This window comes from Scyliorhinus torazame, chromosome 27, assembly GCF_047496885.1.
Source record: "Scyliorhinus torazame isolate Kashiwa2021f chromosome 27, sScyTor2.1, whole genome shotgun sequence".
NCBI lineage: Eukaryota > Metazoa > Chordata > Chondrichthyes > Carcharhiniformes > Scyliorhinidae > Scyliorhinus > Scyliorhinus torazame.
This window is the reverse complement of record NC_092733.1, coordinates 37,114,932-37,259,110: the sequence shown is the minus strand read 5'-3', so window position 1 is coordinate 37,259,110 and position 144,179 is coordinate 37,114,932. Positions and strand designations below refer to the sequence as shown.

The 144,179-nt window shown below is 50.4% G+C and overlaps 1 protein-coding gene across 1 annotated transcript; it reads left to right on the top strand.

The window, feature by feature from the left end:
* Window positions 1–77,916: 77,916 nt before the first annotated feature.
* Window positions 77,917–119,123, top strand: LOC140403357 (CD209 antigen-like protein C). The gene is made up of 5 exons (XM_072491264.1): window positions 77,917–78,052; window positions 86,828–86,899; window positions 100,973–101,121; window positions 111,251–111,363; window positions 118,895–119,123. The coding sequence occupies exons 1-5, from the start codon at window positions 77,932–77,934 to the stop codon at window positions 119,022–119,024; spliced, it is 585 nt and encodes a 194-aa protein (XP_072347365.1). The 5' UTR covers window positions 77,917–77,931; the 3' UTR covers window positions 119,025–119,123.
* Window positions 119,124–144,179: the final 25,056 nt, after the last annotated feature.

Genomic DNA, 144,179 nt, shown 5'->3' with positions numbered 1-144,179 from the left:
TGTGTGAGTTTCCTCCGGGTGCTCCAGTTTCCTCCCACAGTCCAAAGATGTGCAGGTTAGGTGGATTGGCCATGATAAATTGCCCTTCGTGACCAAAATAGCCCTTAGTGTTGGGTGGGGTTACTGGGTTATGGGGATAGGGTGGAGGTGTTGACCTTGGGTAGGGTGCTCTTTCCAAGAGCTGGTGCAGACTCGATGGGCCGAATGGCCTCCTTCTGCACTGTAAATTCTATAAATTCTATAAAGTAATTTAGGTAAAAGTTCCAATTCATAGGACAGAGTAGTGTAGTGCCTGTCCTTGCTTATGGGTGCCCAACTTAGGAGGAGAATAAAGAAAATGCAGTAATTTGATCCTTCACGCTGAGCGTTGAGGATCACAAGGAGGGTGTGTAGCCATCTGGGATGGCCACTTCCAGAATACAAAATGGATGATCGCAAAGACTGTAGGGAACTATGGACAATGTTGAGAAAGCAGGCAGGCACAGAGCCTGTATGCATATTGAAGAAACAGCTCTCAGACGGGACTGAAACTGTAGGGCAATTAACATATTGATGGCCCATCTCCGGGAGCAAAGGAAAGACACTCATGCAACCGATCAAGCTCCAGACATCGCGGCGCCAGTTCCCCAGACCGGAAGCGTAAACAAAGCAAGGCCAACGGCCACATATGACCCACCCAGCCATCAGGACACCCACCCCTTTATTGGTCAAGATCAATACGAGTGACCAAGAAACGGCCCAATTGATTGGGGCCAAGTTCAAGACCCGCCCAAAAACATGCGAAGCCCCTTCGGGTATAAGAAGAAGGCCCCGAGAGAGAATCGCTCTCTTGGACTTGGCTCTCAAAGCGTAGAGACCTTTCCACCAGCTGCACAAGAAGCAAGTAAGTCCAAGGTCAACGCTCGCTACCAGACGGACGACCTTAGCTGTTCTCCTGTTCTCCTTCAAACCCAACAGCCTCAGATCCGAACAACGGCCATTGTTCCTCTGACTGAGTGGGCACCCGAAACAAAGTATAGGCGTTAACGTTAGAGATAGTTTAGCCTGTAGTATTTTGTGCATGAGTAGATATTACTGTGTGTGTAAATAAATAGTATTGACTTTGAACTAACTAACTGGTGTACCGGCTCTTTGATCAGTATTCGGGTTTGAACCTTGTGGCGGTATCGAGAGATACCTGGCGACTCTAGAACATAGAACATAGAACATTACAGCGCAGTACAGGCCCTTCGGCCCTTGATGTTGCGCCGACCTGTGAAACCACTCTATTTCCTTGTCGTCCATATGTCTATTCAATGACCATTTGAATGCCCTTAGTGTTGGCGAGCCCACTACTGTTGCAGGCAGGGCATTCCACACCCTTACTACTCTCTGAGTAAAGAACCTACCTCTGACATCTGTCTTATATCTATCTCCCCTCAATTTAAAGCTATGTCCCCTCGTGCTAGACATCACCATCCGAGGGAAAAGGCTCTCACTGTCCACCCTATCCAATCCTCTGATCATCTTGTATGCCTCAATTAAGTCACCACTTAACCTTCTTCCCTCTAACGAAAACAGCTTCACGTCCCTCAGCCTTTCCTCATAAGATCGTCCCTCCATACCAGGCAACATTCTGGTAAATCTCCTCTGCACCCTTTCCAATGCTTCCACATCCTTCCTATAATGCGGCGACCAGAATTGCACGCAATACTCCAAATGCGGCCGCACCAGAGTTTTGTACAGCTGCAACATGACCTCATGGCTCCGAAACTCAATCCCTCTAAAGCAAACATAATTAGGATTAAGGAAGGCGACCATACTGACCGCCATATTTAGAAACAGAGCAACAATTCCATTTTCAGCCTCCATAAGGTTAGATGTCAGGCTTTCTGCCATTTCCCAGTCATTGGTCCTTCCGATTTTGGTCCTTCATTTGGACTGATGCAACTGGCTGGAGTTCCTGTATATCATGTACTCATTGGCACTAATGTTACTTGCTGGCCAGATTTACACCTTATTCAGCCGATTAGACCATAATTAGTTGATATCAGTAGATTTTAAACACATCGTGAGATTATGTTGGAGGAACAGAATGATGGGTCCAAATCGACCGACCATCAACAGTTATGATGCAACCAAATAATTCTGGAGTGTGGAACGGTTCCTCATCATTCCAAGTTCATATCCTCCATCATTTCCAACAAATGTTTCCCCATTCATACTCATTATTCGGCGGCGTCATTAACTTGCGAGTATCTGAATGAAAATGTCGTGTGCAACCTCCATACTCTTCTCTAAATGCGTTCAACTGTGTCGTAAGCAATCAGGCAGATATGTCGTCTATGGTGTCAAGCTCCTTGAGTGCTGATGGAAGTGCATGTCTTCGGAAGTGGGGAATCGCCGGGGGTGGGCCCGCCGACCGGCGCGGCGGCGCGTCCCGCCCCCGCCGACCGGGCGACTCCCGCCCCCGCCGAATCTCTGGTGGCGGAGAGTTCGGGACACGGCGGGGGCGGGATTCATGCCAGCCACCGGCGTTTAATCTAATCAATGGTAACCACCGCTATGATGTGAGTGGGGGATGCTGCAATGGTAATGCAACTCATGACAAGGGGAATATTGACTGTCGATTAGGTTTCTGGCCCTGAGGCAGAATCACACAAAACATGTTCCGTGGCTTGAAATTACTTTTTTTTATGGCTGGGTAACTGCGGTAGTGCCACTCTCTCTCTCACACACCCACACATTCTCTCATATACATCCATTCTCTCAGAAGTTCACACAAATACACACAGTGACACACACTCTCTCAGACGTTCACTGTCTCACAGGAAAATCTCTCTCGCATTTTCTCACACAATCTTACTCGCAGGCCTTTACTATCTCACACACCCTGCCTCTCAGAGACTTTGACACACAAGTTTTGTCTCAAACTCTCACTCTCACTCTCTCTGTCACACACAATCTCGCACACTCTCATACATTCACTCTCAGCCTCTCCTCTCTCACGCTCTCTCTCTCACACTCTCCCTCTCTCATGTTCTGTCCCTCACGCTTTCCCTAACTCTCGACCGCTCTCTCCCTTTCTCTCACACATTCTCACAGACTATTTTACTCTCAATCACTCTCTCCCTTTCTCACACTCTGACTCGCTTTCACACTCTCTCTGTCTCACACTCACTTCCTCTCTAACGCTCCCTCCCTTTCTCACAATCCCTCCATCCTTTCTCACACTCCTTCCATTACTTACACACTTCCTCACATTTCCTCCACTCTAAAACTCTCTTACTCTCTCACACTCCTTGCCTGTTTTAAACTTACTCATTCTCTAACAATACCTCCCTTTACCACACCCCTTTCCTCTCCAACACTTTCTGCCTCTCTCACACCTTCCACCTCAATCACACTCCCTCCCTCTCTAACACTCTGTCCCTCTCTCATAATCTCTCCCGTTCTCACCATCTTTAATACTGTCCCACTCCCTCGCAATGCTTTCTGTCTCACACTCCTTTCTTCTCACACTCTCTCCCTCTCTCACAATCTCTCACTCTCTCACCTTCCCTCTCTCATAATAACCCTCTCACACACTCCCTCCCTCGCCCATAAATCCTAACTCCCTCACACATCCACGCTTTTACACGTCTCACTTTCACTTACTCCCTCTCTCACTTTCGCTTGCACTCCCTGCCTCACTCACTCTCACCTCCCTCACACTCTCTCCATCTCTCACCTTCCCACTCACACACACCCTGCCCATCCCACTCCCTCACTCTTCCACACTTCCTCCTGCTCTCACTCTCTGTCTTTCTGACACTCCCTCATTCTTTCCCTCACTCATGCTCCTTTCCTTTTACCTTCCTCTCTCACACACCCTTACTCTTTTACAATGTCTCTCTCACTTTCTCCCATAATCACAGTCGTTTAATGTCTAACACTCTCCTTCTCAAACTATCCCCCTCTTTCGCACTCTCTCACTCTCTTGCACTCCCTTACTCTCTCATATTATCTCCTTTTCGCAATCCTTCCTCTCTCACACTCATTTCTTCTTTCACACTCCCTTTGTCTCTCACAATCACCCTCTCGCATACTCCCTCCTTCTCTCATAATCCCGAACTCCCTTACGCTCCCTCGTTCTCACGCTCCCACCTGCCAGTCACTCCATCTCTCACACACTCTCTCTCACACTCCCTGCCTCTCTCAATATCTCACCTGACACACATTCTCTCCATCTGCACTGTAAATTCTATGATCTATCCGTCTCCCTCACTCTCGCGCACTCCGTTCCTCTCTCACATACCCTCACTCTTTCACATTCCCTCCCTCTGTCTTACTCACTCTCTCTCGCACATTCCCACTCTCTCACACTCCCTCACTCTTTCAAACACCCTTCCACTCTCACATTCCCTCCCTCTGTCACATTCCCTCCCTCTCACACATTCCCCCTCTCTCACACTCCCTCACTCTTTCACACACCCTTCCACTCTCACAGTCCCTCCCTCTGGCACATTCCCCTCTCTCAGATTTCCTTTCTCGCTAACACTTCCTTATTCTTTCACAATACCTCCCTCTCTCACACTCCTTAACTTTAGCTCTCTCTCTCACTCTCCCTTCCTCTCTCACACTGCCTTCCTCTATCACACTCCCTCCCTTTCTAACACTCTTCCCCTCTCTCACACACACTCTTTCACACTCTCTCCCCCTCTCACACTCTCCCCAACTTTCACACTCTCTCATAATCTCTCACGTGCTTCCAATCTCACACTCTCTCACACTCTTTCGCTCCGCCACACTCTCTCGCTCTCCCACACTCTCTCCCTCTCTCATACTTCCTCACATCCTCATACGCCCTCTCTCACACTCTCCCTCCCTCCTTCATACTCTGCTTCTCCCACTCCCCCTGCCCCTCTTAGATAGATACATATACACGTAGAAGATAGGAGCAGGAGGTAACCTTTCGGCACTTCGATCCTTCTCCACCATTCATCACGATCATGGCTGATCATCCAACTCAATAGCCTAATCCTGCTTTCTCCCCATAACCTTTGATCCCATTCTTCCCAAGTGCTATAATCGGCCGCCTCTTGAATATATTCAATGTTTTAGCATCAACTACTTCCTGTGGTAATGAATTCCACAGGCTCACCACTCTTTGGGTGAAGAAATGTCTCCTTATCTCTGTCCGAAATGGTTTACCCTGAATCCTCAGACCGTGGCCCCTGGTTCTGGACACACCCATCATTGGGAACATCTTCCCTGCATCTATCCTGTCTAGTCCTGTGAGAATTTTATAAGTCTCTATGAGACTCCCCCCCCCCCCCCCCCCCCCCCATCCCACCCCATTCTTCTGAACTCCTGCGAGAACAATCCGTATCTCGGCAATCTTTCCTCATACGACAGTCCTGCCAACCCTAGAATCAGTCTGATAAACCTTTGCTGCTAACCCTCGAGAGCAAGAACATCCTTCCTCAGAGAAGGAGACCAAAATTGCACACAATACTCCAGGTGTGGCCTCACCAAGGCCCTGTACAATTGCAGCAACACATCCCTGTGTCTGTACCCAAAACCTCTCGCAATGAAGGCCAACATACCACTTGCCTTATTTTACGCCTGCTACAGCTGAATGCTTACCTTCAGCGATGGTGCACAAGGGTATCCAAGTACCCCCGCACACTGCCCTCTCAAAATTTACAGCCATTCAGGTCATACTCTGCTTTCCTGGTTTTGCTTCCAAAGTGAATAGCCTCACACTTATCCAAATTATGTTGCATCTGCCATTGATTATCACACTTGCGGGACCTGACCAGATCATGCTGTAGGATCCCTGCATCCCCATCGCAGTTCATCTTCCCACCCAACTTGGTATCATCTGCAAACTTTGAGATGTCACATTTTATTCCTTCATCCAAATCATTAATATATATTGTGAATTGCTAGGGCCCCATGACCGATCCCTGTGGCACCCCACTAGTTACTGCCTGCCAATTTGAAAAGGACCCATTAATTCCTACTCTTTGTTTCCTCGCTGCCAACCAGTTTTCTATCCACCTCAACACACTTCTTACCCCAATACCATGCGCTTTAATGTTGCACAATATTCTCTTTGCAGGACTTTATCAAATGCCTTCTAAAAGGACAAGTATACCACATCGACTGGCTCCTCCTTGTCAACTGTACTGGTTACATCTTCCAAGAACTCCAACCGATTTGTCAAGCATGATTTCTCCTTCATAAATCCAGGCTGACTCTGACTGATCCTGCCACTGCTTTCATTTCCCCCACTACCGATGTTAGGCTTCCTGGCCTAAAATTCCCTGTTTTCTCTCTACCACCCTTTTTGAATATTGGATTGACTTCAACTACCCTCCAATCTGCAGGGACTGTTCCACAGTCAACAGAATCCCGGAAGATGACCACCAATGCATCCACTGTTTCCAGAGTCACGTCCTCAAGCACTCTGGGATGCAGATTCTCAGGCCCTGGGGATTTATCCGCCTTCAATTCCATCACTTTTCCCAGCACCATTTCTCTACTAATATCGATCTCCCTCAGTTCTTCCCTCTCACTAAGCCTTCATTCTCCAACATTTCTGGGATCTGATTTGTGTCATCTTTTGAGGGCAGAACCAAAGTATGTATTCAAATGCTCAGCCATTTCTTTGTCCCTTATTATGCAGTCCCCTGTTTCTGTCTGTAGGGGGCCTACATTTCTCTTTGCCAATCTCTCTTCACATACTAATAGAAACTTTTAGTGTCAGTCTTTATGCTCCCTGCAAACTTACTTTCCGACTGTTTTTCCCCTTCTAAATTATATTCTGACATCTCTGCCCTCTTGCACACTCTCTGTCAACCTTAGATTTTGCACACTCGTCCTCTTGCACACGCTCAGTCTCTCACATGCTATTTCTCGTCAACACTCGCTCCCTCTATCATGCTCCTTTGCTGACGCCTTTCCACAGTACGGTAGCACAGCCCCAGGGTCCCAGGATCGATTCCTAGTTTGGGTCACTGTCTGTGCAGAGTCTGCACGTTCTCCCTGTGCGTGTATGGGTTTCCTCTGGGTACTCTAGTTTCCTCCTACAGTCCAAAGATGCGCAGGTTAAGCGGGTTACTGAGTGACGCGGTTAGAGTAAAGGTGTGGGCGTAAGTAGAATGCTCTCCAAGGGCCTGACAAGACTCGATGGGCCGAATTGGCTCCTTCTGCAGTGTAAATTCTATGATTCTTACTCTCTCGACATCTTTCTCTCTCATCCTCTGTCTCTCTCACCCTATTTACCTCTCACCTTCTTTCTCTCTAACTCTCATTCACTCTCACCCTCTGTGTCTCTCAGCCCCTTCCTCTCTCACCATCTTTCTCTCTCACCCTCTGGTGTGTCTTATCCTCTTTCTCTCTCACCCTATTTGTCTCTCGCCCTCTGTGTCACTCATCCTCTTTCTCTCTAACCCGCTGTCCCTCCCACCCTCTTTACTCTCGCCCTCCTTACAGCACACCCTCTTCCTCTCTCACCCTGTCTCTCTCGCCCTCTGTCTCTCTCGCCCTCTGTCTCTCTCACCCTCTTCCTCTCTCACCATATTTCTCTCCTACCCACAAACTCTCTTATCCTCTTTCTCTCTGACCCTCTGTGTCCCTCACCCGCTTTCTCTCTCACCCTCTTTCTGTCTCACCCCTTGTTCTCCGAGCACACCTCACAGCCAAGCTCTCTATTTCCCACGTCTCAACCCGTCTCTCTCCCAGTTAAAGTGTGTGTCTCATATGGAGCGCGAATATCAGTTCGAGATGATGCATTAGTTTGCCCAGCTAAATATGTTTTTTTGCTGCTCCATGGCGTGTTTGTCTATGCTGCAGGGTCTGAGTTTTTTGAGTTGTTCTAATGTTACAAAATGTTTTCTTAGTTTGAGGATCTGCATCAGATTTATGGTCGGAAAATATAACTGCATGGTTAGAGTTACCGAGGAAGCTACACCCCACAGTGCATTAGAACCACCCAGAGAAACAGACTAACAATTGGAACTGAATCACTGAATGGTCACAGTCGAGTGACGGATATCACTGAAACAATGTGAGCTACAGAGATGAAACTAATGTTGTCTGAGTGGAGAGCATCATTTATGTTCTCGTCAGTTAATGCAGTCAACACAGTCCCTTGTTTGGAAAGTGGTCACTGACGCAAAAAGTAGCATTTCTTTCATGAACCCAATGTCGTAATCTGTTTGTTCGTATCTTCGAAAAAAATAAGCTACACGATTTTGCAACCTCAGTGTCGCTGAGGTGATTCCACACGGTTTCAATTCAAGGCTTTTGGAATATGCAACCTCAGAGTTTAAGACGGAGAGACTGTGAGTAGCATGAGGGACACATCACTTCGCACTGAACATGCCTAATCCAATTGATATTTGTCAGAAAATATTCTACCCAATCCTTGCTGTTGTTGGCGTTCCTGGTAAGTAACCCCGATCATTGAAGTTGTGTAAAGCTGTGTGTGAGCGGCTCTCTGATTTAAAGTTAACTCAGAAAATGTTTAATTTTGATCTTGTGCTCATGTTGCACAGACACCTGATCAACGATATAATTCACGAAAGTCAACTGTCTTTAAATATATTTGAATCCCATTCATCAACTGAAAATAAACTTATCTTTGTAACTCATTGGGATTTCTGATGAATGAAGTTATTATATTTCGTGGAATCATTTGTAAGGTTAGATTGGATCTCAGTGAAGGTAACATTTCTAAAGGAATGTCCAATGGGAGTAAGAATGAAATCACACTGAGTGGCTCTCTCACATGTCTGACCTAAGTGAACAAATATTACTGGAAGTATTTGTCAGTGCAAAATTAACTTGAGTGTGACTCTCTCAAGATCGGATTATCAGATCCAATTCTCCATCTATTGCAGTGACTAGCTGTACAATTGGATTGTGTGGGGGTCAGGAGCTGGACTGAAATAAGTTGGTTCTATTTTGAAATAATGCATTTTGTAGGTGAGTGGGTGCTCCATTCAATCTTTCTGTTTTACCTTTGCAATTGATTAAACAAAGGAACACGTTGGCTGTGTTTTGAAGATATTTTATACTTACTGTGTGGGGTGAAATGTCTCGATATCTCTGTTCTCTATTGAACAGCTGCAGCAAAAACAGATATCACCTACACACTGACATTTAATAAAAGCCACAACAATACAGCACTGTGATAGGTTTTGTGATATTTTTGTAATTTCTATTAATCCTGGGTATTTTCAAACTCTGATGTAAATGTGACGTAAATTGCTTATTGTTCCAAGTAGGCTTCAAATGAAGTTACTGTGAAAAGCTCCTAGTCGCCACATTCCGGCGCCTGTTCGGGGAGGCCGTTATGAGAATTGAACCGTGCTGCTGGCCTGCCTTGGTCTGCTTTCAAAGTCAGCGATTTAGTCCTGTGCTAAACAGCCTCAATGCTGCCTCAACAGAATTGGGAATCTGTTCACCTGAATCCAGGAACCCCTACAGTGCTTTTGAATACTTGTTTTCCAAGGAGTGATTGAGAGACTTATTGGTTTGATCAAAATACACCAGAGGACACAGAGCATTTCCCATTGAAATACCCACTTTGAGGGCAGCACGGTGGCGCAGTGGTTAGCACTGTGGCCTCACGGCGCCGAGGTCCCAGGTTCGATCCCGGCTCTGGGTCACTGTCCATGTGGAGTTTGCACATTCTCCCCGTGTTTGCGTGGGTTTCGCCCCCACAACCCAAAAGATGTGCAGCGTAGGTGGATTGGCCTCGATAAATTGCCCCTTAATTGGAAAAAGTGAATTGGGTACTCTAAATGTATTTTAAAAAAAGAAATACCCACTTTGCAAGTTTATAATTTATGAGAGTGATCCCAGCGCTGGTCCTTGTGGAGCACCAGTTACCACCTTCCACCAATCAGACAAAATCCATTTAACTCTTCTCCGTGTTTTGTGTGTGTATTTAGCTTGCTGTCCATTCTGCTGCTGTGTCCGCTAACTCCACTTGCTCTGACATTACTCTTTTTTTTAAATTTAGAGTACCCAATTCATTTTTCCAATAAAGGGGCAATTTTGTGTGGCCAATCCACCTACCCTGCACATCCCACGCAAACATGGATGAATGTGCAAACTCCATACGGACAGTGACCTTGAGCTGCGATCAAACCTAGGACCTCGGCGCCGTGATGCAGCAGTGCTAACTATTGCGCCACCGTACTGCACTTGCTCTGACATTACTCTTAAGTCTTTTAGGTCGGAACTTACTGAAAGTCTTTAGCAAATCAAATTGTTTGACGTCTATCACACTAACCAAATCTATAATTGCTGATAGTTTTAAAAATAATTTCATTAAATCTATCAGGAATGATGTTGACTTTGGAATATCTGCTGACTGTTTATCAGAGTCTGCAATACTAACATTTTTCTCATAATTTTAGTTCAATTTTCCTACTATTGATGGAATGACTGCGAGATTGTTTTCTTGAAATGTTTTATTCACCTCCACAACCCAAACGATGTGCAGGTTAGGTGGATTGGCCACGCTGAATTGTCCCTTAATTGGAACAAAATAATAATTGGGTATTCTAAATTTAAAAAATAAAATTCTGGATTTGGTGATGTGTGATGGGGCAGACTTAATTAGGGAACTTAAGATGAAGGAAGCCTGAGGGGACAGTGACCACAATATGATCGAATTTACCCTGCAGTTTCAGCGAGAGAAGCTGGAATCAGATGTACCGGTACTGCAATTAAATAAAGGTAACAACAAAGAGATGAGGGAGGAGGAGGCCAGAGTTGATTGGAAAAGAAGCCTCGCAGTGAAGACAGTGGAATATCAATGTGAGGAGTTTTTGGGGGTTAGACGGGAGGCACAGAAGAAATTCATCCCAAGGAGACGGAAACATGCTGAGGTGAGGACAAGGCATTATGGCTGAAGAGGGAAGAGAAGGACAGCATAAAAGCAGAAGAAAAAGCATACAAAGTGGCGAGGATTAGTGGGAAGCCAGAGGATTGGGAACCCTTTAAAAGCGAGAAGAGACAACAAAAAAATCAATAGGGGGGAAGAAGATGAAATATGAGTGCAAACTAGCCAGTAAACCAAAGTAGATAGGAAGGGTTTTTGCACTATATAAACGGTAAGAGGGAAGCAAAATTAGACACTGAACCACTGGAAAATATGTCTGGAGAATTACTAATGGGAAACAAAGAAATGGCAGAGGAACTGAATAGTTACTTTGCATCAGTCAACACGGTGGGAGACACCAGCGGGATACCAAAGCTCTGGGATAATCAGGGGCCAGAGGTGAATGTAGTGGCTGTCACTACGGAGAAGGTTCTGGGGAAACTGAAAGGTTTGAAGAGGATAAGTCACTTGGACCAGATGGACTACACCCCAGGGATCTAAAAGAGATAGCTGAGGATATTGTGGAAGCATTGGTGGTGATCTTTCAGGAATCACTGGAGGCAGGGAGGGTGTCGGAGGACTAGAAGGTTGCCAATGTATTACCGCTGTTTAAGAAGCGAGGGAGGCAGAAGACGGGAAATTATAGGCCGGTTAGCCTGACTTCAGTCATTGATAAGATTTTAGAGTCCGTTATTGAAGATGAGACCCGGAGTACTTGGAAGTACATAAAATAGGACTGAGTCAGCACGGCTTCGTCAAGTGGCAGTCATGTCTGCTGACAAATCTGGTAGAGTTCTTCGAGGAGGTAACAAGGAAGTTAGACAAAGGAGAACCAATGGATGTGATTCAATTAGATTTCCAGAAGGCCTTTGACAAGTTGTGGGATTGGAGAGTGTTAAATAAGTTAAGAGCCCATGGTGTTATTGGTATGATCCTGGCATAGATAGAGGATTGGCTGACTGGCAGAAGGCAGAGAGTGAGGATAAAGGGGTCTTTTTCAGGATGGCAGCCGGTGACTAGTGGCATGCCTCAGGGGTCTGTGCTGGGAACACAACTTTTCACAATATTCATTAATGATCTGGAAGAAGGAATTCAAGGCACTGTCACTCAGCTTGCAGATGAAACAACGATATGGCGAGGGAGAGATAGTATTTAGGAAGCGGGGTGGCTGGAGATGGACTTGGACAGGCTAGAAGAGTGGGCAAAGAAGTGGCAGATGGAACACAATGTGGAAATGTGTGAGGTTATGCAATTTGGAAGGAGGAATGGAGGTAGAGACTATTTTCTAAATGGGAGATTGCTCAGGAAAGCACAAAGGGACTTGGGAGTCCTTGTTCCCCATTCTCTTCGGATTAAAGTGCAGGTTCAGTCGGCAGTTAGGAAGGTAAATTCAAAGTTAACATTCTTGTCCAGAGGGCTAGAATACAAGACCAGGAATGTACCTCTTTAGGCACTGAACAGACCCCATTTGGAGTATTGTCAGCAGTTTTGGGCCCCGTATATAACGAAGGATGTGCTGGCCTTGGAGAGAGTCCAGGGGAGGTTCACAAGTATTATCCCTGGGCTAAAGAGCTTGTGGCACGAGGAAAAATTGAGAATCTATATCTGTACTCGTTGGAGTTTAGAAGGATGAAAGGGAATCTTGTTGAAACTTACAAAATAATGGGAGTCCTGGATACTGTGGACGTGGGGAGGGTGTTTCCACTTGTTGGAAAAATTAGAATCAGCGGACATAATCTCAGACTAAAGGGACGATCCTTCAGAACAGAAATGAGGAGGAATTTCTTCAGCCAGAGGGTGATGAATCTTTGCCGCAGAAGGCTGTGGAGGCGAAATCAATGAGCGTGTTTAGGACATAGAAAGGTAGGCTCTTGATTATTAAGTGGATTAGGGGTTATGGGGGAAGGCAGGAGAATGGGGTTGAGAAAAATATCAGCCATGATTGAATGACGGAGCAGACTCGATGGGCCGAGTGGCCTAATTCTGCTCCGATATCTTATGGTCCTCTGACCTCTTATCTGCTCCTGCTCTTTTAGTTGAGATCTGTCAGTACGACGGCGACCAACTCGATTTCTCTATCTATCACACCCACTCATACTGTCCTCGTCTGAACTTCTTCCATTCCTGTATCTAATATTCTGCCCTGATCTGGCGGTCTAGGCTACTTATAATAGTGGTACCATTGTTGCCTGCCGCATTGCCCTGGACCTCACAGAGGCTGAGGGTGAAGTCTCAGCCACATCCTGTTATCTCTCCCTGTACAAGGGCCCCACCTTCAAACATCATTATATTGGTTGCAGAGATTTCAATGACCTCATAGAGTCTGGAGATATTCCATCCACAGGTTACGACATCTTACCCCCGCCTCAGACGAACATCCCTGGCCTTGTATTCTAGCCCTATCGACATCAATGCTAACACTGCACTTGCCTTCCCAAATGCCGACTGAACCTGCACAAAGATGTTCAGGGGTAGGTGGGTTGGCTATGCTAAATTGCCCTTAGTGTCCACAAAATGCGAGGTGGGCTTACGGCGATAGGGTGAAAGTGTGGGGATAGGGTGGAGGTGCGGGCTTCGGTAGGGTGGTCTTTCCAAGGCAGCTGCAGACTCGATGGGCCGAATGGCCTCCTTCTTCACTATAAATTCTGTGATTCTGTGAATGACGGCAGATGGGGAATTTGTGCGCTGGAGACTGGACAGGCTCTATTTGTCGAATGATTATGGACTGGGCAGGTCCTGAGCCTGTTTTAGTATTTCGGTTGATCATAGAAGAATCCAATGATCCAGGCGTGGCATGCAAATCCATCAGGATCCCTGTCCAGGAAACACACCAATCCTGGGTGTGGTCCAATAATGAGAGGGAGGGTGGATGCCAATCTCTGATATGTTTGTATCTGGGTTGGAAAATCTGGCCAGTCTGATTTAATTCTGTAAATCAGACTAAATGAGAATTTTAACCTCCCCCTAAGATATTTGAATTGTGAGCATTTTCCTACTACTGCCAGGGTGTCGACTGGGCTGCAAATCACAATTTTTTCCTTCCCCCGTCTTTATACAATTGGGTCACATTTGCTACTTCCCTCTCTGTAATGTTAATCTTTGTTCCCACTCCTCTACCAACACCCCACCCACTCAATGTCCATCTTAGTGATGCTGAAATACTGTCCCTGTTCTGACTCAGAGAATGTTTAATCAGTAATTTCCAGGCTCTTCTCCCATCTCTCCCTGACAGTTAATTTATTGGGAATTGTGATGCTGTGTCGGGGGAAGTGTGGCCTCTCTACCTGCACCACTCGCTACCTGGTCGCCATGGCAATGGCGGATCTGTTCTTTATTATCACTGAAAATGAAATGAAAATTGCTTATTGTCACAAGTAGGCTTCAAATGAAGTTACTGTGAAAAGCCCCTAGTCGCCACATTCCAGCGCCTGTTTGGGGAGGCTGGTACGGGAATCGAACCATGCTGCTGGCCTGCCTTGGTCTGCTTTCAAAGCCAGCGATTTAGCCCTGTGCTAAACAGCCCTATGAACCCATACTGAACAGGATCAATTATTATTTTACAGCCCGGAATATCTTAAACCTCACCCCTGTGTGTCGTGTTAACAACCTGCTGATTTTTGCAGCCGTGGACTGTTCGGTCTGGTTCACCCTCACTTTCTCTTTTGATCGATTTGTGGCCATTCGCAGCCGGAAATTGACAACAAAATATTGCACCGGGAAAACTGCTGCTGTGGTTCTGTCAACAATGGGCCTCCTGCTCTGTATAAAAAATGTCTCTCTGTACTTTATATATAAACCTGAAAACATATTCGACAATATTCAGTGGTTCTATCTGACAAAGAGGTGCGTTTTGACTGACCCCGGATAGGTTGTATTTAACTGGTTTTCTCAGGTTTTAATCCCATTGATCCCATTTTTCTCAATCCTGTTGATCAACGCTCGGACAGTCCGACACATTTTACTCACTAGTCGAGTCTGGAAAGCACTGAGGGCTCAGAGTCAGGGAGCCAATCGCACAGACCCAGAGATGGAGAGCAGAAGGAAGTCAATGATTTTACTCTTCTGCATCTCCGGAGCTTTAATTATTCTCTGGACGGTGATTGTTATTAAGTTTTTCTATTTGGAAGTGAGCGAATTATATTACCTCACCCTTCCTCAATATAATTTGCAAGAAATCAGATTAATGCTATGGGATTTCAATTTATGTGGTGACTCAGTCCACGGTCAGGGAGCAGATCAAGATCGTGATGAAATATCAGGTTACATCAATTATCAAATTCGTGAGTAAATAAGTCTTTCTGACAGCCCAAACAGACGCCTCAGCCAATCAGAAACTCTACTTTCTGACTGGCAGCTGCCGCAGTTTTTCAGGAAGCTCCATGAGCTGGCTAAGAGCCACCTCAGCCAATTCAAAATTTCTGTTTCAGGCTGACAGCTGCTGCAACCAATATGCAAGGTCCACCTGCTGGCCTAGAACCAGCACAGCCAATCAGAAATCCCCGCATCTGACTAATAGCTGTGGGAAAAACTAAGGCTGTTCATTGGGCTGACCGACAGATGCTGAGCCAATCGGCGAACTCGGAACACTGACTGACAGCCGCCGCAGCCAATCAAAGACTCCACTTTCAGAGTTTCCCTCCGTCTAAGCCAATGAGAGTGATTCGCCTACTTGGTAAGCGGTACTTCAACCTATCAGAGATTTCACTTTCAGACTGGCAGCTACCACAGCCAATCAGGGACCTCCACCCTCTGGCTAACACCCACCTCAGCCAATTCGAGTTTCTGTCCACTGACTGACAGCTGCTCCATCCACTCGGAGATTATCCTGTATAACGCAGGGGACCCAACCAATCAGGGAGCTCAACCTGTGACCAGTATCTGTCTCAACCTATCAGGGAGATCACCCACAGTGTCATGAGCCAATCATCGAGCTCCACCTGGTGCCTCAGCCATGCTCAGGTAATGCCCGCCCTCTGGCGAAGATTTTGGTCCAAATATTGGTTGAATGTTAAGAATGTCAGAAAGACAGAGATTCCTTACAGTCTAATGGATGTGTCGCCTGTCCAAGGGATAACACTGCACTTGATTCACTGTCGGTGCCCCATCCTCACGATTCGCTGTGTGAAAAGTTATCGCTTACATCGTCATTGCCTCATTGACTCATTCCTTGAAACCAGAACCGCTCATTCTCAATCTTTTCCCCAATGGGAACCCTTTCTCCACATCTCCTCCAGACAACTCATGATTCTGGATACCTCCATCAAATCTCCTCTCAAACTTCACTTCTCCAAGGAAAACCCATCTAATTTCTCCCATCCGTCTAAATAACTGAAGCTCCTCAGCACTGGGAACATTCTGGAGAATCGTTTCTGTACTTTGTACAATACCTGCAAATCCTTACTGAACTGCGGCACCTGAAACTGGACACGATACTCCAGCCCAGACATTTACTAGTTTAAAGTAACCTATTCTATTCGTTTATCAATAAAGCTGATTGCATGATATTGGATTCTATATTCAATCAAAATGCCCCCTACTCAACGTCAATCGATCTGCTCTAGCTGGTGTTATTGATGTACCCTTTATTTTACATGGTTTCTACATGTTCGCTGGGCTGGCATGGTAGCACAGTGGTTAGCACAGTTGTTTCACTGCTCCAGGGTCCCAGGTTCGATTCCAGCTTGGGCCACTGTCTGTGCGGAGTCTGCACGTTCTCCCCGTGTGTGCGTGGGTTTCCTCCAGGTGTTCCGGTTGCCTCCCACAGTCCAACGATGTGCAGGTTAGGTGGATTGGCCATGATAAGTTGCCCTTAGTGTCCAAAAAAGGGTAGGTGGGGTTATGGGGTTACTGGGTTATGGGGATAGGGTGGAGGTGTGGGCTTGGGTAGGGTGCTCTTTCCAAGGGCCAGTGCAGACTCGATGTGCCGAATGGCCTCCTACTGCACTGTAAATTCTATGATTCTGTGACCAGTCCTGGGAAGAGGTCCCCTAAATTGTGACGTTCCCAAACAGGGCCCCAATTTGGTTATCGTCCAGGGTTAGGGACAATGTGCTGTCTGCACTTCCTTATTCAACACCGCCGTTTGGTTGAAAAGAGGATAATTTAAAATGAACCCCATCCCTCGTGGCTAACATTTGATAATCCTTTTTTCGTTCTTTAGAAGGAGCCAGTAATTAATTACTCTGCCATACGAACAGCGCCTACACTGCCCTAATGTCCCCTCCCTGTTAACAGCCCCTACCCTGACTAAACCCCCCACGGGTGAACAGCCCCTAACCCTACTAATTCCCACGCTGTGAACAGCTCCTGCAGTGACCAATTTCCCCTCCCACTGAACAGCGCCTACCATGACTATTTCCAATTCTGTGATCAACCTTGAACCAGGTTTATTCCTCTCTCCCTGTGAACAGTCCCTGCCATGTCTAATTCCTCCCCCCCCCCACTTTGAACATTTACTGCCTTTACTAATTCCACCTCTCAATTGACAGCACCTCTGACTCTCTTTAAAATATCTCTCGCTCTCTTTAAAATCTCTCTGACTCTCTTTGAATTCTCTCTCATACTGTTTAAGTTTTTTTTCGGAACTCTCTTTAACTTATTTCTAACTATCTTTAAATTCTCCCTCCAACTGTTTGCATTCTCTCTAACACTTTATATTCTCTCTAACTCTCTTCAAATTCTCTCCAGATACGTCTAATTCTTCTATTCACTCCAACTCGTCCCTCCCCTGTAACTCTGCCCCTCTATCTAACTCTTCCCCGCCATAGAACAATTCCCTACCCTCGAACTATTCCTCACGCTGTAACCATATCTTCCCCCTCCCCTCTAATAGTTCAGCCCCCATCATCCAACAACCTAACTTTCTCCAACACTCCCCATCTGAATCCCTCCGACTGCCCGTACCGACATTTTGCCTCCCAGACATCCTGCCTCCCTAACAGCCCCCCAGCCAACCACACTATTGACACTCAGCCTGATAGCAAACTCTGACAGCCCATCTCTGCCCAAATCCCTCCTTAACCTGCACCACCCCCTGCCTACAGCCCCCTCCACATAACTCAGTCCGTTCCTCCCATCGAAATTCCTGCTAAGCCTCAACCCCCTCCAAATTCGACCACCGTCCTCGGCCTGCGCCCCCTCCAACTCCCTCCCCAGCCTGTGTCCCTGCAAATTCCTCCTCAGCCTGCGCCTCTCCTAATACCTCTTATATCAGCACACCACCTGTCATGATATTCAAACACACATCACAACACACACATCATGATAGACAGACCAAGAGACCAATTAGCACACATAACACGACAGCCAATCACAGACAAGAGCAGACACAGTATAAGAGAAGAAACACGACACCTCCTAGGCAGTCGATCTGGAGACAGGACAAGGCCAGGACCTCATTAACAAGACACTCAAACAGTCACCACGTGCTGAGTACTAAGTCAGATGTGTAAATAACTAGTTGGAATAAAACTGCGTTGTACCAATCGCAACCGTGTTGGTTCGTCTGTACCTCAGAGCACCCAACACCACGCCACCTGCAAATCGCTTTCCCTCCTAACACCTCCTCCCACTCCCACGCTCACACCACTGACCCCCACAATCACCCTCCCTCACACTGAAGCTCGCCCAAATCTTGGTGGGTCACGACAGCACAGTGGTTAGCACTGTTGCTTTACAGCTCCCGTGTCCCAGGTTCGATTCCCGGCTTGGGTCACTATCTGTGCGGAGTGAAGGGCTGGTTCAGCACACTGGGCTAAATCGCTGGCTTTTAAAGCAGACCAAGGCAGGCCAGCAGCACGGTTCAATTCCCGTACCAGCCTCCCCGAACAGGCGCCGGAATGTGGCGACTAGGGGCTTTTCACAATAACTTCTTTGAAGCCTACTTGTGACAATAAGTGATTTTCATTTTCATTTCATTTTCACTTTCTCCCCGTGTCTGCGTCGATTGCCTCCGGGTGCTCCGGTTTCCTCCCACAGTCCAAAAATGTGCAGATTAGTTGGATTGGCCATGCTAATGCCCGTAGTTTCCAAAAAGGGTGGGTGAGGTTGCTGGGTTACGGGGATGGGGTGGAGCTGTGGGCTTGGGTAGGGTGCTCTTTCCAAGGGCCGGTGCAGACTCGATGGGTCGAATGACCTCCTTCTGTACTGCAAATTCTATCACCCTCTCTATGTAATTGCCTCTCGTCTATAATTCATGCTTGTGACTCTACCCCCTGCCTCGCACCCCTCGCAACTAAGAGACCCTCCAAAAAATCCCAACCCATGTTGAGAAAATCCCACTGGTCTATTAATCCCCCACAGACACTGAGACCCTGCTCCCACCAGAAAGACCCGACCTTTGAGTGACACTCCCACAAGTCAATTCTGACTCTGTAATCATGAGTGACAAAGACACATTCACATATATTATTTATCTCTCAGGTTGGAGCTCTTGTCCGTGGATTCCACGCCAGCGACCGATTCTCTTTGGAGCGTACAATCTTCAATATTGGGAGAGAAATAGAAACATGGAAATTGATTAAGGTAAAGCATTGTGGGAAAAAAGGACGCACAAAGATCCCAGGACCTCTTCCACTTTGACATTCACAATCTCTAGTTAAAACAAACATTTTATGGACACAGCCGGACAATGGGAACATATTCTTAAAACAAAACAAATCAAAGCTTCCTGGAGGATCGGGGGTCGGGGTGGGGGAAGGGAATGGAGGGAGGAAAATATACACCAGAGGGTGGCCAGTGACTGAAGACTGGAAACTCACTCCCAAGGTGTATGTCTCTCAATCCTGTGTTTAATGTGCCATCTCCTGCCGTATTACTGCTGATGCGACCATCAATTCACACAAGACGATTAGTAAAAGTGAACAGTGGTTTTAATATGCTAGATCTGTGCCTGCCTGCGACTGCTCTGTACTGAGTGCCACCTACAGGCTTACAGGTTTATATACCACCCCCGAGGGGGCGGAGCCACAGGCGGAGCCCTCAAGGGCATCAACATAATACAACACAGTACAGTGGTGAATTGTAATAGCATTCACCACATTCACCCCCTGTTAAAAAATTGAAGTCCAGCGGGGGTGAAGTGGGCTCACAGATCGAGTCTGTCCGGTGCCTTGATCGTTCGCTGTGATCGCCTCAGCTCCGGCTTCGCTGCGGGCATGGGTGTTGGGCTCGTTGGCTCCGGGAGTAAGTCGTCTGGAGCTTCATCATGGTGGGTCGGCCATGGGGGGAGGCCATGTATGGGCGGGGGCGGGGCGGTGTAGGGTGGGGGGTTTGTAGGTGATGGTCGCAGGGGAACCGGTGGGCACCAGATCCCGGAGGAAGACTGTATCTTGTCGGCCGTCGTGGTACACCACGTAGGCATACTGAGGGTTGGCGTGTCGGAGCTGACCCTCTCGACCAGGGGGTCGGACTATTGGCTCCTCACGTGTCTCCGGTGGAGGACAGGCCCCGGTGTTGTCAGCCAGGACCGAAGCGAGACCCCGGAGGTGGACTTCCTGGGGAAGACAAACAGGCGGTCATGAGGGGTCTTGTTCGTGGCTGTGCAGAGGAGCGACCGGATGGAGTGGAGCGCATCGGGGAGGACCTCCTGCCAGCGGGAAACTGGAAGACTTCTAGACCGTAGGGCCAGAAGGACGGCCTTCCATACTGTTGCGTTCTCCCTCTCCACCTGTCCATTTCCCCGAGGGTTGTAGTCCTGCTCGAGGCAATGCCCTTACCGAGCAGAGACAGACGCAGCTCATCGCTCATAAACGAGGAGCCCCGATCACTGTGGATGTAAGTGGGGAAACCGAACAGGGTGAAGATACTGTGCAGGGCCTTAATGACAGTGGCCGCGGTCATGTCGGGGCATGGGATGGCAAAGGGGAAACGGGAGTACTCGTTAACGACGTTGAGAAAATACACGTTGCGGTCAGTGGAGGGGAAGGGCCTTTTGAAATTGACGCTGAGGCGCTCAAAGGGGCGGGATGCCTTCACCAGGTGGGCCTTGTCTGGCCGATAGAAGTGCGGCTTACACTCCGGGCAAACTTGGCAGCCTCTGGTCATGGCCCTGACCTCGGTGGAGTAGGGCAGGTTGCGGGCCCTGATGAAGTGGAGAAGCCGGGCGACCCCCGGGTGACAGAGGTCATTGTGGATGGCCCGAAGTCGGTCATGTTGCGCGCTGGCGCATGTGCCGCGGGACAGGGCATCTGGGGGCTCGTTGAGCTTCCCCGGATGATACACAATATCGTAATTATAGGTGGAGAGTTCGATCCTCCACCTGAAGATTTTATCATTCTTGATCTTGCCCCGCTGTGTGTTGTTGAACATAAAGGCTACCGATCGTTGACGAAGGTGAATCTCCTACCAGCCAGGTAGTTCCTCCAATGCCGCACAGTTTCTACAATGGCTTGAGCTCCCTTTTCGACCAAGGAGTGTCGAATCTCAGAGGAGTTGAGGGTACGGGACAAAAAGGCACGGGCCTGCCTGCCTGGTTCAGGGTAGCGGCGAGGGCGACCTCTGACGCGTCGCTCTCCACCTGGAAGGGGGTGGACTCGTCCACCGCGTGCACCGCAGCCGTGGTAATGTCTGCCTTGATGCGGCTGAAGGCCAGGCGGGCATCAGTCATCAGGGGGATGATGGTGGCTTTGATATGTGGGCGGGCTTTGTCCGCATTGTTGGGGACCCACTGGACATAATATAAAAAGAACCGGAGGCATCTTTTCAGGGCCTTGGGGCAGTGGGGAAGGGGGGGTTGCAAGAGGGCATGTGGTCGGGGTCGGGCCCTAGGACTCCATTTTCCACGACATAGCCGAGGATGGCTTGTCGGGTTGTGCGGAAAACGCATTTCTCCTTGTTGTAGGTGAGATTGAGGGCTTGGGCGGTTTGGAGGAACTTCTGAAGGTTAGCGTCGTGGTCCTGCTGACCATGGCCGCAGATATCCAAGTACAGGAACGTGGCCCGCAGCCCGTACTGGTCCACCATTCGGTCCACCGTTCTTTGGAAGTCGGAGACCCCGCTGAAGGGGACCCGGAGGAAGTGGAAGAGGCAGCCGTCTGCCTCAAAGGCCGTGTAGTGGCGGTCTTCTGGGCGGATTGGAAGCTGGTGGGATGCGGACTTCAGATCTACCGTGGAGAAAACCCGGTCATGTGCGATCTGATTCACCATGTCCGCTATCCGGGGAAGGGGATACGCATCGAGTTGCGTGTACCGGTTTATGGTTTGGCTGTAGTCTACAACGATCTGGTTCTTTTCCCCGGACCTGATGACCACCACCTGGGCTCTCTAGGGGCTATTACTGGCCTCGATGATCCCCTCCCTCAAGAGCCGCTGGACCTCTGATTTGAAAAAAGTCCTGTCTTGGACACTGTACCGCCTGCTCCTGGTGGCGACGGGTTTACAGTCGGCGGTGAGGTTCGCGAAGAGCGAGGGAAGGGTGACCTTAAGGGTCGTGAGGCTACATACGGTGAGAGAGGGTAGGGGCCCACCGAACTTCTCCTGAGGTTGCACTGGAAGTCCAGTCTTAACAGGAGAGGAGCGCAGAGATGGGGGAGGACATATAGTTTAAAATTGACGTACTCGGCACCCTGTATCGCAAGGTTCGTGACACAGTGCCCCCAACGGAGATTGTTTGGGATGCGGGGGAAATCTGGAGGGAACAGAACCTTACCATGTCTGGATGTATGAAGCTCTCCGTGCTCCCAGAGTCAAACAGACAGGGCGTTTCGTGCCCATTCACCTGGACGGTCATCATTGAGTTCTTGAGGCGCTTGGGCCGTGACTAGTCGAGAGTTACAGCGCCAAGCCGCGGGTAGCCGGCGTGGTCGGTGGTAGCGGGGTGGTCCTAAGATGGCGGCCCCCGTTGGTCGCACGTGTCGGGCAGCGTTGGAGATGGTGGCCAAGATGGCGGTCCCCGTTGGTCGCAAGTGGCGGGCGGCATTGAAGATGGCGGCCAAGATGGCGGCCCCCATGAGTCGCACGTGTCAGGTAGGGTTAAAGATGGCTGCCCCCACGGATAGCATGAGGCGGATGACGCGTCAGAAGGGGGCGATACCGGCAGGCACGCAGCCACGCTGCGGGGTCTGCGGGCCTGTGAGCCTGTGAGTCAGGTCTGTGGTTTAGGAGCTTTGGGTCGGGCCCAGCAGACTTTGGCAAAATGTCCTTTCTTGCCGCAGTCTCTGCAGGTCGGGTTCCGAGCCGGGCAACGCTGCCTGAGGTGCTGGTTCTGACCGCAGAAATAGCAGGGCGGCCCCCCCGGGTTGGGCGGGTAGCTGCGCGGCACAGGCCTGGGACACCCTTGGGTCGGGTGATGAGCGCGTCTCCGGCGCCCACGAGGGAACCGCGTGGTCAGAGGGGAAAGAATTTAGGCTCTGGAAGGCTACCTCTAATGAGGTGGATAGTTTTACCGTCTCTTCCAGGTCGAGGCGCCCTTTTCGAGCAGGCGCTGTCTGACAGAGCTGGACCGGACTCCAGCCACGTAGGTGCCCCGGATGGCGCGTTCCATATACTGCGAGGCCGTGACGTCCTTGTAATTGCAGTTCCGAGCGAGTACCCTCAGGTCACGTAGATATTCCTCCAGCGATTCCCCGGGACGTTGACGACGAGTGGTGAGGAGATGCCGCGTGAACAGTTCGTTTACCAGCCTCACGAAATGTCTCTTCAGGATCGCGACCGCGTCTGCGTACGTGGTCGCTTCTTCGATTAGTACGGAGATTCTGTGGCTCACCCGGGCGTGGAGGAGACTCAGCAATTGGATGCACTTAGGAGCATGCAGGTGGCGGCAAGCGTCATAGATCGCAGTTATATAAATGTGGTCACACCCAAGGTGCAGGCAGAGAAATGGGTGACCACCAGAAAGGGCAGGCAGTCAGTGCAGGAATCCCCTGTGGTTGTCCCCCTCTCGAACAGGTATATCCCTTTGGATACTGTCGGGGGGGATAGCCTATCAGGGGAAAGCAGCAACAGCCAGAGCAGTGGCACCACGGCTGGCTCTGATGTTCAGAAGGCAGGGTCAAAGCGCAGAAGAGCAATAGTAATAGGGGACTCTATAGTCAGGGGCACAGATAGGCGCTTCTGTGGACGTGAAAGAGACTCCAGGATAGTATGTTGCCTCCCTGGTGCCAGGGACAGTGCTGCTTACTCATCCTGGCCGCCCTGAGGAAGCCGTGCAGATTTTTGCTGCGCTGCTCTGCCACCTGTGCCCAGGCACAGCGACTGGGAGTCTCCTTCCTGGGCCGAAGTACAGAGCCACCCACCTCTACTCCATGGCATTTGCGAAACGTGGGGCAGCGCGTCTTGCTGCCATCTTGCTCTGGGGTGGTGTGTGGAGAGTGAAGTGTGTGTGTGCGGCTGCAGTCTGTCGGCCTCCCGAGTGCCGATCACGAAACAGGAGAATCACATTGGAATTGATTGTGTTTCACGTGGCGCCGGTGCTGCCTCTTAACGGTAGCTGAACGGTCCTGGAGCGTTTTTCTATCGTGAAAGTCAGTCTCAGAAATGCCGAATCCCGTCACTTATCTTTCCAGACTGCCTGGGGAGACACCATTTTGCAATACTCACGAATCATGATCGGGCTATTTAAAATTGAGTGGTAATTATGTATCATTGTAAATCATAAAATATTACAATGTGTTATAGATTATATTACCAGCCTTACTCCTAAATTGGTCAATTGCGTATTTTTTGATTGTCTCTCAGTTAAGGCTGGCTGGTTTCCAACAATGCAGGAACAAGTTACAAATATCTTCAAGGTCAGCTCAAATTGGCTTCTGACCATGTCCTGTTTCCTGTCCTAATAACGCTGATTCTGGCTAGAAAATGATTGTCACACTAATACGATTGATTTTGAAACTACCAACAATAGTAAAAGAATTAGTTACTCAACATTGCTAAGTCTCTTGGTCTGGATGGAATGCAATCTTTCAGTCGTCATAGGAGCAGCGCAAGAGAACTGGAGGTTTATTCATATCTAACTGTTTTTTCAAAAAAGGGGAAAATAAAAATCCAGGAAGTGACAGGTTCGTCGGCCTAATGTTAGTCTGGGAAAGTGTGCTATTCTTATTTACAGCACAGAAGGAGGCCATTCAGCCCATCATACCTGCACCACCTCCCAAAAGAGCTACCCAGCTGGTCCCATCTCATTTGCAAAAACATATCCAGATCTCTTTTCAGACCTATGAAATGTGTTTCCACCACTCTCCCAGACAGCGCATTCCAAACCCCAACAACTCTCTGAGTAAAGAAGTTTCTCCCCCTCTCACTCCGAGCTCTCTCGCTGACCACCTTGATATTGTGACCCCCTAGTCACAGACATACCAACTGGTGGAAACATAATATCCTTCTTTACCCTGTCCAAATTGTTCAGAATTTTGAACACCTCAATAACCTTAATCTACTCTGCTCCAAGGAGAACGAGCCCAATTTCCCCAATCTTTCATTGTATCCCAAATTCCTCATTCCTGGTATTATTCCTGTAAATCCCCTCTGCACTCCCTCCAGGGCGTTAACATCCTTCTTTCAATAATGTGCCCAGATTGAACACAATACTGCAAATGTAGTCTGACCAATGATTTGTAGAGATCTAGCATCAGTTCCTTACTTTTATACTCTATGCCTTTATTTATAACCCCAAAGATCCCATAAGCCTTCTGTTGCAGACGGAGGCAAAGACTCCACGAGAGGCCAGGGTACAAATAACTTTGTTCCACACTAGTCGCAATACTCTCCCAGCTCCCGCAGGATCTTCTTCCTCGAGGTTTTATATTCTTTGGGGAGCTCCTCCAATTAGGAGGGAGCTCCACCCCCAAGTCACCTGAGTGTGTTACTCTGTACGTTGGCTACCTTTTCCAGACTTTGAAGCCTAGACTGTGGCAAGGATGAACGGGGCTATGACCGGTTGGATGAAGAAGATGTTGCTTGCTTGTTATTGGCTGCCTTTCTGCTTACCGGCTGGGAGTTGAACACGGTGAGGAGTTTTGTTGGCCTGTTGCCCGGTTGAAAGTGGAGGGGAACTGCCTCATTTTTCTAGTTTTGGACTGGATGGCGCCTGGAGACCGGATGCCGAAACTGTGAGAGCAGCAGGGCATTGGCCCAATTGTCTGTGTACAGTTTGTACTGATGTTAGTTTTGTTTATTGTTGGGGGATTGGATGGATATTATTGTGTTGTTATTTTGGGCCTAGCGGCTGGGTGGGCGGGACTGTTTTTAGCATATTGCTGATCAATTCTTTTGTATTCTTGGGTTGACAATAAACTTAAAATACCTGGAGGAGGGGAACGGATGTTATACAGCTCTGTCCCTGTAGGGGGTCGTAACACTTTCTCAACAACTTTTCAACTTGCCTGGCCATCTTCAGAGAGTTATGTACTTGGACCCCGAGGTCCCTCTGCTCCTGAACTCCCAACTTTGTACCATCGAGCTTGCCAATATCTCTCTGAAGTCGCTCAACATCATCCTCAATTCACTATTCTCCCTAGCTCAGTATCATCTGCTCTCAGTACCCATTTATCTCGGAATCATTTATAGAAATCAGATAAAGCCAGCGTCCCAACACTGAGCCCTGGGGAACACCATTTTCAACTCATCTCCAGTCTGGCCTACATGTGACTCCAGACCCACAGCAATGTGGTTCACTCTTAAGTGGCCTCCGCGATGAACAATAAATGCTGGCCTAACCAGCGATGGCCTCATCCCACAAACAAATAAAGAAAAATAAAACCTGCCCTGTGTCATTTCCCAGGACCAGATGTAGCACAGCTTGTTTCCTGGTGAGACTGGAAATGTACTATTCCAGAAAGTTCTCCTGCACACACTGCAGGAATTTCTCCCCTTCCGCGCCCCACACTCTTTTCACTGTCTACCTGAGGGTAATTGAAATACCCAACTATCACAACCCGACTTGCCCTGCAGTTTCCCACAATCTGCCTCCAAATGCTCTCTTCCCCTTCCTCCACTATTTGGAGGTCGATAGTAAATACCAGACAAGGTCGCCGCTCGCTTCCTGTTTCTCATCTCTCACCATCTAGATTCTAATTCAGGAGCTGCATCTCGTACAAAGGCAATGATACTATCTTTGACCAAGACCGCAACGCATTCTTTTCTACCCAGGCTGTTTCTGCCAATAATCCTTATAACCCAGGATGCTAAGTTATTGTAATTCATTACTGAGCAGATAAATTCTCATTTTGAAAGGTCTGAGGCATGAGATTTATTATTGGGAAATTTTGCTGGCATCAGTTAATGTAACCAGAGGTTTTCAAACTAATAATTTTTTTTAAAATAATCTTTATTGTCACAAGTAGGCTCACATTAACACTGCAATGAAGTTGCTGTGAAAAGCCCCTAGTCGCCACATTCCGGCACCTGTTCAGGTACACGGAGGGAGAATTCAGAACCCCCAAATTACTAAACAGCACGGGCTGGGTTCTCTGATTCTGGGGCTCTGTCCCCATTGCCGTCGTGGGAACGGTGGCGTTTTACGACAGCACAAATGGTGTAAAAGGGCCACCGATTCCCCGTTTTGCTCGCGGCGAGCATGCCGGCAGCGTAGCGCAGCCGGCTCCGGCTGGCAATACGCCGCGGGAAATTGCCGGGTCCGTGGCCGCGCGCGGCGGCGGCTTGCAGCAGCCGCGCTACATGACTGTGGCTGCTCGTGAACTGCGAAATAGTGCCTCCCCTTTGCTCGGCTCGCACACCCCGGACCAACCCCAAAGTGCTCCCAGCCCCGAATAATGTCCCCCACCTGCCCGCGGATCGGCCCTCCCCCAACTGTGGCGGCGCTGGGCTGAGTCAAGCTGAGCTCCTGACGGATGAGACCACACGCAACTGACGCCATCGGGAACTCGGCCGGTCGGGGGCGGAGCATTAGGCAGGTGCTGCCCCGATTTGGTTGGAAAGTTGGATTCTCCGGCCGATCGCCGAACAAAATTTCGAGACTTGTGGGAGGAAACCGGAGCATCCGGAGGAAACCCACGCAGACACGAGGAGAAGGTGCAGACGCCTGGGCATATAGGTCCTCCTTGATGGCACAGATACATATGTGCACCAAGGTCTGTGAGATCCTGAACAGGTCCCCACTTGGCGCCTGGAAGTTGCCTGTCGCGTAAAACGTCAGGGTGACCGTCACCTTGACGGCCACCGGGAGCGGATGTCTTCCCCCATATCCCGGGTGCCAGGTGTGCCATGATCTGGCAGATATGTCACACAGTCTCCCTGTTCAGCTGGAGCCTTCGACGGCATGCCCGGTCCGGCAGGCCCTCCAATGACAGGTGCTGCAGGTACACGCAAAGCCTCATGCGCCGCTACCTTGGCTCCTCCTCCTCGGCCTGTTGGGCAGTCCGCGACTGGACACTGCCCCAGTCCCGCGACGGTTCACCCCGACCACTCGACCCGTTCCCTTGTCAAACCCCCCTTGCCCCCAGCCCTGGCAGAGACAGGCCCGGAAGCCCGCAGTCCCTCCTCTCTGTGTCCTACCTCCTCTATCTCCCTAATCAGTCACCACATGGATTTGATGATTTTTAAAAGCACAAGTGAACTCGACCCGTCAGAGGAGGAGTGAAGGCCCAGGAGAATACCACGTCAGGCCCGCTAATGATCTGCAGACGGTGTTTACTGTACGTGCATTGCAGAACGCATTGACACCGCTGTCGAGGTGACGGAGAATTGCGAATCGGTGTCAAATTGGAGCCCGCTACAATTTTGGAGTTGGAACCAATTCTCCGCCCAAACGAATTTCGCGCTTTCGGCGACTGCCAACATGAAATGAAATGAAAATCGCTTATTGTCACAAGTAGGTTTCAAATGAAGTTGCTGTGAAAAGCCCCTAGTCGCCACATTCCGGCGCCTGTTCTGGGAGGCTGGTACGGGAATTGAACTGTCCTGCTGGCCTGCCTTGGTCTGCTTTCAAAGCCAGCGATTTAGCCGTGTGCTAAGCCAACCCCTGGCAAGGTATCTATTACGGGATATCAAGAGATTTATCTTCATTCAATTGTTAAGTGAGATGACAAGTGACCATGTTAAATGAATGCTGTACCTGAAAGGTTGTTGGAACTGTGCCGTGAATAATTTCGAAAGGAAGTTAAATACATGAGATGAGAGAGCTTATACGTTTCCAGTCAAACTTGGAGATGTGGAGCCGAGGACAACTGCTCCATCAAGAGGGAGAACTGGCATGACCCCAGAATATACTCTTTCTCTATTATGTGTTTCTAACTTTATGCTTCCCCACTACCCTCCTCATGCTCTGCGTTGTCAGTCAGGCTCACACACAGACTGACCATCTTTCCTGAATACTGATTCATGTTTCTCTTTATCCATTGTGAGAAAGCCTAGACCATCGAGATAACAATTGGCCCTTGTCAAGCTGGACTAGATACTTGTGCTTTCCATGTGTCTTTCTTCAATGTCTTCATAGGTGGATCAATTATTAGGTGAGATGAAGTTAATTAGTTGCTTCATTCTACAATGAGGTGAAACAGACAGAGGCATAATCAGACTCACTTGGGTCAAACTGATAACACTTGAGCTTGTTTCCTAATAAATAAATAATGAGCCGGATTGTGCCTCGACGAGCAGCATCAGTACATTCTACTCAGCACGTACATTAAACGGCATTGGCATATCATTGACGGGTATTCTCCGGGGCCCCTGTCATGCTCCGCCTCCGCCAGCAGAAATTACCGATGGCGGGTTTTACTTGCGAATTGAACAGTCAGAAAATAGGCGGCATGACTGCTGAGGGAGAGAGGGGGTACGAAAATATCCAACATCACTATAGTGTGCTGATAGTTGTGCCTCTGGCCGGTGGGGCGGGGTGCTTCTACCAGGGCCGGAGAGAGTAGGGGGGGCGCAGCCAGGGGATGGGCGGTGGGTCGGGGTGGTCGGGCACAGTATACTATTGCCGCAGCCTGCAAGGCATCCATCCAGCTGCACATATCGCTGACTGCTCACTCTGAACTTAGTCCCACGGGTGTCCGTCAGGCCATCTCCTCGGTACCTTCTTGCCCCAGCTGACATATCAGTGAGATGGGCGTGCTCCAGTGCCACCTTGTTGCCTGGGATGAGTGTGTGTGGGGACTGATTTGCTAATATACAACTGCAACTTGTCAGCCTCTCAAGTGCCAATCCTGAGCCTGGTGAATCCGACACTGTTTTTCAGTGGAATCGATCGTGTTCCACGTGGCGCCGGTGCTAGCCCATGAACGGTTGATGAATTGGCCCAGGGCTGGCGCCAATTTTGTTGCCGTGTAAGTCCACCGATTCAGTGCCGGCATCAGCACTTAGTCTCTGAAACAGAGAATCCTGCCCAATGAATTTGTATTGCTGTTCCACTTTCCAATGATCCGATAGTCTTGGTTCAGAGTTTGCTCTCATTTCTGCCCATCAATCTGCACATCATACTGTTTGTTCCAAAGATTAAGTGGCAGTGTCAGCATATATTCAAACTGGCTACAATCCCCGTCCTTTATGATGAATAACTCTACAAACCTGATATGATAATGCCCTTTGCATTGTGTAAATCGAGAGGATTTTACTGCAGGTTGAACCTGGGTAATCACGGGTATGTCACATTATCTGATACTGCTACAAGAATTTGTTTGGGATATCTATCAGAATCCTTTTTCAATATTTTTATTCCAACAAAATTTTTACAAAATTTCAAGAATACACCCACGCAATACAAACTGCGGCGTGGTAGCACAGTGGTTAGCACTGTTGCTTCACAGCTCCGGGGTCCCAGATTTGATTCCCCGCTTTGGCCACTGTCTGTGTGGAGTCTTCATGTTCTCCCCGTGTCTGCGTGGGTTTCCTCCGGGTGCTCTGGTTTCCTCCCACAAGTCCCGAGAGATGCGCTGTTAGGTGAATTGGACATTCTGAATTCTCCCTCAGCGTACCCGAACAGGCGCCGGAGTGTGGCGACTAGGGGCTTACACAGTAACTTCATTGCAGTGTTAATGTAAGACTACTTGTGACAATAAAGATTATTATTAATTATTGAGCTCATCACACAACCAATACTACCTCCCCCAACCCCCAGGTCTCTTTCCCCCCTCCTCAAAGAGAACCCGAAAAGATTAATTGACCCTACAGCTGACGATAGCCAGGTCCCTGAAAAAGGCAATTAACAGCTGCCACCCTGAGTAAACCCCGTCCAACAACCCCCTCATCGCATACTTGATCTTCTCCAGGTACAGGAATTCCATCAGGTCCCCGAAGCCTTAGGCGGCACCGGAGACCTCTTCTCAAGAGGATACGCTTCCGGGCTGTTAGCCAAAATTGCCCATCCTACAGGCACAGCTCCAGCACCCAGAGTCTCTGACAACTTTTCAAAAAAGGAGACCCAAAAATTGTTATTTGTGGGGCAGGACCAAAACATGTATGTGCGTGTGGTTCACTGCCCCCTGAGAGCACCGCTCACACCTGCCCTCCACCTCTGAGATGAACCCACATAAACCAACCTGCACCTTTTCAATGTTTGCTGCCCAGCTATACAAGACATAAATTTTGGCCGAAAGTCAAAAAGTTGCAAAATCTCCCGAGGTGTCCCCACTCAACCCTCTGGAATGCTTTATCCGCATCCATCAAAATGAACCTCTCTAGCTAAGTCACTAGGGCAACAACGCCACATTCAAGTCTCCTGATGTTAGTCGACAACTGCTGACCCTTAACAAATCCTGGCTGCTCCTCCAAGATCACCCTGGCAGGCAGGGCTCCAAACAAGTTGTCAGCACCTCAACCAACAACTTAGCATCAGCATTTAGCAGAGAAATAGGCCAATACTATTCATACTCCATGGGTTCCTTATCCTTTTTCAGAATCAAACAAGTCGATGCCTGTGCTAGCGTGGCCGGCAATACCTCCCAGGAGAGACAATCATTGAAGATATCCCACATAAGTGGAACCAACACACCAGCAAACTGTTTATAGAATTCAACATCTGGACCCAGTGCCTTGCCCACCTGTATTAAACAAATACAATTTGTGGTCTCCTCTTGTCCAACCGGCACACCCAGCTCCTGCCCTCTCTCCTATTCCACCTCCAAGAAGGTCAACCTCTCCCAAAACGTTGCAGCCTGCAGGCTCTAACTCAAGCCACACATCAGAAGGTCCGATTTAATACTTAGCGTCCCGAGAAGATAGGTGATTACAAAGATTACAACATCAGAAGCGAGGGTACTCATCTCTCATGCCCACTTTAATCCCCGTGATTTTGATCCTTCCCTTCCCCACTGGATTGAATTTGTTTATTGTCACGTGTACCGAGGTACAGTGAAAAGTATTTTTCTGTGAGCAGCTCAACACATCATTAAGTACATGGGAAGAAAAGGGAATAAAAGAAAATACATAATAGGGCAACACAATGTAACTACATAAGCACTGGCATCGGATGAAGCAGACAGGGTGTAGTGTTTATGAGGTCAGTCCATAAGAGGGTCATTTAGAAGTCTTGTGACAGTGGGGAAGAAGCTGTTTTTGAGTCTGTTGGTGCGTGTTCTCAGACTTCTGTATCTCCTGCCCGATGGAAGAAGTTGGAAGAGTGAGTAAGCCGGGTGGGAGGGATCTTTGATTATGCTGCCCGCTTTCCCCAGGCAGCGGGAGGTGTAGATGGAGTCAATGGATGGGAGGCAGGTTCGTGTGATGGACTGGGCGGTGTTCACGACTCTCTGAAGTTTCTTGTGGTCCTGGGCCGAGCAGTTGCCATACCAGGCTGTGATGCAGCCCGATAGGATGCTTTCTATGGTGCATCTGTAAAAGTTGGTAAGAGTCAATGTGGACATGCCGAATTTCCTTAGTTTCCTGAGGAAGTATAGGCGCTGTTGTGCTTTCTTGGTGGTAGCGTCGACGTGGGTGGACTAGGACAGATTTTTGGAGATGTGCACCCCTAGGAATTTGAAACTGCTAACCATCTCCACCTCGGCCCCGTTGATGCTGACAGGATTTGCTTCCTGAAGTCAATGACCAGCTCTTTAGTTTTGCTGGCATTGAGGGAGAGATTGCTGTCGCTACACCACTCCACTAGGTTCTCTATCTCCCGCCTGTATTCTGACTCGTCGTTATTTGAGATCCGGCCCACTATGGTCGTATCATCAGCAAACTTGTAAGATGAAGTTGGAACCAAGTTTTGCCACGCAGTCGTGTGTGTACAGGGAGTAGAGTAGGGGGCTAAGTACGCATCCTTGCGGGGCCCCGGTGTTGAGGACTATTGCCCCGGTGTTGAGACCCCGGTGTTGAGGACTATTGCCCCGGTGTTGAGGCCCCGGTGTTGAGGACTATTGCCCCGGTGTTGAGGCCCCGGTGTTGAGGACTATTGCCCCGGTGTTGAGGCCCCGGTGTTGAGGACTATTGCCCCGGTGTTGAGGCCCCGGTGTTGAGGACTATTGCCTGTCTTGTGGGTAGAGGGTCGGACGGTGAAGGAGAGAGTAATTCGATGAGCAGACCTTTGTTCTATTATTACCATGGCATGCTTATCTTTCTTTTCGTTATAAATAAACAGTTATTCAGTTTTACTTACAAATCTGGTGCAAGTAAGTCATTGGAGCAGGTGACGGGCAACACCTCAGCACAGTGGTTAGCACCGTTGCTTCACAGCGCCAGGGTCCCGGGTTTGATTCCCGACTTGGGTCACTGTCTGTGCAGAGTCTGCACGTTCTCCCCGTGTCTGTGTGGGTTTCCTCCGGGTGCTCCGGTTTCCTCCCACAAGTCCTGAAAGATGTGCCATTGGGTGAATTGGACATTCAAAATTCTCCCTCAAATGTACCCGAACAGACGCCAGAGTGTGACGACTAGGGGCTTTTCACAGTAACTTGTGTTAATGTCGGCTTATTTGTGACAATAATAAAGATTATTATTATTTTACAAAGTGTCAGATCTCAGAAACTATACACACATTGTGTTGGGACTCTGAGGCCTGTGGGGCTGGAATTGACCGTGCACTAGCCCCTGGTGCAATTACACCGGCGACTCAACCAATTGAGCCCAGGATCGGGGACACAATTGAAGTCCCCTCCCCCCCCCCCCCCCCCCACCCGCCATAATTAACTGTGTGAGTCGAGATCTGGAATAGAGGTCAGCACCTTCTCAATGAAATTGGTTTCATCCCAGTTTGGTGCGTAAACTTTGAGCAAAACCATTGCCCATGAACACCCCACTAACAATAACATACCTACCTCCTGCGTCTGCTAAAATGTTATCCACAGTAAAAGCCACCCTTCACAGCAACATGACACCCATTATCCCAACATCAAAACTCGAGTGATACACTCGTCCTATCTTTGTTTGATCTCAGACGCTCAAGTGAGTCTCCTGTGAAAAAAAAGCTTTGCCTTCAAACCTTTCAAGTGGGCAAACACCCCACCCTACGCCGGCTCCAGGCCCACCCAAGATAGCTGCCATCACCGCCATCAAGCCAGCTCAGAAACAAAGGAACCCTCAGTTTCTCTAGCCCTGCCTCTCCACCTGCACCCTCCCTCTCAACCTCGCAAATGGAAGTCATTGTGAAGGACAATAGCAACGAAATGCTTGTTTTACTCAGCACTCGGAAATGCTACTTCAGGAAGCTGACAGCCTCATGGACTTGTGGCGTGTTTTAATGTGCTGTCACAGGTGAGGCACAGAAGTTCAGTCTCTTCATTTGGAGTCAGCTGCAAGTTTATAATTGACTCTGGGATCTCAAACTCAAAAGGGATTTTTCACCCACTTCTTCGCCCAAAATCTGAAAGTTCTCCTCTGGAAAGTAGCGGCAAAAACTGTTGATCAACACACCCAGATGCGACTGAATAAGGCTTGCCAGCCAATGACAGTTCCCTTACAATGCTGTGTTGCAGCAGTGTGTGGAACATGTAGTAGTTTGGACTTTGCACTCACACTTGCCAAACTTTCAACAACTTTTGAAAAGCATCGATTTCTTCTCAATGCCGAAAGCAATCATCATCCTTCCCTTGCAATTTGAGGTTCATTTCATTTAGAACTGAAAATATGTCCGCAAGGTAAGACATAGTTAGCATCCACGTTTCATCATCAAACGATCAGCCAGAGGGGACGATTTCTCAAGGAGGAAAGCGTGGATTTGATACAGCGCCGGCGGGCATTCGACCCGTTGAGCGTGGAGAATCGCCGGGGGGAGCTGTGTTGAGCGGCCCCCGACTGGCGCCGTGGCAACCTCGCCGCCGCATTGGAGCCGAATCTCTGGCGGACCAGCGTCGGATCGGCGTCACATGATTCGTAAACTCAGTTCGTAAACTCTAACGAGCACCCGACCCCGTGACAGCCAACGTGCCTCTGTGTGGAACAATAAATGTGAGCTCAGCCCCCTTACTGGTAAGTAGTTTTTATTTTATTTTCCCTCGGGTGTTATCGTGCGGGGCGCAGAGGTTGCTGAGTGAGTGCTTGCTGAGAAGGGGAGTGAATACCAGGTAAGCTCTTTCTTTTTCTTTTTTTATCGATAGGGGATGGCAGGGAAGGTAGTGCAATGTTCTTCCTGCAGAATGTTTGAGGTGAGGGACGCCCTCAGTGTCCCTGCTGATTTCATCTGTGGGAAGTGCACCCATCTCCAGCTCCTCAGAAACCGCGTTAGAGAACTGGAGCCGGAGCTGGATGAACTTCGGATCATTCGGGAGGCAGAGGTGGTCAAAGATAGAAGCTTCAGGGATGTAGTTATTCCGAAGAATAAAGATATATGGGTGACGGTGAGAGGGGCTGGGAGGAAGCAGTCAGTACAGGGATCCCCTGTGGTTGTTCCCCTCAGTAACAAGTATACCGCTTTGGATACTGTTGGGGGGGGGAAGACTTACCAGGGGTAAGCCATGGGGTACAGGTCTCTGGCACAGAGTCTGTCCCTGTTGCTCAGAAGGGAAGGGGGGGAGAGGAGTAGATCATTAGTCATTGGAGACTCCATAGTTAGGAGGATAGATAGGAGATTCTGTGGGAACGAGAGAGACTCGCGGTTGGTGTGTTGCCTCCCAGGTGCCAGGGTGTGTGATGTCTCGGATCGTGTTTTCGGGATCCTTAAGGGGGAGGAGGAGCAGCCCCAAGTCGTGGTTCACATAGGTACCAATGACATAGGAAACGGGACAGGGATGTAAGGCAGGAATTCAGGGAGCTAGGGTGGAAACTTAGATCAAGGACAAACAGAGTTATTATCTCTGGGTTGTTACCCGTGCCACGTGATAGCGAGACAAGGAATAGGAGAGAGAGGAGTTGAACACGTGGCTACAGGGATGGTGCAGGAGGGAGGGTTTCAGATTTCTGGATAATTGGGGCTCATTCTGGGGTCGGTGGGACCTCTACAAACGGGATGGTCTACACCTGGACCAGAGGGGTACCAATATCCTGGGGGGGAAATTTGCTAATGCTCTTCGGGAGGGTTTAAACTAGTTCAGCAGGGGCTTGGGAGCCTGAATTGTAGCTCCAGTATACAGGAGGTTGAGAGCAGTGAGGTCATGAATAAGGTTTCAAAGTTGCAGGAGTGTACCGGCAGGCAGGAAGGTGGTTTAAAGTGTGTCTTCTTCAATGCCAGGAGCATCCGGAATAAGGTGGGTGAACTTGCGGCATGGGTTGGTACCTGGGACTTCGATGTTGTGCTCATTTCGGAGACATGGATAGAGCAGGGACAGGAATGGTTGTTGCAGGTGCCGGGGTTTAGATATTTCAGTAAGTGCAGGAAAGGTGGTAAAAGAGGGGGAGGGGTGGAATTGTTAGTCAAGGACAGTATTACGGTCGCAGAAAGGACATTTGATGAGGACTCGTCTACTGAGGTAGTATGGGCTGAGATTAGAAACAGGAAAGGAGAGGTCACCCTGTTAGGGGTTCTCTATAAACCTCCAAAAAGTTCCAGAGATGTAGAGGAAAGGATTGCAAAGATGCTTCTGGATAGGAGCGAAAGCAACAGGGTAGTTGTTATGGGGGACTTTAACTTTCCAAATATTGACTGGAAACGCTATAGTTCGAGTACTTTAGATGGGTCCGTTTTTGTTCAATATGTGCAGGAGGGTTTCCTGACAGTGTGTAGATAGGCCAACGAGAGGCGAGGCCATATTGGATTTGGTACTGGGTAATGAATTAGGACAGGTGTTAGATTTGGAGGTAGGTGAGCACTTTGGTGATAGTGACCACAATTCGATTACGCTTAATGGATGGAAAGGGATAGGTATATACCGCAGGGCAAGAGTTATATCTGGGGGAAAGGCAATTATGATGTGATGAGGCAAGACTTAGGATGCATCGGATGGAGAGGAAAACTGCAGGGGATGGGCACAATGGAAATGTGGAGCTTGTTTAAGGAACAGCTACTGCGTGTCCTTGATAAGTATGTACCTGTCAGGCAGGGAGGAAGTGGTCGAGCAAGGGAACCGTGGTTTACTAAAGCAGTCAAAACACTTGTCAAGAGGAAGAAGGAGGCTTATGTAAAGATGAGACATGAAGGTTCAGTTAGGGCGCTCGAAAGATACAAGTTAGCTAGGAAGGACCTAAAGAGAGAGCTAAAAAGAGCCAGAGGGGGACATGAGAAGTCTTTGGCAGGTAGGATCAAGGATAACCCTAAAGCTTTCTATAGATATGTCAGGAATAAACGCTTGACTAGGGTAAGAGTAGGGCTAGTCAAGGACAGTCGTGGGAAGTTATGCTTGGAGTCCGAGGAGATAGGAGAGGTGCTAAATGAATATTTTTCGTCAGTATTCACACAGGAAAAAGACAATGTTGTCGAGGAGAATACTGAGATTCAGGCTACTAGACTAGAAGGGCTTGAGGTTCATGAGGAGGAGGTGTTAGCAATTCTGGAAAGTGTGAAAATAGATAAGTCCCTTGGCCGGATTGGATTTATCCTAGGATTCTCTGGGAAGCTAGGGAGGAGATTGCTGAGCCTTTGGCTTTGATCTTTAAGTTATCTTTGTCTACAGGAATAGTGCCAGAAGACTGGAGGATAGCAAATGTTGTCCCCTTGTTCAAGAAGGGGAGTAGAGATAACCCCGGTAACTATAGACCAGTGAGCCTTACTTCTGTTGTGGGCAAAATCTTGGAAAGGTTTATAAGAGATAGGGGGCAAAATTCTCCCGAAACGGCGCGATGTCCGCCGACTGGCGCCCAAAACGGCGCCAATCAGACGGGAATCGCGCCACCCCAACGGCGCCACCTCTGCATCTTTGGGGGCCGAGCCCCAACATTGAGGGGCTAGGCCTGCGCCGGAGGAATTTCCGCCCCGCCAGCTGGAGGAAACGGCCTTTGTTGCCCCGCCAGCTGGCGCGGAAATGACATCCCCGGGCGGCGCATGCGCGGGAGCGTCAGCGGCCGCAGACAGTTTCCCACGCATGCCCAGTGGAGGGAGTCTCTCCCGCCTCCGCCATGGTGGAGACAGTGGCGGAGGCGGAAGGGAAAGAGTGCCCCCACGGCACAGGCCAGCCCGCGGATCGGTGGGCCCCGATCGCGGGCCAGGCTACCGTGGGGGCACCCCCCGGGGCCAGATCGCTCCGCGCCCCCCACAGGACCCCAGAGTCCACTCACGCCGCCTTGTCCCGCCGTTCAAAAGGTGGTTTAATCCACGCCGGTGGGACAGGCAATTTATCGGCGGGACTTCGGCTCATCCGGGCCGGAGAATCGAGCAGGGGGGCCCGCCAACCGGCGTGGCGCGATTCCCACCCCCGCCGAATCTCCGGTGCCGGAGACTTCGGCAACCGGCGGGGGCGGGATTCACGCCAGCCCCCGGCGATTCTCCGACCCGGCGGGGGTGGGTCGGAGATTGACGCCCAGGATGTATAATCATCTGGAAAGGAATAATTTGATTAGAGATAGTCAACACGGTTTTGTGAAGGGTAGGTCGTGCTCACAAACCTGATTGAGTTCTTTGAGAAGGTGACCAAACAGGTGGATGAGGGTAAAGCAGTTGATGTGGTGTATATGGATTTCAGTAAAGCGTTTGATAAGGTTCCCCACGGTAGGCTGCTGCAGAAAATACAGAGGCATGGGATTCAGGGTGATTTAGCAGTTTGGATCAGTAATTGGCTAGCTGGATGATGACAAAGAGTGGTGGTTGATGGGAAATGTTCAGACTGGAGTCCAGTTACTTGTGGTGTACCACAAGGATCTGTTTTGGAACCACTGCTGTTTGTCATTTTTATAAATGACATGGAGGAGGGCGTAGAAGGATGGGTGAGTAAATTTGCAGATAACACTAAAGTCGGTGGAGTTGTTGACAGTGAGGACGGATGTTAAAGTTACAGAGGTACATAGATAAGCTGCAGCGTGGGCTGAGAGGTGGCAAATGGAGTTTAATGCAGAAAAGTGTGAGGTGTTTTGGAAGGAATAACAGGAAGACAGAGTACTGGGCTAATGGTAAGATTTTTGGTAGTGTGGCTGAGCAGAGATATCTCGGTGTCCATGTACCTAGATCCCTGAAAGTTGCCACCCAGGTTGAGAGGGTTGTTAAGAAGGCGTACGGTGTGTTAGCTTTTATTGGTAGAGGGATTGAGTTTCGGAGCCAAGAGGTCATGTTGCAGCTGTACAAAACTCTGGTGCGGCCGCATTTGGAGTATTGCGTGCAATTCTGGTCGCCGCATTATAGGAAGGATGTGGAAGCATTGGAAAGGGTGTAGAGGAGATTTACCAGAATGTTCCCTGGTATGGAGGGAAGATCTTATGAGGAGAGGCAGAGGGACTTGAGGCTGTTTTCGTTGGAGAGAAGAAGGTTAAGAGGTGACTTAATTGAGGCATACAAGACGATCAGAGGATTGGATAGGGTGGACAGTGACAGCCTTCTTCCTTGGCTGGTGATGTCTAGCATGAGGGGACATAGCTTTAAATTGAGGGGAGATAGATATAGCACAGATGTAAGAAGTTCTTTACTCAGAGAGTAGTAAGGGCGTGGAATGCTCTGCCTGCAACAGTAGTGGACTCGTCAACACTAAGGGCATTCAAATGGTCATTGGATAGACATATGGATGATAAGGGAATAGTGTAGATGGTCTTTAGAGTGGTTTCACAGGTCGGCGCAACATCGAGGGCCAAAGGGCCTGTACTGCGCTGTAATGTTCTATGTTCTATGTTCCTGGAAGGGAGCTTTCCGAGCATGAGGGCGCTGGCGGAGAAGTTTGGAATGGCGACAAGGAACGACTTTAGATACTTACAGGTGCGGGATTTTGTACGCAGATTGGTGCCGTCCTTCCCACGTCTCCCGTCGAACGGGAGGTAGGACAGGGTAGTTTCTAGGGGAGAGGTGGGAGAGGGTAGAGTCTGTAGCCAGTTAAAATGGCTAACTCCCGATTTAGAATGGTAACCCCGATTTAAAATGGCAAACGGAAAAGGCTGATGGGAAAATCAGCGAACAGGACTAAAACAAGCAGCTACAGGTAAACTGTGTATTCACCTCTGGGAAGGCCAGACAAGATCGATACCTGTAGCCACCAGCACAACAAAACACCAGCCATCTGAATACTAATGAGCAATCCCCGGGAACAATGTGCAACAATTTAGACACAAAGCCAACCCAGACGCTTCAGCGCCAACAGGAGCCTACACAAAGGGAGGTGAACGATCACCCCAAGACCGCCCATCGATCAAGGAATCGCTCCAGCATTGGAGAAAATCGAACCAAGTGATTGGGACAAAGTCCAATCACTTGGAACCAGGTACAGGGTCCGCCCCGAAAGGCGGGAAGCCCCTGGGGACTATAAGAATAGAGTCCAAGTTCAAATCGATTCTTCTGCACCCTTCTGCTGCTACCCCTTCTGCATCCTCCTGCTTCTTCTTCTGACCGGGTCACTCAGCAACGCAGACCAACCCTTGACAGTGACCGGTCCAGCTATCGTGAAACATCCCGTAGATCTTACTTCAACGCTCGCAACGAGAGAGGTGCTCCTAGCTATCAATCTGTACCAGCTTCGAATCCCGCAGACTCAGAACCCGAACGAAAGGCCATTTGTTTTCCTGACCTGGTGGGCCATTTCCAAGTTAAGCATTGGCCTGTTAGTTGTAGGAAGTAGCTTAGACGTAGAATTTATGCATGAGTATTGATTACTGTATATAATAAATGTGCTTTGATTTAACTCTTACTAAGCGGTGTATTGGATTATTGATCATTACTCGGACTTGAACCACGTGGCGGTATCAGAAAGATACCTGGCGACTCAAGAGCAAAGGTGATAGAACAGAGCAATTAAACTAAGGCTAAAGTTAGTGGCAACATTTGGCGACATCCTGACGGGACCCGATCTAGAAGTGGAAAACCACTCCGGGAGAACCCAGAATTTGAATTAGAGATCTAATTGGCAACAGAAAACCACAAGTGTTCAAGCAGTTCTGATCAATACTCATAATTCGGAAGTGTGTGTATGCATGCGTAACTAACAGGGCTATAAGGTAAAACTGATAGATTTTTGTTGCGTCAAAACTGTCGGAAGTTTATATATCGGAAAGTAGCGAAAGCCGTACCCGTATTTACAGCACCGCCTTAGTTCCCCTGTTCCAAATTTAGAAGAGGCATTCAGATAGGCAAGATGGCAATGCAGGCAATGCAGCGCCTCATGAACCCTGAGGAATTTGCGGTCGCAGCAACCAGCAGCAGTAGAGTGGGACAATGTCCCATTTGGGAGGAAGAAATCAGGAAATATCTCAAAGGGAAAGGATGGCCCCTTTGGAATGATTATTGTGATAATGAGGAATCAGGTCCCGGGAGTATAGGACATACTTGGTGGGAGAACCTGAGCGAGATCCACAAAAAGAGCTTGGGAAAAGCTCGCAAGCCGATGGCAATCGTGTCCTGTTTGGCACAATTGCGAGGCACAGAGGAGGTCGTTAAGATGCTCCGCAAAGAAGTTGAGGGCATACATCGGATGAGTAAGGTCGATGTAAGCGAAGTAGAAAAGGAGAATATGGAATTGAGGAGGCAATTGGCAGCAAAAGATGGAGAGGTGGGTGACGCCAAACGGGCTCACCAGTCTTGTCTGGCGCATTTAAGCAGCTTCCAGTCTCAATACGAAAAGGCCTATCAGGACACGCAACGTGCAGTCCTGGTACGAGAGGAGACAGAAAAACAGGTAGAGACATTACAGAAACAGTGCAGTGATCTCAAGGCAGCATTAAGAGCACTCCATGCTGCCACCACAGAACAAAGACAAAGCACGCTAGATCACGCAAAGTGCCGGAAGCAGATTGCAGAGCTGCAATCGCTGCTTTCTGTTCAAAAAGGTTTTCAGGAAACCCTTGGGGAAAAGTTAGATCAGGAAGACGGCCCTGATTGGGAAGAGTTAAACGAAACAGCGCAGAGATATGTTCAGGAAATATGTGCGCAGGGAAAGCCACAAAAGAGAAAAGCGCCCCAACCCCCCACACAGCAGATAGTTCAAGCTCCAATGAACCCTGTAACCACCCACCGCACGGCCACATAGGACGATGTAGAATATCTATATTCCACCCCCTTAACAGTGACCCAATTACGAGACGCGTGCGAGAAGATCACACCGTTCCTCCCCACCTCAGACCCCCCACCAGTTCTTTGCCACAGTTAGACGTCAGGTGAACATGTATGGCCTGGATGAGCGAGAGCATGTAAAGCTCATGGTTTTAAGTTTAGACCCTTCAGTAGCAGCAGCCCTTCCCGACCCACAGAATGTAGGAGGAGGCGCCTTTGCATAAATGCATACCGCGATCTTGGATGCGATCGGGTATAACCGGGGTGACACCTTAGACGGCCTCAATAAATGTAGGCAAAAGAAATCCGAGCACCCCACAGCGTTTGCTGGACGCCTGTGGATTCACTTTGCAGTAGTCTTTGGAGACTTAGACTGTGCCCATTTGTCCCCAGACAACATGGCCAAATGAACCCGCACCCTTATCTCCCATGCCACAGAAACAGGACAGAAAGCTTGCGCGAGTCATGATCCCTCAGAGGAGGCCCATAACGAGAAGTGGGTAGTGAAAAGATTGTCCCGCGTTTGGGAACAATCTGTTCAAAGTAAACCCGTGGTTAAGAATACCGAGGGAAAGCAGGCCGCGCAGATATGCAGGCCCGTTCGGATCAGACGGACTTGACCGGAACGGACTGACGGTGTACGGGCTCCCCCAATTGGGTCTGCGACACCCTTTAGGATAGGTCCGGACGACCGGTAGTTGCAGCAAAAATTCGGGGACAGCCTATCGAATGTCTCTGGGACACAGGAGGGTCCCGCACCACAATAAATTCCTACACCATGTTCCAAAAAGACACGTGGCCCACTACAGCCACTATCACCCTCAGCGGCTGATGCGCAATCAATTACTCTCGAGACAAGGTGAGTCATAACTAATAGGCTTTAATCAGCTAGAACTGTACCCAGCAGCTTCGATACAGAACGTGAAGGCTGCTGGGAAGACATTGGTTCTTATACCCCACATCTCAGGGCGGAGCTATGTACCTTAGCCAATGGTAGACTCCTAGGTCTAGCCAATAGGCATCCACCTCTCAGGTACTGCAAAACCTGGTATTACCACAGCAGCTTTACCGGCCACTCACAGCAGGAACACATCACAGCCCCTGTACCCATTCAAATTGGTAACATTACCACCAAGCACCCTGTGGTTTTAGTTGACGTGCCCCACACAGCAGAACACATTCTGGGAATTGATTTCATCAATTCCCACAACTTATCATTCGATCCAGTCAACCAGTGTGTCTGGAAGATGGCAAAATCCGTAAGAGCCCCCGCAACGCTCAACATAGGAGAGTATATGAACAAAATTAGCGCGGTAGATGGATTTTGGTTCAACCCGACCACGCTTAGCACGGACAAGCAGGTTAGGGCAGTTCTGCAAAAGAACAGGGCAGCATTTGCGACCCACAAGCACGACTGTGGACGGATGACCGGCTCCGTACAAATAACAGGACCGGAGCCTAGACCCCAAAAACAGTACGGATTTCCCCAAGAGGCAGAGGGAGAAATCTCCAAGGTAATAGAAAGCGTATTAGAACAGGGCGTACTTAGATCAGTAGCCACCACTAATAATGTCCCGATTTGGCCAGTGAGAAAGCCGGATGGATCATGGTGACTGACCATCGATTACCGGGAACTCAACAAAGTCACCCCCGCAGCAGCCCCCGCAGTAGCAACAAGTCCCGAGACCATGCTCAAGCAGGGACTCAATTCCCGATTCTTTACGGTTTTGGACGTCAGTAATGGATTCTGGTCCATTCCATTGGCAAAGGCGTGCCAGTACAAATTTGCCTTCACCTTTAAAGCACAGCAGTACACGTGGACATGCCTGCCACAAGGCTTCCACAACTCCCCCTCCATTTTCCACCGACAGCTGGCAAATGGTTTAGCAAACTTCTCTCGCCCCGAATGTCTGGTACAGTATGTAGATGACCTACTACTGCAGACAGACACCAAGGAAGAGCACATTGAGCTTCTGTCCAAACTCCTGGAACTATTACACTCAATCGGTTGTAAAGTCAACCCCAAAAATGCCCAGATTTTGGAAGAAAAGGTGATATATTTGGGAACAATTATCACACACGGTAAACGCGAGATCGAGCATAAAAGGATTGACTCGATTGCTAAATTGCCCCTTCCCCAGAACGTTTCAGCCCTCCGGTCATTTTTAGGACTGGTTGGCTACTGCCGAAACCACATTGACGGTTTCGCCAGCAAGACAGCACCCCTCTCTGACCTCCTAAAGGAAGGAGCCCCCTGGGAATGGCTTCCGCAGCACACGGATGCTGTGGACTCTTTAAAACAGGCACTCATAGCCGCCCCCGCACTACAAGATCCAGACCCGCTTTCCCCTTACGCCATAGAGGTAGCGACCACAGACCGCACCCTTTCAGCCGTGCTCCTCCAGGAACGGCACGACCAGTTGAGGCCTGTGGCTTACGCCTCCAGACGCTTAGATGCTGTGGAGCAGGGATTTTCAGCCTGTGAGAGGCACCTGCTCGCAGTTTTCTGGGCAGTCCAGTACTTTTCGTATATTACCGGACTGAACCCCATCACAATTCTCACAGAACACCCCCCCACCCAACTTTTACTGGACGTACGACTCAAGGACGGTACCGTCAGTCAAATAAGAGCAGCCAGATGGACCCTTCTCTTGCAGGGACGGGACATCACTGTGAAAAGGACAAAGACACACACCTATTTAGCCGACAATTTACAGTACCCCGGAACCCCCCATGAATGTGAGATTATCTCTCCACACCACAACACAGGCCCCTTTATTTCTAAAACACCCCCCAGAAAGATAGGTAGTTCAACCCAGAGCCCCACGCACACGGACACGTGTGAGCCCATAAAGATCTATGTGGATGGATCTTCCACAGTCTTGGATGGGCAGCGCATAACAGGTTGCGGTATATATGTCGAGGATGCGCAGGGACACGCCCTCGAGGAAATATCGTTAAAACTACCCGGACGCTTAGGCGCGCAGGCGGCAGAGCTTGCGGCCATCGCGTACATAGTAGAGCACCCAGATTCCTTCCCCAGCCCAGCAGACATATACTCGGACAGCCTCTATGTCTGTAACAGCCTTACGGAATTTCTGCCCCTGTGGGAAGCAAGAGGATTTGTTTCCGCAGACGGAAAACCCCTCCCCTCAGCCCCATTGCTCCATCGTATTTTAGAAAAAGCCCCGATCAGGACTTCTGGGATCATCAAAGTCCGCAGCCACCATCGTTCCTCCCCCCTGGAAATGTAAAAGCTGACGCACTGGCTAAAGCAGGTTCCAGGCGTGGGTATTTTTGGACACCCCCCGAAAGCGCCCCAGTGAATCCAGTTCAGGTCTCACAGACAAAGATCGAGGATCTAGTGGAGGCCCAGAAGCAGGACACCAATCTCTGGGAGATTGTAAAAGGGAAATATCCAGCCTCCTACGAGAGGTTTAGAAATACACTGACCACACATGACGGTGTGGTGTTAAAAGACACCCTTTATGTGGTTCCTGAACAGGACAGGAATCAATTGATTTGCTTGTTCCATGACGGTATTAACAAAGAACAAAGAAATGTACAGCACAGGAACAGGCCCTTCGGCCCTCCAAGCCCGTGCCGACCATGCTGCCCGACTAAACTACAATCTTCTACACTTCCTGGGTCCGTATCCTTCTATTCCCATCCTATTCATGTATTTGTCAAGATGCCCCTTAAATGTCCCTATTGTCCCTGCTTCCACCACCTCCTCCGGAAGCGAGTTCCAGGCACCCACTACCCTCTGCGTAAAAAACTTGCCTCGTACATCTACTCTAAACCTTGCCCCTCTCACCTTAAACCTATGCCCCCTAGTAATTGACCCCTCTACCCTGGGGAAAAGCCTCTGACTATCCACTCTGTCTATGCCCCTCATAATTTTGTATACCTCTATCAGGTCTCCCCTCAACCTTCTTCGTTCCAGTGAGAACAAACCGAGTTTATTCAACCGCTCCTCATAGCTAATGCCCTCCATACCAGGCAACATTCTGGTAAATCTCTTCTGCACCCTCTCTAAAGCCTCCACATCCTTCTGGTAGTGTGGCGACCAGAATTGAACACTATACTCCAAGTGTGGCCTAACTAAGGTTCTATACAGCTGCAACATGAATTGCCAATTCTTATACTCAATGCCCCGGCCAATGAAGGCAAGCATGCCGTATGCCTTCTTGACTACCTTCTCCACCTGTGTCGTCCCTTTCAATGACCTGTGGACCTGTACTCCTAGATCTCTTTGACTTTCAATACTCTTGAGGGTTCTACCATTCACTGTATATTCCCTACCTGCATTAGGCCTTCCAAAATGCATTACCTCACATTTGTCCGGATTAAACTCCATCTGCCATCTCTCCGATTGGACATCAGGGAATTGATCCCACTACAGCTCATCTCCAGCAGCTTTGTTGGTGGCCGAACATGAAGGAAGATGTAAACCATTACATAGAAAATTGTCTTATCTGCGCCCAGAATAATCCGGACAGATATGCCAAAAAGGCCCAACTCAGCCACACCCGACCCATTAATGGCCCCTGGACTAACCTCCAGATCGATTTTATAGGACCATTGCCCCCTTGCAGGAATGGCTATAAATATGTACTTGTGGTGATTGACACATTTACAAAATGGGTGGAAGCATTCCCAGCCCGCACCAACACTGCAAAAGCCACAGCCAAGATTTTGACCCACCACATCTTTACAAGTTGGGGACACCCCCGCAGCATTGAATCAGACCAAGGTTCCCATTTTACGGGACGTGTCATGCAGAACGTCCTCACAATATTTGGCATTACCCAAAAATTCCACATAGCATACCACCCACAGTCGAGTGGTATAGTGGAGCGCATGAATGGGACCCTAAAATCCACCCTGAGAAAAATGGTCCAGCAGAACAACACCACTTGGGACTCATAGAACATAGAAAAACATAGAACATAGAAAAATACAGCACAGAACAGGCCCTTCGGCCCACGATGTTGTGCCGAACCTTTTTCCTAGATTAATCATAGAGTATCATTGAATTTACAGTGCAGAAGGATGCCATTCGGCCCATCGGAAACCGGAGCACCCGGAGGAAACCCACGCACACACGGGGAGGATGTGCAGACTCCGCACAGACAGTGACCCAAGCCGGAATCGAACCTGGGACCCTGGAGCTGTGAAGTAATTGTGCTATCCACAATGCTACCGTGCTGCCCTTAAGAACAAATAAATCTACACTATATCATTTTACCGTAATCCATGTACCTATCCAATAGCTGCTTGAAGGTCCCTAATGTTTCCGACTCAGTCCTCCTTTTTGCGCTGATGTTTTTGCGTAACACTATTTCTACTTCCACAGGTTACACCCCACACACTCTCATGACCGGACGCCCCATGAAAGGCACAGAATATTTATTAGGTTTGGACCTGACCAGCCCCGAAGTGACGGTCTTCACACACGAGAAAGCCTTGGAGCAACTAGTTCCAAATGTTAAAACGGCTCAGCTAGCAGCCGCAGTAAACTTGGGCACCAGAAAGAAACAGAGCAAGGCTTGTTTCGACAAGACAGTGCATGAGACTGAGTATAGTATCGGACAGCAAATGATGCTTTCTGTATATAACCCCAGCACATTCCTGTCACCAAAATACTCGGGTCCAGATTCCATTGCGGATAAAGTAAGCCCTTCCGTTTATAAAATAAAGTACCCCAATGGTAAGACTGCGTGGTTTCATATTAACCAGCTGAAGGCATATGGAACACAGTCGAACCACGGCCACCACGTCATGCTCGACGCAGCACACCACACCCCGCCCACAGCCAACGTAACCCTACCAACCCACACCACGTCCAGCCCAGCCATGGACTTGACCTCGACTCCACCCCCGAAATATACACTCCGCCCCAGAACGCCCACAGACAGCAGCAGCAGAGACAGCGACTGTGACTCGGATGATAGCCACAGCACGCCTCCCTACTATCTCCATGCAACAGGACCCACACCCAGCGATTCCGACCACGATCCGGGTGATCCCTTCATGATCACTTTCCTAAACAAACCCCACCACCGGTGGACCACCGAACTACACTGGCGACCCCGACTTTGTCCCCACACAACTGGACACCAATTATTGGCACCGTGACAACTCGTTCAGACTCGTCCGCAACGACGAGAGCGACCCCACCTCACACCACGCAGCCCTTTCAGCCCTGATACACTCAAGAGTTTGGCACCCGGGAGAAGAGGACGACCTTGGGTCTGACTCCCAAACCGAGAACCCCTTTGCGACCCTGTTCGCAACCGAGAACTGAGGTGTCCAGATGATGTTTCAAAGGAACCGCTTGGGAAAAGTGTTGTCCTTTCTGATGGAACCTGCAGAATGTTTTATGTTGTGTGTAAGTTTGTTAAATGTTGTATGTCCGACAGGAGAATTTTTTCTCACTGCCCCACGCCTATTCGGCCGAAACCTCTGAGGACTTGCCTACAGAGACTCACCAGTTCAGCAGAAACCTCTGAGAGCTTGTCTGCAGAGACTGGTTATGGAACCAGACGCCCGTTCGTAACTGCCCTTCTGGTTCGAAGGATAGAACCACTACGGCAGCCCCACCACGATGACTACATATTTTGCCCGTTCTTGTCGGTTGCTCAGGTAGTGGAGAAACGGCTTGGGACCCGCCCTGCCTGGGAACCCCCCTCTGGTCAACTACGCTCGGGTAGGAGAGACACGGCATTGGTAGCCGTCCTACCCGGGGACTCCATCCAACTCTTACCCGTCGCGGCCCATATGCACCTCATTTTGACATTTTTCAGTTCAAAAGGTTTTGTTTTGTTTAGGTAACCTTTAGGTTAACGGCCATCTACTATTTAAACCCTGGAACATTTGGATGGTAAATCAGCATTGGTTCATTATTGAGAAGTGTGCCGTGTCCTAAAATTTGTTTTTGGAGAAAAAAAAATGAGGGAGTCACACAGAGTGACCAATTATAAAGGGAATAATTGGCACCAAAGGACAGACACACTAGCGTACGAGATATTAAACAAAGATAGTTACAGACACTATGCTTGTTTCTACAGAACTCCAGGAGCTCCAGGACCGGAGAAGACAAAGGAAGAAAAGGAAAGAGAAGAGCCATGAGGACTTCCTTCAAAGGGATCACCCTTGTGCTATTGGACATTTGGTTGCGCGTGACCGCGAACCCCATGACTTCAAGACCCCCAGCCGTTAATGTTTCACTTTCCCGCAGTACCCAGAGCCCAGTCACCAGCGACACTACATCATCTTGGTGTGCCAGGTTTATAACCTGGTACTCTCTGTCCTTTGTAATCGAAACACTACTAGTGTTGGCGATACTCTGCTGCATCGTGCAGACTATGCGTCTAAGGAAATGGAGAAGGAGAGCCTACCGAGCTCGAACCCCAGTATATAGGATCAGATCCCCTATGTTCGGTTACGACCTGACCCCCGACCCCCGCGATCTATAATAAAGTAATAAAGTGCATTCACTTGCGTTATTGGTATTGTAAATAAAGAGAAGTACAGAATTTTTCATGAGCAAATTGTATGATCCTGACCTTGACTGCCAAGCCAGGAAAGACTGTATGAGATGCTATGATTTTGTTGTACGATTGAGGAAGGTAGGATAATGGAATGTTTAAGTGAGTGTAGCATATTAAGAATAAGTTAGAGGTTCCCAGTTTATTGTTTTGTAATGCATGTCCCTGTCTGACATAGCGCCCTTAGAATTGTTAGTTAAAAAAATTTTTTACAGCTATGGTCAGTGCAGAGGCCATGAAGGAAGTGTCCCCCCCAGGTCAGGAAACGGAAAGCAACATAGTGATGTGATCCTTCACGCTTCGCGTTAGGATCACAAGGAGGGTTTGTAGCCAGTTAAAATGGCTAACTCCCAATTTAGAATGGCTAACCCCGATTTAAAATGGCAAACAGAAAAGGCTGATGGGAAAATCAGCTAACTGGACTAAAACAAGCAGCTACAGGTAAACTGTGTATTCACCTCTGGGAAGGCCAGACAAGATCGATACCTGTAGCCATCAGCACAACAAAACACCAGCCATCTGAATACTAATGAGCAATCCCCGGGAACAATGTGCAACAATTTAGACACAAAGCCAACCCAGACTCTTCGGCGCCAACAGGAGCCTACACAAGGGGAGGTGAATGATCACCCCAAGACCGCCCATCGATCAGGGAACCGCTCCAGCATTGGAGAATATCAAACCAAGTGATTGGGACAAAGTCCAATCACTTGGAACCAGGTACAGGGTCCGACCCGAAAGGTGGGAAGCCCCTGGGGACTATAAGAATAGAGTCCAAGTTCAAATCGATTCTTCTGCACCCTTCTGCTGCTACCCCTTCTGCATCCTCCTGCTTCTTCTTCTGACCGGGTCACTCAGAAATGCAGACCAACCCTTTACAGTGACCGGTCCAGCCATCGCGAAACATCCCGTAAGTCTTACTTCAACGCTTGCTACGAGTTAGGCACTCCGAGCTATCAATCTGTACCAGCTTCGAATCCCGCAGACTCAGAACCCGAACGAAAGGCCATTTGTTTTCCTGACCTGGTGGGCCATTTCCAAGTTAAGCATTGGCCTGTTAGTTGTAGGAAGTAGCTTAGATGTAGAATTTATGCATGTGTATTGATTACTGTATATAATAAATGTGCTTTGATTTAACTCTTACTAAGCGGTGTATTGGATTATTGATCATTACTCGGACTTGAACCACGTGGCGGTATCAGAAAGATACCTGGCGACTCAAGAGCAAAGGGGATAGAACAGAGCAATTAAACTAAGGCTAAAGTTTGCGGCAACAAGTCTCAGACGTCTACAAGGAACTAATGGGAGCTGAGGATACGCAGACCGAGGACCTGAAGCTTAAGTGGGAGGAGGAGCTCGGGGGGGGAGCTGGAGGACGGTATTTGGGCAGAAGCCCTGAGCAGAGTAAACACGACCGCAACATGCGCCAGGCTCAGCCTGATCCAGTTTAAGGTCGTGCAGCGGGCCCACATGACGGGGGCCCGGATGAGCAGACTCTTCGGGCTGGAGGACAAGTGTGCTAGATGCGCCAGAGGGCCGGCTAACCATGTACACATGTTCTGGTCGTGCCCTAAACTCAGGGGGTATTGGCAGGGATCCGCAGATGTCATGTCCCGGGTGTTGAAAACTGGGGTGGTAATGAGCCCGGAGGTGGCAAGCTTTGGGGTTTCGGAAGTCCCGGGAGTCCAGGAAGAGAGAGAGGCCAATGTTCTGGCCTTTGCGTCCCTGGTAGCCGGGCGACGAATACTGTTAGCATGGAGGGACTCAAAGCCCCCGAGGGCTGAGGTATGGCTATCGGACATGGCGAGCTTTCTTGGCCTGGAGAAAGTCAAGTTCGCCTTGAGAGGTTCGCTACTAGGGTTCGCCCGAAGGTGGCAGCCATTTATTGACTTCTTTGCAGAGGAGTAAACGTCAGCGGGGGTGGGGGAGGGGGGGGGGCGGGGGTACAGGAGAGTAGGGGGATATTGAGGCAGGTCCTTGCGTGAACAGAGCCGTGGTTTGCACTATGTTTAATTTGTGTCTTGACATTTTTTTTTGTACTGTACAATGTCACTTTTTCTATATGCCTGAAATACATCAATAAAATTGTTTGTTTAAAAAAAAAGCAGAAGTGCTGGTCAGCACGGTGGCACAGTGGTTAGCACTGCTGCCTTGCAACACCGAGGTCCCAGGTTCGATCCCGGCTCTGGGTCACTGTCCGTGTGGAGTTTGCACATCCTCCCCGTGTCTGCGTGGGATTCCCCCCCCCCCCCACAACCCAAAGATGTGCCGGCTAGGTGGATTGACCACGCTACATTGCCCCTTAATTGGAAAAAATGAATTGGGTACTCTAAATTTATCTTAAACAAAGTAGAAGTGCTAAGTGATCTTGATCATCTGATAGCTGTGGCTTTTCAAATGAAAAGTTAAATGTGCAGGAAGTTGAACTGTGAGAAGACAGTTTCTTTTCTCTAGTTGCCTCTCGAGACAAGAAGTTCACCCAGCTGAGAACATGGAGCTGGATGATACATATGAAAATATCGACCGAACAAGAGGAGACAGGGAAAAACAGGAAAACGTGATGTCAGGTACATCAGTGACCCAGTCATTATTGTACAGTTATTCAGTCCTTCGTAATTCACTGGAATTCATTCAAATTCAGCTGAATTAATTTCTCGTTGGTTGAGAAAAGGCTTTGTTGGTAAATTCCACTTTAAAATTAGTGATTTTAGACGAAACAGCGAGTGAAAGCCCCCTGTGACCATCCCTTTAACTAATGGTGAAATTAATAATAAACAGTGAGATAAAGCAGAGGGGTTAGAAAACAAACAATTTGAAGATGTTATTGACTGAAATGTGTGAGGAGGATTTTGAAGTAAAGATGCTGATGAGGGACGGTGAAATGTTGAGGAATTGATTAGGAGGAGGTGTATGATGGACAATAGTCTCTGTTCCTTGTCTGATGCAGATTCATGAGTAAATTATATTTAGTATGTTCTTTTTGTAACTCTCCATAACTTGCCTCACTTCAGTTTCCTGTCCATTTTCGATCTTGAAGCCGCTCTTATGGAAAGTTCTTTAATCGAAAAAATGTTGTTCAACTATGCAAAGTTTAAAAATGTCCAGCGTTGACAGCAACACTTACCTTCTCTCCAGGAGCAAATGAGAAAAGATTTGGCGTCTTTTCAACAAGACGGGTCCCTCTCCCCCTTTCAGTGATAACATTCTCGTACTCGTTACAGAACAAGATGTCCAATCAGCAGATCCTGTCCGAGGAAAATGTCCACCTCTGGTCATCTCCATTCTCCTGGGTCTCTCCATCCTGCTGTTGGTGGTGATTCTAGGAACTGCAGTTATACTGTGTAAGTTCTGCGAATTGTTTTAAACTTTGGAACATGGCGTTATGTATTCGGTAATGACAGTTCACAAAGTTAATTCAAAGATATGCATAAATGAACATGTATTAATAATGCAGGAGTAATGCACCAATGGGCAGCGCAGTGGTTAGCACTACTGCCTCACAGTGCCAGGGACCCGGGTTTAATTCTGGCCTTGGGTCACTGTCTGTGTGGAGTCTGCACGTTCTCCCCATGTCTGCGTGGGTTTCCTCCAGGTGCTCCGGTTTCCTCCCACAGTCCAAAGACATGCAGGTTAGGTGGTTTGGCCAGGCTACAATTGCCCTCAGTGTCCAAAAGGATAGGTGGAGTTACTTTGTTACAGGGATAGGGTGGGGGCCTGGCCCGAGGTGGGGGGCTCCTTCAGTGCGGTGGTGCAAACGTCATGGCCCGAATGGCCTCCTTCTGCACTGTAGGGATTCCCTGGCCAGCCTGGCCAGGGGCTCCCTGCCCCCTGTTGCACAATCAATTACTCTCAAGACGAAGGTGATTCATAACTGAGGCTTTAATCAGCTAGACCTCGACCCCAGCAGCTTCGATACAGAAAGTGAAGACTGCTGGGATGGCACTGGTTCTTATACTCCGCCTCGCAGGGCAGAACTACATACATTAACCAATGGTAGACTCCTGGGTCTAACCAATGGTCATTCACCTCTCAGGTACCGCAATACCTGGTACTACCACATTCACCCCCTGTTCAAAAAGAGCCCGGCGGGGTGATGGCCAGCGTTAATAGTCGCCTTTCGCATGGTATGACCAGGTATGGTGGTACCGTGATTGTCGAGGGTATTAACAGTGTTCATGATGCAGCAATCAGTCGCTCGGGTGGCCTGGTCGTCCTTCTGGAGCGTCTGGGCTTCGGCGGCGATTCTGGTGGGGGCCCCGGCGTTTGCGACTCTGGGAGCATGGTGTTATCCTCCCAGTCAGCTTCGTCACCCCTAGGTGGCGCTGTTGGGGCAAAAGGTGGACAGGGGGGGGAAGGCGCCTGTTCGGTGTGTGTTCGGGCCTAGGCAGCAGCGGCGGGGGTACTGACCCTCCAGTTAGGTGCTGTAGGGAGGGTGGGGGTGGGGTTCCGGCGGGTGCCAGGTCCCGAAGGGAGACCGTGTTTTGGCGGCCATCAGGGAGCGCTACGTAGGCGTCTGGGGGTTGGCGTGCAACAGGTGGACCCTCTTGACCAACGGGTCCGACTTGTGCACCCTCACATGTTTCCGCAGCAGGATGGGTCCGGGTGTCGCTAGCCAGGTTGGGAGCGAGGTCCCGGAGGAGGACTTCCTGGGGAAAACAAGGAGACCTTCATGAGGTGTTTGATTTGTGGATGTACAGAGCAGTGACCGGATGGCGTGGAGGGCCACCGGGAGGACTTCCTGTCAGCGGGAGACTGGGAGATTCCTGGACCGTAGGGCCAGCAGGACGGTCTTCCGGACCGTTCCGTTCTCCCTCTCTACCTGCCCATTTCCCCGGGGATTGTAACTTGTCGTCCTGCTCGAGGCGATGCCCTTGCTGAGCAGGAATTGATGCAGTTCGTCGCTCATAAAGGAGGACCCCCCTATCACTGTGAATGTACGCGGGGAAACCGAACAGTGTAAAGATACCCTGGAGGGCCTTGATGACGGTGGTTGTGGTCATGTCTGAGCAGGGGATGGCGAATGGGAACCGGGAGTACTCGTCAATCACGTTCAGGAAATACGTGTTGCGGTCTGTGGAGGGGAGGGGGCCTTTGAAGTCCATGCTGAGGCGTTCAAAGGGACGGGAAGCCTTTATCAGGTGCGCCCTCTCTAGCCGGTAGATGTGCGGTTTGCACTCTACGCAGATTTGGCAGTCCCTGGTGGCTGTCCTGACCTCCTCGATGGAGTAGGGCAGGTTGCGGGTCTTGACAAAATGGAAAAAACGAGTGACCCCCGGGTGGCAGAGGTCCTCGTGGAGGGATCGGAGGCGGTCCCCTTGTGCGTTAGCACATGTGCCGCGGCACAGGGCATCGGACGGCTCATAGAACATAGAACATAGAACGATACAGCGCAGTACAGGCCCTTCGGCCCACGATGTTGCACCGAAACAAAAGCCATCTAACCTACACTATGCCATTATCATCCATATGCTGAGCCAATAAACTTTTAAATGCCCTCAATGTTGGCGAGTTCACTACTGTTGCAGGTAGGGCATTCCACGGCCTCACCACTCTTTGCGTAAAGAAACTACCTCTGACCTCTGTCCTATATCTATTACCCCTCAGTTTAAAGCTATGTCCCCTCGTGCCAGCCATTTCCACCCGTGGGAGAAGGCTCTCACTGGCCACCCTATCTAACCCCCTGATCATTTTGTATGCCTCTATTAAGTCTCCTCTTAACCTTCTTCTCTCTAACGAAAACAACCTCAAGTCCATCAGCCTTTCCTCATAAGATTTTCCCTCCATACCAGGCAACATCCTGGTAAATCTCCTCTGCACCCGCTCCAAAGCCTCCACGTCCTTCCTATAATGCGGTGACCAGAACTGTACGCAATACTCCAAATGCGGCCGCACCAGAGTTCTGTACAGCTGCAACATGACCTCCTGACTGCGGAACTCAATCCCTCTACCAATAAAGGCCAACACTCCATAGGCCTTCTTCACAACCCTATCAACCTGGGTGGCAACTTTCAAGGATCTATGTACATGGACACCTAGATCCCTCTGCTCATCCACACTTCCAAGAACTTTACCATTAGCCAAATATTCCGCATTCCTGTTATTCCTTCCAAAGTGAATCACCTCACACTTCTCTACATTAAACTCCATTTGCCACCTCTCAGCCCAGCTCTGCGGCTTATCTATATCCCTCTGTAACCTGCTACATCCTTCCTCACTGTCGACAACACCACCGACTTTAGTATCGTCTGCAAATTTACTCACCCACCCTTCTGCACCTTCCTCTAGGTCATTGATAAAAATGACAAACAGCAACGGCCCCAGAGCAGATCCTTATGGTACGCCACTTGTAACTGAACTCCATTCTGAACATTTCCCATCAACCACCACTCTCTGTCTTCTTTCAGCTAGCCAATTTCTGATCCACATCTCTAAATCACCCTCAATCCCCAGCCTCCGTATTTTCTGCAATAGCCTACTGTGGGAACCTTATCAAACGCTTTACTGAAATCCATATACACCACATCAACTGCTCTACCCTCATCTACCTGTTCAGTCACCTTCTCAAAGAACTTGATAAGGTTTGTGAGGCATGACCTACCCTTCACAAAGCCATGCTGACTATCCCTGATCATATTATTCCTATCTAGATGATTAGAAATCTTGTCTCTTATAATCCCCTCCAAGACTTTACCCACTACAGACATGAGGCTCACCGGTCTATAGTTGCCGGGGTTGTCTCTGCTCCCCTTTTTGAACAAAGGGACCACATTTGCTATCCTCCAGTCCTCTGGCACTATTCCTGTAGCCAATGATGACATAAAAATCAAAGCCAAAGGTCCAGCAATCTCTTCCCTGGCCTCCCAGAGAATCCTAGGATAAATCCCATCAGGCCCCGGGGACTTATCTATTTTCAGCCTGTCCAGAATTGCCAACACCTCTTCCCTATGTACCTCAATGCCATCTATTCTAATAGCCTGGTTCTCAGCATTCTCCTCCACAACACTCTTTTTTTCCTGAGTGAATACTGACAAAAAATATTCATTTAGTATCTCGCCTATCTCTTCAGACTCCACACACAACTTCCCATCCCTGTCCTTGACTGGTCCTACTCTTACCCTAGTCATTCGCTTATTCCTGACATACCTATAGAAAGCTTTTGGGTTTTCCTTGATCCTACCTGCCAAATACTTCTCATGTCCCCTCCTTGCTCGTCTTAGCTCTCTCTTTAGATCCTTCCTCGCCACCTTGTAACTATCCATCGCCCCAACTGAAACTTCACACCTCATCTTCACATAGGCCTCCTTCTTCCTCTTTACAAGAGATTCCACTTCTTTGGTAAACCACGGTTCCCTCGCTCTACGCCTTCCTCCCTGCCTGACCGGTACGTACTTATCAAGAACACGCAGTAGCTGATCCTTGAACAAGCTCCACTCATCCAGTGTGCCCAACACTTGCAGCCTACTTCTCCAACCTATCCCCCCCAAGTCACGTCTAATGGCATCATAATTGCCCTTCCCCCAGCTATAACTCTTGCCCTGCGGTGTATACTTATCACTTTCCATCACTAACGTAAACGTCACTGGATTGTGGTCACTGTCCCCAAAGTGCTCTCCTACCTCCAAATCCAACACCTGGCCTGGTTCATTACCCAAAACCAAATCCAACGTGGCCTCGCCTCTTGTTGGCCTGTCAACATATTGTGTCAGGAAACCCTCCTGCACACACTGTACAAAAAACGACCCATCTAATGTACTCGAACTATATATTTTCCAGTCAATATTTGGAAAGTTAAAGTCTCCCATAATAACTACCCTGTTACTTTCGCTCTTATCCAGGATCATCCTCGCCATCCTTTCCTCTACATCCCTAGAACTATTTGGAATATTAGAAAACTCCCAACAGGGTGACCTCTCCTTTCCTGTTTCTAACCTCAGCCCATACTACCTCGGAAGATGAGTCCCCATCTAGCATCCTCTCCGCCACCGTAATACTGCTCTTGGCTAGCAGCGCCACACCTCCCCCTCTTTTGCCTCCTTCTCTGAGCTTACTAAAACACCTAAACCCCGGAACCTGCAACATCCATTCCTGTCCCTGCTCTATCCATGTCTCCGAAATGGCCACAACATCGAAGTCCCAGGTACCAACCCATGCTGCCAGTTCCCCTACCTTATTTTGTATACTCCTGGCATTGAAGTAGACACACTTCACGCCACCTACCTGAACACTGGCCCCCTCCTGCGACGTCAAATCTGTGCTCCTGACCTCTATACTCTCATTCTCCCGTACCCTAAAACTACAATCCAGGTTCCCATGCCCCTGCTGCATTAGTTTAAACCCCCCCAAAGAGCACAAACAAATCTCCCCCCCAGGATATTTGTGCCCCTCAGGTTCAGATGTAGACCATCTTGTCTGTAGAGGTCCCACCTTCCCCATAAAGAGCCCCAGTTATCCAGAAATCTGAATCCCTCCCGCCTGCACCATCCCTGTAGCCACGTGTTTAATTGCTCTCTCTCCCTATTCCTCATCCCATTATCAGGTGGCACGGGCAACAACCCAGAGATAACAACTCTGTTTGTTCTAGTTCTGAGCTTCCATCCTAGCTCCCTGAAAGCCTGCCTAACATCCTTGTCCCCTTTCCTACCTATGTCATTAGTGCCAATGTGGACCACGACTTGGGGCTGCTCCCCCTCACCCTTAAAGACCCGGAAAACACGATCCGAGACATCACGTACCCTTGCACCTGGGAGGCAACATACCAAACGTGAGTCTCTCACGCACCCACAAAATCTCCTATCTGTGCCCCTGACTATCGAGTCCCCAATTACTAATGCTCTGCTCCTCTCCCCCCTTCCCTTCTGAGCAACAGGGACAGACTCCGTGCCAGAGGCCCGTACCCCATGGCTTACCCCTGGTAAGTCGTCCCCCCCACAAGTATCCAAAGCGGTATACTTGTTTCTCAGGGGAACGACCGCAGGGGATCCCTGCACTGACTGCTTCTTCCCAGTCCCTCTGACAGTTACCCATCTATCTCCAATCTTTGGTGTAACTAATTCCCTGAAGCTGCTATCTATGATCCCCTTTGCCTCCCGAATGATCCGAAGTTCTTCCAACTCCAGCTCCAGTTCCCTAACTCGGTCTTGGAGGAGCTGGAAATGGCAGCACTTCCTGCAGGTAAAATCAGCAGGGACACTAACGGCATCCCTCACCTCAAACATCCTGCAGGAGGAACATTGCACTCCCTTCCCTGCCATCCCTCTAACTTTCAACCAAGATCTGGCTAACAACTAAATTTAAAAAAAAAAAAAATAATAATAATAATAAAATATGGTACTTACCTCAGACCAATGGGTTTTATTATTAGGTTAGAGGAGGAGGGCGGGTGGGAGACACTACACGTGTAGTGTCTCAGGTTTCCTCTCCACCAGAATTTATTGGTGAGGGACTTCCCATAAGTCCGCAGGTCGAGCTTCCTGTTCCCGCCTTAAAAATTTAAAAAAAAAAATACAACAGCAAAGAGGAACAGAAACGGACCAGGTAAGTGTTTACTTAAGTACTCACCCACCAGCAGCCCCCGCACTCCGCTCTCGCTGAAACTCCAAGAGATGCTCCTGCAATGTAAGTTATTTTAAACTTCAATACTCACCCACCAGCAGCCCCCGTACTCCGCTCCAGCTGAAACTCCAAGAGATGTTCCTGCAAGGTAAGTTATTTTAAACTTCAATACTCAGTTCTTCAGAGTTCTTCTACTCAATACTTCAATGCTCGTTCAGCTTCCCTGGATGGTACACGATCTCGTAGTTATAGACGGAGAGTTCTATCCTCCACCGCAAGATCTTGTCGTTCTTAATCTTGCCCTGCTGCGCATTATCGAACATGAAGGCAACCGACCGTTGGCCTGTGAGGAGAGTGAATCACCTGCCGTCCAGGTAATGCCTTCAGTGTCGCACAGCTTCTACTGCGGCCTGGGCCTCCTTTTCGACCGAGGAGTGGCGAATTTCGGAAGCATGGAGGGAACGGGAGAAGAAAGCCACGGGCCGGCCCGCTTGGTTGGGGGTGGCTGCCAGAGCTACGTCGGATGCATCGCTCTCGACCTGGAAGGGGAGGGACTCGTCGATGGCGCGCATCGTGGCCTTTGCAATGCCTGCTTTGATGCGGCTGAAGGCCTGGCGGGCCTCCGTCGACAGGGGAAGGTTGTGGACTGGATCAGGGGTCGGGCTTTGTCTGCGTAATTGGGGACCCACTGTGCGTAATATTTGAAGAACCTGAGGCAGCGCTTTAGGGCCTTGGGAGAGTGAGGGAGGGGGAATTCCATGAAAATTGCTTATTGTCACAAGTAGGCTTCAAATGAAGTTACTGTGAAAAGCCCCTAGTCGCCACATTCCGGCACCTGCTCGTGGAGGCTGGTACAGGAATCGAACCGTGCTGCTGGCCTGCCTTGGTCTACTTTAAAAGCCAGTGATTTAGCCCAGTGAGCTAAACCAGCCCTAAACCAGCCCCCATGAGGGGGCGCATGCGCTCAGGGTCGAAGCCTATGACTCCACTTCGCACTACGTAGCCTAGGATGGCTAGACGGTCGGAGCTAAACATGCATTTATCCTTATTGTATGTCAGGTAAGGATTTTTGAGGTCTGGAGAAATTTTCGGAGTTTGGTGTCGTGGTCCTGCTGGTCATGGCCGCAGATGGTGACGTTATCCAGATACGGGAACGTTGCGTGTAAGCCGTACCGGTCAACCATTCGGTCCATCTCTCGCTGGAAGACCGAGACCCCGTTCGTGACACAAAGGGAACCCTTAAAAAGTGATAGAGCCGTCCATCTGCTTCGAAGGCAGTGTACTGGCGGTCACCCTTCCGGAGGGGTAGCTGGTGGTAGGCAGACTTGAGGTCCACCGTGGAGAAAACCTTGTATTGTGCACTGTTCACCAGGTCGGCTACACGGGGGAGAGGGTACGCGTCCAGCTGCGTAAACCTGTTGATGGTCTGACTGTAGTCGATGACCATCCTATGCTTCTCCTCGGTCTTTACCACCACTACTTGAGCTCTGCAGGGACTGTTGCTCGCTTCGATGGCCCCTTCCCCCAGCAGCCTTTGGACCTCTGACCTGATGAAGGTCCGGTCCTGGGCACTGTACCGTCTGCTCCTGGTTGCGACGGCTTTGCAATCCGGGGTGATGTTGGCAAACAGGGAAGGCGGGTCAACCTTAAGGGTCGCGAGGCCGCAGACAGTAAGGGGGGGTATAGGGCCACCGAATTTAAAAGTCAGGCTTTGCAAATGGCACTGGAAATCCAGTCCAAGGAGGGTGGCTGCGCAGAGGTGCGGCAGAACGTACAGGCGGAAATTGTTGAATTCCCTGCCTTGGACAGTGAGGTTCGCTAGGCAGAACCCCTTTATCTCCACCGAGTGTGACCCGGAGGCCAGGGAGATCCTTTGATTTACGGGATGGGTGACAAGAGAACAGCGCCTTACCGTGTCGGGGTGAACAAAGCTCTCCGTGCTCCCCAAGTCAATCAAGCACGACGTCACGTGGCCGTTGATGGAGATCGTCGTTGTAGCTGTTGTAAGCGTCCGGGGCCGACTCTGGTCCAGAGTCACCGAGGCCAGCTGGAGTAACTGAGAGTTCTGGTCGGGCAGCGTGTAGCCGGCTGTGCTGGGGACCTGGGGCCCCATCCAAGATGACGTCGCCCATGGGTCGCACATGGAGTCCGGGGATGAAGAAGATGGCGGCGGCGAGGGACAAAATGGCGGCACCCACTCGTCCAGCGTGGTGTCCGGGGGACAAAATGGCCACGCCCGTGGGTCGCACGTGGCCTTAGGATAGGGGGCAGGCGGTGAGCGCTGGGCGATCGGGGCCTGGAAGGGGGGTTGCCGATAGTCGCTGGAGACCGCGGCCACGGCGCGGGCCTGGCAGAGCCCCACGTAGCGGCCCTTTTTGCCGCACCCCTTGCAGGTGGCGGTGCGGGCCGGGCAGCGCGGGCGGGGATGATTCGCCTGCCCGCAGAAGAACAACAAAGAACAAAGAACAAAGAAATGTACAGCACAGGAACAGGCCCTTCGGCCCTCCAAGCCCGTGCCGACCATACTGCCCGACTAAACTACAATCTTCTACACTTCCTGGGTCCGTATCCTTCTATTCCCATCCTATTCATATATTTGTCAAGATGCCCCTTAAATGTCCCTATCGTCCCTGCTTCCACTACCTCCTCCGGCAGCAAGTTACAGGCACCCACTACCCTCTGCGTAAAAAACTTGCCTCGTACATCTACTCTAAACCTTGCCCCTCTCACCTTAAACCTATGCCCCCTAGTAATTGACCCCTCTACCCTGGGGAAAAGCCTCTGACTATCCACTCTGTCGATGCCCCTCATAATTTTGTATACCTCTGTCAGGTCTCCCCTCAACCTCCTTTGTTCCAGTGAGAACAAACCGAGTTTATTCAACCGCTCCTCATAGCTAATGCCCTCCATACCAGGCAACATTCTGGTAAATCTCTTCTGCACCCTCTCTAAAGCCTCCACATCCTTCTGGTAGTGTGGCGACCAGAATTGAACACTATACTCCAAGTGTGGCCTAACGAAGGTTCTATACAGCTGCAACATGACTTGCCAATTCTTATACTCAATGCCCCGGCCAATGAAGGCAAGCATGCCGTATGCCTTCTTGACTACCTTCTCCACCTGTGTTGCCCCTTTCAATGACCTGTGGACCTGTACTCCTAGATCTCTTTGACTTTCAATACTCTTGAGGGTTCTACCATTCACTGTATATTCCCTACCTGCATTAGACCTTCCAAAATGCATTACCTCACATTTGTCCGGATTAAACTCCATCTGCCATCTCTCCGCCCAAGTCTCCAGATAATCTAAATCCTGCTGTATCCTCCGACAGTCCTCATCGCTATCCGCAATTCCACCAACCTTTGTGTCGTCTGCAAACTTACTAATCAGACCAGTTACATTTTCCTCCAAATCATTTATATGTACTGCAAAGAGCAAAGGTCCCAGCACTGATCCCTGTGGAACACCACTGGTCACAGCCCTCCAATTAGAAAAGCATCCCTCCATTGCTACTATCTGCCTTCTATGGCCTAGCCAGTTCTGTATCCACCTTGCCAGCTCACCCCTGATCCTGTGTGACTTCACCTTTTGTACTAGTCTACCATGAGGGACCTTGTCAAAGGCCTTACTGAAGTCCATATAGGCAACATCTACTGCCCTACCTGCATCAATCATCTTAGTGACCTCCTCAAAAAACTCTATCAAGTTAGTGAGACACGACCTCCCCTTCACAAAACCGTGCTGCCTCTCACTAATACGTCCATTTGCTTCCAAATGGGAGTAGATCCTGTCTCGAAGAATTCTCTCCAGTAATTTCCCCACCACTGAAGTAAGGCTCACCGGCCTGTAGTTCCCGGGATTATCCTTGCTACCCTTCTTAAACAGAGGAACAACATTGGCTATTCTCCAGTCCTCCGGGACATCCCCTGAAGACAGCGAGGATCCAAAGATTTCTGTCAAGGCCTCAGCAATTTCCTCTCCAGCCTCCTTCAGTATTCTGGGGTAGATCCCATCAGGCCCTGGGGACTTATCTACCTTAATATTTTTTAAGACACCCAACACCTCGTCTTTTTGGATCACAATGTGACCCAGGCTATCTACACCCCCTTCTCCAGACTCAACATCTACCAATTCCTTCTCTTTGGTGAATACTGATGCAAAGTATTCATTTAGTACCTCGCCCATTTCCTCTGGCTCCACACATAGATTCCCTTGCCTATCCTTCAGTGGGCCAACCCTTTCCCTGGCTACCCTCTTGCTTTTTATGTACGTGTAAAAAGCCTTGGGATTTTCCTTAACCCTATTTTCCAATTACTTTTCGTGACCCCTTCTAGCCCTCCTGACTCCTTGCTTAAGTTCCTTCCTACTTTCCTTATATTCCACGCAGGCTTCGTCTGTTCCCAGCCTTTTAGCCCTGACAAATGCCTCCTTTTTCTTTTTGACGAGGCCTACAATATCACTCGTCATCCAAGGTTCCCGAAAATTGCCGTATTTATCTTTCTTCCTCACAGGAACATGCCGGTCCTGTATTCCTTTCAACTGCCACTTGAAAGCCTCCCACATGTCAGATGTTGATTTGCCCTCAAACATCCGCCCCCAATCTATGTTCTTCAGTTCCCGCATAATATTGTTATAATTAGCCTTCCCCCAATTTAGCACATTCATCCTCGGACCACTCTTATCCTTGTCCACCAGTACTTTAAAACTTACTGAATTGTGGTCACTGTTGCCGAAATGCTCCCCTACTGAAACATCTACCACCTGGCCGGGCTCATTCCCCAATACCAGGTCCAGTACCGCCCCTTCCCTCGTTGGACTGTCTACATATTGTTTTAAGAAGCCCTCCTGGATGCTCCTTACAAACTCCGCCCCGTCTAAGCCCCTGGCACTAAGTGAGTCCCAGTCAATATTGGGGAAGTTAAAGTCTCCCATCACCACAACCCTGTTGTTTTTACTCTTTTCGAAAATCTGTCTACCTATCTGCTCCTCTATCTCCCGCTGGCTGTTGGGAGGCCTGTAGTATACCCCCAACATTGTGACTGCACCCTTCTTATTCCTGATCTCTACCCATATAGCCTCACTGCCCTCTGAGGTGTCCTCTCGCAGTACAGCTGTGATATTCTCCAGAACAAGTAGCGCAACTCCGCCTCCCCTTTTACATCCCCCTCTATCAAGCCTGAAACATCTAAATCCTGGAACGTTTAGCTGCCAATCCTGCCCTTCCCTCAACCAGGTCTCTGTAATGGCAACAACATCATAGTTCCAAGTACTAATCCAAGCTCTAAGTTCATCTGCCTTACCCGTAATGCTCCTTGCATTAAAACATATGCACTTCAGGCCACCAGACCCGCTGTGTTCAGCAACTTCTCCCTGTCTGCTCTGCCTCAGAGCCACACTGTCCCTATTCCCTAGTTCTCCCTCAATGCTCTCACCTTCTGACCTATTGCTCCCGTGCCCACCTCCCTGCCATACTAGTTTAACCCTCCTGTGTGACACTAGCAAACCTCGCGGCCAGGATATTTATGCCTCTCCGGTTTAGATGCAACCCGTCCTTCTTATACAGGTCACACCTGCCCCGGAAGAGCTCCCAGTGGTCCAGATAATGGAAACCCTCCCTCCTACACCAGCTGTTTAGCCACGTGTTTAGCTGCTCTATCTTCCTATTTCTAGCCTCCCTGGCACGTGGCACAGGGAGTAATCCCGAGATTACAACCCGAGAGGTCCTGTCTTTTAACTTTCTGCCTAGCTCCCTGAACTGCTGCAGGACCTCATGCCCCTTCAAGCCTATGTCGTTAGTACCAATATGTACAACGACCTCTGCCTGTTTGCCCTCCCCCTTCAGGATGCCCTCTACCCGTTCGGAGACATCCTGGACCCTGGCACCAGGGAGGCAACATACCATCCTGGAGTCTCTTTCACGCCCACAGAAGCGCCTATCTGTGCCCCTGACTATAGAGTCCCCTATTACTATTACTCTTCTGCGCTTTGACCCTCCCTTCTGAACATCAGAGCCAGCCGTGGTGCCACTGCTCTGGTTGCTGCTGTTTTCCCCTGATAGGCTATCCCCCCCGACAGTATCCAAAGGGGTATATCTGTTCGAGAGGGGGACAACCACAGGGGATTCCTGCACTGACTGCCTGCCCTTTCTGGTGGTCACCCATTTCTCTGCCTGCACCTTGGGTGTGACCACATTTACATAACTGCGATCTATGACGCTTTCCGCCACCTGCATGCTCCTAAGTGCATCCAATTGCTGCTCCAACCGAACCATGCGGTCTGTGAGGAGCTCCAGTTGGGTGCACTTTCTGCAGATGAAGCCATCCGGGACGCTGGAAGCCTCCCGGACCTGCCACATCTCACAGTCAGAGCACAGCACCCCTCTAACTGACATTGCGTCAATTAATTAAAATTAAAATTTGTCTTTTTTTTAAATAATATTTTTTTTTAAATTTCAAAGTTACTGTCAACTATCTGTTTCCTAGCACTAGATTTCTAATAGAAATGCGATAGCTAACTATAGTACTCTCCGATCTCTGGCTTAGATATCCCTCTAAATTATAATTAAGTTATTATGTTTAATTAGTTACCAAATACTCAAATTTTTTTTTAATTTAGTGTAGAATCCCAACCAGCCACTCTGGCCACAGCTTTTCTGTGATGTCACTTCAGTTTCCCCCCGACACACACAATTTGAAAAAAGGTATAAAAGTAAAAATGAGTAAAAATAAATTAAAATGACTTACTTACCTTCTTACCTTCTGAGTGTCTTAGATGTTCTCAGGTTCTCTCGCTAACAGAGACTGCTCCTCCACCTCCGAACCTTGACCTGCACAATGCTAATAATATAATAATAATATAATATGGCACTTACCTCACACCAATGGGTCTTATTATTAGGTTAGAGGAGGAGGGCGGGTGGGAGACACTACACGTGTAGTGTCTCGGGTTTCCTCTCCACCAGAATTTATTGGTTGGGGGGGGGGGGGACTTCCCAGAGGTCCGCGGGTCGAACATCCGGTTCCCGCCTTATATAAAAACAAATAAAACAGAAAAGAAGAACAGACACGGGACCAGGTAAGGGTTTTTAAATTCACTACTTACCTCCCAGAAGGCCCCTGCGCACCGCTGCCGCCGAAATCCGAAGGGCTGCTCCTGTAAAGGTAAGGCTTTTTAAATTCACTACTTACCTCCCAGAAGGCCCCTGCGCACCGCTGCCGCCGAAATCCAAAGGGCTGCTCCTGTAAAGGTAAGGCTTTTTAAACAGCGGTGTCCGACGGCGATAGCGGGCCGTCTCGCCGCGCAGGCTTGCGGGGTCAGGGGAAAGGTCTGTGGGGCTGCCGCTGTGGGGTGCCACCCAGCCCAGGGGCCGCCGCGCGATCGGGTGCAAAGGCAGCGCATTTTTGTAGGCAACGCCCATGGACCCTGCCAGGGCCCGTGACTCTGTAAGTCCCAGAGCGTCCATTTCTAGGAGCCTTCGGCGGATATCGGGGGAGTCATACCTGCCACGAAAGCATATCTGATCAAGAGTTCCGTGTGCTCGTTCCCCGAAGCTGGTGGGCAGCCACAGTTTCGGCCCAGCACGAGCAGCGCCCGGTAGAAGTCTTCCAGTTTCTCCTAGGGGCTTTGCCTCCTAGTCGCCAGCAGGTGACGAACATAGACCTGGTTCACAGGGCGAATATAATGTCCTTCGAGCAGTTCGATCGTGGCAGCATAGTTCGCCGCCTCCTCGATAAGAGGGTAGATCCCAGGGCTGACCTGTGAGCGTAGGAGATACATCTTCTCCTCTTCCGTGGGGGTGTCGGTGGCCGTGTCGAGGTAGCCCTTAAAGCACGCCAGCCAATATTTAAAAACAGCAGCAGAGTTGTCCGCATGGGGGCTGAGCTGAAGGCACGCCGGCTTGATGCGGAGATCCATCCTTCCACTGAAGTAATAGCTGATTAAATTGATGCGCAATCAATTACTCTCAAGACGAAGGTGATTCATAACTGAGGCTTTAATCTGCTAGAACCCGACCCCAGCAGCTTCGATATAGAAAGTGAAGGCTGCTGGCACGGCACTGGTTCTTATACTCCGCCTCGCTGGGCGGAGCTACCTACATTAGCCAATGGTAGACTCCTGGGTCTAACCAATTGTCATTCACCTCTCAGGTACCGTAATACCTGGTACTACCACACCCCCCCTCCCCTGATGATCAGCCATATTCCGTTTTGAGTCAACTTCCAGCCCACGACGAGGCAGCTCTCCAGGCCCTCCCTCAGATGTCCGTCATCACTCCTTTCCCAACTGCGCCACACCAACCATTGCCATGTCAGCAACCTCCTCCTCCCTCCATCCTCAAACAAAGAACCAACCTCATCCTCCCCCCCCCCCCCCCCCCCCCACTCACTCCTATTAACTAGCCCGCTCAACTAACATGGTGGCTCCTGCCCAAGGCCTCTGACTTCCCCTCGCCCCTCCCCCCCCACAATCGTCCCACCACCAACAAACGACGAGAACAAAAGGCACACTCATCATCGTCGCTCCCCCGTCGAAACCCACCCCAAATTGCCCACCCAATTACAGTGAAGACAAAGCTCCTCTTCCAAAGCCTCTTTTCTCTGCTGTCGGAATTTTCCATTCAAAAACTCCACCAACTGCTCCGTCGACCACTGGGCGGGCATTGAACATAGAACATAGAAAAATACAGCACAGAACAGGCCCTTCGGCCCACGATGTTGTGCCGAACCTTTGTCCTAGATTAATCATAGATTATCATTGAATTTACAGTGCAGAAGGAGGCCATTCGGCCCTTTGAGTCTGCACCGGCTCTTGGAAAGAGCACCCCACCCAAACTCAACACCTCCACCCAACACCAAGGGCAATTTTGGACACTAAGGGCAATTTATCATGGCCAATCCACCTAACCTGCACATCTTTGGACTGTGGGAGGAAACCGGAGCACCCGGAGGAAACCCACGCAGACACGGGGAGGATGTGCAGACTCCGCACAGACAGTGACCCAAGCCGGAATTGAACCTGGGACCCTGGAGCTGTGAAGCAATTGTGCTATCCACAATGCTACCGTGCTGCCCTTAAGAACAAATAAATCTACACTATATCATTTTACCGTAATCCATGTACCTATCCAATAGCTGCTTGAAGGTCCCTAATGTTTCCGACTCAACTACCTCCACAGGCAGTGCATTCCATGCCCCCACTACTCTCTGGGTAAAGAACCTACCTCTGACATCCCCCCTATATCTTCCACCATTCACCTTAAATTTATGTCCCCTTGTAATGGTTTCTTCCACCCGGGGAAAAAGTCTCTGACTGTCTACTCTATCTATTCCCTTGATCATCTTATAAACCTCTATCAAGTCGCCCCTCATCCTTCTCCGTTCTAATGAGAAAAGGCCTAGCACCCTCAACCTTTCCTCGTAAGACCTACTCTCCATTCCAGGCAACATCCTGGTAAATCTCCTTTGCACCTTTTCCAAAACTTCCACATCCTTCCTAAAATGAGGCGACCAGAACTGTACACAGTACTCCAAATGTGGCCTTACCAAAGTTTTGTACAGCTGCATCATCACCTCACGGCTCTTAAATTCAATCCCTCTGTTAATGAACGCGAGCACACCATAGGCCTTCTTCACTGCTCTATCTCCTTGAGTGGCAACTTTCAAAGATGTGTGAACATAGACCCCAAGATCTCTCTGCTCCTCCACATTGCCAAGAACTCTACCGTTAACCCTGTATTCCGCATTCATATTTGTCCTTCCAAAATGGACAACCTCACCCTTTTCAGGATTAAACTCCATCTGCCACTTCTCAGCCCAGCTCTGCATCCTATCTATGTCTCTTTGCAGCCGACAACAGCCCTCCTCACTATCCACAACTCCACCAATCTTCGTATCGTCTGCAAATTTACTGACCCACCCTTCAACTCACTCATCCAAGTCATTAATGAAAATCACAAACAGCAGAGGACCCAGAACTGATCCCTGCGGTATGCCACTGGTAACTGGGATCCAGGCTGAATATTTGCTATCCACCACCACTCTCTGACTTCTATCGGTTAGCCAGTTTGTTATCCAACTGGCCAAATTTCCCACTATCCCATGCCTCCTTACTTTCTGCAGAAGCCTACCATGGGGAACCTTATCAAATGCCTTACTAAAATCCATGTACAGCACATCCACTGCTTTACCTCCATCCACATGCTTGGTCACCTCCTCAAAGTATTCAATAAGACTTGTAAGGCAAGACCTACCCCTCACAAATCCCTGCTGACTATCCCTAATCAAGCAGTGTCTTTCCAGATGCTCAGAAATCCTACCCCTCAGTACCCTTTCCATGACTTTGCTTACCACCGAAGTAAGACTAACTGGCCTATAATTCCCAGGGTTATCCCTATTCCCTTTTTTGAACAGGGGCACGACATTCGCCACTCTCCAATCCCCTGGTACTACCCCTGTTGACAGTGAGGACGAAAAGATCATTGCCAACGGCTCTGCAATTTCATCTCTTGCTTCCCATAGAATCCTTGGATATATCCCGTCAGGCCCGGGGGACTTGTCTATCCTCAGTGCTGCCCCCTTGGATAAGAGCAAATTACTGCGGGTGCTGGGATCGGAAACGAAAGAGCAAATTCTGCAAAGATGCTGCCAGACTTGCTGAGGTTTTCCAGCATTTTCTCTTTCGTGCTGCCCCCTTGCCCTCCGTCATCTTCACCCGTGGCGCATCCCGAAAACGTTCCTGCCCCAGCTGCCCTCTTTTTCTCGTGGCACTTCCCGTCCATACTGATCCATACAGCAGAATCACCAGACCTCGACATACTTACCTTCCCTGGGCACTCGCACACCTTTTGCCCTCAAGCACCCACCTCCCCCCCACCCCCCACCCCCCACCCCATCCCCAGACAGGTGGGGATGGACCGACAAAATCCACCCTGAGTGGGGGCCACCAAATGTACGACCATTCACTCCATGGCTGCCACCGGAAGTCCACAGTCTGAAGTTGTTGACCTCAATGTTAAGTCCGGAAGGCGGTAATGTGCCGAATTAGAAGATAAGGTGCTGTTCCTCCAGTTTGCGCTGGGCTTTGCTGGAACATTTGGGCGGCACAGTGGGCAGCACTATTGCCTGAAGGACCCGGGTTCAATTCCGGCTTCGAGTGACTGTGTGGAATTTTCACTTCCTCCCCGTATCTGCGTGGGGTTTCCACCCACAGTCCAAAGATGTGCAGGTGAGGTGGATTGGCCCTTAATGTTCAAAAGGTTAGTTGGGGGTTACAGGGTAAGGTTGGACACGTGGGCTTGGGTGGGGCCGGTGCGGACTCGATGGGCCGAATGGCCTCCTTCTGCACTGTAAATTCTATGGTTCTGTAATTAAGGCAGCCCAAGGACAGACATTTGGACATGAGAGCAGGGCGGTGACTTGAAATGGCAGCGACAGGAAGGTCTGGGTCCTGCTTGTGGACGGACCGGAGGTGTTCGGCAAAGCGCCCAGTCTGCGTTTAGTCTCTCCAATGTAGAGTAGACCACATTGGGAGCAGGGAATACAATAGACCAGATTGAAGGAGGTGTAGATGAAGCCCTGCCTCACCTGAGAAGATTGTTCAGGCCCTGGGATGGTGAGCAGGATGAAGGTAAAGGGGCAGGTTTACACCTTCTGTGATTGCATGGGAAGGTGCCGTGGGAAGTGGGTGAGGTGTTGGGGGTGATGGAGGAGTGGGCCAGGGTATCCCGGAGGGAAGGGTCCCTGTGGAATACTGACAGGGGGAGTGAGGGGAAGTTGTGTTTGGTGGTGGAATCATGGCGGAGTTGGCGGAACTGGCGATGGGTGTTTGTTTGAATGTGGAGGCTGGCGGGGTGAAAAGTGAGGACAAGGGGGGACCCTATCCTGGTTCTGGGAGGGAGGGGAAGGGGTCAGCGCAGAGGTGTGGGTGATGGGTCGGACACGGTTGAGAGCCTGTTGATCACAATAGGTGGAAAACCACAACTAAGAAAGAATGAAAACATGTCAGCAGCACCGTTTTGCAAAGTGGCTTCATCAGAACAGATGCGACGGACTTGAAGGAACTGAGAGAATGGGACGGAGTCCTTCCAGGATGTGGGGTGTGTGAGCTGTAGTCGAGGTGGCTGTGGGGGTTGGTAGGTTTGTAATGGATATTAATGGACAGTCTATCCCCAGAAATTGAAATAGAAAGTTCAAGGAAGGGAAGGGAAGGTGATCGAGAGATGGAAATTGGAAGCAAAATTAATAAATTTTTCCAAGTCCAGACTGCAACATGTGGCACTGAAACAGTCATAGATTATCATAGATTCTCATAGAATTTACAGTGCAGAAGGAGGCCATTCGGCCCATCGAGCCGGTAAGGCCAGGAAGCTAAACATACTTCAGTCGGCACGGGTGCAGGGCACAGTTTAGGTATAGGGGCTAGGGCACAGACTGTATATACCTCTTCACAGTAACATCGCTGAAAGCTGCCTCAGTGCTCTGTCTGATGGGTGTGGGGGGTGGGGCAGTCAGTGAAGGCCACTGTGAGTGAGGGGTGGTAGACGAGTGAGGACCAGTGGGTGCATGGTGCAGCCCCCTCCTCCCCCAAACCGTCGGTGGTGGGGGGGTGAGGGTGGTCGGTGGTGAGGGGGGTGAGGGTGGTCGGTGGTGAGGGGGGTGAGGGTGGTCGGTGGTGGTGAGGGTGGTCGGTGATGGGGGGGTGAGGGTGGTCGGTGGTGAGGGGGGTGAGGGTGGTCGGTGGTGAGGGGGGTGAGGGTGGTCGGTGGTGGGGGGGTGAGGGTGGTCGGTGGTGAGGGGGTGAGGGTGGTCGGTGGTGGGAGAGGTGAGGGTGGTCGGTGGTGAGGGGGGTGAGGGTGGTCGGTGGTGGTGAGGGTGGTCGGTGATGGGGGGTGAGGGTGGTCGTTGGTGAGGGGGGTGAGGGTGGTCGGTGATGGGGGGGTGAGGGTGGTCGGTGGTGGGGGGGTGAGGGTGTTCGGTGGTGAGGGGGGTGAGGGTGGTCGGTGGTGGGGGGGCGAGGGTGGTCGGTGGTGAGGGGGGTGAGGGTGGTCGGTGGTGGGGGGGTGAGGGTGGTCGGTGGTGAGGGGGGTGAGGGTGGTCGGTGGTGGGGGGGTGAGGGTGGTCGGTGGTGAGGGGGGTGAGGGTGGTCGGTGGTGAGGGGGGTGAGGGTGGTCGGTGGTGAGGGGGGTGAGGGTGGTCGGTGATGGGGGGGTGAGGGTGGTCGGTGGTGGGGGGGTGAGGGTGGTCGGTGGTGAGGGGGGTGAGGGCGGTCGGTGGTGGGGGGGTGAGGGTGGGCGGTGGTGAGGGGGGTGAGGGTGGTCGGTGGTGAGGGGGGTGAGGGTGGTCGGTGGTGGGGGGGTGAGGGTGGTCGGTGGTGAGGGGGGTGAGGGTGGTCGGTGGTGGGGGGTTGAGGGTGGTCGGTGATGGGGGGGTGAGGGTGGTCGGTGGTGGGGGGGTGAGGGTGGTCGGTGGTGGGGGGGTGAGGGTGGTCGGTGGTGGGGGTGGTGAGGGTGGTCGGTGATGGGGGGGTGAGGGTGGTCGGTGGTGGGGGTGTGAGGGTGGTCGGTGGTGTGGGAGGTGAGGGTAGTCGGTGGTGAGGGGGGTGAGGGTAGTCGGTGGTGGGGGGTTGAGGGTGGTCAGTGGTGAGGGGGGTGAGGGTGGTCGGTGGTGAGGGGGGTGGTCGGTGATGGGGGGTGAGGGTGGTCGTTGGTGAGGGGGGTGAGGGTGGTCGGTGGTGAGGGGGGTGAGGGTGGTCGGTGATGGGGGAGGTGAGGGTGGTCGGTGGTGGGGGGTGAGGGTGGTCGGTGGTGGTGAGGGTGGTCGGTGATGGGGGGGGTGAGAGTGGTCGGTGGTGGGGGTGGTGAGGGTGGTCGGTGGTGAGGGGGGTGAGGGTGGTCGGTGGTGAGGGGGGTGAGGGCGAGTCGGTGGTGAGGGAGGTGAGGGTGGTCGGTGGTGGGGGTGGTGAGGGTGGTCGGTGGTGAGGGGGGTGAGGGTGGTCGGTGGTGGGGGTGGTGAGGGTGGTCGGTGGTGAGGGGGGTGAGGGTGGTCGGTGGTGAGGGGGGTGAGGGTGGTCGGTGGTGGTGAGGGTGGTCGGTGGTGAGGTGGGTGAGGGTGGTCGGTGGTGAGGGGGGTGAGGGTGGTCGGTGGTGAGGGGGGTGAGGGTGGTCGGTGGTGAGGGGGGTGAGGGTGGTCGGTGGTGAGGGGGGTGAGGGTGGTCGGTGGTGAGGGGGGTGAGGGTGGTCGGTGATGGGGGGGGTGAGAGTGGTCGGTGGTGGGGGTGGTGAGGGTGGTCGGTGGTGAGGGGGGTGAGGGTGGTCGGTGGTGAGGGGGGTGAGGGTGGTCGGTGATGGGGAGGTGAGGGTGGTCGGTGGTGGGGGTGGTGAGGGTGGTCGGTGGTGAGGGGGGTGAGGGTGGTCGGTGGTGGGGGTGGTGAGGGTGGTCGGTGGTGAGGGGGGTGAGGGTGGTCGGTGGTGAGGGGGGTGAGGGTGGTCGGTGGTGGTGAGGGTGGTCGGTGGTGAGGTGGGTGAGGGTGGTCGGTGGTGAGGGGGGTGAGGGTGGTCGGTGGTGAGGGGGGTGAGGGTGGTCGGTGGTGAGGGGGGTGAGGGTGGTCGGTGGTGAGGGGGGTGAGGGTGGTCGGTGGTGAGGGGGGTGAGGGTGGTCGGTGATGGGGGGGTGAGGGTGGTAGGTGGTGAGGGGGGTGAGGGTGGTCGGTGGTGGGGGTGGTGAGGGTGGTCGGTGGTGAGGGGGGTGAGGGTGGTCGGTGATGGGGAGGTGAGGGTGGTCGGTGGTGAGGGGGGTGAGGGTGGTCGGTGGTGGGGGGGTGAGGGTGGTCGGTGGTGAGGGGGGTGAGGGTGGTCGGTGGTGAGGGGGGTGAGGGTGGTCGGTGGTGAAGCGGTGTGGTATTGTGGTGGCCGTGCCCCTGCCGAGCAACCCTACCCCCACCCCACTCCAGTTGGTGAAATGTGTGTCGACTAATGTGCCCCAACCACGCATGTCTCCCACCCCAGCATCGTCGGTACCCCCGCCCGGCCGATGGCGTAGTGCGCCCTCCGGTGCATGGCCAGCCCCCATGTCCCACCCATTGACCCGTTCCCCCTCATCCTCTTCGTGCAACGAGGCCTGCCCTTGCTCCTCATCCTCCTCCAGCACATCGCCCCTCTGCTGGGCTATATTGTGGAGGACGCAGCAGACCACCACAATGCGGCCGACCCTCTCTGCCATGTACTGGAGGGCCCCTCAAGAGCGGTCCAGGCACCTGAAGCGCATTTTCAGTAACCCGAAGCAATTCTCGACCACACCCCTGGTCATTGTATCGGGTCTCCACATCGGTCTGTGGCCTCCGTATAGGCGTCACCAGCCACGACCGCAATGTGTCTCTCCAGGATGCACATCAGAGGTGGATGCAACATCCTGCTTTACGTTCCCTGTGGTTTTTGATGCCCTTGGCGGGCGTCCTCTGGAGGCTCTGGGGCTGGAGGGCCCTGACCGCCTTACCGGTGGCACTGGCATCGCCGTGCCATCCAGTTCTGCCTGCTGACCTTGAGACGCGTCGTTGTGTGGAGGGGGGGGACTTGGGAAAGCTGGAGACCACCGTTGTGCACGGCAGGCTCCGGGTCAGCCTCTTTTGCTCCCTCCTCCCAGATTGTGCTCGTAAGGGTCTGCGAGTCTTCATGGGATGGAGGAGCAGCTGAAGTGAGCTCCCGAGGCCCCTGCGTCATCCGGTCCTGGCGTCTCCCCATTGTCTGCACCATGCTGTCACCACCCTCAGCCATTGTGACTGGGCCACGCTCAGGAGTGCCTCGGCAATGTCCACCTGCATCTGGCACACGTCCCCCGTGACTTGGACGTCCTGCCAAGGCGCTCAGCTATGGCTATCACTGACTGAGTCGCATCTTGGACACCACCTCTCATGGTGTGGACGTCGTGCTCCAGACTTTCCACTGCGGTTGCCACGCTAATACTGTTGGACTCGATGCCAGACATTGCTGGTGCCATCTCCTGCGGCTGTAGCCCTTGGGACTTCTCCAATCGGCTATGCACTCTCTGGACTGTCGCGGACATGCCCTCCTGAATCTCATGGCCTGACGCTAACATCTGTGTCAGTTCTGAGATAACCTTGTCCAGAGACTCAACATCTGGCTGTGATCCAGCAGACCGCCGACTGTGGACTACCTCGGATGTTCCTGCCTCCATCTGATGTGCATCAGTCCACCAAGAACTGTGTGTTGCTCACATCTTGTGCCCTAGAAGCCTGTCCACTAGTGTTGTCCACCAAGGTGTGTGTCTCTGCGCTGGTAGAGGGTGAGGTGATATCTGTGATGGATCGATGGTGGCATTCTCTGAGCTGTCCTCCAAGGTGTTCTCTCGGAAGGCGGTAGGGGAGTTCCCGGGATGGGCTGGCAACATCCGATGGAGATCCTGTGAAAGAATGGGAATGTGGTGAGTGAAGAGGAAGGGTAATTTAATCTGACATGCACAACTCACTTGAGACAGGTTATCTGGGTGGAGGGGCAGTGGATGCTCACCTCTGTAGCACAGGCCAACCTTGTTATTGGTGACCGCTCTATCCTCAGTCATCTCCGCGATCTCCAGGGCCCGTTTCTCATCGGGGTGAGGACCCTTCTTAGTAAGTAAGGGGGTGAAATATTACTTGGGGTAGGCAGGAATGATTTTATTAAATGTCAGGCTGTCAGGGCTCTAATTCATATGTTTGTATAATGTATTGAAATATCCCAGGATACTTTACAGGACCTTAAAATTTAACATTGACCTCTGGCCATTGGGATTCTCTTTTCCCACTGGCAAAGTACCCGCCCACGGATTTCCCGATGGCATAGGGTGGCTTCAATGGGAAATCCCATTGACAAGTGTAAAGCCCCTTCCTGTTGATTCCCTTATTTTCCTTTTTTAATTTGTTGTCATTATTTTGATCCATGGATATTTATCTTTAAGTTAAGCAGAGGAAGTGAGGAACTCAAAAGTTTCAAAATAGTACACAGTGCTATTAGAGATTTCGCTTTTAAACAGCAGTACTCACTTTCTGGCACCAAAGAGATGAGAGGGATTTAGTTCGATTGACTGACTGGTGGCCAATTAATTGGCCAAAGGCCGTATTGTGCCCCGCGACAGGCAGTGATGGGGTCCTACCCGTGCGGTATGGTTTTCAGAGATCCTAGGAAGGAACTGTCCAGTCTGGTACGCAGAGAGAAGAAGCGGCGAGCGTCTGTCTCTCGAGCTATCTTTCTCTTCCTCCAAAAATGCTGTTTATCTGCTGTTTTCTGAATCTGCAGAGAGGTCCTTGAAACCTGAATGAATCTAAAGTGAAAACCATGAGAGACTGGAAGCAAAAACTGAAGGTTTAGACTGAAGAAATATGTACTGGAAGATACCCACCTCAAACAGATTTTTACCCTTCTATGCCCAACCTGTCGTCAAATCTTTGAGCAAAAATGTCTTTATTTGGAACGCTGTTGGCTGCTTTCTAAAACTCTATATGCATCATAGCCATGGCTATTTCCCTGTTAACTGATTTCTTCAGAAATATTTCAAGAAGATTTATTGGATATCTTCCACTCTAGACAAATTGATATTGGCTTTCTAATCAGCTCTAATTTTTCTCTAAATTTCATTAACCCGTGCTTAATTATATATTCCAATCACCTAGAAAATTTAGCTTTACCCAAAGAGTAATTAGAATGACGAACTTGTTAACAGAGGAAATGGCTGATACAAATAGTGTTCAAATAGTGAACTGCAAATAGATGCAGTTAAGGGAATTTAGACAAGAATTGGAGGGAGAAAGTAATAAAGGTATTGTCGGCAAAGAGGAGTCCCGAAGAGGTGAGTCAAAAGTAGTGTATTTCCTTCTCACAGCTCGTTGATACAGCAACAAAGCAACAGTCCAAGACCCATCCGGGAGCATCCTGTGATGTCAATTACTTCCTGGGCTGTCTCTTATCTTGGGGAATTAACGAGCCTGATGTCTGGCTTCCGCCCCTCAGCAAGGGACCACGTGCTCCACAAGTCCCATGGGAAGATCAATTGGGTCGTCCTCGTAGGGGTTATAACAAAAGCGTTGCAATAATTTGGATGAGAAAAGATGTGAGGAGGCTTGAGTACAACATACAGACTGCCATGGACTTATTGGGCTGAATAATTTGTTTCCATGCTGTGTGTAATCCGATGTAATTTACCCCCAACAAATGTGAATTTAACAGCTTTACAATTTCTTGGTGTCTTTCTCTACCACATTGCACACTTCTCCAAATTAAATTGTCTCTGCTACCTGTATGCTCAGTTCACTAATCTGTCCATGTTTATCTGATGTGTTTTACATTCTACTTCACTGTGCCCCAAGCCCCTAATTTTGAGTCTTTGTGGGATTGGGCCTTGTTAAATTCCAACTCGGCAAACCCAGCAACACAATTGTTAATCCCTGGGATTAACCATACCTGAACCCTCTATAATCCACAGATGATCGACATGGAAGAGATAGTATGCAACAATCCATGCAGGGATGTGGAAGGGAGGGGAAATTGAATTTGAGTTGAAAAGTAAAGGTTGGCATGTGATTTTCCCCATGAGGGGCAGGAGGAGATAATGACGTACAAGCTAATGTGTGAGTCGAAGCCTTTCTCCATTTCAGTCACACAGGTAATTGGCGAAATGAAGATGTCAGAAACCGATTTGAAGATGGAACTTGCCCAGTTGAAGAATAATGGTGAGTGTGAATTCCCAATCTGACAGATCTTTGCGTCTCCAATTCAGAGAGTGCACTAGTTTTCCAGAGGGTCTGATCGTTCACTTGAATCACCCCAAAAGTGTGTTGAAATCCTTTTGAGCGTGGAGAGTTTCAGCTTCACTTGGGATGGCCCAATTTGTGTGAAAGTCACAAATATAAAATTCTGTATTTTGGTCTACATTTAGTTTGTGTCAGGAGTTAAAATCTAATCCCAACCTGCACTGATAAAATGTTATGTAATTTGCTGTATGTTGTTATGGGCCAGATTTACAGACCCCCAAAGTGTATCATGGAGTTCACCTGACCCACAACTTTTAATAGATTGTGGTGTGGGGAGCACACGGCCCACTCTACAGGTGTGGTACAGCAGAAATGGAAAAGTGTTTTTAAAGCAAAACAATGTTTATTCTATGAACTCAAGTTAACCTTTTTAAAACATACAGTGAACATCTTAGCAACCATTAATTCAAATACAACCCCCAAAGACTACAACACTAAGTAATACTTTAAACTTTCCTTTGAACATCCATACGACTTAAAACAAAACCTTTAACACATCAGGTTAAAGTCACCACTGAAAACATTAATAATTCTGAATTCACCAAATGATCAAGAGATAGTCTTTTGATGGCAGAGAGAACAACAGTACACATGCTTGATCTGGCTTCAGCTCCAACACTGAAAACGAAACTAAAACACACACTGCTGCAAACAGCCTCAAACGAAAGTAAAAAAGCTGACAGACAGCCCAGCTCCACTTACACTCTGACATCACTGATAAACACTTAAAGGTACATTTCTTAAGCACCCATTTCTTAAAGGTACTCTCAAATGACACCTCCCCCCAAGTAAAAAAAATAAACCATCAACTTCAAGATGGTTTCATTTTTCACCTTTTCACTACCCTTTAACAAATGCACACAGTAAATATACTTTTCTGTTTCAAAAAACACCACACACAAACAGGTATAATAATATAGTCCATTTTTTTTCGTTCTCCTTCCTCCAACTGAAATTGCTTCCGTCCATCACATTCGTGACAAAGCATCAGCTATCACGTTTTCCCGTCCTGCCACATGTACTATTTTTAAATGAAATGACTGTAACAATAAACTCCAGCGAAACAGCCTTGGATTGTTATTTCGTAATCGCTCCAAAAACGTCAACGGATTATGATCAGTATATATAAAAGTGTCAGATGGATTGCTGGTCACATAAATGAGAAAATGTTGTAAAACCAGCACCAAACTCAAAGTCTCCTTCTCAATCATGGAATACTTTTTCTGGTGCGAATTCAATTTCTTTGAAAAATAACCAATAGGCTGTCATCTTGTAGAAGCACCGCATCTACGCCCACATCACTCGCAACAACCGCCACATTGAATGGTTTTGTATAATTTGCGATGGCTAACACAGGAGCAGTGGTTAACACAGCCTTCAGGCCGTCAAATGCCTGATAACACTCTGCTGGAGTTTGTTACGCTTCTTGAGCAAGTCCGTCAGTGGAGCGACCACACTGCTAAAATTCACTTCAAATTTCCTGTAAAATCCACTCATACCAAGAAATCGCATTATTTCCCGTCGTGTCGAGCGTATCGGAAACTCCCCAATAACTTTTGTTTTCACATCCCGTGTGACCATTCGACCCTGTCCGATTGTGTGGCCAAGGAAAGTGACTTTGGTCCTTTCCAAATTCACTTTTGGCTAGGTTTATCACCAAACCCGCCTCCTGAAGTCGATCGAATAACTCCATTAGATGCTTCAAATGTTCTCCCCATGTCTGGCTGAAAATTACCAGATTACCCTGCAGGGGATGGACACAATGGAAATGTGGAGCTTGTTCAAGGAAGAGCTACTGCGTGTCCTTGATAAGTATGTACCTGTCAGGCAGGGAGGAAGTGGTCGAGCAAGGGAACCGTCGTTTACTAGAGCAGTCGAGACACTTGTCAAGACGAAGAAGGAGGCTTATGTAAAGATGAGACATGAAGGTTCAGTTAGGGCGCTCGAGAGTTACAAGTTAGCTAGGAAGGACCTAAAGAGAGAGCAAGAAGAGCCAGGAGGGGACATGAGAAGTCTTTGGCAGGTAGGATCAAGGATAACCCTCAAGCTTTCTATAGATATGTCAGAAATAAAAGAATGACTAGGGTAAGAGTAGGGCCAGTCAAGGACAGTAGTGGGAAGTTGTGCGTGGAGTCCGAGGAGATAGGAGAGGTGCTAAATGAATATTTTTTGTCAGTATTCACACAGGAAAAAGACAATGTTGTCGAGGAGAATACTGAGATTCAGGCGACTAGACTAGAAGGGCTTGAGGTTCATAAGGAGGTGTTAGCAATTCTGGAAAGTGTGAAAATAGATAAGTCCCCTGGGCCGGATGGGATTTATCCTAGGATTCTCTGGGAAGCTAGGGAGGAGATTGCTGAGCCTTTGGCTTTGATCTTTAAGTCATCTTTGTCTACAGGAATAGTGCCAGAAGACTGGAGGATAGCAAATGTTGTCCCCTTGCTCAAGAAGGGGAGTAGAGACAACCCCGGTAACTATAGACCAGAGAGCCTTACTTCTGTTGTGGGCAAAGACTTGGAAAGGTTTACAAGAGATAGGATGCATAAACATCTGGAAAAGAATAATTTGATTAGAGATAGTCAACACGGTTTTGTGAAGGGTAGGTCGTGCCTCACAAACCTTATTGAGTTCTTTGAGAAGGTGACCAAACAGGTGGATGAGGGTAAAGCAGTTGATGTGGTGTATATGGATTTCAGTAAAGTGTTTGATAAGGTTCCCCATGGTAGGCTACTGCAGAAAATACAGAGGTATGGGATTCAGGGTGATTTAGCAGTTTGGATCAGAAATTGGCTAGCTGTAAGAAGACAAAGGGTGGTGGTTGATGGGAAATGTTCAGACTGGAGTCCAGTTACTAGTGGTGTACCACAAGGATCTGTTTTGGGGCCACTGCTGTTTGTCATTTTTATAAATGACCTGGAGGAGGGCGTAGAAGGATGGGTGAGTAAATTTGCAGATGACACTAAAGTCGGTGGAGTTGTGGACAGTGCAGAACGATGTTACAAGTTATAGAGGGAGATAGATAAGCTGCAGCGCTGGGCTGAGAGGTGGCAAATGTAGTTTAATGCAGAAAAGTGTGAGGTGATTCATTTTGGAAGGAATAACAGGAAGACAGAGTACTGGGCTAATGGTAAGATTCTTGGTAGTGTGGATGAGCAGAGCGATCTCGGTGTCCATGTACATAGATCCCTGAAAGTTGCCACCCAGGTTGAGAGGGTTGTTAAGAAGGCGTACGGTGTGTTAGCTTTTATTGGTAGAGGGATTGAGTTTCGGAGCCATGAGGTCATGTTGCAGCTGTACAAAACTCTGGTGCGGCCGCATTTGGAGTATTGCATGCAATTCTGGTTGCTGCATTATAGGAAGGATGTGGAAGCATTGGAAAGTGTGCAGAGGGGATTTACGAGAATGTTGCCTGGTGTGGAGTGAAGGCTGAGGGACTTGAGGCTGTTTTCGTTAGAGAGAAGAAGGTTAGGAGGTGACTTAATTGAGGCATACAAGATGATCAGAGGATTGGATAGGGTGGACAGTGAGAGCCTTTTTCCTCGGATGGTGATGTCTAGCATGAGAGGACATAGCTTTAAGTTGAGGGGAGATAGATATAAGACAGATGTCAGAGGTAGGTTCTTTACTCAGAGATTATTAAGGGCATGGAATGCCCTGCCTGCAACAGTAGTGGACTCGCCAACACTAAGGGCATTCAAATGGTTATTGGATAGACAAAGGACGATAAGGGAATAGTGTAGATGGGCTTTAGAGTGGTTTCACAGGTCGGCACAACATCGAGGGCCGAAGTGCCTGTAATGTTCTATGTTCTAATCCTTAAACTTTCTTTTTAACAGTCATATGACATTAAAAAAACTTTTAACAGAAGCATGTCAGGTTTAAATTCACTACTGAGAACAGTTATTACTGAATTCACCAAATGATCAAGAGACAGTCTTTACATGGCAGAGGGAACAACATTACACCTTCTGTGGCTGTGTGCAGCTCCAACGATGAAATGAAACCAAAAAAACACAGACACGTCCAAGCTTTTCTCAAAGTGAAACTAAAAAGCAGAGCCAGAGCTCAGCTCCACCCACACTCCGACATCATTGCAGTAACTTTAGCAGACTACCATTTCTTAAAGTGTCATTCTCATGACACCTCCCCCCAAAGAAAAAAAACAAACCATCAACTTCAAGATGGTTTCCTTTTTCACCTTTTCACCATCCTTTAAGAAATGCAAACAGTAAATATACTTTTTCGCTTCAAAAAAACACATGCAAACAGTTGTAATAATATAGTCCATTTTTTTTTGTTCTTCTTCCTCCAACTGGAAACCCTCTCAATTGACAGTCTCTTTGAACAAGAAGGTCTCTGCACGATCCATCCATTTCTCTACGCGTCGGCATGTCTCTTTGAAGTCAGATACCTTAGTTCAAATCTGATCACAGAGTGCCTTGTAATTTTCCAACACAGGAGCATTGGTTATCACAGCTTTCAGGCAGTCAAATGCCTGTTGAAAGTCCGCTGTCCACTGAAATGTTTGACGTTTCTTCAGCAGTGCATCAGTAGAGCCCCTGCACTAGAAAGATTTTGCACAAATGTTCGATCAAATCCACTCATGCCAAGAAATCGCATTATTTCCCTTCGTCTCGAGAGTATTGGAAATTCCTCAATAACGTTTGTTTTCACATCCTGTGTGACAATTTGACCGTGTACGATTGTATGGACAAGGAAAGTGACTTGGGCTTTTCCAAATTCACTTTTGGCTAGGTTTATCACCAAACCCGCCTCCTGAAGTCGATCAAATAGCTCCATCTGATGTTTTAAATGTTCTTTCCATGTCTGGCTAAAAATTACCAGATCATCGATGTAGACCGCACAATTGGGCAATCCTGAAACGACTTTGTTAGTTAGCCATTGAATTGTGGCTGGGGCGTTTTTCATGCCAAATGGCCTAACTTTGAATTGGTCTATACCATCTGGAGTCACAAAAGCTGAAATCTCCTTCGCCCTTTCGGATAAAGGTACCTGCCAGTAACCTTTAAATTAATCCAGTTTGGAAATGAAAGCTGATTGTCCCAATTTCTCAATGCAATCCTCCAAACGTGGGATAGGATAAGAGTCCATTCTTGTAACTGCATTAACCTTTCTATAGTCTACACACAACCATTGGGTACCGTCTGGTTTAGGTACCATCACTATGGGTGAGCTCCATTGGCTGCAACCCACTTCAATTCTGCCATTTTTAAGCATACTCTCAATTTCTTTGTTAACCTGTGCCAATTTTAAAGGGTTAAGTCTGTATGGATGTTGTTTGATTGGAACAGCATTTCCCACATCTTCGTCATGTATAGCCATTTTAGTACTTCCCAATTTATCTCGACAAACTTGCCCGTGTGATATCATTAACTCTTTCAGGTCAGTCCTTTTTTCCTCTGGAAGTCAACTCAACAATTCATCCCAATTTTTAAGAACATCCTGGTGTTCCAATTTAATTTGAGGGATGTCAAATTCACAGTCATCTGGATTTGGTTCGTCACTTTGAGTTAGAATCATTAAAGCCTCCTTCTTTTGCTCTCCTTCCCTTTCAAAGTACCTTTTAAGCATATTCACATGACACACTCGGTGAGTCTTCCTTCTATCTGGTGTTTTTACCACATAATTCATCTCACTTAATTTACTTTCAATCTGATAAGGTCCACAAAACCTTGCTTTTAAATGTTCAACTACGTCTGGTAACAATACTAAAACTTTATCTCCACTGGCAAAACTAGGAACTTTGGATTTCTTGTCCGAAACCCGTTTCATCACATGTTGTGCAACTTTTAAATGCTGTCTAGCCAATTCACCTGCTCTATTTAATCGTTCCCTAAAATTTGACACGTAATCCAATAATGTAATTTCTGATTTCTCACTCACCAATTTTTCCTTAATCAATTTCAGTGGTCCTCTTACCTCATGACCAAAAATTATTTCAAAAGGACTAAATTTGGTTGACTCATCAGGTGCATCCCTAATTGCAAACAGTACAAATGGAATTCCTTTATCCCAATCCTCTGGATAATCGTGACAATAAGCCCTCAACATTGTCTTTAATGTCTCATGCCATCTTTCTAACGCTCCCTGCGATTCTGGATAGTACGCAGTTGATTTAAATTGTTTTATTCCTAAGCTATGCATAACATCTATGAATAACCTTGAGGTAAAATTTGATCCTTGATCCGATTGTATTTCTGTGGGTAGTCCATTCTAGTAAAGAATTTAAGTAACTCCTCCACAATCTTTTTAGCTGTAATATTATGTTCTGGAATGGCATCTGGAAAAATAGTAGACACATCCATTATAGTCAAAAGATATTGATTCCCACTTTTTGTTTTAGGAAGCAGTCCTACGCAATAAGTTAGGACCCTTGGAAAAGGTTCCTCAAATGCTGGAATGGGTATTAAGGACACTGGTTTTATCACTTGACATGTGTGACATGATTGACAAAATGTTACTACATCTTTATGTAGTCCAGGCCAATAAAAATGTTTTTGTATTTTAGCTTGAATTTTCCTTACTCCCAAATGACCTCCCACTGGTATCTCATGTGCAACTCTCAACACCTCCTTTCTACACCCTACCGGCAATACTACTTGATGAACTTCTGCCCACTTTTCATCCGCCTGCATATGTACAGGTCTCCATTTTCTCATCAAAACATCACTTTTACGATAATAACACTCTGGTGTACACTCAGATTCCTCTTCCGTATATGCTTTCTGATACATCCATTTTATTTCTACATCTTTCTGTTGTAACTCCACCAATTTTTTGAACTAAAAATATCTGCCTCATCCTCCACCTGTTCTTGTTCTTCTTCAATCACCTGATCAAAAATAGTTTCTGATAATTGCACTTCAACTTCATCTTCACTCTTTGATTTCTCCTCTTGTCATAACCTGTGACTTTGTGACCTTGTTGCTACACAATCCAGAAAAATCCCAGGATATTTGTCCTTCAACACTTCAGTTGTCTGATTTTCCACTGGCTTATCAACCACAGTAGGCACCACTCCCACCTGCGATTCAGCTATATATTTACCCAAGATAAACTGTATTCCTGGCAAGTTAGTTTCTCTATTACTCCTACTACCACTTCACCACTCTTCACTGGACTTTCCAACCTTACCTTATATAATGCACACTACTCTTCTCACCCTGAATTCCACATATTACCACCTTTTGTGGCAATATTCTTCCCAAAATACATAACTCCTCATCTGTTACCATTAAAGATTGACTAGCTCCCGTATCTCTTAAAATTGTGACTTCTTTACCTGCTCCTCCTGATACACATGAGTAAACTTTACCCACACAAGTAAATTCTTTAAAGACATCTGGCACCTTCTTATCAATCACCTCTTGATCAGGCTGTACAATCTTTTGCACCGCCTTCGCTTCACTTGGGCTTTCCTTTACCACTTCAACAAACCCCAATATCTTAACCTCTTTTACCACATCAGCCTTCCCAGTGCTTTTCTTCAACCACCAACACTGTGACTTTACATGGCCTAGTTTATTACAGTGAAAACATTTGAAACTTTTCATGTCTTTTCCACCCTCCTGGATTTCTTTTTTAATCTGAGGTACACTCACCTTATTATCTCCCATCAGATCACCTTTACCTTTACCACTTGAGTATTTCTCATGTCCCCAGTTTCTATCCCTCACAGGCTGAAACTGATGCGGCGAAAGCGGGAGGACGGAGACTACTGGATGAGGCCCAGTAATGATATGTTAATGCATGCCAATGTACATTTTGCATGCTGGTACGGGGAATGGAACACGTTCACATCGCCATTGAGGAACGGGAGCCTGGCGCAGATCTCGATTTTCTGCTGACGCCCAATTCTCCGCCTGATCGCACATCGTGATTCTGGCGTAACTGTTCTCCCGTCGGAAGAGAACTTACATTCCCCCTGGGAGAGCAAACATAGAAGCAATTCCATATCCCTTGCCATGCAAGTTTATGCATGGTGAGGAATACTGGGATCAGGGAATATCTCTCTTGGGCCACCAGTTTGAACAGGCGGCACTATAGCGAGGTCCTGCGTTTGACCACCCCTTCCTCCACCTGCACCGCAAAGCAGCACCCCCCCCATGCCCTGATTTCCTGAGTACACCCCAAGTATGGGAGTGACTCAACCCACCCCATGACCCCCCTTCCAGGGACTCCCTTCCTAGTTGAAGGAATCCCCACCCACCCCCAGAAAAGACACTCCTGTTTAGAAGCTAGAGAGCAGTCCCGAAAAAGATTATAGCTGTTACACTTCCCTGGAGGCTACATGTGCCCATTCCACAAATGACCTGTGTTTCAACCCCGCAGATCCATTAGCATAAAGCCATTCATTCCTTTCTAGTAGTGGGCTGTGATTGACAGCTTCAACAAACCAGTTGCAGCCGAGATTCATTCATCTCCCTTCATGGATGAGTGACTGTCAGTGGGGGAACCCCAATTTTTACAAACATCAGCCACATCAAAAAGCGGTAAGTGCATTGCAATCACTTGCTGGAGTGATTGGAATGCACTGCTCTTTGATGTGGTTAATGTCTGTGACCAGCAGCATTACCACATATTCAAAGTAAGTCTGGAGGAAAGGTGATAATGAGAAACTGTTTATTTTGGAAAAGCAATGCCACATGATCCGGAGTGTCGTTTCCCTTTCAGTTACAAGACTGTCCGAAGAGATGAGAAGCTTACTCGCTGAACATAAGTCTCAAATTTCAAAGCTGGAGGAGAGTAAGTTTAATTACCATCAGAAATTAATTGTCAGAATGGTGACACCGTGATAATACTGTAGAACTACCTATCACCGCTTTAAATACGAAATACAATTGTATCACCAATTTCACTTCTTTTTCTGTCGCTGGAGTTATGGATCTAACTCGCAAGCTGGGTGTAGCACCATTGATCACACACGAGGCGAGACGTAAAGAATTTCAATCGAGGCTTTATTGAGCAGACTTGTTCAGACTCGTTCCCCAGCAGCTCAGTCACAGAATGCAGCTGCGGGGATTAAACCCAGGTTCTTATACCCCGCCTATCTGGGTGGAGCCCAGTCGGCGGCAGATCCAATCGGGATCCAGCATCTGTCCTCCAATGGCTCCTCGGCATTCCTGGTGTACCGTATTACCCTTAATACATACCACCACATTCTCCCCTTGTTAAAAAAGAACCCGGCGGGGTGGTGGGTGGTGGGTGGTAGGGGTTTACAGGGTCGGTACCTTAACCATTGAACTATATACAATCATGCCGCTTTTACTGGGCCACCGAATTATTCACATTTTACCCGATTTGCAGCGTTAACTATTTACAACAATGCCGCTTTACTGGGCCACTGAATTATATACATCTTAAGTCGATTCGATGAGTCGAGATGGTGCTCTGGTCGCCCTTTCCGATCGTCTCAGCCCGGGTGGTGGTGGTGGTGCTGGCTCGGGTCCGGTCGACTCTGGGAGCATCACGCTGTCCCCCTCTGTTTCCTTACCCCTGGATGGGCCTGGGAGGAGAACTGATCCCCCCGGGAAGTGGGTGGCTGTGGGGTGCACCGGCGGGAGTGAGGGGGAGGTGATTTGTGTTTGGGGGGGGCGGGGGGGGAGCTCCGGCGGGCGCCAGGTCCCGCAGAGAGACCGTGTCCTGTCGGCCGTCTGGGTACGCCACGTAGGCGTACTGCGGGTTGGCGTGGAGTAGATGTACCTTTTCCACCAGTGGGTCTGATTTGTGCGCCCGCACATGTTTCCGGAGCAGGATGGGTCCCGGGGCTGCCAGCCAGGTCGGAAGTGACGTTCCAGAAGCGGACCTCCTAGAGAAGACAAGGAGGAACTCGTGAGGCATTTGGTTAGTGGTGGTACACAGCAGGGACCGGATAGAGTGAAGGGCATCCGGGAGGACTTCCTGCCAGCGGGAAGTTGGGAGACTCCTAGACCGTAGGGCCAGTAGGACGGTCTTCCAGGCCGTTCCGTTCTCCCTCTCTACCTGCCCATTCCCCCGGGGATTGTAGCTGGTCATCCTGCTCGAGGCTATGCCCTTGCTGAGCAGGAATTGACGCAGCTCGTCACTCATGAAGGAGGACCCCCTGTCGCTATGGATGTAGGCGGGGAAACCGAACAGGGTAAAGATGGTGCCAAGGGCTTTAATGACCGTGGCCGCGGTCATGTCGGGGCAGGGGATGGCGAAGGGGAAGCGGGAGTATTCGTTAACGACGTTAAGAAAGTACGTGTTGCGATCGGTGGAGGGGAGGGGGCCTTTGAAGTCCAAACTGAGGCGATCAAAGGGACGGGAAGCCTTTATCAGGTGCGCTCTATCTGGCCTGAAAAAATGCGGTTTGCATTCTGCGCAGATTTGGCAGTTCCTGGTGACTGTTCAGATGTCCTCGACGGAGTAAGGGAGGTTGCGGGCCTTAAGGAAGTGGTAGAAACGAGTGACCCCCGGGTGGCAGAGGTCCTCGTGGAGGGCTTGGAGACGGTCCACTTGTGCGTTGGCACAAGTGCCGCGGGATAGGTCATCGGACGGCTCGTTCAGCTTTCCGGGACGGTACAAGATCTCATAATTGTAGATGGAGAGTTCGATCCTCCACCGCAGGATCTTGTCGTTCTTTATCTTGCCCCGCTGTGCATTATCGAACATGAAGGCTACCGACCGTTGGTCAGTGAGGAGAGTGAATCTCCTACCGGCCAGGTAATGCCTCCAATGTCGCACAGCTTCCACTATGGCTTGGGCCTACTTTTCTACTGAGGAGTGGCGAATTTCTGAAGCGTGTAGGATCCGGGAGAAAAAGGCCACAGTCTGCCTGCTTGGTTAAGCGTGGCCGCCAGAGCTACGTCGGACGCGTCGCTCTCGACTTGGAAGGGGAGGGACTCGTCGATGGCGCGCATCGTGGCCTTTGCGATATCCGTTTTGATGCGGCTGAAGGCCTGGCGGGCCTCTGTTGACAGGGGAAAAGTAGTGGACTGGATTAGTGGGCGAGCCTTGTCTGCGTACTGGGGGACCCACTGGGCATAATAAGAAAAGAAGCCCAGGCAACGTTTCAGGGCTTTGGCACAGTGGGGGAGAGGGAACTCCATGAGGGGGCACATGCGTTCGGGGTCGGGGCCTATCACTCCATTACGCACTACGTAGCCAAGGATGGCTAGACGGTCGGTGCTAAACACGCATTTTTCCTCGTTGTAGGTGAGGTTGAGGGCGTTAGCGGTCTGGAGGAATTTGCGGAGGTTGGCGTCGTGGTCCTGCTGGTCGTAGCCGCAGATGGTGACGTTGTCGAGGTACGGGAACGTGGCCCGTAAACCGTGCTGGTCGACCATTCGGTCCATCTCCCATTGGAATACCGAGACTCCGTTTGTGACACCGAATGGAACCCTTAAGAAGTGGTATAGCCGCCCGTCTGCTTCGAAGGCAGTGTACTTGCGGTCACCGGGGCGAATGGGGAGCTGGTGGTAGGCGGACTTAAGGTCCACGGTGGAGAAGACCTTGTACTGTGCAATCCGATTGACCATGTCGGATATGCGGGGAAGAGGGTACGCATCTAGCTGCGTGTACCTGTTGATGGTCTGACTGTTGTCTACGACCATCCTTTGCTTCTCCCCTGTCTTCACTACTACCACCTGGTCTCTCCAGGGATTATTGCCGGCCTGGATTATGCCTTCCTGCAGCAGCCGCTGGACTTCAGACCTGATAAACGTCCGGTCCTGGGTGCTGTACCGTCTGCTCCTAGTGGCGGCGGGTTTGCAATCCGGGGTGAGGTTCGCAAACAAGGAGGGCGGTTCGACCTTGAGTGTTGCGAGGCCGCAGATAGTCAGTGGGGGTATATGGCCGCCAAATTTGAATGTTAAGCTCTGGAGGTTGCATTGGAAGTCCAACCCCAGGAGGGTGGGAGCGCAGAGGTGGGGAAGGACGTACAGCCGGTAATTTTTGAACTCTCTCCCCTGCACCGTTAGGTTTGCGATGCAGAACCCTTTGATTTCAACGGAGTGGGACCCCGCCGCCAGGAAAGTTTTTTGAGTGCTTGGCCGAATTACAAGGGAACAGCATCTTACCGTGTCCGGGTGAATAAAACTCTCCGTGCTCCCCGAGTCGATCAAACACGGCGTTTCGTGCCCATTCACCAGCACCTTTGTCGTTGTCGTCTGGAGCGTCCGGGGCCGCGACTGGTCGAGGGTCACCGATGCCAAACGTGGTTGGTGTATCAGATCGTTGTCTTCAGGCAGTGTGGAGCCGTCCACACTGGGGTCCTTGCCTGTCAGCCAAGATGGCGGCGTCCATGGATCGCACGTGGTCGGGGGTGGACAAAATGGCCGCTCCCATGAGTCGCACGCGGCCGGGGGTGGACAAAATGGCCGCTCCCATGGATCGCACGCGGCCCGTGGGAAGGAAGATGGCGGCGCCCATCCCCCCCTCGTGGTGTCCGGGGTCCAAAATAGCCTTTCTTACGCACCTCCGCATCCTTGCGCAGTCTTGCAGCTACAGGCCCACCTCCGACTCCATGATACGCGACCAGATCGTTTTCGGTGTTCCGGCAGACCCCCTGCGTCAGCAGCTCCTCAAAGTAAAGCAACTCACCTTAGCGACTGCCATCGAGACCTGTGTCTTACATGAAAATGCCACGAGTCGGTATTCCCACATACAAGTGGCTGAAACGGCGCGGCAAGGTCCCCACGAGGCGGAACGGGTCCGAGTGATTGAGCACCTCCAGGGCCTCAGCCTGGATGAGGGCGGCCATTTCGCGCGCTTTTCACGGACTCCCGCGCTTGTGCGCACCAAACGAGGGGACAGCGGCGTGGACAAACGTAATGCGCAGGCGTGAACCGCGCACGACGTGCGGCAACTGTGGCTCCGCCCATTTAAAGCGGCAATGCCCCGCAAAATCTCGACAATGTCTACGATGTGGAAGACTTGGCCACTATGCTGCCTGCTGTCGAGCAGCTCAGCCTTCCAATTCATATCGCTTCAGCCAGCCTCGCAGGAATGTCCGGGCAATTCAACCCACGGTCACCGAGTCCGATTCCGACCTCCCACACAGCAGTGACACCGAGGACCCGAAGGCGCCTTTTCGAGTCGGTGTCGTAACGAAAAACAGGCTGTCCCTGAAGCAAAGACACCAGCCGCTGTCGGTATACAGCATCGATCCAGACGATGAGTGGTGTGCCACCCTGACGGTCAACCGGTCCCAAATACGATTCCGCCTGGACACTGGTGCCTCCGCCAATCTCATGGCGTGGTCTGACTTCCAAAGCCTTTGTGTCAAACCAGTCATTCTTCCATTGGCCTGCCAGCTATTGGACTACAATGGGTAGTTCTGCTAATGGCTTGTGCCAACTTGAAGTGACACACAAGTCACGGAAAGCCATCCTTCCTTTTGAGATCATGGGCTCCTCGAAGGACTCCTTGCTTGGCGCACAGGCATGCAAACTGTTGAACCTCGTTCAAAGAGTTCACTCTCTCTCTCCTGATGACACGCCTGCCTTCCAGGACGCTGACTTCAGGGCGCAACTTGACGCCATCATCGACCAGCACCGCGACATCTTCGAAGGCATGGGCACGCTACCATATACTTACAAGATCCTACTCAAACACCTCGCAGAGTCCCAGCATCCCTCAAGGACCGCCTCAAACAGCAGGTGCAGGACCTCCAAGACCAAGGAGTGATCTCCAGAGTTACGGAACCAACCGACTGGGTCAGTTCCATGGTGTGCGTAAAAAAGCCTTCCGGCAAGCTGAGAATTTGCATTGATCCAAAGGATCTGAATCGCAATATCATGAGGGAGCATTATCCGATTCCCAAGCACGAAGAGATCACATGCGAGATGGCTCGCGCTAAGCTCTTCACCAAACTTGACGCCCCGAAAGGATTCTGGCAAATACAGCTCGACAAATCCAGCAGGAAACTGTGTACATTTAACACCCCTTTGGCAGATATTGTTACAGCAGGATGCCATTTGGGATCATATCAGCTTCAGAAGTGTTTCACAGGATCATAGAACAAATGATGGAAGGCATTGAAGGTGTTCGCGATTATGTCGACGACATAATCATTTGATCCATGCAGGAGCATGTCAGTCGCCTCCAGCGCGTGTTCAAACGCATGCGGGAGCAGGGCCTATGCCTCAACAGAGCCAAATGCTCCTTTGGCCAGACGGAACTCAAGTTCCTAGGGGACCACATCTCCCAGTTGGGTGTGCGGCCGGATGCGGACAAGGTAGCTGCTATCACAGCCATGAAAACGCTAGAGGACAAGAAGGCGGTCCTCCGATTTCTGGGCATGGTCAACTTCTTAGGGAAGTTCATTCCTAACCTCACCTCTCATACCACGGCTCTCAGGAACCTGGTCAGGAAGATAACAGACTTCCAATGGCTTCCTGCCCACGAGCGGGAATGGAGAGAACTCAAAACCAAACTCACCACGGCCCCGATCTTAGCTTTTTTTGATCCGGCGAAAGAGACAAAGATTTCGACTGATGCCAGCCAATCCGGCATTGGGGCAGTGCTCCTGCAACGCATGAGGCCTCATCATGGGCCCCCGTTGCATGTGCGTCATGCTCCATGAACCCCACGGAACAGCGCCACGCGCAGATAGAAAAGGAGTGGCTGGGCCTTCTGACCGCTGTCGTCAAGTTTCACGATTATGTGTACGGCCTTCCCCAATTCACCGTCGAGACCGACCATCGCCCGCTGGTCAATATAATACAGAAAGACTTGAACGACATGACGCCTCACCTCCAGCGCATTCTGCTCAAGCTCCGGCGATACGACTTCCATCTGGTGTACACCCCGGACAAAGACCTGATCATAGCCGACGCTCTGTCCAGGGCAGTCAACACTCCGTGTGACCCAGCGTGGATCCATCTGCCAGGTTGATGCCCATGTGGCCTTCGTGGCCTCCAATCTACCTTCCACGGATGAACACCTCGTCCAAATTCGCCGCGAGACTGCGGCTGACCCTTTGCTACAGCGTGTCATGCTCCACCTAACAGACGGGTGGCATAAGGGCCAATGCCCTCAGTTCTACAACATCAGAGACGATCTGGCGGTAGTCGATGGTGTCCTCCTGAAGCTGGACCGCATTGTTATCCCGCACAGCATGCGCCAGCTCATCTTGGAACAGCTACACGAGGGCCATCTTGGCGTGGAGAAGTGCCGCCAACGGGCCCGAGAGGCAGTGTACTGGCCCGGCATCAATGATGACAATCGCCAACACAGTGCTCAACTGCCCCACTTGTCAGCGCTTCCAGCCGGCCCAACCACGTGAGACCTTACAGCCCCATGTGTTGGTCACATCCCCTTGGTCCAAGGTCGGCATCGACCTGTTCCACGCGCTGGGCAGGGACTATGTTCTGATTGTAGACTATATTTCAAACTAACCGGAGGTGGGACGTTTACACAACATCACATCGTCTGCAGTCATCCGTGCCTGCAAGGACATCTTTGCTCGACACGGCATCCCACTCACTGTGATGTCGGACAATGGCCCCGGCTTCGCAAGCCAGGGATGGTCCAACTTTGTAGGAGGTACAACTTTGTGCATGTGACATCCAGTCCCCTGTACCCCCAATCCAATGGCAAAGCGGAGAAGGGCGTCCGCATAGTCAAATGGCTCCTCTGCAAGGCTGCCGATGCTGGGTCCGATTTCTACCTCGCCTTGCTGGCCTATCGCTCCGCCCCACTGTCCACTGGCCTGTCGCCAGCCCAGCTGCTCATGGGTCGCACCCTGAGGATGACGGTGCCGTCTATTCATGTCCCAGACCTCGACCACGTTCCGGTCCTTCAACGAATGCAGCTGACTCGTGCACAACACAAGGCGGCTCATGACTCCCGTGCAGCTGATCTCCCTGCTCTGGCTCCAGATGACAACGTCCGCGTCCATCTTCCAGATGGTGGCTGGCCTGCAACCGCTGTGGTTCTTCGGCAGGTGGCTTCCGCTCGTTTCAGGTTCGTCAACCGGATGGCTCCATTCTGCGCCGCAATCGACGTGCCCTTCGTCTCGTTCCGCGCTCGCTACGTGATCCTCCGCCACTGCCACGCCCTCCTGTTGACCCTGACCTGGACTATGCAGAGATTCTGGTCACTCTGCATCCTCCTCACTCTGACGCAGTCCAGCCCGCTCCTCAGCCGGCGGCTCCCAACCCACCCTTGCGGCGGTCAACCAGAATTCGTCACCCACCTCAGAGACTTAATTTGTGAACTTTGTGGACATATGGACTTTCTGATTTGTTCTGTTCTTCCGTTTAATCGTTCAAGTGGTTTGTATATCGTGTTCATCTCGTTATTTGTGTGACACACTGTTTTTCTGCACCAGGCACCTTCCCATGTAAATAGCTTAGTTTTTATGTACATAGTCCTGTAAATATTCCGCACACACGTAGTCAGGAACATTCACCACACACTATTTATTGCCACGCAGGTACATTTTTTATAAAAGGGGTGTGGTATTACCAGGTATTACGGTACCTGAGAGGTGGATGACCATTGGTTAGACCAAGGAGTCTACCATTGGCTGATGTACATAGCTCCGGCCTGAGAGGCGGAGTATAAGAAGGCTGCCATCCCAGCAGCCTTCACTTTCTGTATCGAAGCTGCTGGGGAAGAGTTCTAGCTGATTAAAGCCTTCAGTTATGAATCACTTCGTCTTGAGAGTAATTGATTGCGCATCAATTTAATCTGCTACAACTTCAGTTGGAAGGATGGATCTCCGCATCAAGCCGGCGTGCCTTCGGTTCAGCTCCCACACGGACAACTCTGCTGTTATTTTCAAACATTGGCTGGCGTGCTTTAAGGGCTACCTCGACACGGCCACCGACACCCCCATGGAAGGACAAAAGATGCATCTCCTACGCTCACGGGTCAGCCCTGGGATCTACCCTCTTATCGAGGAGGCGGAGAATTATGCTGCCGCGATCGAGCTGCTCGAAGGACATTATATCCGCCCTGTGAACCAGGTCTACGCTCGTTACCTGCTGGCGACTAGGAGGCAAAGCCCCAAGGAAACGTTGGAAGACTTCTACCGGGCGCTGCTGGTGCTGGGCCGAAACGGTGGCTGCCCGTCAGTTTCGGGGAGCGAGCACACGGAACTTTTGATCAAGGATGCCTTCGTGGCAGGTATGACCTCCCACGATATCCACCGAAGGCTCCTAGAAATGGACACTCTGGGACTTACAGAGGCACGGGCCCTGGCAGGGTCCATAGACGTTGCCCATAAAAACGCGCTGTCCTTTGCACCCGATCGCGCGGCGGCCTCCTGGGCTGCGTGGCACCCCGTAGCGGCAGCCCCTCAGACCTTTCCCCTGACCCCGCAAGCCTGCACTGTGAGTCGGCCCGCTATCGCCGTCGGACACCGCTGTTTCTTCTGCGGGCAGGCGAATCATCCCCGCCCGCGCTGCCCGGCCCGCACCGCCACCTGCAAAGGGTGCGGCAAGAAGGGCCGCTATGTGTGGGTCTGCCAGGCCCGCGCCGTGGCCGCGGTCTCCAGCGACTATCGGCAACCCCCCTTTCAGGCCCCAACCGCCCAGCGCTCACCGCCACCCTCCTATCCTAAGGCCACGTGCGACCCGCGGGCACGGCCATTTTGCCCCCCGGACACCACGCTGGACGAGTGGGCGCCGCCATTTTGTCCCTCGCCGCCGCCATCTTCTTCATTCCCGGACACCATGTGCGACCCATGGGTGACACCATTTTGGATGGGGCCCCAGGCCCCCAGCACAGCCGGCTACACGCTGCCCGACCAGAACTCTCCTTTACTGCAGCTGGCCTCGGTGACTCTGGACTAGAGTTGGCCCCGGACGCTTGCAACAGCTACAACGACAATCTCCATCAACGGCCACGTGACGTCGTGCTTGATTGACTCTGGGAGCACGGAGAGCTTTGTTCACCCCGACACGGCAAGGCGCTGTTCTCTTGTCACCCATCCCGTAAATCAAAGGATCTCCCTGGCCTCCGGGTCACACTCGGTGGAGATAAAGGGGTTCTGCCTAGCGAACCTCACTGTCCAAGGCAGGGAATTCAACAATTTCCGCCTGTACGTCCTGCCGCACCTCTGCGCAGACACCCTCCTTGGACTGGATTTCCAGTGCCATTTGCAAAGCCTGACTTTTAAATCCGGCGGCCCTATACCCCCCCCTTACTGTCTGCGGCCTCGCGACCCTTAAGGTCGACCTACCTTCCCTGTTTGCGAACCTTACCCTGGATTGCAAAGCCGTCGCCACCAGGAGCAGACGGTACAGTGCCCAGGATCGGACCTTCATCAGGTCAGAGGTCCAAAGGCTGCTGAGGGAAGGGGTCATTGAAGCGAGCAACAGTCCCTGGAGAGCTCAAGTAGTGGTGGCAATACAAGGTTTTCTCCACGGTGGATCTCAAGTCTGCCTACCACCAGCTGCCCCTCCGTAATGGTGACCGCCAGTACACTGCCTTCGATGCAGATGGGCGGCTCTATCACTTTTTAAGGGTTCCCTTCGGTGTCACGAACGGGATCTCGGACTTCCAGAGAGAGATGGACCGAATGGTTGACCGGTACGGCTTACGCGCAACGTTCCCGTATCTGGATAACGTCACCATCTGCGGCCATGACCAGCAGGACCACGACACCAATCTCCGCAAATTTCTCCAAACCGCAAATATCCTTTACCTGACATACAATAAGGATAAATGCATGTTTAGCACCGACCGTCTAGCCATCCTAGGCTACATAGTGCGAAGTGGAGTCATAGGCCCCGACCCTGAACGCATGCGCCCCCCTCATGGGAGTTCCCCCTCCCTCACTGCCCCAAGGACCTAAAGCGCTGCCTCGGCTTCTTTAGCTATTATGCACAATGGGTCCCCAGTTACGCAGACAAAGCCCGACCCCTGATCCAGTCCACAACCTTCCCCTGTCGACGGAGGCCCGCCAGGCCTTCAGCCGCATCAAAGCAGACATTGCAAAAGCCACGATGTGCGGCATCGACTAGTCCCTCCCCTTCCAGGTCGAGAGCGACGCGTCCGACGTAGCTCTGGCGGCCACCCTCAACCAAGCGGGCAGGCCCGTGGCTTTCTTCTCCCGCACCCTCCACGCTTCCGAAATTCGCCACTCCTCGGTCGAAAAGGAGGCCCAGCCCATAGTGGAATCTGTGCGACACTGGAGGCATTATCTGGCCGGCAGAAGATTCACTCTCCTCACAGACCAACGGTCGGTTGCCTTCATGTTCGATAATGCACAGCGGGGCAAGATTAAGAACGACAAGATCTTGCGGTGGAGGATAGAACTCTCCACCTACAATTGCGAGATTTTGTACCGTCCGGGGAAGCTAAACGACCCTCCTGATGCCCTGTCCCGCGGCACGTGTGCCACCGCACAAGTGGACCGCCTCCGATCCCTCCACGAGGACCTCTGCCACCCGGGGGTCACTCGTTTTTTTCATTTTATCAAGACCCGCAACTTGCCCTACTCCATCGAGGAGGTCAGGACCGTCACCAGGGACTGCCAAATCTGTGCGGAGTGCAAACCGCACTTCTACCGGCCAGAGAGGGCGCACCTACTAAAGGCTTCCCGTCCCTTTGAACGCCTCAGCATGGATTTCAAAGGCCCCCTCCCCTCCACCGGCCGCAACACGTACTTCCTTAGCGTGATTGATGAGTACTCCCGGTTCCCATTCGCCATCCCCTGCTCAGACATGACCACAACCACCGTCATCAAGGCCCTCCAGGGTATTTTTACACTGTTCGGTTTCCCCGCGTACATTCACAGTGATAGGGGGGTCCTCCTTTATGAGCGACGAACTGCGTCAATTCCTGCTCAGCAAGGGCATCGCCTCGAGCAGGACGACAAGTTACAACTCCGCAAATCCTTCCTTGGCGTCAACGCTTAGTCTCAGGAAGGGAGAATTCCACCACCAATTACGAGACTCTGATTGGTGTTATAGGCCAGCGCTTAGAAACTCCGAAGTGTATTATGGAGTTCACCTGACCTACAACCTTTATGTTGAATTTGGCTATGATGAGCACAAGAGCCTTCACCTCAGGTGTGGTTCAACAGACTTCCTAGGCACTTAAATCAAAACAATGTTATTCTAAGAATATAGTTAACATATATTTATATAAACACAGCAAGAATTTTATCAATTACAAACATAAAGACACCGCATTCGCCACTGGAGACCACAGCGGCCGCCCGGGCCTGGCATACCGCCACAAAATGGCCCTTTTTACCGCATCCCTTGCAGGTGAATGCGCGGGCCGGACAGCGCTGCCGGGGGTGCTTGGCCTGCCCGCAAAAATAGCAGCGGGGCCCCCCGGGGTTGCCAGGCCGTCTTGCAGCGCAAGCTTGTGGGGGGATGGGAGATGTCTCAGGGTCAGCCGCGGGGGGGTTTCCACGCTGTCCAGGGCGCTGCCGCATGGTCGGGGACGTAAGCGTGGGCGTTTCGGGAGGCCACATCCAGGGAGCCGACGAGGGCCTGTGCCTCCTTGAGGCCTAGGGTGTCTTTCTCCAGCAATCGCTGGCAGATTTGGGAGGACAGCATACCTGCCACGAAAGCGTCCCGGATCAAAAGTTCTGTGTGGTCGCGCGCTGAAACTTGCGGGCAGCTGCAGTTTCTCCCCAACACCAGGAGTGCACGGTACACTTCTTCCAGTGATTCCCCAGGGATTTGTCGCCTCGTCGCTAGCAGATGTCGGGCATAGACCTGGTTTACCGGGCGAATATAATGTCCTTTCAGCATCTCCATTGCTGCATCGAAGTCGTCCGCGTCCTCGATGAGGGTGTAAATTTCTGGGCTCACCCTCGAGTGCAGGACTTGCAGTTTCGGTTCTCCCGTGGGTGCGTTTTCGGCCGTTCCGAGGTATCCTTTAAAACATGCCAGCCAGTGCTTGAAGGTTGCCGCTGACTTCGCCGCGTGGGGGCTGAGTTGCAGACACTCCGGCTTGATTCGGAGCTCCAGCCTTTTAAATCTAGCTTATTAAATTGATGCACAATCAATAACCTCAGAAACGAGATTGGAGACAATTGAAGGCTTTAATACGCTAGATGTTTCACCCAGCAGCGCAGGTACAGAAGGAAGCTGCTGGGGCAGCACGGGTTATTATACCCCACCTTGCAGGGCGGAGCTAACGTGCAAGCTTATCCAATGGGAACAAGTACATTCTCCACCAATGGTATTCCGGCATTACTAGGTACCGTAATCCTCCTAACACAGACTAACACATTGTGGCTGGGGGCGAGGGACACCAGAAGAGCCCGCTGCATCACCAGCAGGTCCTGCAGGACACAAGACAAGATGCATGATTGCCGGGGGAAGAGGGAGTGTGTTCGGGAGGGGGTTGTGTTGGGGAAGAGGGAGTAGGGGTGGTGGTGGTGTGGGGGTGATATTATGGTCTGGGGGTGAGGGTGATGGGGAGTGAGGATGGTGGGGGATCGATATACATACCATGGGGAACCGCAACTCAGCGGGGGCCTCACCCCCTCGCCCGATGCTGCCCTCCACCCCAGCGCCTGTCCTTTCCTCGGGCCTGCTGACCACGCCCAGTCTTTTCCCACTCCCGGCAGTTGTGGACGGCCCTCTCCTGGGGTGGGGAAACAAAACGCATTTTGTTAGACAGTTCGACACATGCAGCCCAGGAGACCAGTAGCTGGTGACTTCGGTGGCCAGGGCACCCGGTATGGGTCCCAGCATGTGGTGCAGGGTGGGCATTCTACTGCTCTCTGGGTTGGGAGGGTTGGGTAATGGGTGTGTGGAATGGGGGGTTGGTGCCAGGGGCACAGTGCTATCTACTCACCCTGGCCGCCCTGAGGAGGTCGTTCAGTTTCGTTTGGCACTGCGGGACGGTCCAGATGGTGCTGCTTACAGCCTCTGCCAGCTGCGCCCAGGCAAGGCGAATGGCGAGGGCTGAGAGCCCCCTTCCCAGGTACAGGGTCGTCCGCCTCTCGTCCACGGTGTCCAGGTTCTCAAGCTTGGCATTCGCAAAACAGGGTGCCCCTCTCCTTGCTGCTATGGGCCGGTTTAGCTCAGTGGGCTAGACAGCTGGTTTGTAATGCAGAACAAGGCCAGCAGCGCGGGTTCAATTCCCGTACCGGTTTACCCGAACAGGTATCGGACTAGGGGTGTTTCACAGTAACTTCGTACTTTGATGAGCATAGGAGCCTTCGCCTGAGGTGTGATTGAACAGACTTCCTAGGCACTTAAATCAAAACAATGTTATTCTAAGAATGTAGTTAACATATATATATATAAACACAGCAAGAATTGTTATCAATTACAAACATAAAGACACCACACACAGCTACAGTAATCTATGTATAACACTGAATGAATTCCCCCTTAACTGTTCCAATTCAATAACAAAATCCAATAAACCAAACCCCTATTAAAGAGTGTGGCCCAGAACACTGAATTCTCATTTGAATGGGACTGGTCCTTTCCCTAAGATTCTGATCCAGTCTCAACCAGCAGATTCAAACTCCTTCCGGAATGCAAACTATATCTTTTAAGTTACCAAAGAAATTAGCCACAACCAATGGGCTTTTTACTTCTGGAACAGCTTTTAAAATGAAAATAGAGAAAGACAGGGAACAAACACTTCTTTCTTCCTCTGCAGTTCAAAACAGTCCAAAATGAAACTGAAACAACCACAGCCCAGCTCCACCCACAAAATGACATCACTGAAGCCATGTGATAAGACAAAAACCTTTCTTAAAGGGACACGCATGACAATTGTGAGATCCTAAATTGTTTGTGTCACGGGGCACTTGATGGGCCGTAACTAGCAGTTTTAGAATGATGGTAAAACCTTGGTAACTAAGGGGATTTATGAGATACTCGGGTGTCCATGGCTCTAGCATTTGTTTAAATCTCTTCACAGATCCTCAGGTCCAGTGTCCTGACCAATGGAGGTGGTTCCAGCAAAACTGTTATTACTTTTCATCAGTGACGAAAGACTACACTGATGCCCAGAGATCCTGTACATCAATGCACGCAAATCTTGTCGTCATTAACAGTGCTGAGGAAAAGGTAGGAGATTATTATCATTTCAAACTCACTGACAGCTGATCGTTCAGCGATGATATAGAACCAGAGCGACAAAGGATATTCAGCCTTCACTCCTGTACTGATTCTAGCTCTTCAACTGGACCTAACAGACAAACAGCGGTAGACCATTCAGCCCATCGAGCCTGCTCTGCTATTTAATATAATCATAGCTGAGCAGACACGTCAATGGTTTTTACACCCACTATCCCCAGAACCCTTTATGTTATTGCCAATCAGAATCTATAAATCTCTGCTTCAAACATACTCAGTGACTGAGCTTCCACACCCTGCTCTGGGACGGAGAATTCCAAAGATTCACAAACTCCTGTGTAAAGAAATTTCTCCTCGGCTCGGTCCTAATTTTGGAATTTTGCCCCCTGGTTCTAGACTCCCCAACCGAGGTAAACTCTGACCTCCATCCACCCTGTCTATTCATTTCAGTATTTTGTAGATTTCAATGAGATGATCTCTCATTCTTCAAAACTTTAGGGAATACAGGCCCTGTTTTCCCAATCTTCTTCATAAGACAGTCCCGTCATCCCCGGAACCAGTCGAGTGAATCTTCGTCGCACTCACTCAACGGCAGTGATATCCTTCCTGAGGTAAGAGCACCAAAACTGCACACAGTGCAGTCTAACCAAGCTCTTGTACAAGTGAAGCAAGACCTCACTACACCTGGTCTCAAATCCTCTTGCAATAAAGGCTAACATTCCAAGAGCTTTCCTAATCGCTCATATATACTGCTAACTCCAGTCCTGCCAGACTACTGTATATTCTCAATCAAGTATTTACGTACATTAGGACCTTGCGATAATGTGATCCACAGACTCCATGGGTGGGATTACTGCCGGGAAAGCTGTGGTAGGGCTGCGCTGTCAGCGGGACCGGAGGTGAAGATCCCGCTGGCATGAACAGTCGGAAAATTGCGGCCCAGATCTTGAGAAATGCGACCACATTATAACAAAAGTCCTTTCAAAAGCACCAGGAAAGTAACCAGAATAATGCAGAGCTGCAGGAACAAATGAGTGCTCTCGGAGTACTTTCACAAAATAAATCCTGCTCTTTATCAGGGTGTGAATTTCCGCAAAGTTTCGTTTTTTTAAATACAGATCAAGCAGCGTTCTCGAAGTGGATCTCGTCAAAACAGTTCCCAGTGAAAAATTTCAAGCTACTTGATTCAGTCTTTGAGCATGATTCTCCAGCCTCGTTGCGCTCTCGCTCAAGCGTAACAAGGCCGGTGAATAGCGGGAGAGGCCAAAATCAAGATCCTGCGCCAGGCGCCAAGCAGTGGACGATGCCACCAACCCGCCCCCGCTCCCGCGGGCGAAATCGTGATCTCACCGTAGCATGCCGAGAAACCAATTATCACCACTTAAGCTCTATTTCCATACAATTACTGGGAGCCACCCCATATCCAACGGCCTCCCGTTATTCAGCCGCCTCCCCAGCGAGTGCTCACACTGTCACCAGTCAGTACTCCTTTTGAAGAACGTGAACCTGGCGGAAGGGCTTCTGTGGGAAGCCGAGGAGGTGAGTAACCATCTTTGCTCGCAGGCAAAGGGTCCGGGGGTGCTGGGCTTACCACCCCAGTGCTCAGCTGGGGGGGGGGGGGGGGCTGCCATGGGGGTGCGGGAGGGTGCGCTGGGGAGATGGACAAAGGGTCCAGGGGCCAGCCTGCATTGCAGAAGGAAGTGACAGAGCATCATCATGGTTTTGGAAAAAGGTGTTAATTGTGTTGTAGAAACCCCACCCCCAATGGTGCCCTCCGTGATCCTGAATGGGCTTTGCCCTCCTAGCTCCACCACTATGTCTTGGTGTGTCCCCAGGATGCACATCAGAGGTGGAGGCAGCCAGCTGCTTACCCCGCCCCGTGGCCTTCGATGTTCCAGGCAGCATCCTCTGGGGCCGGAGGGCACTGGCTCACTTGTCAGCCATGCCCTTCGGGCACTGAGGTTCACCTTGGGATAGAGGGGCAGCTGGTCCGAGCCCCGGCTGCCCCTGCATCATTTGGCTCTGACAGCCCTGGTGATTCCCCAGGTTTGCACCATGGTGTTGACGGCCTCGGTGATGCTCCTCAGTGACTGAGCCGTGCCCACCTCGGAGCGGGACATGTCCCACAGAGCCTCACCAAGGTTGGCCTGGTACTGGGTGACATCCCCCAGCAAGTTGGACATTCTGCCGAGACCCTTGGCCAAGGCTGTCACCAACTGCACGATGCCTTGGACACCTTCTCTCATGGTGCCAACGTCGTGCAAAGGCTCTGCACTGCGGTCGCCACCTTTGCATTGTTTGCCTTGGTGCCACTCATTGCCGGTGACATTTCCTGTGCCCCTAGTCTCTGGTACCCCTCCAAGTGGCTATGGATCTGCTGACGCTGACATCTCCCTTTGAATGCACAGGTTGGTCCCTATCGTCTCCATCAGCTCCTGGGTATCTCTGCACCTCAGGCTCAGCGTCAAGCTGGGACCCAGCTGGATCCTGGGATCCAGCAGACTGCCGACTGCTGTCTCCCTGGGGTTCCTGACACCACCTGATGTGCATCATCAGCAGTGCCGTGTGGTGCTCACCAGATTATGCCCCAGAAGCCTGACTACCAATATGTCCCACTGAGATGTGTGTACCTGCGCTGGTAGGGGGGTGGGGATGACTGCTGTGCACTCTCGGAGCTCTCCTCCGAAGATTTTCCTCGGAATTAGGAGAGGGTGCCGCCTGGGATGGTCCGGCGCTGTCGGCTGGAGGTCCTGCGGGAGAATGGACATGTGGTCAGCTGCAGGGATGGATCAGCCAGTAAGGCAATCACTACTCACCTTCGACAGGTGCCCCCAGGTGGAGCTCGGTGGTTCCTCACCTCTGCTTTTTCTCCAGCCTCCGCGCGGGTGACCGATCTGTCCTCGACCACACTGGTCAGCTCCAGGGCCTGCTCCTCAAAGGAGCGAGGATTCTTATGTTTGGCACCCTTCCACCAGTCTGGGGCCCTTCCCGACGATTATGGGAGAGCTTTCCCTGAGAAGACAAAGAGAAGGCATCGTTAGCCACACACGTGGTTCACCGTGGTGGGAGAGGGGGTGTGAAGGTGGGGTTGAGGGCGGGGTGGAGGGAGGGCTGGGCGTCGCATGGGGAGTTGAGGGGTGGATGCTCCCTTGGGGGGGGGGTGGGAGGCGATAGTGTCTAATCACTTGTGCTGCCCGGTGTCGGTCGTTGACCTTCTTCCTCCTGGTCATACTCCCCGAGCTCACAGCCATCGCCACCTCATCCCAGGCAGCAATGGCTGCCTTGTGGCTCACCCTCCAAGACCGTCGGGGGAACAGGGCATCCTTCCTGGCCTCCTCCATGTCCAGGGGCCTCCCCAGCTCAGCATCCCCGAATCTTGGGGCCAGTCTCCTGGGTGCCATTGTTGCGAGCTGGCTGGGCAGCTGCAGTTTCAAGTGCTGCTCGATCTATTTAACGGGGGGGGGGGGGGCGCTTGGCGAGCGTAATCCCAGCGAATCAGCTGGCGAGCCTTAATTCGCAGCGAGAAGCCCATGATGCCTCGTTAAGTGGACCAATTAACATTGAATTGCGTTGCCGGCCTCACTGGGCCGTGCGCCGGGAAGCTCGCGGCAATTCCCGCTCGCTACCGCACTCAGAAATGTTCCTGGAGAATTGCCTCCTTCATTTCTGTGCATTTTATAAATATTGGTAGGAAAGGCTTTAGTGGAATCCGTCCAGTACGTTCCCGGCAGTCTCATTTAGTCAAGTAATTCTTCAATTATCACGTAAGAATACAACATTTTTATAAAAGATTCGTATATATTATTCAGATACTGCTCAATTTAGATGATTTATGCCCCAGTAGCACAGCATGTGACTCATTGTCCCAGTAATGTAGCGCATTACTTAATTTTCAGCAATGTCATGGATGTTTCTTATAGCAATTGGTGGTGAGAAATGGAGCCAATCTTTAATGTAATTTTTGAAGTGATTTTTAACAGCTACAGATTACGAGGAAGCATCTCCTCGCTCAGAAACCCTAGTTTTCTTCAGCTGTGTTTGATGTGTTGGGTATGCCGGGTCTGCGGGGACTGCGTTTACTGCTGCAGTGAGAGAGACAGGCTTTCAACACTTGAAGAAACGCAACTCGATTTTATTGAACTCTTAACTATCATACATACTTTAACTGTGGGTTGACACTCTGCTGACTTGACTGGAGACCTGAGGCTAACCTGACCAGACTATCTTACTACCACATGGTGGATGTTCTAGTTGTTGCTCACAGGCTCTGACTGTCTCAGAGGCTGGATCCCGAGAGAGCGGGAAAACTAGTGCCCTCTGGCTTTATAGTGGTCGTGTCCTGTCTGGTGATTGGCTGCTGTGTTCTGTGTGTTCACTGGTCATCCTGTGTGTCAATCACTGCCTGTCTGTGCACCAGCATATACCTGTGTGTATATTATGACAGTGTCCATCTGTAGGGATTCTAACAAAATATTCATTAATGCCCACCACTTGCCTGCAATTGATACACAATTATCAGATGCCCTCTTTCTTTAAATAAAGTTGTTTTTATTTTTTTATTTTTTTTTTATAAATTAGAATACCCAATTATATTTTTCCAATTAAGGGGCAATTTAGCCTACCCTGCACATTTTGGGTTGTGGGGGGTGAGACTCGCGCAGACACGGGGAGAATGTGCAAACTTCACACGGAAAGTGACCCGGGGCTGGGATTGATCCCGGGTCCTCAGCGACGTGAGGGCAGCAGTGCTAAGCACTATGCCACCGAGCCGCCCAAGGTGTTTATATTTATCACTAAAATTTCCAAAATAAATTGGATCAAAAGCCTCCATAATTTGTACGAAACAGTATCTTGTGATACGTCCCTCTTCAAGGACCCGTGACATTTTTTTCATTTTTGAAATTATTTTACGGGATGTCACTGGCTTGGTCAGCATTTCTTTCCCATTTATACTTGACCTTGAGAAGGTAGTAATGAGATACCTTCTTGAATGGCTGCTGTCCACCTGATGTAGGTACTCCCACGGTGCTATTTGAGAGGGTATTTTTTTTCATCTCATGACAGTGAAGGACTGGAGACATTGTTCCCAGGATGGTACGTGGTTTGCAGATGATGGATTTGCTGCCCTTGGCCAATGTGGTAGAGATCACAGATTTGGAAGACGTTGTCAAAGGAAGCTGTGTGCCAGTTGTGGAGAAAGCTGATGTTTAAGATGGTGGATGAAGCCTCCTTTGTGCTGGATGGTGTCAGGCTCTTTGAGTGTCTTTGGAGCATCCAGGCGAGTGGATTCCCGACTTGTGCCTTGTAGATGGCGGACAGACTTTGGGAAGTCAGGAAGTGAATTGTTTACCACAGAATTCCCAGCCTTTCACTTAACCATGTTGTCCAGTTGTGGAGCCTTACCTGAAAGATATGGGGCGAGATTCTCCGGCACCCCGCCGGGCCGGAGAATTGCCGGGGGCTGGGGGGAATCCCGCCCCCGCCGGTTGCCGAATTCTCCGGCACCGGATATTCGGCGGGGGCGGAAATCGCGCCGCGCCGGTTGCCGCCCCCCCCCCACCCCCCCCCCCCCCCTCTGCGATTCTCCGGCCCGGATGGGCCGAAGACCCGCTGATAAAATGCCTGTCCCGCCGGCGTAGATTAAACCACCTACCTTACCGGCGGGACAAGGCGGCGCGGGCGGGCTCCGGGGTCCTGGGTGGGGGGGGGGGCGCGGGGCGAACTGGCCCGCGATCGGGGCCCACCGATCCGCGGGCGGGCCTGTACCGTGGGGGCACTCTTTTCCTTCCGCCTTCGCCACGGTCTCCACCATGGCGGAGGCGGAAGAGACTCCCTCCACTGCGCATGCGCGGGAATGCCGACAGCGGCCGCTAACGCTCCCACGCATGCGCCGCCCGGAGATGTCATTTCCGCGCCAGCTGGCGGGGCACCAAAGGCCTTTTCCGCCAGCTGGCGGGACGGAAATTAGTCCGGCGCGGGCCTAGCCCCTTAAGGTTGGGGCTCGTACATGAGTACGGCCTCAACCGGCACTTTGGATTCATGTCGCATTACATTCACCACCCACCATCTGGCCTCGGCTTGTGAAATCCTAGCAACTGTCCTGGTTTGAGACAATTCACACCTCTTTAACCTGTGATTATCCCTCTCTCCAGTTGCTCCATCTGGACCTGTAGACTTAATTACCTGCAAAGACTCACATTCCAAGCATTGTCTTGCATCTTTGACTTTGTCTATATATATGTTTCTGGAACGTTCCTCTTCATTCACCTGAGGAAGGAGCAGCGCTCCGAAAGCTAGTGTTTGAAACAAACCTGTTGGACTTTAACCTGGTGTTGTAAAACTTCTTACTGTCCTCAAAGATAAGCAGGGTTCTCCCTGACATTCTGTGAATATACTTACCTCTCAGCTTGAACCGTAAAATCAAGTGATCTGGTCGTTATCTCATTGTTGTTTGTGGGACCTCACTGTACATAAATCAGCCGTTGCATTTCTCCCAATTACAGCAGTTGTTACATTTCTGATATACAAAACTGGCAAGAAAATGTTTGAGTCATTCTGGGGTAATGAAAGTGCTCTTCAAATGAAAATCTGATTTTAGTAATGATAGCCGGGATATCAGGCTGATTCCCTGTTCTTCTCTCATACGCACCTGTACAGCTGACAAGTAGTTTTGGCGTTTTGTTTTGCAATGAACCATCAATATGTAATCATTATTGACCGTCTTTCATGGCCCTTAAAAGGTGTTGGTGTAAAGTATTCTTTCGTTGCAGCAGTTTGATACATTGAGCAGTTTACTAAGCCATTTCAGCGGAGAGTTAATCAGTTGGGTATGGCACTGATGTCATTAGAGGTCAGACCAGCTGAGGAAAGCATTATTGCTTCCCTGACAGACATTAGGGATATTGGAACAGAAGAAGACCATTCAATCCCTCGAGCCTGATCTGCCTTTCCGTTAGATCGCAGTTAATCTGTGATTTAACTCCATTTAACACCTTAGTTCTGCAACCTTTAATTCACTTGCGTGCCAAAAATTGGTCAACCTGGAACCTCTTAATTAAATCATCCCTTAATCTGCTAGTTTTAGGGGAGCAAAAATCTACAGCGGGGTACTCCGCCCCGCCACATTTCTGCCCCGACCCGCCGGCGGGATGCTCCGTTACACGGGCCGGTCAATGGGGGGCAGCCCCACACCGTCGGGAAACCCCTGGGCGCTGGCAAAACGGATCATCCCGCCGCCGGAGAGTCCCACCCCTCGTCGATGTGAGTATAAGATAGGTCTATGGGACTGTAGGCTTAGCCCATGGGAGTGTAAGGCTAGTCTATGGAAATATAGACCTAGCCTACAGGAGTAATAGGTCCAGGTAGGGATTTGCCGACCAAACCCCCGGGTGTTTTTTGGTGGTGGAGGTGGCCCGCCAGCGGGATGTACCAGTCCCACTATTGTCAATGGGATACCCAATTGACTGCACCCCTTGTTGCGGGGGAACCCGTGCACCGGCATGGGACCGGAATATCCTGCCGGCGTGAACAGACGGTAAATCAGGCCCGAGTCTATGGGACTATCAACCGAATGTATGAGAGTAATAAGTTTAGTCTATGGGAGAATGCATCTAGTCTATTGGAGTATACGTCTAGTCTAGGGGAGCATGCGCCTCGGCTAAGGAGGTCCTGTATGCCCAGGTGGCTCAATACATCCATTTCAATGTGGATTGAGCCCACCAGGATGCCCAGGCAGCGGGGTTCATCGCCATTGCTGAGATGCCCCAGGTCCAGGGGGTTATTGAGGGATGCATGTCCACCTACGAGCACAGGCCGCTCTACACAAACACTCAATGAACTTGCAGCTGATATGTGATCATCAGCTGGGCATCCTTCACGCCTGCGCCCGATACCCGGGCAGTGTGCATGATGCCTTCACCCTGATACACTTGAGGTTTCCTGACATGTTTGAGACGCACCCCCGGCTGGGAGTTGGCTCATGGGTGACCGGGGTTATCCGCTGCAGTCATTGGTGATGACATCTATCCGGAGACCATTACAATGGGACCCGCTACAACGATGCCCCTGCAGCAACCAGGAGCGTGATCAGTGCTTTGGCCTCCTTCTGATGCGGTTCAGGTGCCTGGGCTGCTCTGGAGAGGTCCTCCAGTATGACGCTGTGATGGTCGCCTGCATCATGGCAGCCTGCTGCCACACAGCAGAAGTGCGACATACTGGTGGAGGAGGATGAACGGCATTCCTCATCCGACGGGGAGGATGTGGGGGGATTGGTTGCGAGAGCGGGCGAGCAGGGCGCCGGATGAAATTCTCCGCACCCGCGCTGAAAACGGCCGAAGAATGGTTGGGTCTCCACCCCGCACCAGTCACCCCAGCCCTCGCGGAAGCTCCCCCGGCCAGCGGAACGGATCCCGGCCGGGTGCGGTGGCGCTGGACGCAGTCCGCAGACGCCACGCCGGATTCCCACACGTTGAGACCACACGTGGCCCGCGCGGCTGGGAACTCAGCCCATCGGGAGTGGAGCATTGCGGGAGGGCCTGCCGATGACGCGCCAACACCGTTGCAGAGACGCGCAACGCGATTACTCCATTTCGGAGGGGGCAGGGCACGCCTGACAGGCATCAAAATGCCGCCGACCCCGATTTGGGCGTCGGAGTAGATCCTCCGCCCGATCACCGATTACGATATCGGCATCAGCCAACGGAGAATCCACCGAAAATTGAGGGATCCTTGAGATGTCAACACTAGGGGCGAAATTCTCCGGAAACAGCGCGATGTCCGCCGACTGGCGCCCAAAATGGCGCAAATCAGTCGGAATGCTCCGCGTCTTTGGGGGCCGAGCCCCAACCTTAAGGGGCTAGGTCGGCACCGGACGAATTTCCGCCACACCAGCTGGCGGAAAAGGCCTTTGGTGCCCCGCCAGCTGGCGCGGAAATGACATCTCCGGGCGGCGCATGCGCGGGAGCGTCAGCGGCCGCTGGCAGTTTCCCACGCATGCGCAGTGGAGGGAGTCTCTTCTGCCTCCGCCATGGTGGAGACCGTGGCGGAGGCGGAAGGGAAAGAGTGCCCCTCCGGCACAGGCCCGCCCGCGGATTGGTGGGCCCTGATCGCGGGCCAGGCCACCGTGGGGGCACCCCCCCGGGGCCAGATCGCCACGCGCCCCCCCCAGGACCGCGGAGCCCGCCCGCGCCGCCTGGTCCCGCCATTAAGGTAGGTGGTTTCATCTACGCCGGCGGGACAGGCATTTTAGCGGCGGGACTTCGGCCCATGCGGGCCGGAGAATCGCGCGGGGGGGCCCGCCAACCGGCGCGATTCCCGCCCCCGCCGAATCTCCGGTGCCGGAGACTTCGGCAACCGAAGGGGGTGGGATTCACGCCAGCCCCCGGCGATTCTCCGACCCGGCGGGGGGTTGGAGAATCTCGCCCCAGATCCCTGGAAGGAGCAGAATGTTAACATGTTCAGGAATGTGATGACCTTGCCGGTCATTGAAACTGGGTCATCTTTGAAGATCTGCTTCCAGGAAACTGCAGATGTCAGCAACGGCCTACTGCAAAAGTCTTAAGCATCCTGACGCGCCATTGCAAAAACCTCCCTCCCCTTGTCAAATCTCTGACCACCTACTCCAGTAACACAACCTTTACAACAATGTCTCATCCAGAAGGCCACACTGTCCCAGTGTTGCTCAGAAACTAGGTTAATCACTGAAGTCCCATGGGCCTTGACTTCTGACAGAAGAAGTGCGACCAACTAACCGAAAATGAAACATTTGACTCACATTCATCAGAAAAGGACGAGCAGCAGGAGGAGGCCATTCGACTTAGAGACTGCTCTGCCATTCAATTTGATCATGGTCTCAACACCACTTTCTTTTCTGCCTCCCATAGGCCGTGACTCCCTTATCGATTCATAATCTCAGCCTTGAATATATTCAATGATCCAGCCTCTGGGATAGAGAATGCATTTCAATCGCCAGTGCCTTGTATTGCAGTAGGGACAAAGGTTGGGTTAAAATAAATGGGTTAAGAACTCAGACAGGACGTTGCCAAGTAGGGAGTTTGTCATTAATATTGCCAACAATTAACTTTGCTCCGTGTACTGCAGTAAACTTTAATTTGTCTGACAGGCATTTCTACAGCGATGGAATCAAAAAGGAGGTCACTGGATTGGACTCAGTGATTCAATCTGTGAAGGTGATTGGCGCTGGGTGGATGGGACAGACTATGCTTCCTCTGTAAAGTAAGTTCTCTTTTCACTTGGACATTCTGCACAATATCCTTGGCATTGAAGATGATTATAAAGCTGGATTTGTGCTTGAATTTTAACTTCAAATATTTAGCCAAACAGCAAAGCAAATTGGGGACAGGAGCAGTGAAATTTGGTGGGCAATGCCAGTTTATTGGGTGCCATGAGGTCCTTTCAGTTCCCAAAATTTAACCAGTGGTGTGTGCACCCAAACATCTGGGGCTGGATTCTCCGGACCCCCAGCCTCCTGTTTCTCGACGGAGCACTGCTGAGAGGATTGTATCTTCCCGCCGCTTGTCAATGGGATTTCCCATTGAAGCCACCCCACGTCGCCCGGAAACCCATGGGCGAGGGTGCGCTGCCGGCGGACAGAGAATCCTAACGGCCAGAGAGTTCCGGTCCAGGTTTTAGACGCCCCAGAAGGCTCATTACACTGGTATTCAGAACCACGATGGCAACAGTCTGAGCTTCCACTACAACTCTCAGATGCTTAGTGGATAATGCTCTTGTTGCAAAGGAAGCTAAAATATTGACCATAATGGTTTGCTCTGCAGATTTGTTAATGGAAGCCAAATCTTTGCTGGAAAGGACAGACAGCCAACTCTACACAAAACCCTCTGCCAAATTGATGCTGAGCTCTTTCATGCATCTTGACCTCAAATGCAGACTATCTGGCAGGATTTCCAATGCCCCTGGTGCATACCCATCCGCCTTCTTCCACAGCCCAAGTGCAGTAAAGTTTCACCTGGATCATCTCCAGTGAGCTTGCACTTCTGCTCTCCATTCTCCGCGCCCTGACTGCAATGCACCTTTGCTTGGTGGCTGACCATGTGTTCTCGCCATGTTCCAACTCCAATTCTGTTATACCTTTTATTAATGTGAGCCTTGATTGTTAGAGCCTGTTGGTAAGTGAGTGATGTGTGTGTGGTGAGGTTGGTGGTGCAGTTGGTAGAATACGGCACGTATAGAAGATGCATCCCTGATCTTGAACACTTGTGTGGGGGCACTAAACTTCTTGTGGCTCAACTCCGAGCATTGACCCCAGTGACAATCATGTCCTTCTCATCGCTGCAGGATCAGCGATCATCCTGCAACTTATATTCTTTCAGAGTTACCTTAACCAATACACATTCATTCCTACCAGTGGGGCCATGGAGTGACACAACTCAATGTGATCGGCGTAAATACAAAGGACAACCACAGAGACTGTAACGATCCAGAGATGCACACTTAATACGGAAATGGTTACACAGCAACAGGGCCATTGAGCAAGGTGACCCACTCTCTCCATTACTATTCAACATAACAATGGGTAATTCCCATTACAGGGAAGGGCAAATATGGGAGCGAAGATGCAACTGGCCAACTAAGTCCACAGAAACACGCAGCTCGGGCAGCAGAGAATCCAGCCCCACTATATTTTGTGGATGATGCAGCAACCTTCAGCAACTCATGTCCAAGCACCTTGTCACCTTGCAGACACTTTGCATGAAGGCGGAGCTCCAAATGATATCCAGGAAAGATCCAACTTCCACTTCATCCGTGATTAATAATCCTGCACAATCACAAGGGGGAACTAGAGGATAAGCAGGAATCCCCACGAACAACATTCCCCAAACACCCCACTGAAAACTGAGAAACACGTGCGAGCACCAAGATTTAATGGGAGAGAAACGGGCGTTTGAGCGTCATGTTACATCTCTTCTTTCTCTGTTACCGCTATCCGGATTTATTTTGGTGCCTTTCGGGGGGAGGGGGGGTTGCTGTTCCTAAATGGATGGAGGATATCTCTCCTCTCTCTCCTTCACCGAATCCTGCGGTGCATTAATCAATATGCAAAAGCCCAATCGAATAAATTAGCATCTAATTATCGGACCTCCGGGCCTGATGTATCCCCCCCCATCCCTATTAAAATTACGACATGTCTCCCACAGCATGTACCTGATGACAGAACCCACTGAAAGCGCTCAGGTGAGTGCACCACCCAGGTGGGAGGGGGTGTCATGCCCAAGAACTGACCCCGGCACTTCCTGGGGACAGTGTTTGGGAAGTAGCAGGGGCAGTGCCATGGGAAAGTGTCTGGGCAATACTGGGGTGGGTAGTGCCCAGGGCAGTGCCAGGGCAGTACCGGGGAACGAGCTGAGAGTAATGCTGAGGTCGTACCGGAGGCACTGTGGGCAATGCTAGGGCTAGTGTCAGGGACAGTACCAGGGGCCAGTGTTTGCATCGTGCTGAGGGCACTGCTGGCGGCAGTGCCGGGCCAGTATCACGGGGAAGTGTCTGGGCAGCGCCGGGGGTAAGGGGGCAGGGGGTTTGCAGGGGGGAGGGGTGGCTGATTTATTTTACATTTTTTGTATCAGGGCAGCTTTTAAAAATGGGATCTTTAAAAGACTAAGTGATTGAGAAAGTTGCTGTTGGTGCTGACGGCTTCAAAGCCATTTTTTCTGCACCTGCTGCCAATAAGTGGGACCATTTCACCCTCAATCTTGACCCATGGTTTGAAAAATAAGTGAATATAAGCAATGGGAGCAGGAGTAGGTTATCTGATGCTTGAATCTGCTCCATTCACTCAATAAGATCATGGTCGATCTTCAATTCAATTTTCCTCTCTGGTGCCATATCCCTTTGTGATGAATGGTCACTGTACCCTTAACACCATGTAGGTGATGCCCCTTGAAGACCAGGTTTGGAACCCTGGGGGACTCCGCCTCCGGCTCCGCCCATCAGGGATCCATATATAAGGTGAAGCCCTGTAGGCGGCACTCAGTAAGCACACGTCTCTGTTACTGGCTAGTTCACTGCTTATTAAAGCCTTCATTTACCATTCCACACTCTCGTGTCATTATTGAGGGTACTACAATTTAATAAGCAGACTACGTTAGGATGGATGCTGGTCTCCTGCCAGAAAAGCTCAACCTGGAAGCACGGACACCGGAGGCCAAAGAAATTTTTATGTACTGGCTCCGCTGCTTCGAGGCCAACCTGGAATCCTCAGAAGCTCCCGTCCTAGGCCTCGCATGCTGCGCCTACTCCACGCCCGGGTGAGCCATAGAATCTCCGCCATGATCGAGAAGGCGATCACTTACGACGAGGCGACCGAGATCCTGCAACAGCGTTTCGTCAAACCCATAAACGAGGTACATGCACGGCACCTGCTCTCTACCTGCCGGCAACGCTCAGGGGAAAGGCTGGACGAGTACGTGGAAAATATCACCGCGCTCGCCAGAAACTGCAACCATCAAGATGTGATGGGGGAAGTCCACATGAACCTGCACATACGAGACGCCTTCGTGTCCGGCATCCGTTCCACCTATATCAGGCAGCGACTCCTCGAAAATGGAGCTAAAGCCCTTCAGGACACGGTAACGCTCGCCACCTCACTGGAAGTGGCCCGCCACAACCTAAGCATGTACCCCGCGGACCCTGCGAGCCCCCCTCGGACTTCCCCAGACTCGGCCACACTACGAGCCTGCGCCGCGCGGCGACCTGCCCAGACCGGGGGCACACCGTGCTATTTCTGTGGGCAGGGCCAGTATCCATGTCCACGCTGCCCAGCCCGCTCCGCCATCGGCAGCGATTGCAGAAAGAAGGGGCATTTCGCCAGGGTCTGCCTGGCCAGGCCCAAGGCCCAGAAATAAAAAGCTCACCAGGCCCGAAAATCGAGCTCACAGGCCCGCAGGCCCCACAACGCGGCTGCGCAGCGGCCGGACAAGCCCCTTTCTGACACGTCATCGGCCTCGTGCGAGTCATGGGGCGGCCAGCTTGGCGGCGGCCATCTTCTAGACCCGACACGTGCGACCGACGGCGGCAGCCGTTTTGTGAATCCGACTCGGCTGAGGACTTGGACTACCCGCAACTGGGAGCGATCACCCTCAACCAATCGCGGCCAAAGCACCTGCGGAACTCCATGATGCAGGTCCAGGTCAACGGGCGCGGCACTACATGCCTCTTCGACTCCGGGAGCACGGAGAGCTTTGCCCACCCAGAAACGGTAAGGCGCTGCTCCTTGCGCACCTATCCCGCTTCCCAAACCATAACCCTCGCCTCCGGGTCCCACTTGGTCCAAATCAAGGGGTATTGTATTGCGAATCTCGCGATCCAGGGTGCCGAATTTGCTCGTTTCATGCTCTATATCCTCCCTCACCTCTGCGTCCCCCTGCTACTCGATCTGGATTTCCAATGCATCCACCGAAGCCTGACACTGAAGTTTGGTGGACCGTTGCCCCCCCCTCACGGTGTGCAGCCTTGCAACACTGAAAGTCGCACCCCCCTCACTATTCGCGAACCTCACCCCCGACTGTCAGCCCGTCACCACCAGGAGCCGGCGCTACAGTGCCCAAAATATGACTTTAATCAAGTCAGAGGTCCAGTGTTTACTGGAAGAGGGGGTCATCGAGGCTAGCAACAGCCCCTGGAGAGCACATTGGTGGTCCGGGGAAAAGAAACGGATGGTCGTGGACTACAGCCAGACCATAAACCGCTTCACGCAGCTCGATGCGTACCCCCTCCCACGCATAGTAGAGATGGTCAATCGGATTGCTCAATACCGTATATTCTCCCCTGTCGACCTAAAATCCACCTACCACCAGCTCCCCCTCGGACCAAAGGACCGCCTCTATACTGCTTTCGAAGCAGCCAGCCGGCTTTTTCACTTCCTCAGGGTCCCCTTCAGCGTCACAAATGGGTTCTCCGTCTTCCAGAGGGCGACGGACCAAATGGTGGACCAGTACGGCCTGCAGGCTACTTACCCGTGCTTGGACAATGTCACCATCTGCGGCCATGATCAGCAGGATCATGATGCGAACCTTGAAAGGTTCCTCCAGATCGCCTGGGCCCTCAACCTGACCTACAACAAGGAAAAATGCATTTTCCACGCAACCGGACTAGCCATCCTTGACTACGTCGTGGAAAACAGGGTCATCGGTCCCGACCCCGACCGCATGCGCCCCTTTAAGGAACTCCCCCTCCCCCGTAGCCTGAAGGCCCTCAAACGGTGCTTGGGGCTTTTCTCCTATTATGCCCAGTGGGTCCCCAGATATGCGGACAAATCCCGCCCACTCCTAAAGACCACGACATTTCCCCTGATGGCTGAGGCCCAGTCGGCCTTCAGTCGCATCAAGGCCAACATCATCAAGGCCGCTATACACGTGGTGGATGAAACTATCCCTTTGCAGGTAGAGAGCGATGCGTCAGACATCGCCCTGGCTGCTACCCTCAACCAGGCAGGCAGACCAGTAGCGTTCTTCTCCCGAACCCTCACCGCATCCGAAATCCGGCACTCTGCAGTCGAGAAGGAGGCACAAGCCATTGTGGAGGCTGTGCGGCACTGGAGGCACTACCTAGCCGGTAGGAGGTTCACCCTCGTTACCAAGAGTTGGTAGCCTTCATGTTTGATAACGCACAACGGGGCAAAATTAAAAATGATAAAATTTTGAGGTGGAGGATCAAACTCTCCACCTACACGTACGATATCAAGTATCGTCCAGGGGAGCTCAACGAGCCCCCAGATGCCCTGTCCCGCAGCACGTGCGCCAACGCGCAGGAGGACCGCCTGCAAGCCATCCACAATGACCTCTGCCACCCGGGGGTTACCCGGCTCGTCCATTTCATCAAGACCCGCAACCTACCTTACTCAACCAAGGAGGTCAAGGCCATGGTCAGGGCCTGCCAGATCTGCGCGGAGTGCAAACCGCACTTCTACCGGCCAGACAAGGCTCGCCTTGTAAAGGCCTCGGGGCCCTTTGAGCGATTAAGCGTGGACTTCAAAGGTCCCCTCCCGTCCACCAACCGCAATACCTACTTCCTAACCATCATCGACGAGTTGTCCAGACATGACCTTGGCCACCGTGAATATGGCACTGCACAGCATCCTGTTTGGTTTCCCCGCTTATATCCACAGCGACCGGGGTACATCGTTCATGAGCGAAGAGCTGCGTCCGTATCTGTTGAGCAAGGGCATCGCCTCGAGCAGAACGACCAGTTATAACCCGCGGGGAAACGGGCAGGTGGAGAGAGAGAACGCAACAGTTTGAAAGGCTGTCCTTCTGGCCCTACGGCCGAGAAGTCTCCCAACCACCCGCTGGCAGGAGGTCCTACCCGATGCCCTCCACTCCATTAGGTCGCTCCTCTGCATGGCCATGAATGAGACCCCTCACAACCGCTTGTTTGTCTTCCCCAGGAAATCCACCTCTGGGGTCTCGCTTCCACCTTGGCTGATGACTCCGGGACCTTTTCTTCGCTGGTGGCAAGCGAGGAGCCATAAAACGGACCCCCTGGCCGAGAGGGTCCGACTGCTACATGCGAACCCTCGAAACCCCTACGTCGCGCAGCCCAGCAAGACACGGTTTCCCTCCGTGATCTTGCACCAGCTGGTTCCCCCACTGATGCCCCCCCCAGACCCCCACTCCATCGGTAGACATCGACCGCGCCCCCCCCCAGCAACCCCCCTCCACACTCCCCGCCGGCGCTGGCTCACTCCCCCCAGCCCCAGATATTCCCCCTGCCCCCAGGCCCCCTACCCCAACCCGGACCAAAGCTCCGACCACCGTGCTCCCGGATATACCCTCACCAAAGACGTCCGTGCCCGCCGCAGCACCGCCCGAGCTGAGAAGGTCGACGAGGATGATCAGGCCACCGAAAAGAATAGACATGTAATTCCACTTCACCCCCGATGGACTTTGCATTATTTTTAAACAGGGGGTGAATGTGATGAATGGGTTCTGTACCCTTAACACCATGTAGGTGATGCCCCGTGAAGACCGGGTTTGGAACCCTGGGGGACTCCGCCTCTGGTCCCTCCCACCAGGGAGCCTTTTATAAGGTGACGCCCGGTAGGCGGCACTCATTAAGCACACGTCTCTGTAGCTGGCTAGTTCCCTGCTTATTAAAGCCTTCATTTACCATTCCACACTCTCGTGTCATCAAAAATCTATCAATCTGTTCTGGAATGTATCAGTGACTGAACTTCCACAGCCCTCTGGGGTAGAGAATTCCAAAGATTCAAACCCTCTGTTGTGAAGATATGCCTCCTCCTCTCAGTGTGTACCCATCAATCCCTCTCAAAATCGTCAACAAAACTACCTCTCATTCCTTTTAGCTCCAGGGACTGTAGACCCATCAAACTCAATCTCTTCTCACCGGACCAACCCCTTATTCCAGGACTCAATCTCGTAAAGTTTCTTTGCAACCTCTCTCAGACACGTATGCCCTTCCTTCGAGATTGACCGAAACTTTGCACAGAATCCCAAGTGTGGTTTCACCAAACCACAATGCAGCAAATGCAGCAATGTACAATGCAGCAAAACCCCGTATTCCTGTACTCTAATATCATTGCAATAAAGGCCAACATACCATTTACCTTCCTAATTGTTTACCATACCTGCATGTTAACTTTGTGTATTTTGGACAAGAGCACCCGAATCTCTTTAAGTACCAAAATGGATTTTCACCAAGTAAAAACATAGGTCAGTTTTAAGCAGGAGTTCTTACAATGAGTTTTGTTCCCTTTCTTCTTTCCTCTCTTAAGGTTTTGGAGGCAAGGGGAACCCAATGATGCTAATAATAATGAAGACTGTGCAGAACTGCACGTTTGTGGAGAGTGGAACGATCTACCATGTACTGTTAAACAATATTGGATCTGTGAAAAGTCAGCATAATATTTGCCATAATATTGCTGTGGCTGGAAAGTGAATCTGTGTTAAACTATAGGGCGGAATCTCACACTCTGTGCACAGGGTGCTGGCTGGGGCGAGAAAACCGGCATGTAGCTCTCCAGCTGCATGGCTGAGTTTTCTCTCCAGGTTCCCTGTGCACGGAATATCTGGGAGCAACGCCGGCTCCACAGAGATTGGTGAAAAACGCTGCCCCAATCTCTCTTAAAACTAAACTCCCCTGCAGGGAGACAGAGGAGCGTGCCCCCCTCTCCCCCACCAGCAACGGGACAACTCCGCCCTCCCATTCACCCCCCCCCCCCACACACACACAATCACCCGGGATACCCAACGCACACCGATAAGGAGAACACCCCTTATGTGGCACCCCAGAGGGCTTGCTCTGGCACAGACTCAGCATATCTCCAAGCAGTGCCAGCTGGGTGTTATTACCTGATGAGCACTGTCAGGTTGGCACTGCCCATGCAGGCCCCACACCCGGCGAGCTCCCCTCAACAGCTTAATATTTTGCATAAACTTGTAAAACTCTTTGACGTGACGTCACGACAGTGAGGGACAATTCATTACCTGGAGGAATATATGGTGGGGTCGCCCTTTAAATACATTTCAATTTGTCCTTGCCTCATTATGTCACTCACAAGGGGTGGGGAAAATCGGAAAACAAGATTCTCGCTGGCAAGAATTTAGTTTTCCGATTTTCCCAAGATTTCACGCCCTCTCCACCGTTTGTGTTAATGGTGAATGTGGCCGCAAAATTGCCTGCATAATTTCTAATTCATGTCAACCACTGACATGGAACAATTAGGACAAGCTGGTGATATCGTCTAAACCAATCCAGTTGAATCACCTCACTGAAATACGACTTCACTGAAATTCTCTAGCTTCGAGGGCGGCAGTGGGTGCGCAGTGGTTAGCACTGCTGCCTCACGGAGCTGAGGACCTGGGTTCAATCCCAGTCCTGGGTCGCCATTTGTGTGGGGTTGGGACATTCTCCCTGTGTCTGCGTTGGTCTCACCCCCCACAGCCCATAGATGTGCAGGATCGGCCTATTAATTGGAATTTCTTTTCAAAAATGAAATACTCTAGCCTCTGTAGACTCCCGACAGTGCAGAATGAGGACATTTGGCCCATCGCGTCTGCGCCAACCCTCCGAAAGAGCACCCCACCCAAGCAAATCCCCTCACCCTATCCCTACAACCCGACCTTTGGACACTAAGGGGCAATTTACCACAGCCAATCCATCTTATCTGCACATCTTTGGACTGCGGGAGGAATACGGAACACGGGGAAGAAATCCACGCAGACACAGGAGAACATAAAAACTCCACACGGTCACCCAAGGCTGGAATGGAACCTAGATCCCTGGTGCTGTGAGGCAGCAGCGCTAAACACTGCGCCACCGTGCTGCGATCTACTTCTACATCTACTGTAAGAATCCTCTATTTAAACCTTGTTTCCCCTCTGTATTCCCTTTATTTTCAGTTATTTTGCCTTTTATAATTTTGTACATGCACAAAAATTTGCTTGTTCCTTGAAGATAAACTTCGCCTTTAATTAAAAACAAGGAATCCAGATATGCTGACATCGGTGATGGACTTACCTTGATGGACTTGGTCATCAATGCTGATTGGTAATGAGTTCTGGAATCTTCCTTTTCTCTGTGAGTCTGTTTCCGAGTGAGTTTTGGTTTGAACTCAGAGCCAAAGGAAGCTCTTTGAAGTTTTTTCCCTCCTATAAAGGGAAGAACGCTCTCCAACACCTTGGCAGGGGCTCACTCCAGGTAAACGGAGCAGCTAGCGTTTCGCCTATATCCATCCTGTGAGTGTTGCAGTTTGATCAAGAAGCTGGAGGGTCAAAGCCCTGGGCCGGGATTCTCCAAGCCCACGCCGGGTCGCAGAATCGCCGGGGGCGTGGGAAATTCCGTCCACGATGCCAATCGTGCCCTCGCGGTCGCCGCGGCGCCGGTTGGGAGCCGCTGAAATTGGCCCCCTTGGCGATTCCCCGCAGACGGCGGGCCGAACTCCCACCGAGTCCCGCCGGCGTGGTTCGAACCTGGTACCACCCGGCAGGAGCTCGGACCCACGGGGGGGGGGGGGGGGGGGGGGGTGGCGGCGGGGGGATCTGACTTCAGGGGAGACTCCACGAGGTCCAGGCCCGCGATCGGGGGCTTCCGATCGGCAGGCACCCGCGATCTGGAGGGGGCCTACCTCCTTCCGTGCGGGCCCGCTGTAAAGTCCCCAACATGTTGCTCTGCGCCAGCGAGGAGATGGCAACCACGCCCATGTGCCGGCGCGGAGACGGGCGTCGCACGCATGCGCAGGTCTGCGCCAGACGTGCAGGGCTGCCTTTCGGCTCCGGAACAGCGCGCAGCACTCCGCCGCCATGCTAGCCCCCTAAAAAACAGTGAATTGGCGTACACCACTCAGGTGTTTACTCCGGCGTCAACATTTGGCCGGGATTTCAGAGAATTCTGGCCCTGATCTCTCTCTCTAACCTGATGGACTCTGCCTAAGGATTCAAAATAAAGACCTTTCTCGTTCTACAGTCAGATTGAACCTCAGGAAGATCAGTCCAGACACCAACTGCAGGCAGGGTCAGTTGTTTCAAGAACCCTCTTTAAAATCTCGTGACGGGAACTCTAAGTAAATCTATGGGACATTCTGGTGAAGTTGGAAACAAATAGGAATTACACAGGATTTAAGGGCAATTTATCACGGCCAATCCACCTAACCTGCACATCGTTGGACTGTGGAGGAAACCGGAGCACCCGGAGGAAACCCACGCACACACGGGGAGAACGTGCAGACTCCGCACAGACAGTGACCCAAGCCGGAATCGAACCTGGGACCCTGGAGCTGTGAAGCCACAGTGCTATCCACTTGTGCTACCGTGCTGCCCTTGATTTGCTCCAGTGCCATGCTGGCCCCCTGTGAGGCGCCGAATCGCTGCTCCTAGGGGCCTGTTGACACCGTCGTAAAACGCGACGGTGCTTACGACGGTGTTTACGACGGTGTTTACGACGGCGTCAACACTTAGCCTCAGGATCAGAGAATCCCGCCCATTGTGCCCAGAATGGCACAGGAATTCGTACCCATGGCCGACCCACCCATTCCCCAAGAAAATAATGGAGCTGTTCGGCAACCTTTCTTGCATTTAGCACTGTTCGCAGTGCTTCATCATACGCTCAATGTCGACATCGATGTCAGACCACCATACAGAACTTCTGGTGTGCATCTTTGTGATGAGATTCACACTGACTATAAAATTCTGATTGACTCAAAGACACTTAAGAATCAGAAATTAATATACAGTGTGCTTAACCCAAATAGAATAAAATCATTACAGCAGACATACCTTTTTAGAAGCCCTTAAGTACCTCACCGTTAGGTTAATTAAATTGCCTCAAACAAAGACTCTAAGAAAGGATCTTGGATTGACAGAACAAAAATCCCTTTTAATTACTCACGTAAAACTGCGGCTAGAAATTGTACCGAGAGGCCCTCGGTAAAGCAATGAAGTAACTCTCGGTTTGAACCATATGGCTGCCTGAAACGTGGGAGATGAGAAACTGTGGCAGTCAATCTTGAAATGTTATGCTCAACTATATATTTAAAAAGCTATTGACACCTGAGACATCATGAGACAGATCCGACCTAGATTGGGCTATTCACCTAATAGGAAGAAGAAAGGTGTAGTGATAGACAGTCTCGCAAATCTAGACACTCACTTATTCCTCCCCGCAAATGGTGCAGTCAAAGTTCTGTTCGAACAGCCTGTCTCACCAAAAGACAATCCCTCAGGACTGTTTATGAGTATGATTTTATTACCTCAGAAATGTATTAGTCAATTATACTTGGAGATATTATCGGATTTTCCATGTTTAACATATCCTTCTGTGAAATAAATTAAACTGATAGCAGATAACAAACGGCTGTTACCAGGGGCGCGATTCTCCGACCCCTCCCCCCTGCTGGGTCGGAGAATCGCCGGGGGCTGGCAGGAATCCCGCCCCCGCCGGTTGCCGAATTCTCCGGCACCGGATATTCGGCGGGGGCGGGAATCGGGCCGCGCCGGTTGGCGGGCCCCCCCCCCCGGCGATTGTCCGGCCCGGATGGGCCGAAGTCCCACTGCTAGAATGCCTGTCCCACCGGCGTGGATTAAACCACCTCTCTTACCGGCGGGACAAGGCGGCGCGGGGCGGGCTCTGGGGTCCTGGGGGGGGGGGCGCGGGGCTCTCTGGCCCGGGGGGGTCCTCCCACGGTGGCCTGGCCCGCGATCAGGGCCCACCGATCCGCGGGCGGGCCTGTGCCGTGGGGGCACTCTTTTCCTTCCGCCTTCGCCATGCTCTCCACCATGGCGGAGGCGGAAGAGACCCCCTCCAATGCGCATGCGCGGGGATGCCGTGAGCGGCCGCGCCGCCCGGCAATGTCATTTCCGCGCCAGCTGGCGGTGCACCAAAGGCCTTTCCCGCCAGCTGGCGGGGCGGAAATCAGTCCGGCGCGGGCCTAGCCCCTCAAGGTTAGGGCTCGGCCGCTCAAAGGGCAGAGGATTCCGCACCTTTGGGGCGGCGCGATGCCGGACTGATTCGCGCCGTTTTTGGCGCCGGTCAGTGGACATCGCGCCGATTGCGGAGAATCCCGCCCCAGATTCCTATTTTTAAACTCTTTAGGTGGGATTCTCTGTCCCGCTGCACCAGATTGCTGGTGCACTGCAGCCCTGGGAGTCTCCGTCTTCTGCCAATGGGGTTTCCCATTGTGGGCAGCCCCTCGCCGTCAGGAAATCTCCGGTCTACCGGTGAAACGGAGAATCCCAACAGCACAGAATCCAGCCCTGTATTTTTGTACTTTATAATAACTAGAATGGTTTTTATCGTAAAATCCCCACTAAAAATATAAACTGTGCATTTTACTTTGAATAAGCCTTCGATCCGAGACACTCATTCAGAACGTCTGAAATGACAACGGGTCCACAACCGCCAGACTGTTTAGTTATGGGTAACTCACTTGAAAAATCTTTCATTAGGTGGTCACTGAAATCTTTAATTTCCCTCGAGTGAGGGCTAATTCTGGGTCTTGCAGAAAGATAGTTTTCCCTCCTCCCCTGGCTTAGTCAGAAATAGACTTGTAAGATTAATGAGTCTGGTCAGGGAATTCCTAAACCGGCAACATCTCCATCTCAGATATGCGCGATGGCCGGTACCATGCAATTTGGCCAGGAGCAACTCCCTTCCTGGGACAGAGACAGCAACCTGGCTCACCAAAGTATGATGCCATCATCTCTTCAGAAACCGACTCACTTAGCATCGAGGTGCCTCACTTTGGACAACAGCGGATCCCTGCTGGTCCAATTCTTGATTTGCTGTGCCAAAGCTGGCAACGTGTCCAAGAAGTTCAACAATTTCCTGCGGTACTGGGGGAGGTATTACACCCTCTGGTAAAGGCAGACGACTAAGTGTCCACATTAAAAAGCATTGCCATCACTGGATCCCCCACAATCCACTTCCTGAGGGTTACCATTGATCAGAAACTGAACTGGACCCAGCCACATTAATACTGTGGCTACCAGGGCAGGTCAAATGCTCGGAATCCTACAGTGAGTAACTCACCTCCTGAACTCCCAAAGCTTGACACCATCCAGGACAAAGCAGCCCCACTTGATTGCTCCCCCTTCCACAAACACTCGAACCCTCCACCACCAACGAACAGTGGCAGCCGTGTGTACCATCTGCAAGATGCACTGCAGGAACTCACCAAGGTTCCTTTGACAGCACCTTCCAAACCCATGACTACTACCATAGAGAAGGACAAGAGCAGCAGAGACCTGGGAACCCCACCACCTGGAGGTTCCCCTCCAAGTCACTCACCGCCCCGACTGGGAAATGTATCGGCCGTTCCTTCACTGTCGCTGGGTCAAAATCCTGGAACTCCCTCCCTAACAGCAATGTGGGTGTACCTACACCTGAAGGACCGCAGAGGCTCAAGAAGGCTGCTCACCACCACCTTCTGAAGGGCAACTAGGGATGGGCAATAAATGCTGAGCTTAACCAGCGACGCCCACATCCCATAAATGAATGTTTAAAAAGCACGGTGGTAGTACCACAGAATGCAGGGTATCCTCAGTGCGAAGATGGTACTTTGAACGCAATTCAGTGACCCCGTTGTGCCCAGCGAGGAGCTATGACAAACGATGATCGCTCAAGAGCCCCAAATTGATTCCAGGCCGGGCCAATCACAAGTTACCCGACTCATTCCGCCCAGCACGATCTGGACCTCGCCCTCGCGGGCGTGTACCTCTCTCACTCTCTATCACGCTCTCTCACTCACTCGCACCTTCTCTCACTCTCTTACTCTTCTCATTCTCCCTCACATTCCTCCTCACTCTCCCTCACTTATTCACTTGCTCCTCACTCTCTCTAACTCTCCCAATCTATCTCCTTTCTCTCTCACTTCCACGCACACTTTCCTCAGTATCTCTCACTCCCTCTGCACTTTCTCAATCTCTTGGACTCTCACTCTGTCAATCTCAACTCATTCTCACTGTCTCCTCAGTCTCTCTGACTCTCTCAATCTCAAACTCTCACACTATTACACGTCAAAGCATGTAATGAGGCAGTGGGAAAGGGAACACTGATAAAAGAGAGTACTTGCAGGCACGGAGATGGGTTGAAGAGTGTATACTTCAACGCAAGAAGCATCAGGAATAAGGTGGGTGAACCTAAGGCATGGATCAGTACTTGGGACTACGATGTGGTGGCCATCGCGGAAACTTAGATAGAAGAGGGGCAGAAATGGTTGTTGGAGGTCCCTGGTTACAGATGTTTCAATAAGATTAGGGAGGGTGGTAAAAGAGGTGGGGGGGCATTGTTAATTAGAGATAGTATAACAGCTGCAGAAAGGCAGTTCAAGGAGTATCTGACTACTGAGGTAGTATGGGTTGAAGTCAGAAATAGGAAAGGAGCAGTCACCTTGTTGGGAGTTTTCTATAGGCCCCCCAATAGTAGCAGAGATGTGGAGGAACAGATTGGGAAACAGATTTTGAAAAGGTGCAGAAGTCCCAGGGTAATAATCATGGGTGACTTCAACTTCCCAAACATTGAGTGGAAACTCTTTAGATCAAATAGTTTGGATAAGGTGGTGTTTGTGCAGTGTGTCCAGGAAGCTTTTCTAACACAGTATGCAGATTGTCCGACCAGAGGGGAGGCCATATTGGATCTGGTACTTGGTAATGAACAAGGGCAAGTGATAGATTTGTTAGTGGGGGAGCATTTTGGAGATAGTGACCACAATTCTGTGACTTTCACTTTAGCAATGGAGAGGGATAGGTGCGTGCAACAGAGCAAGGTTTACAATTGGGGGAAGGGTAAATACGATGTTGTCAGACAAGAATTGAAGTGCATACGTTGGGAACATAGGCTGTCAGGGAAGGACACAAGTGAAATGTGGAACTTGTTCAAGGAACAGGTACTATGTGTCCTTGGTATGTATGTCCCTGTCAGGCAGGGAAGAGATGGTTGAATGGGGGAACCATGGTTGACAAGAGAGGTTGAATATCTTGTTAAGAGGAAGAAGGAGACTTATGTGAGATTGAGGAAACAAGGTTCAGACAAGGCTCTGGAGGGATACAAGACAGCCAGGAGGGAACTGAAGAAAGGGATTAGGAGAGCTAAGAGAGGGCATGAAAAATCTTTGGCGGGTAGGATCAAGGAAAACCCCAAGGCCTTTTACACATATGTGAGAAATATGAGAATGACTAGAGCGAGGGTAGGTCCGATCAAAGATAGTAGCGGGAGATTGTGTATTGAGTCTGAAGAGATAGGAGAGGTCTTGAATGAGTACTTTTCTTCAGTATTTACAAATGAGAGGGGCCATATTGTTCGAGAGGACAGTGTGAAACAGAATGGTAAGCTCGAGGAAATACTTGTTAGGAAGGAAGATGTGTTGGGCATTTTGAAAAATTTGAGGTAGACAAATCCCCCGGGCCTGACGGGATATATCCAAGGATTCTATGGGAAGCAAGAGATGAAATTGCAGAGCCGTTGGCAATGATCTTTTCATCCTCACTGTCAGCAGGGGTGGTACCAGGGGATTGGAGAGTGGCGAATGTCGTGCCCCTGTTCAAAAAAGGGAATAGGGATAACCCTGGGAATTACAGGCCAGTTAGTCTTACTTCGGTGGTAGGCAAAGTAATGGAAAGGGTACTGAAGGATAGGATTTCTGAGCATCTGGAAAGACACTGCTTGATTAGGGATAGTCAGCACGGATTTGTGAGGGGTAGGTCCCGCCTTACAAGTCTTTCTGAATTCTTTGAGGAGGTGACCAAGCATGTGGATGAAGGTAAAGCAGTGGATGTAGTGTACATAGATTTTAGTAAGGCATTTGATAAGGTAGGCTTATGCAGAAAATAAGGAGGCATGGGATAGTGGGAAATTTGACCAGTTGGATAACGAACTGGCTAACCGATAGAAGTCAGAGGTGGTGGATGGCAAATATTCAGCCTGGATCCCAGTTACCAGTGGCGTACCGCAGGGATCAGTTCTGGGTCCTCTGCTGTTTGTGATTTTCATTAATGACTTGGATGAGGGAGTTGAAGGGTGGATCAGTAAATTTGCAGACGATACGAAGATTGGTGGAGTTGTGGATAGTGAGACATAGATAGGATGCAGAGCTGGGCTGAGAAGTGGCAGATGGAGTTTAACCCTGAAAAGTGTGACGTTGTCCATTTTGGAAGGATAAATTTGAATGCGGAATACAGGGTTAACGGTAGGGTTCTTGGCAATGTGGAGGAACAGAGAGACCTTGGGGTCTATGTTCATACATCTTTGAAAGTTGCCACTCAAGTGAATAGAGCTGTGAAGAAGGGCTATGGTGTGCTAGCGTTCATTAACAGAGGGATTGAATTTAAGAGCCGTGAGGTGATGATGCAGCTGTACAAAACCTTGGTAAGGCCACATTTGGAGTACTGTGTACAGTTCTGGTCGCCTCATTTTAGGATGTGGAAGCTTTGGAAAAGGTGCAAAGGAGATTTACCAGGATGTTGCCTGGAATGGAGAGTAGGTCTTACGAGGAAAGGTTGAGGGTGCTAGGCCTTTTCTCATTAGAATGGAGAAGGATGAGGGGCAACTTGATAGAGGTTTATAAGATGATAAGGGGAATAGACAGGGGATAGATTAGACAATCAGAGACTTTTTCCCTGGGTGGAAGAAAGCATTACAAGGGGACATAAATTTAAGGTGAATGGTGGAAGATATAGGGGGGATGTCAGAGGTAAGTTATTTACCCAGAGAGTAGTGGGGGCATGGAATGCACTGCCTGTGGAAGAAGTTGAGTCAGAAACATTAGGGACCTTCAAGCAGCGATTGGATAGGTACATGGATTATGGTAGAATGATACAGTGTAGATTAATTTGTTCTTAAGACAGCACGGTAGCATTGTGGATAGCACAATTGCTTCACAGCTCCAGGGTGCCAGGTTCGATTCCGGCTTGGGTCGCTGTCTGTGCGGAGTCTGCACATCCTCCCCATGTGTGCGTGGGTGTCCTCCGGGTGCTCCGGTTTCCTCCCACAGTCCAAAGATGTGCAGGTTAGGTGGATTGGCCATGATAAATTGCCCTTCGTGTCCATAATTGCCCTTAGTGTTGGGTGGGGTTACTGGGTTATGGGGATAGGGTGGAGGTGTTGACCTTGGGTAGGGTGCTCTTTCCAAGAGCCGGTGCAGACTCGAAGGGCTGAATGGCCTACTTCTGCACTGTAAATTCTATGATAATCTATGAATAATCTAGGACAAAGGTTCGGCACAACATCGTGGGCCGAAGGGCCTGTTCTGTGCTGTATTTTTCTATGTTCTATGTTCTCTTTCACTCATTGCTCATTCTCAGTCACTCTCTTAGTCACTCTCAATCTCTCATTCTCTCACTCTTTCCTCACTCACTTTTTGTCACTCTCTCCTTACTCTCTCCTCACTCTCAATACTCTCGCTCTCCTCACTCTCTTTCACTCTACCCCCATTTACTCACAATCTCTCACCCCCTCTTCATTGCCTCTCACTCTCTTACTCCCTCTCTCTCTCTGTCACTCTCTATCACACTCTCTCACACTCTCTTTCATTCTCTCCTCACTATCTCATCCTCTCTATCACACTCTCTCACTCTCCTCTCATGCTTGCCTCACTCTCTCTATTCTCTCCTCATACTCTCTTGCTCTCCTCACCCTCACTCTCCCATCCTTATTCTCTCCTTCCCTCCTCCACTCTGATTCTCTGTCATGCACTCTCAGTCTCTCCTCACTCTCTCACTCGCTCATCACTCTCTCACACTCACGTCACTGTCTCCTCACTCTCTCTTCCCTCAAGCGCGCCTCACTCATTCTTTCCTCACTCTGTCCCACCTCCTCTTTCTCTCTCTCACTTTCTCTCACTCTCTCTCATTCTTTCTCACTCTCGCTCAATCATTTTCTTTCTCCTCACTCTCCTTCACATCTCTCTCTCTCACTTTCTCCTCATTCTGACTCTCCCCATCTATCTCCCCTCTCTCTCTCACTCAAACTCTCCCTCCGTCTGCACTCACAAACGTTCTCAATCCCTTGGACTCTCTCACTCTGTCAATCTCTCCTTACTCTCACTCAGTAACTCTCTCACTCTCTCAATCCCTCTCAGTCCTTCTCTCCTGACTCTCACACTTTCACTGACCTCACTCACTCACTCTCATTCTCTCTCTCACACTCTCACTCTTACCTCATTCTCACTTTTTCTTGCTCTCCCCTTACCTACGGTACTGAATACTCTCTCTTGCTCTCCTCACTCACTCACAATCTCTCTCACTCCTTCCTCGTTGCCTCTCACTCTCCTCACTCTCTATCATCCCCTGACTCTCTACCACTCTCTCACTCTCTATCTCTCACTCTCTCTCACCTACTTTCAGTCTCTTTCACGCTCTCCTCACTCTCACGCTCTCCCCCCCCCCCCCCCCCATGCTCGCCTCACTCCTCATTCTCTTACTCTGTATCACTCTACCTCACGTCTCTCGCCCTCTCCTCACACTCGCCTCAAGCCGTCGCACACTCTCTGCTCACTCGCTCTTTCCTCAAACTATCTGACTCTTTCTCACTCTCCTCAAACTCTTTCACTCTCCTCAGACTGCAAGTGGAATCTCTGGCAACAGAGCACCCCTCCCTGATGACCTCAATGAATTCTATGCTTGTTTCAAGCAGGAAAAGCCGACAAACTGTTGTCAACTGCTCCAAAGGCCTCGGACTCACCCGTCACAGCTTCCAAAGTCAGACCAGCCTCCTTGAAAGTGAGACCATGGAAGACAACGGGGTCCTGACAGAGTCCCAGGTCGTGTACTCAAATCTGCGCGGACCAACTGGTGGGTGTGTTCACGGACATCGTCAAATTCTCCCTATCCATTCCGAGGTTCATAGAATTCTACATAGAATTTACAGTGCAGAAGGAGTCCATTCGGCCCATCCAGTCTGCACCAGCCCATGGAAAGATCACCCTACCTAAGCCCACACCTCCACCCTATCCCCGTAACCCCATCTAACCTTTTGTTGGACACTCAGGGCAATTTAGCACGGCCAATCCACCTAAGGATTTCGGCGGGAGAACAGCTGGTGAGTCAGTTTCAGCGGGAGCAGTGCGGAAGTGGCTGCTGGGAGGTAAGTCTGTCCTTTAAAAGCACTTGTCTTTGCAGGGGCAGGCCAGTCGATTTCGGCGGGAGAACAGCTGGTGAGTCAGTTTCAGCGGGAGCAGTGCGGAAGTGGCTGCTGGGAGGTAAGTCTGTCCTTTAAAAGCACTTGTCCTTGCAGGGGCAGGCCAGTCGATTTCGGCGGGAGAACAGCTGGTGAGTCAGTTTCAGCGGGAGCAGTGCGGAAGTGGCTGCTGGGAGGTAAGTCAACCTTTAAAAGCACTTGTCTTTGCAGGGACAGGCCAGTCGATTTCGGCGGGAGTGGAGCTGGCTGGTTAGTCAATTTCAGCAGGAGCTGAGAATTTTTAAAAAAAAATTAGTGTTTTAGGCGGGAACAGGAAGTCGACCCGCGGACTGGGAAGACCCTCACCAATAAATTCTGGTGGAGAGAAAACCCGAGACACTACACGTGTAGTGTCTCCCACCCGCCCTCCTCCTCTAACCTAATAATAAAACCCATTGGTCTGAGGTAAGTACCATATTTTATTATATTATTATTATTTTTTATAAAAAATTTAATTTAGTTGTTAGCCAGATCTTGGTAGAAAGTTAGAGGAATGGCAGGGAAGGGAGTGCAATGTTCCTCCTGCAGGATGTTTGAGGTGAGGGATGCAGTTAGTGTCCCTGCTGATTTTACCTGCAGGAAGTGCTGCCATCTCCAGCTCCTCCAAGACCGAGTTAGGGAACTGGAGCTGGAGTTGGAAGAACTTCGGATCATTCGGGAGGCAGAAGGGGTCATAGATAGCAGCTTCAGGGAATTAGTTACACCAAAGATTGGAGATAGGTGGGTAACTGTAAGAGGGACTGGGAAAAAGCAGTCAGTGCAGGGATCCCCTGCGGTCGTTCCCCTGAGAAACAAGTATACCGCTTTGGATACTTGTGGGGGGGACGACTTACCAGGGGTAAGCCATGGGGTACGGGCCTCTGGCACGGAGTCTGTCCCTGTTGCTCAGAAGGGAAGGGGGGAGAGGAGCAGAGCATTAGTAATTGGCGACTCTATAGTCAGGGGCACAGATAGGAGATTTTGTGGGAGCGTGAGAGACTCACGTTTGGTATGTTGCCTCCCAGGTGCAAGGGTACGTGATGTCTCGGATCGTGTTTTCCGGGTCCTTAGGGGGGAGGGGGAGCAGCCCCAAGTCGTGGTCCACATTGGCACTAACGACATAGGTAGGAAAGGGGACAAGGATGTCAGGCAGGCTTTCAGGGAGCTAGGATGGAAGCTCAGAACTAGAACAAACAGAGTTGTTATCTCTGGGTTGTTGCCCGTGCCACGTGATAGTGAGATGAGGAATAGGGAGAGAGAGCATTTAAACACGTGGCTACAGGGATGGTGCAGGCGGGAGGGATTCAGATTTCTGGATAACTGGGGCTCTTTCTCGGGAAGGTGGGACCTCTACAGACAGGATGGTCTACATCTGAACCTGAGGGGCACAAATATCCTGGGGGGGAGATTTGTTAGTGCTCTTTGGGGGGGTTTAAACTAATGCAGCAGGGGCATGGGAACCTGGATTGTAGTTTTAGGGTAAGGGAGAATGAGAGTAGAGAGGTCAGGAGCACAGATTTGACGTCGCAGGAGGGGGCCAGTGTTCAGGTAGGTGGTTTGAAGTGTGTCTACTTCAATGCCAGGAGTACTCGAAACAAGGTAGGGGAACTGGCAGCATGGGTTGGTACCTGGGACTTCGATGTTGTGGCCATTTCGGAGACATGGATAGAGCAGGGACAGGAATGGATGTTGCAGGTTCCGGGGTTTAGGTGTTTTAGTAAGCTCAGAGAAGGAGGCAAAAGAGGGGGAGGTGTGGCGCTGCTAGTCAAGAGCAGTATTACGGTGGCGGAGAGGATGCTAGATGGGGACTCTTCTTCCGAGGTAGTATGGGCTGAAGTTAGAAACAGGAAAGGAGAGGTCACCCTGTTGGGAGTTTTTTATAGGCCTCCTAATAGTTCTAGGGATGTAGAGGAAAGGATGGCGAAGATGATTCTGGATAAGAGCGAAAGTAACAGGGTAGTTATTATGGGAGACTTTAACTTTCCAAATATTGACTGGAAAAGATATAGTTCGAGTACAATAGATGGATCGTTTTTTGTACAGTGTGTGCAGGAGGGTTTCCTGAAACAATATGTTGACAGGCCAACAAGAGGCGAGGCCACGTTGGATTTGGTTTTGGGTAATGAACCAGGCCAGGTGTTGGATTTGGAGGTAGGAGAGCACTTTGGGGACAGTGACCACAATTCGGTGACGTTTACGTTAATGATGGAAAGGGATAAGTATACACCGCAGGGCAAGAGTTATAGCTGGGGGAAGGGCAATTATGATGCCATTAGACGTGACTTGGGGGGGATAAGGTGGAGAAGTAGGCTGCAAGTGTTGGGCACACTGGACAAGTGGGGCTTGTTCAAGGATCAGCTACTGCGTGTTCTTGATAAGTATGTACCGGTCAGGCAGGGAGGAAGGCGTCGAGCGAGGGAACCGTGGTTTACCAAGGAAGTGGAATCTCTTGTTAAGAGGAAGAAGGAGGCCTATGTGAAGATGAGGTGTGAAGTTTCAGTTGGGGCGATGGATAGTTACAAGGTAGCGAGGAAGGATCTAAAGAGAGAGCTAAGACGAGCAAGGAGGGGACATGAGAAGTATTTGGCAGGAAGGATCAAGGAAAACCCAAAAGCTTTCTATAGGTATGTCAGGAATAAGCAAATGACTAGGGTAAGAGTAGGACCAGTCAAGGACAGGGATGGGAAATTGTGTGTGGAGTCTGAAGAGATAGGCGAGATACTAAATGAATATTTTTCGTCAGTATTCACTCAGGAAAAAGATAATGTTGTGGAGGAGAATGCTGAGCCCCAGGCCAATAGAATAGATGGCATTGAGGTACGTAGGGAAGAGGTGTTGGCAATTCTGGACAGGCTGAAAATAGATAAGTCCCCGGGACCTGATTGGATTTATCCTAGGATTCTCTGGGAGGCCAGGGACGAGATTGCTGGACCTTTGGCTTTGATTTTTATGTCATCATTGGCTACAGGAATAGTGCCAGAGGACTGGAGGACAGCAAATGTGGTCCCTTTGTTCAAAAAGGGGAGCAGAGACAACCCCGGCAACTATAGACCGGTGAGCCTCACGTCTGTAGTGAGTAAAGTCTTGGAGGGGATTATAAGAGACAAGATTTATAATCATCTAGATAGGAATAATATGATCAGGGATAGTCAGCATGGCTTTGTGAAGGGTAGGTCATGCCTCACAAACCTTATTGAGTTCTTTGAGAAGGTGACTGAACAGGTAGTTGAGGGTAGAGCAGTTGATGTGGTGTATATGGATTTCAGCAAAGCGTTTGATAAGGTTCCCCACGGTAGGCTATTGCAGAAAATACGGAGGCTGGGGTTTTAGGGTGATTTAGAGATGTGGATCAGAAATTGGCTAGCTGAAAGAAGGCCGAGGGTGGTGGTTAATGGAAAATGTTCAGAATGGAGTACAGTCACAAGTGGAGAACCACAAGGATCTGTTCTGGGGCCGTTGCTGTTTGTCATTTTTATCAATGACCTAGAGGAAGGCGCAGAAGGGTGGGTGAGTAAATTTGCAGACGATACTAAAGTCGGTGGTGTTGTCGATAGTGTGGAAGGATGTAGCAGGTTACAGAGGGATATAGATAAGCTGCAGAGCTGGGCTGAGAGGTGGCAAATGGAGTTTAATGTAGAGAAGTGTGAGGTGATTCACTTTGGAAGGAATAACAGGAATGCGGAATATTTGGCTAATGGTAAAGTTCTTGAAAGTGTGGATGAGCAGAGGGATCTAGGTGTCCATGTACATAGATCCCTGAAAGTTGCCACCCAGGTTGATAGGTATGTGAAGAAGGCCTATGGAGTGTTGGCCTTTATTGGTAGAGGGATTGAGTTCCGGAGTCGGGAGGTCATGTTGCAGCTGTACAGAACTCTGGTACGGCCGCATTTGGAGTATTGCGTACAGTTCTGGTCACCGCATTACAGGAAGGATGTGGAGGCTTTGGAGCCGGTGCAGAGGAGATTTACCAGGATGTTGCCTGGTATGGAGGGAAAATCTTATGAGGAAAGGCTGATGGACTTGAGGTTGTTTTCGTTGGAGAGAAGAAGGTTAAGAGGAGACTTAATAGAGGCATACAAAATGATCAGGGGGTTGGATAGGGTGGACAGTGAGAGCCTTCTCCCGCGGATGGAAATGGCTGGCACGAGGGGACATAACTTTAAACTGAGGGGTAATAGATATAGGACAGAGGTCAGAGGTAGGTTCTTTACGCAAAGAGTAGTGAGGCCGTGGAATGCCCTACCTGCTACAGTAGTGAACTTGCCAACATTGAGGGCATTTAAAAGTTTATTGGATGATAATGGATGATAATGGCATAGTGTAGGTTAGATGGCTTTTGTTTCGGTGCAACATCGTGGGCCGAAGGGCCTGTACTGCGCTGTATTGTTCTATGTTCTATGTTCTATGTTACCTGCACATCTTTGGACTGTGGGAGGAAACCGGAGCACCCGGAGGAAACCCACGCAGACACGGGGAGAATGTGCAGACTCCGCACAGACAGTGACCCAAGCCGGAAATCGAACCTGGGACCATGGAGCTGTGAAGCAACTGTGCTAACCACTGTGCTACCTTGCCGCCCTTTCCCACCAGCTTCAAGAAGACCACCATCATACCGGTGCCAAAGAAGAACCTGGTAACGTGCCTCAAAAACTACCTTCCGGTGGCTTTGACATCTATCATTGTGAAGTGCTTCAAGAGGTTTGTCATGTGACACATCAACTCCATATTTCCAGAATGCCCTGATCCACTACAATTCGCTTACCGCCGCAACCGGTCCACACCAGATGCTATCTCCTTGGCCCTACACTCATCCCTGGAGCATCCTGACAGCAAGAACTCTTACATCAGACTCCTATATGAGGTACATGGTAGCACAGTGGTTAGCACTGTTGCTTCACAGCTCCAGGGTCCCGGGTTCGATTCCCAGCTTGGGTCACTGTCTGTGCGGAGTTTGCACGTTCTCCCTGTGTCTGTGTGGGTTTCCTCCGGGTGCTCCGGTTTCCTCCCACAAGACCCGAAAGATGTGCAGGTTAGGTGGATTGGACATTCTGAATTCTCCCTCTGTGTACCCGAACAGTTGCCGGAGTGTGGCGACTGGGGGCTTTTCACAGTAACTTCATTGCAACGTGTGACAATAATAAAGATTATTATTATTGTTCATTGACTTTAACTCCAGCTTCAACACCATAATCCCAGCCAAGTTCATATCCAAACGCCAAAGTCTCGGACTTGACCCCATCCTCTGCAACTGGATCTTTGATTTCCTGATTTATAGACCACGATCAGTAAGAATAAACAACGAAAGTCTTCAATACTGGGGCGCAGCAAGGCTATGTACTTAGCCCTCTACTACACTCCCTCTACACACACACAACTGTGTGGCAAAATTCAGCTCCTAATCCATCTACAAGTTTGCTGACTATACGTAGTGGGTTGATCTCAAAGAACGATGAGTCAGAGTACAGGAGGTAGTGGGAGGACCTAGTGGAGTGGTGTAACAACAACAATCTCTCTCTCAATGTCAACAAAATTAAGCAGCTGGTCGTCGACTTCAGGAAGCACAGCATCGTACACACCCTTGTCTGGATCAATGATGCCAAGGTGGAGATGGTTGACAGTTTCAATTCCTAGGAGTAAACATCAAAATAAATCTGTTGTGGTCCACCCATGTCGATGTTATGACCAAGAAAGCACAATAGGACCTTAACATCCTGAGGAAATGAAGGAAATTTGGCACGTCCACATTGACTCTTACCAATTTTACAGATGTACCATAGAAAGCATCCTATCTGGCTGCATCACAGATTGGTATGGCAACTGCTCAGCCCAAGACCGTATAAAAACTACAGGGAGTCGTGAGCCCAGTCCAGTCCATCACTGAAAACCGCCTCCCATCCATTGGCTCTGTCTACACCTTCCACTGGCTTGGAAAAGCGAGCAGCATAATCAAACACCCCTCCCACTCGCGTTATTCTCTCTTTAAACCTCTTCTATCGGGCAGAAGATACAAAAGTCTAAGAACACACAGTAACAGATTCAAAAACAGCTTCCCCGCTGTTACCAGACTCCTGAATGAATATTTTATGGACGCATCGTCCCTAAGCTTCACCCGATGTCTGTGTCTATGTATTTACATTGTGTATTGTCATGGGGGTGTCCCTTTCAGAAAGGTTTTTGTCTTATCACATGGCTTCATTATGTGGGCAGAGCTGGGCTGTGGCTCTGTAAGCTGTTTTAGGTTTCGCTTTGAAATTTGGCTGCTGTGGACTCAGACAAAGAACAGAAGTGTTTTAGCCTGTCTCTCTCCCTATTTTCATTTGAAATATCTGTTCCAGTAAAAATCACTTTGCTGGTGGCTTTAAAGACATAGTTTGCTTTCCGGAAGCGTTTAAACCTGCTGGTGCGTTGGGGTCAGAATCTCAGGGAAAGCCAGTCATATTCAAGTGAGAATGCAGAGTACTGGGCCACGCCCTTGTAAAGGTTTTTTTTAGATCATGGGATTTTGTTTTAAAATTGGAACAGTTAAGGGGGAATTCATTAAGTGTTATACATAGACAACTGTAGCTGTGGGGTGTCTTTATGTTTGTAATTGATTCAAATTCTTGCTGTGTGTTTATATAAATGTTAACTAAGTTCTTAGAATAAAGCTTATTTTGATCAAGTTGTCTTGGAAGACTGTTGAATCACACCGCAAATGAAAGCTCTTGTGCTCGTCCAAGCCAAATTCAACAAAAAGTTTTTAAACCTTGGCCCATAACAAAATTGAGAGCTGAAGTTAAAAACTCACCACTATTCTTAGAATTCCCCCTATACCAAAAAAAGGGTCGATATACTAAATGGTGAACAGGAATTCTCACTCCCCGACTCCCGTGCAGGCTTCAGTGGGTGCTATTCAGGTCAAACTATATTTTCAAGTTATCCCCCGGTATAACCCACACCTTCACCGAAGAATGTTACCTACTTACCCCTCAGTAGCATTGATATCCTGGGTCTTGCGTTGCTAAGTAAGTAAAGTAGGCTAATAACTACTGTTTCAGGTTAAAACTTTTAAGTTTTTTTTTTCTCTTTTTAAAAGATGCAATCACTGTCTTTACAGAAAAGTAAAAAGATCTTGCTTCTGGATCCTTCTGGTTGGTTGAAGGGACCTTCAGGCCCAACTTGACAATCAATCTTCTTTTTAAAATCTGGTCTTCTTTAGATGTATTCGCTGATGAGCTCGGTTGCCGTGTCCTATCTTTGCCATGAACCGAGCTATGAGAGCTGACTCTGCTGGCTGTCCCCTTTCTTCGGGTTTTTATATATTTCTCAGTTATCTAGTTTTTATGACCTTATTGCAAAGTAACTCTTGATTCTCTTTGATTGTAAAAAGTATCTTTGGTCTAAACATTCATTTTGACATAACCTCATCTCATAGATCTGATTACATTGTGTCCTTTGTGGTGTTCAAAATGCTTTGACTTCAAGAGGTGTTACTTTCAATTCCTGTCATTTCTATAGTTTTATTTTCCAATTGTGTCCTCAGCTCATAATTTTGACTTTGATTTTGGCTTTGAATTATGTTTCTCGTAGACTGATAGTCTCCAGTTTTCTTTAATTTACCTGGTATTAGCAAATTTTCACACCTAGAACCTCATCCATTCTTTTCCAGATCCTTACTAAGATATCTACTTTCAACGAAGGTGTGAGCCATTGTTTTTGGCTTCATTCAAAATCCTGTTTGTCTTGTTTGCTAAGCCTGCTTGGCCAAGGATATCTGCATTTTACAATCCTTCCCTGGCAGCTGCTGTTAACCCTTTGTGGGATCTTGCCCTGTATTCTCTCATGTGTCTCTCAGACCAGATATTGCCAGACTTCCATGTTTCAAATGACACATCTTTCCATATTTTCAATAACAGAGCCCGTGGGATAAAAGTTTATCTTTTGTGATTGGGTTGGCTTAGTGAACATACAGACAGTGAATGGTGAGCATATTTGTATTTGTTTCCAGGTCGAGGTCAGGCCTTTGTTCGAGTCCTGCCGGGTCGGGTGGGGCTGAGACGGTTCATATGGGCCTGCCCTCGGAAGTGGAAAAATCTCCAGACCTGAAAATAAATGTAAAAATGCCAAGGTTCCATATTAATAAAATACCAAATGTGCTGATAATGGAATCCCAGAGTTATTAATTAGTAAGCCATGTTAAGAGCTGAATGTTAAACATAATCTTATTGTGATGAGCAAAGCCAGAAGTAATACCTTTAGGCATTCCTTGCCTGCCTGTCCAGGGAAGGACCATCGCTGGAAGGCAGAAAAATTGTAAGTAATGAAAAGTAGTAAAAAGTTGTTAGGTTTTGGGTCAATTCACAGCCCCAGTCCCTGAAGCACAACCTGCAGTATCAGAAATAGCAAACTTCAGGGCGAAATTCTCCCCCAACGGCGCGATGTCCACCGACTGGCGCCAAAAACGGCGCCAATCAGACGGGCATCGCGCCGGCCCAAAGGTGCGGAATGCTCCGCATCTTTGGGGGACGAGCCCCAACATTGAGGGGCTAGGCCGGCGCCGGAGGGGTTTCCGCCCCGCCAGCTGGCGGAAATGGCGTTTGTTGCCCCGCCAGCTGGCGCGGAAATGCGGCGCATGCGCGGGAGCGTCAGCGGCCGCCGACAGTTTCCCGCGCATGCGCAGTGGGGAGAGTCTCTTCCGCCTCCGCCATGGTGGAGGTCGTGGCGGAGGCGGAAGGGAAAGAGTGCCCCCACGGCACAGGCCCGCCCGCGGATCGGTGGGCCCCGATCGCGGGCCAGGCCACCGTGGGGGCACCCCCCGGGGTCAGATCGCCCCGCGCCCCCCCCAGGACCCCGGAGCCCGCCTACGCCGCCTGGTCCCGCCGGTAAATACCAGCTTCGATTTACGCCGGCGGGACAGGCAATTTCTGGGCGGGACTTCGGCCCATCCGGGCCGGAGAATTGAGCGGGGGGTCCCGCCAACCGGCGCGGCCCGATTCCCGCCCCCGCCCAATCTCCGGTACCGGAGACTTCGGCGGGGGCGGGATTCACGGCGGCCAACGGCCATTCTCCGACCCGGCGGAGGGTCGGAGAATGACGCCCCTGAATCTTAACGAATACGTCAACCACCTTAATTAGCGCGAATCAGGACTCGGGTGGGATCGAAATACAAACTTTTTCCGGGTGTCAGTATTTTCAACTCTCCTTAGCCTCAGTTCCCACCCTTGGTGGGCAATCCCATTGTGTCAGAGAGTTTAAGAATGGCAATAGGCAATGAAGGATGCATCAGAGAAAAATGCTACAAAGGTCATATTAATGATGCTGCAGATTAGAAGAATTTGGACAAATATACAAAATGGAAGAGATTGGCAAAAAAATAAGCTGGGTCCCTTACAGGCAGAGACAGGAAAATGTTAATTGGGAATAATAGGTGATTAAAGGAATATTTTGTGCCTGTCTTCATAGCAGAAGACGCAAAGAAAATATCAGAAATCGTGTCGAATCAAGGGTCCAAGGAGGGAGAGTATAGTTGTATTAGTTAAATGAAACATGCTAGAATATACTGGAGTCACATGTAGGCCAGACTGTGTAAGGGAGCCAGATTTCTTTCCCTAAAGCACACATTTGATCCCAGAACAGACCCCAATGTTGTTAGAATACCAGACAGAAGCTCCAATATTTTATTTTATTTGTAACATTGTGAGGAAAGGATACTTTGCTCCAGGAGTGATTCCACGCACAAATAGGGATACGGTACATTAAAATAACCATTACTAACACTATTATTAACTTTAATACCACTCAGACAATTACCAGTTAAACAATGGCTAACTGTACAATGAAACACTAAATCCTAACTGCTATCTTTATGTCCACTCAAACAACACCCATCTCAGGTCACAATCCAATTTTAAATACTATTAGCAGAACTAGGACTACTTGCTTAATAAAGATGTCTTAGATCTCCTGCTTTGGGAAAGAGATATTCTTCATGAACCAGCTTGCAGATTCTAATCTGTCAGCCCTTGAGAACCTGCTCCTATCCTGTTCACAGGCAAATCGTTAACTTGCTGTTTTGAGAGAAATTGCTCACATATTGATGTGGGTTTTTAACGCTTAATGCACCAAATAACTACATTACAATATATCTGAAATTCCTACATTCATCAAAGTCGGGAGCTCTTTTGGATGCTCGGTGCAGACTCGATGGGCCAAATGGCCTCCTTCTGCACTGTAGGGATTCTGTGACATGCACTTAAAATGGCTTTTTTCACCTGATCATAATCTGAAAAATGATGCAAACTCTTCAGTAGCCCTGCCTACCTACCTGTTTGAACCAACGATAGCCACGTGGTTTTTGGCCACTTCAATTATTGATCTATTTTCTCAAATTAGATTTAAAAACTTCTACATCTTTCTCATCAAACCTTGGCAGTGCTTGAATATGTTTAAACATATCCCAACTGGGAAGGGTTACTTCTCCTCGACTTTCCTCAACATCTGCATTTAACTACAACCTTTTAAGTTGATAATCTCTTTGCAGTTCCATTTTCCAAAATTAAAATTCTCTCTCCTTGGAAGCGACTTAGTGGCCATGTTGTGCTTAAGTGAGAGCACGATGAGGCCGTTAAATCGTGGGAGAGGCCAACATCGAGAACCGCACCGGGCTCTGATCGAACCGGCCGCTCCCTTTGTCAAAATCAGGAGGCTGGATTCTCCGTCCCCCGATGCTGAAATCGCTCTCGGCGATGGGGCGGGGAATCTGTTTTGGCACCAAAATCGGGAGCGGCAGCAGTTTATAAATCCTCCGCCCCCCCAAAAAATACCGGCATACTCATGGAGTACGCCGCGCCGAGTATCCACTGCTTCAGGCCATTGACTGAGGCCTGGCCCGCCATGCTCCGTCCCTGACCAGTTGAATTCCCGAGGGCGTGGAACTCTCATGGTCCCAGCCGTTCGTGAAAGCATCGCAAAGCGGCTGCGGACTCAGTCCGGGGCCGCCACAGACGGGGGAGGGCCGATCGGTGGGCAGGGGGGGCGCCTCATTCGGGGCTCGGGACAATGTGGGCGGGCAATCCGGGGCACGCGGGCGGCCGATGCGGGGCACTACTTTGCCGGCCCAGGTCGGCGGGCTGAGTCCGCCATGGAGTACGGCACGGCCGCTGTAGGCCGGTGCCACGCGCATGCGCGGCCTCTGACACATAAGTGCAGGAGGCCATATCGGCACCTGGAGCTGTGAGCTCTACGACGGCTCCCTGCTAGCCCCCAGCAAAACTGGGAACCTGTGGCCTTTTAATGCCAGTTTTCCTGCTGTAAATCACCACAGTTTTCACAACAGTGTGGGGACGTTGTCTCCAAAACGACGAATCCAGCCTCGGATCTTGCCTTAACAGGGTGAGAAACCAATAATCACCTCTTTTCAATTCAACCTCCTATTTAACCGCCTCACCAGCAAATGACCATGTGGTCCCTGGCTCTGTGACTGCATCTTGCCCATCGGTTCCAGAAGCCCAAAACCCGTCTGGACGGCAGCTAGTCCGTGCGGTCAGCCTGCCCTCAGACCGTCTGCCCCTGCCCCCCTCGAACGTTCCGACCTCCACCTGCTGTACCGGCTAGTGTCCCAGGAGCCTCTTCTCTAAAGTGCCCAACTGAGTGTCTCTGGGATGGTGGAAGGTGTTGGAGGCAGCTGTGATGGGAATTCAGCGTCATCCCCGGACACGAGCTCGGGATGCGGGTCGTGGGCTCCCTTCCATGTCGGTCTCATCGTCATCGCTGGTCATCACACGGGGTTCCGGTTGTGGCTGGGGCTGGGAGCGGCGGGACACCAGAAGGGCTCGCAGCCATCATCAGCGGCTCTTGCAAGAGGCAAGACAAGACGTTTGATTGCATCGCCGCCTGGGGGGCAGTGGGGATGGTGGGGGGGAGGGGATGTGTGTCTCCGCCCTTTGCTGGGCCCACTGACCGCGTCCAGTGCCCCCTGTTCTGCTGCAATGCGGGGCCACATGTCCAACAGTCCCACTTCTCCCACTCCTGGTTCTTCTCCCACTCCCGGCGGTTGTGCACTTCTCCTGGGGTGGAGGGGGCAACATGAAGACAAACAGTGTTAGATAATCCGGTGCATGCAGCCCAGGGGGTGGGTAGATCCTGGTTTATTGGCCAGGCCACCCGGCCATGGCGCCCGACATGGGTACCGGTGTGAGGTGCAGGGTAGGATTCAGCCATCCCCCCAGTGTGGAGGGGTGGATGGGGATACGGGTGTGTACGAGGGGGGTTGGTACTCAGGGCACACTGCTGCCTACTCACCCTGGCTGCCCTGAAAAGGTCATGCAGTTTTTTGCGGGCACAACTGGCCAGTCCGGACGGTGTTGTCCACGTCGTTGACGACCTGTAGCTCCACAGCTCCAGGGTCCCAGGTTCGATTCCCCACTGGGTCACTGTCTGTGCGGAGTCTGCACATCGTCCCCGTGTGTGCGTGGGTTTCCTCCGGGTGCTCCGGTTTCCTCCCACAGTCCAAAGACGTGCAGGTTAGGTGGATTGGCCGTGATAAATTGCCCTTAGTGACCAAAAAGATTGGATGGGGTTATTGGGTTATGGGGATGGGGTGGAAGTGAGGGCTTAAATGGGTTGGTGCAGACTCGATGGGCCAAATGGCCTCCTTCTGCACTGTATGCTATAAGTCTAAGACCTCTGCCGCGTGCATGTTGGCCTGGTGAACAGCAGCTGGCAGCCTCTTTCCCACCCCGGGGTACATGGTGGCCCACCTGTCCTGCACTGTGTCCAGCAGGGCCTCCAGTTCCGCATCGGTGAATCTCAGGGCCGCGCGTGTTGCTGCCATTTTGTTGGCTGGGATGGTGTGTATGGGAGTGAAGAGTGTATAGGCGGCTGCAGCTTGTCAGCCTCCTGAGTGTCGATCCCAAATCCGGTGCCACTTCTCCTTGGAATGAATTGTGTTGCACGTGGTACCGGTGCTAGCCCCTGAACAGTTAGTGGATTGGCCCAAGTGAGGCACTAAGTTTTGCCATCTTAGAAGTTCACGAATCTTGCCAAGGCATCAACATTTAGTCACAGGAATGAAGCACCAGCTGCAGGACTCCACAGATTATACGTTTAGTGAACAACCCATGTTACCTGGCTGACTTTATACTTGATTACAGTACAAAACCACAGCTGCAACTGGTTCCTTGTCTTGTGTTTCATAAGGGCACATTCCACTGTTACGAGCAGGCTTCTGCTATTTTCCTTCAGTAATTTTCCGCCCATGAGTAACCTAACTTGGCAATTGTTATATACGCAAATTATTTTCATCTCACGAACAAGGGCATTGGTACAATTGTGAGGTTCATACGATTGTTATATTTTCGGACTATGGCTGGGATTTTCCCTGGAAATATCTGCAAAGGTAGATGTTGGGCGGGAAAAGTGGCGTTGAAGCTGTGAAC

What these genes read in the sequence shown, in the direction of transcription:
- LOC140403357 (XM_072491264.1), top strand. Translation starts at nt 77,932, where the DNA reads ATGACGTACAAGCTAATGTGTGAGTCGAAGCCTTTCTCCATTTCAGTC. An exon ending in TTAACAGTGCTGAGGAAAAG is followed by an intron (nt 101,122 to 111,250) that starts GTAGGAGATTAT and finishes TTTGTCTGACAG; the next exon opens with GCATTTCTACAGCGATGGAA. An exon ending in GACTATGCTTCCTCTGTAAA is followed by an intron (nt 111,364 to 118,894) that starts GTAAGTTCTCTT and finishes TCCTCTCTTAAG; the next exon opens with GTTTTGGAGGCAAGGGGAAC.